Source organism: Odontesthes bonariensis, chromosome 10 (genome assembly GCF_027942865.1).
Source record: "Odontesthes bonariensis isolate fOdoBon6 chromosome 10, fOdoBon6.hap1, whole genome shotgun sequence".
In the NCBI taxonomy this organism is placed as follows: domain Eukaryota; kingdom Metazoa; phylum Chordata; class Actinopteri; order Atheriniformes; family Atherinopsidae; genus Odontesthes; species Odontesthes bonariensis.
This window is the reverse complement of record NC_134515.1, coordinates 20,257,611-20,387,336: the sequence shown is the minus strand read 5'-3', so window position 1 is coordinate 20,387,336 and position 129,726 is coordinate 20,257,611. Positions and strand designations below refer to the sequence as shown.

The window sequence follows — 129,726 nt, the reverse complement described above, 5'->3', positions numbered from 1 at the left end:
TTTTTATTCTATTTTTTTTCTCTTTAAATTGCTGCTTTATGCTGTTCTTTTAAATGCCTTGTCTTTATGTAAAGCACATTGAGTTGCCTGTGGTATGAAATGCGCTGTATAAATAAAGATGCTTTGCTTTGCTTTATTAAACAATACAAATGGGTATCTTGATGCTGAAATTGATCAAACGTTCCGTTGGCACTGACTAACAAGGAAAATCAGAATCAGAATCAGAAAAGGTTTTATTGCCAAGTAATTTTTACATCACAAGGAATTTGGCCTGGTCTGTTTGGTGCCATAAAAACAAAATGTAAAAAATGTAAAAACATCAAATACTGTTGCCCTGAGGTGCAAATACAACATCACTGCACGGAATACAATTAAATGATAAATAACAAAACCCAGCAATTTGGAAAACATAAACAAAAAGAGCAACAATTATTAGCAACAACAATTACAACACACGCACACAAAAAAATAATACAAACCACAAAATGAAATATTTCACAAAACCAAAACCATGCCATTTAAGAAAACACGACAGAAACTGCAACATAAAACTCAGCTATATTTCACAAAGCGTAGCAATCATGTTGCTATGTTGGAAGTCTAGAATTAGTTATTACGCCGCTTTACATAGTTGCATATGGCATTCAAAGTCTGAGCAAGGCATCATCAATTGAAAAAAGGGAAAAGAAATCAGCTCCACTGCTGTAAAAAAAAAAAAAAAACACTCCCCAATGAAATGATAAATATTAAAATACCACTCATTTGAATTCCACATTACGGTGAGGCCACTAATATGCATTTGCAACAGAGAAAAGCTCGAACTAAAAATCCAAGACCAATCACACTTCCCAACCCCATTGAACGTAGCATGATGTCTTCGCCGTTTCATATCCACGCGCCTACTGACCCCTCCCCGTTACGGTTAAAGAATGACATGTTTGATTTCACATCGGTTGTTTTTGGTGTCATTCTGTACTTTTGGCAAATCTTTTTTTTTTTTTTCTACAATTCACAGTTGTCTTTATTTTCAACAGTGTAAGTAGCGTTATTGTGGTTATTATGCCTTCTTGTTTGAGGATATGGACTTTGACCCAAGAGCTTTTCTCCCACAGAGCAACAGGAAATCACACAACAGGGATTTGAGCTTTTTAACATGCCATTCTCTCAGTGAGGTCATAAGTTCAGCCCCCCTTCCCCTTCCTACAGTGTAGTACACTGTTAAAACACACCAGCAGCCTTGGGGTGTGAAGAACATTTCAGTTACACTGCGGGGGTTATGAGACCAAGACAAATCAAGACTTAGTTCTTTTGACGTCAAATCAAGAAAACGTTTTATATCAATAGTAAAAGAAAAAAAAAACTCAAACCACAAGTTTCTCTGGTGTATTACTGTCCCAACAAAGACTTGTTGTTCTAAGGTTGGGATCACAAGCTTCATCAACATGCTGAATATGTGAAATTTTCGTATTCTTGCTCTTTGACAACAGATAATGTTGTTTCACATAAAAAATTTTTTTTTTAAAAACACCTCCCAGTGCCACAAACCACTGAGGCTATTTCTGTAGGTTATCTTGAAGGGGGGCTCCCACCTTATGTGTACTGGTAAAAGATGTTTGAGGTGGAGCCAGCTCCTACAGAGAATTTGTGTGGATTTACAGCGCCTCAGAACCACAGTTTCCCGCTGCCTCTGCAGAAACTGCCCTTTTGGCCTTGAGCCACATTGTACATCTGCTGACTCTTTTTATTTAATCTTTCCTGAGACAAGGAATCCCATCAAACACAAATCCAGTGCTAAGAGTTCTTGATATTTTCTTGAAGGGGTACATGCAGGCATGGGAGTCGCACCCGTGGGGGATGGGGGTGTTTCGACACCCCCACTTTTACAGCAAGATGATTTCATCCCCCTCACATTTTTCAAAAGTAAACCCGTTTGCTCCATGGATGTATTATATTAACGGTTTGCCCACCCTCGTAGTGCACCAACATACAATGTGTTTTAAAGACTCGATACCCTCTTTAGAATAATTCCATCCAGATTTGAGCAGTCTTACTATTGTAGTTTCCATACAGGACCTAGTTTAGGGTGATGAGAATACAAAAAAAAAAAGTAAAATGGCCCTACTCTGCATTTTCACAAATCCCAAACAAGGTTTTAATGAATCTATAGCCTCTTTAGAATAATTCTATCGAGATTTGAGCAGTGTAACTATTGTAGTTTCCATACAGGATCTAGTTTAGGGTGATCAAAATGCAAAAATGCAGTGAAATGGCCCTTTATGCCCATCCATTTAATTCGCAAATCAGATGCCAACTTCAGCGTTGTGTCTATGGGCTTGATGTGGTGCTCATGTGCCCCGCCCTGGAACACCCCCACATTTAAAATCACTGCTCCACCCCTGCATGCAGGATGACTTGGATCTAAATGAATCAAAGTTTTGAGTTTCTCCTGTTTTTGAAGCTTGGATGCCAGTCGGGATTTTCTCTTTGCGGCAAAATAAATTTGTGCAGAACTTCTATAAAGAGTCAACTCTGATGGCATGTTGTCAAACTCGTCAACCTCAACACGACCCACCTTGAGATACTTTGAACTACTCCCCAAATGAGATGTGTCACTGTTAGCAATCAGTTATGAGGCCAAGATGGATGCCACACAAACACTTCCTTGAATGAACTACTTTAATTCGGTGTCAGTGGTTAGCAATCAAACACCAAGGTCACAACATCAACAGGGGTCATTCCACAAAGACACTAAGGGTGCTTGGGTTCATTTCAGAGCAGGGAGAAAAATTTAATGTGCAAGAGTTTACATGAAAAATGCTGGTTTGCTGTAGAGGGATGCAAAGGCAAGGGATCAAACTTCTAATTCTGCATTTGAGCAACAAGTACATGACAGACTGAGCTGAGGTGTTTATGTTTAGGGCCCTAACACTTATAGTTCTAATGACACAAACATTTGTCAAACAAAAACGATTCCCACGAGAACTTTGATATTTGATCTTTCCCGTGCTTGAGTGGGAGGAGCCTCTTACACTGCAGCATAAAATATAAAAAGACCTGACCAGCATTTCACACAATTTCCTTCTGTGATATCTGTTAGCCAGAAGAACAGATGACTTCGAAGGAAAGATTTTCTACTACTGAGGTTTTATCCCAGCTTTTTGATCGTGACAGTGACATAGAGGAGAATGAAGATGCTTCTGAAACAGAGGATAATGTTGAGGAGAATCCTAACCATGACTTATCATCAGATGAGGGAGAGGAGAATGAAAGCCTTCATGTTGATCCCCCTGTAGTGTCAGACGCTCCAGCAGACAGGTTGCAGTCAAAAAATGGCAAGATATCATGGTCCGTCTCCCCACTTGAACAGCACGGGAGACGAAGCGCTGCTAATGTAATCAAAATGGTTCCAGGGCCCACCAGGTATGCAGTTAGTCATGTCCAAAGCATGAAAACAGCATTTGAGCTTTTCATTACACCACCAATAGAAAAGCTCATACTGGACATGACACATTTAGAGGGGAAACGTGTATATGGAGACACATGGCATCAATGACACCCTTTTCCAAGCCTATGTGGGGTTACTCATTTTAGCAGGGGTCTACAGATCAAAGGGGGAAGCTACAGCTAGTCTATGGCATCCTAAAACAGGAAGGGCTATTTTTCCTGCCACAATGTCTCTGAAGACATTCCTATGTTGTCCCGTGTCATCCGCTTTGATGACAAAGAAACCAGGCAGGGAAGGCGTGCTCATGACAAGCTTGCTGCCAAAAGGGAGGTATGGGACAAGTGGGTCCAAAGATTGCCCTTGCTGTACAATCCGGGACCCCACGTAACAGTGGATGAATGTTTAGTTGCGTTCCGTGGGCGCTGTCCCTTCCATCAATACATCCCGAGCAAACCAGCTAAATATGGCACAAAAATTTGGGCAGCATGTGATGCCCAGTCCAGCTATGCCTGGAATATGCAGGTGTACACTGGCAAGGCACCTGGTGAAGCACCAGAGAAGAACCAGGGGATGAGGGTGGTCCTGGACATGGCTGAAGGCCTGCGTGGCCATAATATAACATGCAACAATTTTCATGTTAAAAATTACAGAAATATGTAGTGAGAGATAATAAGAAGGTATTGAAGTAAAATAAATGTCTTTCTTTCCAGTTTTAAATCAGCCAATGAGATTTTATGGATATTTTCACATTTTCGTCTAGTCATTGATTAGTTGTTTTGGACAAATGGGGTGTGTGTGAGGGGGGCAGGAACACTTGAAGGGCTTTTTTATGCTAACAACAAATAAACCTGAAGGGCCAGACACGAAAAGTTGGGAACATTTCTGAATTACAGTCCTTTTTTTATAGATTAAAATCGCTGGGGTCAAATTGACCCCAAGGATAATAGATGTCTGAAAAAACGAGGGTAACAGGAGGGTTAAGCTAAACATGAAAAGCTTGAAATGTGAAACATTATTGAGTGAAACGTGTTTGACAGAGGCATCTTTTTAATTTAGTCTTCATTTTTTATCATCACTGTCACCTTTCAGTCTTAAGCATCACTCAAATGCACATAAACAAAGGAGGAAGGTTACATATTTACACATTTAAAAATGACTCAAAGGGATAGTTAGCCTCTTTTAACATGAAGCTGTATGACATCCCATATTAGCAATATCATTTATGAACATTTTCTTACCCCCTGCTATTTCTCTCTACCTTCATATCAATGCGTTCAGCCACCTGCCGATAGCTGCACCTGTTACGGTGTTTCCTGCTCAGAAGCAGGGGACTGCTTGGTCTGCACTTCGGTCTGCACGGTTTACACAGCCCGTAGTGATACGAAGGGAGAGAGAAATAGCGCCAAGCGATTGTGAGGTCTGACTTTTTCTGGATGGACGATTTTGTGATGCAAATGTATTACTCTTTTGAACGCATATTGTTTTGAGAAGCAAGACGCTTTGTTTTTTAAGCCCTAGCAAACTTGCCGGACTACCTTCGTCAAAGCCAAAACGAGGCTGGAACTCGGCTCACAGGACGCAGCAGGGGGTAAGAAAATGTTCATAAATGATATTGCTAATATGGGATGTCATACAGCTTCATGTCAAAAGAGGCGAACTATCCCTTTAACTTGGTGGGTTGTGAGAACAAAGAACAACCAGGTCGACAAAAGAGGTGACACAATGAAATGGGAAATGACACCAAAAACCTACAGCAGCATGGGCAGTCTCTGGGAACTATAGCACTGTAGTAGACGTGCAGGAGTTGCAGTACACTTAGTGGCAACATGCCATTGTTTTTCACTGTGACTGCTGAAGTAAAAGCTGCCATTTTAAACATAATTTTGCTAAAAAAAAAAAAAAACCTGGCATCAGGACTATGCAGTTAACTGTTGGCCCTGTTGACAACCATGTTTACAACTTTATAATTCATTTGTCCACCTGATGAACGTAAATCCACACTTGCAACTCCTGAATGAAACATCTGGTTCTTTGGTTGCTAAATGCTTTACTATGTTGAGCATCTGGTTAAATATGGTGAAGCTCCAGTGTGGCTTTGTGGTTCTCTGTGACCTGTGTTTAATGTCTTTTTTTAAGCACAGAAGTGATGCTGAAAGAAAGCAAAAATAAACAGTAAGTTGCAGACTGAACGGCTAAACAAAGAGCTGGAACTGTCCCCACGCTTCATGACCCAGCAGATTCTTGCCTTGTCTTTTAGCCTCTATATCTAAAGGTGTTACGACAAATCCTTCACGATTATGTGTTATTAAAACAAATTTGATAGGGTAACGTTTATATTTTTGTGTGTCAAATGAAGACGGTTGTATCGGAAGTTGTTCATTCAACATCCTAAGCCTTTTATTGATTTTATCCCAAAGCTTAGATATTCCTGATATGTGCTCACACACCACTTTCACCTTCAGGACACATCAAAATATCAATAAAGTCTTTGTGAAACCTAAACTTGGCCCATCACATCTTTTTCCCTCACTGGCCTTTTATGGGTCAGCGAACACAGAGAACAAAGCTACAGGCTCGAGGCTGCTGTGGTGGTTACCGAGTCGCCCTTCGTGTCCCAGAGGAAGTTTACACATGAGAGTGGAATTGGACAAGACGTCCTCATTTCACCCCTTACATCAGTAATGCCTCTTGGAATGTGAGGACACAGTGACACTTAGTGGTGTTATATACACAGTACAACCAGCACACATATCACTGTCTGGACAAGAAAATACTGAAGGAGAATAATGCTGATGACAGTCAGAAGTAGCGTCAGTGCGCGGCTGCTTCCCCCGATTTCCTTATCTGTTAATTATATCGAAGGATAACCATCAACTTTTGGGCCCAATTTAATTTCAAATACTTTCAATAAGACTTCTTGAAAGCTATCTGAACATCACAATCTGAAACAACACATCTTTATGCAGAAACCACAGGCAGAGTCTGAAATCCCTCAGAAAATCATCAGTGCCTCATAAAATTAATCAAAATGGTGGAAAATAAGTAGAATTAAAATGGAAATGAAATCTCACTGAAACTTTTTTTCATTATTCACAGCCTCTAAAATATGAATATTTTCTAATTATCGCTTATGTTTATAGATTAAAATAAAACTCTAAACGTGTTCGTTAATGAGCGGATTTTTTTCGAACTCACTGGTCTGACATTCAACATAATATTAAGTCAGGATTCAACGCGATGGCTTTTTTTGTGATTAGTTGAGCTAAAACAACATTAAATATATTCATATTCAAAATTCAAAGGCAAAGACAAATGGAATAGGGGAAACAACTGTTTATGGAAATTTCAAGAAAATGTCTGATAAAATAGGGGCCGAATGGTGGTTAGTACTGTCACCTCACAGCAAGAGGGTTCCTGATTCACACCTTGGCTGGGGCCCTTTTCTGCAAGAGTTCTCCCACTATCCAAAAATATGCATGCCAGGATAATTAGTGATTCTACATTGATGGTAGGAGTGAGTGTGAGAGTGGATGGTGGTTATGGTCCCCTTGCCCTCTCAGGTGCTGACCCTCCTTCCACCTTATCTTTCTTTCCTGCTCTTTCCTCCCTCTGTCTTGTGTGTCTGTGGGCGTGAGCACCAACTCTGTGTAACCTCCCAGAAGCAGGCGTGGCTGCCCCAGTTTCTCCTGCACACCTGACCATCATCATTCATCGACTGCAGTATTTAACCTGGACTCTCCTTCCACTGATCGCCTGATTGTTAACTACAGTATGTTGTTGGTTGTGTGATCAAGGCCCTTGCCTTTTGACCTAACCTTGCCTGTTATTCATGTGTCCTATTCTCCTCTGCCACAGACCCAGCCTACAAACGTACATGCTGACAAATCCTGCTGTGCTCTCGCCTTCAAGCAACATTAAAAGACACTCTTTGTCACATCACATTATGTGTGTGTCCAGAAATTGAGTCCTTTGTACCCACCCTTGTGACAGCGGTGCCCCATCCAGAGTGTATCCTGCTTCTTGTTGCCAATGGCAGCTGGCATAGGCTCTGGCCCATGACCCTGATTTCAATTAAGCTGGTATACAAAATGGATGGGAAATAATTAGGAAAGCACCATTAAATCAGCACCTCATGGTTCTCAGCTCATAGAAGTTTAAAAATACAAATGAGGATTGGCCCATAAGAACACTGATAGGCAGTTTAGGACGAATTTGTCCCAGTCGTTATTGTCAGGTTTCTAGAACACCATGCAAGCCTATTAAATGGGCAGAAGTTTATTGTTTTGTTTGAATTGTTACATGAAAACAAATATGACACATTTTACATGTGACCTGGTTTTCTTGTCATCGTATTTTATGTCTTCATAAGTAACACATCAAGATTTCGTATAATAACAGATTAATTCCTCTACAGGAGAGCCTAAATGTTTTCATCTTTATTAATTTACCAAATTACTAATAATTTACTAATTACCCCCCCACTATACAGAGTTATTGGACATTGGAGCACTGCACAGTATTTGGTTGCAGAACCTTTGGCAATAATGACGGCCTCAAAGTGTTTCTTGAAGCAATTTGCTGGTAATTGCTACAACTCTTCCATTGCTGTTTTAAGTTTGCCAGACCGCTTTTTTTTTTAGCAGATCTGAGCTAAAGGTTTTCAATTAAACTTAAATCATGACTTTTGACTCTTCACATTATTCTGTGGCAAGGCAAGGCAAGGCAATTTTATTTATAGAGCACAATTCATACACAGGGCAATTCAAAGTGCTATTGTATGTGGACTTTGAGTTGTCCAATTCAAAGATGCTAAACATTTGCCATAGTATTTTCACACTGGGTACTTCATTGCGTTCTAAAAGGCCTAAATACCTTCTTATTTCATCATTCATTTGACGAATTACATACCTCCTGTACCAGAGTCAGCATGCTGTAGCAGCTCTAGCACGATAGAGCTGTAGGGGAAGTTTTGTTTTCCTTAAGGGCTTCGTATGATGAATAAAGTATTTTTCTATTCTATTCTATATCATCAGCTTTAAAAAACAAACAAAACTGATGAACAGTGTTCCCAGAGAACTCTACTATGAATCAACCTGTCCATAATGTAACAGTACAGAAAGTATGTTGCAGAAAAGTCTAAGTCAAACATTATTAACATGGACAAAGCAAAAGGAAACAACTGGGAACAAGCTGTGTTCGTATATCTGACAGATTACACAAGGGATCAAGGCTGGAAAGTTTGTCTCAAGGAAAATAGACAATCTAAAGAACAATGTAAACCAAGGAAGGTCAATACAAAGTGAGGGAGGACTGGTTATGACTGGGCGTAATCAATTCAACACAAAACAAATGTAAAGCTAAACTAATTGAAAATGGATAAGAGAAAAAAAAGAGTTTCAAAATAACAGAAGAAGGGGACATTAAGCTGACTAAAATGTAAAGGAACAGAGAATTTCAAGATAAAGTCAGGGGAGCAGTGGAGCCTGATTTGTTAAGCTGTTTGAGGAAAGAGAAAAAGACCAATCAGGTGGCAGTAATTGTGACAGGGTCATTTTGTGTCTGTATTGTTTAATTTTGAACATTTTTAAAAAGATATCCAAAATTTTTCAGACCTACCTTTAATTCTGAAGAGGACAAGCTGAGTGGAGGTCTGACCACTAGAGGGGGATCAAATCTCACAGATGCTGATTTGACACGGTATGCTTTCCTTTTTCATGATGCAGAAGAATGATTTTTTTATTGATATAAATAAGCTTTTCAATCAGGACTGATCTCAACTGCATTGACATCCCATGTGACTCCACTAGCTACATACTTAGTCATTCCTTCAAAAAAACAAGTTTAGGATTTCTAAACTAGGCCAAATTCAAATAAAGAGTCATATTTCTCCACAACATGACATTTATAACCGCAACCTCGTCTGCCTCTTCCTACTCATGCTTGAAGCTGATTTGTCTTCAAAAAACTGCTATTAGTAGCAGAGAATGTGCGCTCATTGTTCCTCTCGTCTCCAAAGTGTCTCTTATCTTGGCTCCCTCTGGTGTCTTTTTCCTCAGTAAGCTGAAGTCAGTTGAGTAAAAGACACTGCTGGGAAAAGAGACAGAGCGAATCAAAGTTCCCCCTGCTGCTGCTCGTATAAAATGTTACCAAATTGCGGCCAATGGCCAGGACAGATTATCATTAATCATCAGTTGGTGTTGTCATGAGAGGAAAGTGGGGTGGGGGGTGGGGTTTGGAGGACAGAGAGGAAAGCAGGTGGAGAGCTTGGGTGAGGGACGGATGAATGGATGCAGTGTAGTCCCTCAAGCAGAGTGTACAAATAGACTGAAGCGCTTTCAGTGGCAGTGCCTTGCACAGTGATGCCAAAAGAGACACAACTGTATGGATGAGATGCCGTCTGACTTTGACTGGTATGAATGTGAATCCAGGCCTGGGCAGACAGTTGTTTAGCTGACCATATTCACAAGTTTTTTTACTTTTTTTTTTTTACAAAACAACTGCCTCTCTCTTGTAAGACCTTACACGGATCAGAGAGCCACACACATATAAAAACAAGGAATTGAGGAGATAGTAAAAGTTTTATCCCTTTTCACTCAGGCCAGATATCCAGCTGTGCTGCTGAAATATGCAACGCCAAAGGCGTGCATCTGTGCTTTTGTTTGTGTCAGACACTCTAATCCAGCTTATGTACACTGAGCCACAGTGCAGCCGGGTGATGGATGAAGGCATGGGTTAAGGGCACGGTATCTGATAATACTTTTCAATAAGTCAAACAACAGTCTGTAAAGCCTTGGAAAGGATTTTTTTCTGCGTCTTTCTGCCTCTGCGAGTCTCTGAACTCCTAATTCTCTCCCCTGACTGTTTTACAGTTCAGCATAGCCTGGACAAATGCATCTGCGAAAAAACATTCATCCACCTTTTTTCTTTTCTTTCTTTCTTTCGTTCTTTTTTTTTCTTTTATCCTATTCTGATAATCGCCAAAGCTGTTTATGAGATTTAGAGTAGTAGAGAAAGGAAGAGAAAAACTGAGAATGAGAGAGGATTAAAATAAAAGATTGAGAAAAGGAGTGAGAGATATTCCTATCCCTAAACTGGTGGCGTGGAACAACCTGATCCCAGATTTTTATGGGCGTTGTTTTTCCTAATAGGCTTTTGGATTATGAGCGCATGTTGTATTATAAGGCCTGTATCTCATTGTGCTCAGCAGATTGTAAACATAACCCTGTGGTCCTGCTGCTCCCTTGAGTGGAGCTGAGTGGACAAGATACACGGATGGTAGGAAAAAAAAATGACAGGAAAGGGGACGATAAATATCGATTTAAAATCGATGCTGTCTGTTAGAGCAAAAAAAGGACAACTCATTACTTGGTCTTACATACCCATACATTTTTTCTCTTCCACTTTATTAGTCTCATATAACTTTAGAACTATGGGGATTTCACATTGCAGTCCCAAAACAGTGTCGTATTTGCCCTGTCCAGGCACATTCACCACTGAATATTTTAAAAAGCCATGGAAACAAGTCTCGTTGAACCCTCTCTCGTTGCACTACGAGAGCTTACCAGCTGGTGTGCGTATCTTTCTCCATGCGGGACAACTGACTCCCATCGACACGTGGATATCATCATCCTCGGGTGTCATCTTCTTGTTCCAAAGAGATTAGTGTGACAAAAAGGTGTCATCGTATTTCTTATCATGAACACGCATTTTCTGTTCTGCTTAACTCATTGGTTCATGTAAAATCGAAGCAGTCATACTATGTGAGGTTATAGAAAATATGACCGTAAGACCAATCTTAAATTCTCCCCGACTTTACAGAGAATTTCAGCTGTCTGGCCGACAACTTTACAGTCCCGCTTCACTCTCATTGCTCTAATGAGCATTGCTTTCAGGCAGTGCAAGCAGTTGTTTTCAGCAAGAAAAAAAAAAACCCGTTGCACTCTACCTGCTCAGCAGTAAATGTCAGACGGATAGAAATAGCTCCCAGCTCATAAAAACTGTGCAGCATTTACCAACAAAAGAGCATCGCAATTTCCTGAGAAGCTGGCAAAGACCTCAAAGAGTCAATATTGGAATTGTACTCATCAAGAGGTCATTATAATCGCTCTCAAATTTATGAAAATGATGCCCTATAACAGCTGAATTTGTAAATGAGAAACTGGTTGCAAACAAGCTTACTCACCCAAATGGTTTGACACCTACAATGAGGGGGTCTGGATACTCCTTCATGCACTGAGGGGGGTTTTGTGTCTCCTGTCAGAGGAGAGGGTCCCCTAAAATCAATACAAAGATGTTGTGAGTGAATCTGTCCTGAAATGAAACATTCTGTTCCAAGGTGACAACGCCTCCATCCATAGGGCACCAGGGTCACTGAATGGTTTAAATCATGTATGAAAATGACGTGAATTAGATTCTACACCCTTCACACTCGCCACATGTCTACTCAAGTGAACACTGGTGGGACCAACATGTTAAACAGCCACCCCCACCTCCCTCACCAAGTGTCTTTGACTGTATACCTTTGTCAAGGCTGAGTGGGAATAATTATTGATCTGAAATTGAATCATCAGCAAAAGTCATTCACTTCTCAGTGCTCCACCCATGTCAGAATTTCTATACAAGCGCTTTGTAACTTTTTCCTTCTAACAAACCAATCAAACAAACCCAACAAACCCACCAACAACTGCACACTTTAGCTCTAGATTTTGTCCTCAGTGTAAGCACTGCCAAAAAGCCTTCCGCATTAGGTCCAAAAAAACAGAGTTATTGTATTTCTTTAGAGCAGAGCTGTTCCTGTGGAGGTGTCCCTGTTACACTCCTGTTGTGCCTGCGTCAGTGAACAGCCTGACAGGATGGCAGAATGGCGTGTCGTTTTGAGAACACAGGAAAACACATCATCAAGTGATGACACTGTTCTCTACATTTCCCCCTTTGAGATAGAATGTGTGGTCCAATTGCTGTGTTCATTAAAATCTGTTGGATGTGGGGAAGCTGCTGTTCAGAATATCAACTACTACTACGTATGTTTCACCACAGTGTTTATATTTGAAAAATAGATTTTAGTGTGGCTTTTGGCCACTTCGTCCCTCCATTTTGCTAATAGAGGTTTTTGGAGGAAAATGAAAGTTACACTGGAAAAATTGCCCCTCCAAAAATAAGTAAAAAAACAGCAAATACAAGATGTTTTTGCTTGAAATAAGCTAAATAAATCTGCCAATGGAACTAGTGAAAATCGGCTTGTCAAGATTTCTTGAAATAAGATGTGATATTTCGGACTTTTGAGATAAAAGTGATCTTGAAATTAGCTTAAAAACCTCTTCAAATGTCAAAAAAAGCTTGTTTCATATGATATGTGACTCAAAACAATTTTTTTTCAAGACTTTTTCATTTAACAAGATATTCAAGATGTATTGTTTTCATACAAGTCCCTATATCTTGCTGAAATAGTACTTGTTAGGCAGTTGTGTCTTATATTAAGTGTAATGGGATATTTTGACTAGAAATGAGACAAATATACTTGGTAAGACTTAGATTTTTTTTAGTGTATTATATATCATGATCACACAATTCTAGTAATTGCAGAATGATTTACATTTTTTAAATCATTTTTGACTGCTTCCAGCATCACAACAGTGGATATCCATGGTGTATCAAATGCAGCACTAACCAGCAAGCTGATTATGCACGTGCATAGGGGGTTGCTTTAGGGGCTTGAGCCCCTGCCCCTTTAATGTCTAAAGTGCCCTTTTGAGAGGGCCTATAACATTTTAGCAATTAGTAAAGACGTGAAGATTTCCCTTCAATGTTTCAATTAATATTTTGTGAAATAATGAGTTATCAAATAATAATTTTTGTCTAAATTAGAATACCAGCTGCCGTCAATCAGTGATTGGAAGTGATGGTGAAGGGCATGGTAAGGTCACTTTACTGGGAACAGTCTGTTATCCAAACCATTCAGCTGACGTTGGAAAATAAACTGTTTAACGTTGATCTTATTTCATAGCTTAATTTCTTTGAGGGCAAATATATTTTCAGTGTCTTTTAAAACAAACGTAAATTTCGATACGACCCGAGCAACCGTGTTATTGCTCGATTGCATCCCCGTAACATTGCAGCGCAGCGCCGAATATGTGTTTGAAATGGCTAAGGGAAAGAGCATTGTTCACAAAACATTTTGTCATGGGCGAATGTGTTTCCTGTTCACTTCAGGCTATCTGTAGCCTTGTACCCCTTATCTCGCTAGGCATATAAGCCTGCTGCCTTCCATTTATTTGTTCATCCGACTATTCCCAAAATTGGCGGTTCATACATTTTTATATGTTGATAGTTTAATTGGGCAAGATTTAATTTCTCACATAAACTCTGCAGACAATGTACAAGGCACGAGTTACATTTCCGACAAATCAGGAGATTTTCAGTGTGAGACGTGTTTGCATTATGAAAAAAAATTCTGGTTTTCTGAAGGAAAGGGGGCGAGATTGCAATTAAACTGTACATTTTTTTGCAAATAAAATCAATACAACGTGTACAGTACTTGTACAATCCTGGTTAAATCATTGAAAGCAGTAGATGTTGCACTTTTGCATACTCTGTCATGTAATATTGGAAGTTATATATTTCATTTTTTTTGTTCCATGAAAATAATTCTGTCATGCCCTTAAATGGCTTTAATGTGACTCTCCTCCTTTTTCTAATTAACTGTTGTTCCATATACAGTATGCAAATATCAATTAATCCTGCACCTACTTTACCTGTTAACCGACTGCCCATCCTCAACCCTGCAGGGATAGTCTTGACTCTTAGTCTTGGTTTAGCTAACAGCCAATGACATGTTGCTAATGTTAGACAAACCTTCCAACTAAAAGTCCAAACCTGTGGGCTGCACTGCCTCAAATTATCCATCTCTGTGCGTGAAAGAATTCGTTCTTCATACCTCAAACCCAGATGTGTGAATCCATACACACAATGGAGCAGTGATAAGAGACTTGCCACCGCTACATTGCAATCCCAAGACATAACATTTACTTTTTTTAAGCTCATGACAGGTCTAGCACGTTGAAAAAAAAAAAAAAAACTAGATGACAACAAGGTTAAAAACTTTTTTTTCTTCCTGCTTGTGGGGAAGTTTGATACGGCTTTTGTCACACATTAAAAGCAGCTCATGTACCCTCACGATGAGATGTCCACAGGGCACGCAGAACATCACAGGTGTCCTTTTCAGAAGCAGCAAGCAGCTCTCCCTGGATGATGTCCAGGTGCTGCCATAACATTTGTGAAATCTTGTCAGTCATAATGTCATGTTTCTCTAGAGACTGAGGTTTAACAATGGCCTGCAGTAACATGCTGGCATCCACTGGCTTTCCCAGGAGAACGTGACTTATGTGGGAATTGAACATTCACAGGAAGGTAGAGGTGTGGCTCGAAGCATACCCGAAAAAGCACAGGTGTTGTAGAGCACAACAGGCGATAGCAAAGTATGAATATCATTTTGCATTAGTAACCTCTTTTCGTCTTTGCACTCTTCTTCATCATCCAAGCAAATTTCTCCAATAACGTCACACTTTTAAAATTAAATTGTACCTTTTAAACATACATTGTTGTTTTTATCATCAGTATGTCTTACTGTACATATTAGAGAAATACATTATATTAACATGAAGCAGTGGCTTTTTGTGAAAGGAACTCATTCAGCATGCACAGTAAATTGCAATTAATGTGAACAAATTAGGCTCAAAGGAATCAGTGAAAGGTGTGTCTAGAATCTGTGTAATGTAATTTTCATGGAGCTAACTGTAGCATAGTTGTCGCTAATGAGAGTCTGAAGCGAGACTCGTCGAGCTTTCATGCTGCCCTGCAAGGCCATCAATTAGGAATGAGGGTGGAGACCGGGCTTCCATGCTCATCATGGCTTTGAAGGAATTATTCTCTTTGAACATTTACATCTTTGAGTAAAAAGAGTCAAACAGACGAGACGAGAGAGTTGAGCTGGTAGGTTGCACCCTGCTGCTGTCTGAGATAAAGTGTTCTTGACTGAGGGCAGCTTTGCCTTTCAACTGAACATACAGTCTGTGATAAGGGACATACAAAAACTTTTTTTACACTGGTGGTCGCAGAATTTCGGCCTTAAATGGATTTCTCCGGACGTTTCAGGTTAATTAGTGAGTGCAGCGATTTCTAGATCTGAAAAGCTCAAATGAAATAATTTGTGTCACGAGTATCCAGTCTTCATGCACATGCAGCATATCGTCTCTCAGGGATGGCCCAGAGAAAAGTAGGAGACAGAGCAGCAGGAAACAGTTAGGAGGATAGACAGATGAACTGTAATCAAAGTGAAAAACACAACAAGTAACAACAAGAGGGGCAGCAAAACCTTCCAGCTGCCTTCTTTCACATGTTAATGCAGGTGCTACTGCCTGCCAATGCAACACAACAGACAACATTACTTTTTGTTTGTGCACATGTGTTTTTTGTGTGTTTATTCAAAGTGAAGAGCCACATAGGATTAGCATTCAGAGTCATCTGGCAGGGCTTTGAAGCATACACATGCTTCACTTTGTTGTTCGACAAGTGAATTTGAATACTACACAATACTGTATTGGGCATCTCTGTGTTGCCAGTTTTGTAACAGGTGGCAGTTCAAGGATACTTCATGGGATAGTCTTTTCCTTTTTTTTAAACATTCATAAAATCAACTGTCTCTGTAAACAAGTATCACAAAAACCCATCCATCCATCCATCCATGCATCCATTATCTTCCGCTTCTCCGGGGGTCAGGTCGCGGGGGCAGCAGCTTAAGCAGAGAAACCCAGACGTCCCTGTCCCCGGCCACTTCCTCCAGCTCTTCTGGGGGGACCCCGAGGCATTCCCAGGCCAGCCGAGAGACATAGTCTCTCCAACGTGTCCTGGGTCTTCCCCGGGGCCTCCTCCCAGTGGGACGGGCCCGGAACACCTCACCAGGGAGGCGTCCAGGAGGCATCCTAACCAGATGCCCGAGCCACCTCATCTGACTCCTCTCGATGCGGAGGAGCAGCGGTTCTACTCCGAGCCCCTCCCGGATGACCGAGCTTCTCACCCTATCTCTAAGGGAGAGCCCAGACACCCTGCGGAGGAAACTCATTTCGGCCGCTTTTATTCGCGATCTCATTCTTTCGGTCACTACCCACAGCTCGTGACCATAGGTGAGGGTAGGAACATAGATTGACCGGTAAATCGAGAGCTTCGCCTTCTGGCTCAGCTCCTTCTTCACCACGACGGGCCGGTGCAGAGCCCGCATCACTGCAGACACCGCACCGATCCGTCTGTCAATCTCCTCCTCCATTCGTCCCTCACTCGTGAACAAGACCCCGAGATACTTGAACTCCTCCACTTGGGGAAGGATCTCATTCCCAACCCGGAGAGGGCATTCCACCCTTTTCCGGCCGAGGACCATGGTCTCAGATTTGGAGGTGCTGATTCTCATCCCAGCCGCTTCACACTCGGCTGCGAACCGCTCCAGTGAGAGCTGAAGGTCACGGCCCGACGACGCCAACAGAACCATATCGTCCGCAAAGAGCAGAGACCCGATTCTGAGGTCGCCAAACCGGACCCCCTCAACGCCCTGGCTGCGCCTAGAAATTCTGTCCATAAAAAATTATGAACAGAATCGGTGACAAAGGGCAGCCCTGACGGAGTCCAACCCTCACAGCAAACATGTCCGACTTACTGCCGGCAATGTGGACCAAACTCTGACACCGGTCATACAGAGACCAAACAGCCCATATCAAGGGGTCCGGCACTCCATACTCCCGGAGCACCCCCCACAAGAACCCAAAATCACAAAAACCCCAATTCCAAAAAAGTCAGGATGCCGTAAAAACAGAAACAAATCAAAACAGAATGCAATGATTTGCAAAGTTTATAAACCAGTGTTTCATTCACAACACATAGAGCACGTATCAGGTGTTGAAAGCGAGACATTTTACCGTTATATGAAAACTATTTAGCCATCATGAATTTGACTGGAGCAATAGTATGTCTCAAACATTGGGGCAGGGCTATGTTTACAAATGTGCAGCATCCCCAAGAGCCCATAAATGTCTGGGAACTGAAGGGACCAGTTAATGGACTTTTGGGAGAGGAATATTGTACCATAATTGTCTGATATAGAATCCTAGCTGCCCAACTGTTCTCTATCTTCTTTGTCAAATTTAGAGTTTCATAGTACACCAAATACTTTACTTTGGTTAAAAGTCATCACCCGATTCTTTTACTACCAGGTCATGCTGTTGTAATAGAGGCAGTGTGTGGATTAGCATTGTCTTGCTGAAATAAGCAAGGCCTTCTTAAAAAGGACGTCATATGGACGGGAGCATGTTTGCTCTGAAACCTTGATGATGCCTTTACAGATTTGCAAGTTTACAGTTCCATAGGCACTAAGCACCACCATACCATCGGAGAAGCAGGCTTTAGAACTGAGCGCTGACAACAAGTTGGATAGTCATGATTAATAATCATGATTTCCAAGAAGAATTTAAAATTTTGAGTAATCTGACCACAGAACAGTTTTCCACTTTGCCTAAGTCCATTTTAACTGAGCTTTGGGGCAGAGAAGACCGCAGCATTTGTGGATCATGCTTACATCTTGCTTCTTCTTTGAATGATGGAGCTTCAACACTCAGTTGTAGATGACGCAGTGCTCTGGGTTTGCAGACAATGATTCCTGGAAGTGTTTTTGAACTGCAACTTAATGTTGAGGAACATTTTTTTGATAGTGGTTCACAACATGTACATGCAGGTTTTTTTTGTTTGTTTGTTTTTTGGCAGATTACCAAACGTCTGCCTAGCTTTGCTTCTGAGAGACTCTTCCTGTCTAAAGTATTATACCCAGACCTGCCACTGACCTGTTGTCAGTTGACCCGATCAGTTAGATGTTCCCCCAGCTGTTTCTTTTTAGTACCGCTTACTTTACTCCTGCCCAAACTGTTTTGAGACATGTTGCTGCCATCGAATTCAAGGTGAGCTAATATTTTTCATGAAACAGCTAAATTTCCCACTTTCAACATTTGACACGATTTTATAAATGTTTCATCGTTTGGATGGGAGAATAATTGGCTCACATGAGATTTGTAAATCATTTGATTTGTTTTCTATCTATATATTACAAAGTTTCCCAACTTTCTTTGGAAGTGGCATTGTAGCTGTCTGTTTTCTCTGACAGTTGCATCATTTTAAGTGATATCATCATAAACACTGAGTTACCCATGTGTAAGCAGCCTGTTAGTGTACTAAGTTCTGGGGAACCAGTACCATGACAGATACATCTGAGATGTCATGAAGTGGCTTTTTTGAATAAATAAATAAAATAGAATCATTTCAAAAAGAGGTCATGACCTGATTAGTGGGGAAGAAAATAAGTAAAAGCAGTTCTGACACACAATTAGTGGGGGAAGAAAATCCCTTTTTGGTGTTTGTACGACATCAGACGATGAAGGCGGCTGGAATCCGTGAAGTTAACCATTGGTAGTGTGTTGCATTTTACTGAGTTTACTGCCGTCAAAAATGTAGAGGAGGAGAGGAAAGTAAGGTATGACATTTCCCTATGGAAATGTGGTGCATTGATTGAAGCATGAATGGGAACTTTTTAAGTGCAAATACTTGAGTCAGTGTTCTTGCTTCCCATCGCTGCTCCTAGATGAGTTTTGCAACTCATTGCAGCTCCCATCTCTCGAAGTAAATTAAGATGTGTAACTGTGACCCTTTGTAATAGCAGAAGCAGCAAGTTGTGAACACAACATTCTCATGCCAGATACATATAAGCTAATGTAGCTACCTTGTTAGCAAACAGTCACACTTAATTGTACACAACCAGTGATTATGCAACAACAGTATCCACCATTTGAAGTTTAGAATTACCCACCTGGTAATTGTTCAATTTAATATCGACTCTGTGGTTGTGGTCTTAACCATGCTCGAAGGTAATATCTGCATCTTTGGTCACTCCATGCTTCATCACGTTCACCTTTCCCACGTGCTGTACGGGGTTTAGCTGTCTGGTGTGGCCACAAGATGTTGTTGTAAAAGCAGCGACAGTGAACCAAAATAGGGAAGTTTTAGACTGAACAGCTAAATGTAAAGCTGAGATCCCCGTTTTCATTGGGAACCATTATAGACATGTTCAGTCCTTTCATTGGATTTATGGACATGAAAAAAAAAGGAAAATCAAACACCCTTGTTTTTTCACATCTAATTAAGAATAACTTTTTGATTCTGAGGTTTTGCTATTGACAGCTGCCAAAGTTTACACTGTTTACTATTATTAATTACTCTGATGATTAGAAGCATTACTGCAGAGCCATGTGGCAAAATCCTCATGACTGTGCGGATTATCTCCTGGTCCTGCCGCATTTGTCTCCATTTCAGCTGACTTAGTGAGCTGACTGAAGGAAATGTATGACAAATGAATTCGATTGGACTATTCTGAGCTGCTCTGTTATTGTGTTCACATGGCTGTGTGTGTGCAGGCGTGTGACAAACCATGTACACACAAAACACATCCCTAAGGCTTCCATGTGATCTGTAAAGCCTCACTCTAAGGGAACTCGCTATCTATTCTGTGACAGAAATGCACTAAGGTCTCTGATTGGCACATGTTAAATCCGTCCCTGTGTCACTGGGAGGCCACCAACTGCAGAGTGTGCATGCGTGTGTGTGTGTGTGTGTGTGTGTGTGTGTGCGTGTGCAAGTGTGTTCCTGTGTGGGTGAGCATGAATTAATGCCACATATCCCAAATGAATTGGGTTGATTTTTGAGGGCTTCCAAGCAGTTATGGGATCTTGCATGCATGTGAGTCTCTGTTATCTCACTGTCCACATGCTGAGTTTGAATGTGCTGCCAGGGAACAGTACAGAGGATAAATCCCCTGGTTAGGTTATCCAGGTTATCCAAGAAACACAAGTGGTACTTGAGCAAAAGAAAATGGTGCAAAACAAAAGAAAAAGACAAAAAACAGAGGGGGTGCAAGGATGTTGTTTGTACTTTAAGATCTTCTAAGGGGATCTGAGGATTATAATTGAATGTGGGTGGAAAAAAAGGCTTGAAAAAAGAGAGGGGAGGAGGGTGTTGAAGGTTCAAGAAAGAGAGCAGAAAGTAGAGGAGAGATCAGTAATGTGAACTCTTTGTCAGAGTAACAGATTAGCTCACTGGGTGAAATGATATATGACTGGCAGCAGGGCCTCCTCACATGCACATGTGCGCAATCACACACCCTCTATGGATCAATTACCCTGTCATCCGTGTGTGCAACCATACATCATCACCTCGATTACATCTCACACACAAACACACACACAACTCCTATATATATATATATATACACTCTACATACACACCCATAGACCTTTAGCTGTAACTTGTATAGTGCTTTACGACTAGGTTTCTCTTCTGTCTGATTTCCGTTGCCTTAATACCAATTCCTGTCTATCTGTTTTTGCAGCCAGTAGAGGAGAAACTACTTTCTCACAAACACACATATGTGCACAGTTGCACACACTATCATACTTTACAACCAGTGGGGCCTGCTTCCTCAAATGAACTGCAGTGGCCAGAGTAACGGAGTCCAGGCAAAGTCATTTGTTGTGAGTAAACTTCTTTGGGCAGCTCAGGTCATTTCAGCCAGTGGTAACCACACAATCACAAAGACACACACACACACACGTGTGCACACATAAACAGGCATTGAGAAAGGTCAGTTTGGTCAGTATGGTGTTGATCCCCCGCTCTGCTCCTGCTCCTGTGGGTGTTGGTCTACTGGCAAATGCCTGTAACTCAGCTAAAGTGAGTTCAATTTAATTTGAACTTCTCACAACTGAGCGGAGGAAGTGCACACAAGCAGATACACACATGTAATATTGTTTTGTCCTTTTTGACGTGATACATTACAGATTTCCTCCTTATCCAGCATCCAGTCCCCCAAGCAGGGGAAGAGGTCGAATGTGTGTCTTTTGTGTTTTGTGCTGATGCATTAGCCCATGCCTCTTTCAGTTTGAATGTCAGTCTACACTGACAGGAGATGACTAATATCATATATCCAACATGTCTTGGCGTAGCCCATATGGTCTTCTTCACATTACTGTACTATATCATTTACGTTTATTGAATGCGCCTCTCACTGTATCTGTTTCCTCATCAGGCCCCTGTGGGGCGCTGTTCCACTTCAGTTCTGACTGAACGCTCCATCTTCTGTTCAGGACAAGCAGGAGCGCATCAACAGTCTGAGTGTCTCCCCGACCGAATCGCACCTCTGTCCCTTTGCAGGGTAATGTATCACTACTTTCTTTAAAGGGGATAAAGAAAAAGAGATTGCAAAACAAAAGCCCAGATCGGACGTTTCCTCCCTGTTGGTATGGTTTAATAACTTTCTGCGCAAAAGAGGAGGGGAGGAGCGGAACTTTCAGTGGACCTTCTTTGGCACTGGAGTAGTCGCGGGGGCAGCAGGCTGGTTTAACTCTGGGAGGTCACATCAGTCGCTGTTTTCTTTTCTTTTTTTTCGTTACCCGGCTTCGGAGGTGTGGATGGTATGGTATAACTTTTCCGCTCCAGCCCAACCTGAGCGGCCAGTGTACGATAAAGGAGCAGCCTTGGGGTTGTGGGGAAGGGATGCGAGCCTCTCCACCATCTCGGATAGCGGAGAGGCTATGAGGAAAGAGGTTCATCTGCTGGGCTGACAGAACAAGACCACACCGCACCAACAGGTAAGGATCACTGATAGCCTCCACACTTGGGGCAGAACAGCCTGCTTTTAATGGCTGCGCTGCTGATTAACTGCGTGAAAACTGAGTGTGATCAAAGTAAACGGCCCACCTGATATGCATGGATACAACTGTAATACGGTGCAGTGATTATCTCGCATTTTAAAGCCATTTGCGCACGAAATGGATTAGCCTGCACTTCATCCGATTCATTTTAGGAGATGGAAAAGGAGCGGATTTTATGAATGCTCCAGAGTTATGCCAAAAAGCTTTAACGTCCATCAGCCTAGTCTGGATTCAGTTGTATTTACACGGATGTGATTTTAGAGCGAAGACAAATGATTGCGGTTGTTTCAGGTGTTGCACAGCCCATAGGATCCCTCCCTTTCTCTTTCTCTCTCAGACATACACACACATCCAAGCGCGTGTGCACGCGCGCGCGCACACACACACACACACACACACACACACACACACACACACGCACACAACTGGGGGCACGCAGATAGCTGTTCATTTCAGGGCTTGTGGCGTAATGTTTGGTGCGCTATTTCAGACAGAGGTGGTGACTCTTTATGAGTTTTGCGAATTGATTTTTTAAACTGCCCAAGTTTTGAAATGTTAATTTCTCGTTATCACACAGGGGATTTAAGTGATACTGAAACCCTTTCCATGCCGTCACTATTCTTGTTTAAAAATAGTTGCACTCTGCCTTATCGTGGCATAAATACAGTTTGCACTGTTTTTACATGCGAAAAAAGGAGAGCACGTGCCGTGTCTACTGCGCAGCAGCAGCATCACCTGATGTACTGTCGGTGAATCTGATGATTTTTATGACGATGGCAGCATAGGACATTAGTCCTGCAGTAGAGCAGAAGCTTTGAGTTGTTGAACACGATGTAGTCATGATGTAGTACATTTAGGTATGAATATTTAAATTCAAACTGTGAGTGATTAAGTGTTTTTTTTTTTTTTTTATAGCTCAAGTCCCAACAAATATGGTTCTCCCAATATGATACAGTACATATTTTTCACATGTTTGCATGAGCATTTGTGATGAGCACAGGGGAGGCCAGTCAGAGAAGTGGAGTGAGGGAATTACAAAATGAGCAGGAAGTGAATTGCCAGTGAGAACCAGACTGACAAGAGAATGATTCAGGGTGGTGGTGAATGAAGCAGTGAGGAAGATGGTATTGGATATCTGAGGTTGGAGAAATGCTTGAATACATTAAAGGAGACAAATTTGTGGTCACTCATTGGTTTCCCCAGAGATGGCCCTCGAATGTATATTTAATGTGGCCACAGAAGGATATCAATCATCATGCAAGTTAATTCAATAAACAATTTTGCTTCTCTGGTCATGCTGTTGGGAAGAGCTCTGGAGGTTAGAAAAAAAGAGATTGGAAGGCAAAACAAGGGCAAATAAGAATTGAGTTCATTAGAGTAGGAAACAGCAGTGTTTAGATTTGTATTACAAGTAATTAAGTAAAGCTTCTGTAGGCTTATTTAAGTTATGTAACTGCATATAACTAAAGTAAATGATAACAAATCTTCATTGTGTTGCGTGATTTAGGAAACATTCAGTAACTACTGTCTTCTTCCTGCAACAGGAAGTTTCATATCTACTGATTCACATGATACATCCTCCAATTTGAGAGGAAAAATGACATAATGACATAAGAGAGTGGTTGACCCGGAGAGAACACAGATATGTGTGTAGGAGGGTGTGTATGTTTATAGTAGGACAGTTATGAAGAAGTGAGTTTAATGGATGGTTTTATGTTGTGGTCAAATAAAGATGATTAATTATGTGAGTAGTCATATTGATTGGCCTACAGTCTTCCTCAGTTGCAAGCCCTCGGACAAGCTTCTTCTGTTTTTCACATAAAGACATGACAAAGCTTCTGATATGTAAGTCATTTGCTATGTAGCTGTCATTACTACATTAGGACAGAAACCTGTAATGAGCAGCACCACTGCAGCATACCATACCATCCATGTACCTTTCAGCTTCTTTGCATAACCTCAGTAACTCTTCCTGCTTTCTGTTGGCTTGCTGAGTCCTCAGTTATTATTAATGCGCTGACCTCAGGTCTGCATTGACCGTGTTGCTCACCACATTTTGCACTTCGTCGGCTCATCTGAGCAGACACCATTCTCTGAGCTGCTACCACGAGCTGAAAACTTCACAATGCTTATCTTGTCATATTCTATTGCAGCTTCAAATCCTTCAGAATAGTTTGGTAACAGGCCTCTGAAATTATACTTTGGAACCAAGCAGTCCTGAACAGGCTAAGGTTTTCATATGGACTGATTTTTTTTCTGGTTACTGTGGCACTGCATAACTTTTGCCATTTTCTGCTTTGAATTTATCACTGACGGTTTTGAAAGCAGACTGTTTTCTCTGCGGAAAAACAGAAAAGAAAAGCATTTTGTGTGTCTGGTCCTCAAAACTGGTATTTTAACTATAGAACATGGAATTTAAGAAGGGGGGGGGGGGGGTTTGAGACAGTAACATTACTTTTTATATGCATTGTGGTTTTAAATATTAGGCCTCTTTGAACATTTTTTTGCACAGGGCCTGATTTGGACTACAGGAACCTTTTCTAGGAACTAGCGTCTGTTTTGGAGGGGAGGATTGAATTGGTTGAGTAGTTTTATGTCTGCCTGTCTGTCTCAGTGATCTGACATTTAATCTCCACCATAACTTTAAATTGTAGGGCAGTAATAGTCGTTCCAAGTTGTAAACACAACATTCAAACTCAAATAATTCATGCCCACTTCAATCAACAGCTGAGACACGGACAACCTGCAAGCTGCAGAGGTCTAGCAAGCTTCAAGCTGGAATGAAAGCTCCAATAGTCACTAAAAGCAAAATCAGAGTAATGAAATGTTCATTTATGAGGTCTGATTGCAGTTCATTTTAAGGTACACTTACAAACACCCACAACCCATAGAAACGTGTAAAGACCCAGGGCTGAAATAATCTTTTTGCTCCTTGACACAAAATCCTATAATCTGCAAATTCTGGGTGCTGTTGGTTGAAATGTAAAATCCTTAAGTCAACAAATGTAATCTGGGCTTTCCAGGAACGTTAGCAAACCTACACATGGTGTATTTGTTGCCAACAGCTGGATGTGTGTCTGTTTATTTGCATATGGAGCAGGGACTTGAGATCCGATCACAAGTGGTCACTAGAGAAACACTTGAAAATGCATTTTAATGCCAGGTGTAAAGTGACACACTTAGGTCTGTCCACTTGATATTGTGTAAGCAGGGCCTGACCGCAACTCTTCCCTCGGTCCTAACGTAAACCTAATTCTAACCTTAACCCTCAAACAGCCTTGTAAAAGGGGTGTCAGACTAGTAAATTAATCAAAATTTTACATGTTTTTCTAGTATTATTGACCTGTCAAAGCACCTCAAGACGAACTTTGAACATTGTCCAACAGTAAAATGACCACAAGCATATACTGTACATGCACAGTTATGCTTGAAGATACACCATGCTTTGAAGTTTTCACATCTCTTTCTGTCTCCCCTGTGCACCTTTAACACTCACTCTCCCCTTTCAACGATTTCGATGACTCTTGCTTTTATCCATGTTTTCTATGAATGAGCCCTCTGGTCTACGGAGACAATGTAAGAGCACTAGTCCAGAGGAAGACTTGTGAAGAGAGAAAGACAGAAAAAAAGAGAGACATGAGAGAGAAAGAAGAAAAAAGCAACCAGAGCAAAGAAAAAAAAGTAGAGTTTGGGACTTATGAATGGTGATTTTTCACCAAACTGTAGTAACTGTGCATCATGAGAAAAGTACTGAAATTGCTAGAAACAGATATGAGAGACAAAGACCTAGACATTCTGAAAGGGAGGAAGAAGAAGAGGAAACAGGGTACTAGGAAAAGATAAATGAAAAAAACATGTGTCTTTTAAGAGGGTGTGCTGTAATTCATCGGTCATCCCCAGCAGCTGTGTGTGGTGTGTTGAGGCCCAGCGGGGACAACTAGCCATTAAATGTGTGTAACCCACATAAAGAAATCGTTTTTGGGAGATCGGACCCCGTAAATTCATTCCTGGGTTGCCACTCCTGTTCTTATCCTGCGTCCCAAGGTGAGCTATAACAACCAAACACATCTGTTTAGATTTGCTCTCTTTCTTCACACAAACACACACACTGTTTTCACCAAACAACCAGACTCTCTCTGCAAATTTTTGCGGGATGCTCACATACATGTCTTTAATGCAGCCCATCTTTTTGATGGGAAAGACACTTTCACCCAAATGCATACTCACTTAACTCTCCTGCCAAATGGCTTGTGCGGGACAGTAACAGTGACAGCTGCAACAACATCAGTGCCTGCTGTGGAACAGAACAGCGTCAGAGAGAAGAGGCGTCAGATGCTGCGCTCACAGCTCCAGGATTACCTTAGCCTGAACAAACTCCATTACTGCCTCTATTACCCAGGTATACTCAGCCTGGAAAAAGCACTTTGCAGAAGCACTGTTTACCCAGCACCTCTCTGCCCCATGCTGTTCCCTCGACAGCAGAGCAAGGACGGGGTAAAGACCAGATGAGAGAGGGGAAAACAAGGGGTATTTATGTGACTAGCTGTCGTCTCGTCCAGGTGGGTACGCAGTGCAGAAAAGATAGTTGACTGATTAGTAGTCTGCTAGCTAGTTGATCATTAAAAAGGGGATGTCGGCAGTTTTGAGTCATTTGGGACATTTATCACGGAAAGAGAAGAAAGTGTGAGGATTTGATGCTACTAAAATATCACTTTAAGTTTACTTGCTGTTCGGAACATTTCTTAAAAAAAATAAACCCCTATTAAGACATTCTGGTCTGCTTCAATAAATGGTTATTACCATAGCTGTTTTATTTAGGGGATACTACAGGTAGAAAATAATTCATGATATTCTGAACTATACTTTCATTCGAGCCATTTATATCCACAGACAGGCAGCGGTTGCAAAAGTATTGTCAATTGAAGAAGTCAGTATACTTTTGTAAATATATACGTTGTTAAACTATACTTTGATGTATAATGTTTGATATGTAAAATTAACGATTAATAAAGGTGCTCATGTGTTCATTGGTCATGCACACAGTGAAAGAGCCATCTACACAAATAATCTATCCATTGTCTTCATAGAACAAGGAAGTATGTTGGTGAGCGGGCACTTTTGCTGTTGAGTTGTTTACATTTATTTTATCAAATCTAGGACGTAATTACTCACAACTTATGATAAAATTATACAATCAAAAATGTTAAAAATCAGTCATCCGAACAATATATCACTTACCGTATCATTCTTAACCAATGAACTGAGGGAAATGCCCAGTTTGCAGCTTAGAGTTTTTTTCTCTCACTGGTCTACATCACTATAACATGTCTACTAGCTAAGTTGACACATCAAAAACAAAAAAATATTCTGCTATTTATAACCAAATGACCAACCAGAGCAGACTGAAACATAACGAAGGGGTTCTTGAGGAGATAGGGAATGTTGAATTTAGACAGAAAGACTTCAGAGAAGAGACCTGAGATGCTGTTTTGTCAAAATCTATGTGTTTTTTTGTACATTGAAGCAGTTATGAATGTGTAATTGAGCATCATATGTTCAGTTTAAGACTTTATACTGAATATTGAAATGCATTTACATTTTTTTATGCATTTTGTTTAATGGAAGACCCATCAATATCATGTCACTGTATTAAGTAGGAAGCAATAGATTATATTTACAGTAATGTTCAGCGTTTAGGGTGTACCATATCAGAGGAACGTTGAGTGTTGTGTGAGAGTGGTGTGAGTTTTCCAAGCTGATACAATGCTGAATGGTTTGTGCACATAGCACGAGTGGATATGCAGGTTAATAAGGGAGACAAGTTAGTGTGTGACACACTGTGAGTAGATACACTGTATGAACGTGTTGGTGTGTGTGTGTTTGTGTCTGAGCTGAGTGATGAACTGCCATGTATCCGAGTTGAGAGCCATCCATCACCCTCATCAGTAACTTAGGGGTCCTGTCATTACATGTTTCTCTTCATTTACACCGTTAATAGCCATCTATCTTGACCAAACTCTCTGCTGTTTTACTGGCAGCCTCTCAGAAAGGTTCCTTTCTCTGAAGCCAAGCAACTGCATCACTGTCTGAACGCATTTTGGTACATGCTTCTAGAAGTGAAGCATTGCTTTTACATTCAGGGCATAATCTGTAGGTTCAGTACTGTATTCAGCCTGCTGCTGGTTCAGGCTTTTACTTTCTGTTTGGCACGAAACAAGGCATATGTAAGCACTGTTTACAAGGTTAATAACTCGGCATTGAATCATTTATGATCAAGTTATCGTGTAATGAATGTGTGGTTTTTGAAGAATTTTAATTAGCTTTTTACTGGGAAGACACGTACATTAAATCACTTCTAAGTCACAAATGAAAAGAGCTCCACCTCTAAAAGCTTCACATTCATTCAGTGAATACACATTCAGTTCAATTTGAAGATTAAATGTATAAGATTTGTTCATATACAGAACACATAAACTGTAAGTCCAAGACACTTCTGCTGTCAGTTTTGCTTTATGGAAGAGGTGATAATGAAATCAAGTCTTGTCAAAACAAGTTGTGCAGGGTAATTGTAACCATATGAGACATAAACTATACACCAAGCCCCTTTAAAGTATCTCTCCGTCTACTTTTCACTTGGACTGATCATTTGTTATTGTAGCCAAACACACACCTGAGTGTTAGCCTTTTATCTCAGAGCTGTACATGACTTAATCTAAAGAAACCACTGATCGTGTATAGACTGTGTACCGCGGCCTGGCCATCAAAACAAGCAAGCACAGACAAACAGACAATAATCTGCATTCTGAATCTACCAGCCACCAAAATATCTCGACATCTCAAAGGAAAGAAGCTTAACAGCTCTTCTGCCCAAGTATCTCTGGCTGCAACCTGCTGTGGGATCATTCAATTGTTCCCACATCCAATCTGATTAGGGTTAGGGTTTAGTGGGCGTGACTTCCAAAGTAACATGATGAAAGACTTGCATATGGGCAGAGTTGCGTGGTCAAACTTCACCTTCTTGTAGGTTTCATTGAGAGGCTACTCCTCTTTCCTGCCTAGCATGTACTATATGTCTTTCCCACAACCAAAAAGAAAACACACCAGATATCTCATTCTCTTTCCCAGTTATTTTGCATTTGTGTGTGTAGGTAGCCTACTGATGGTGTGTTACACAGTACGGACATGTTTTACTTTAATTGGGAGGCTCATTGGCGGATATCTGACAATGTTTAAGAAACTGTGGTGGATGGAGTTTTTTTCCTGCATGTCTTCTGCATGGCACTTGAAGCCATGGTGCTCAGGTGAACTATCATTGCTATTATAGCAGCCCACTTGCCGTGACATGTTGCAGCTTACTAAGAAAGTGGTTTAACTTGCGGATTTTGGTGCGGCCATAGCTTCTCCTAATGAGTTTCCAGTAACAGGACTGTGAGATGGTGCTGCTTTTAGCAGCCATTATAAACAAAGCAAGACAGACGCGGTAGCTTCTCCACTGTCAGCCGTGACACATCATGGCTACATCATGTGTTCAAGTCAGAGCCATGCCCAATATTAAACAATTGGCAGCTTTCACAGCAATCACTGTGGTCATTAAACCAACAAATTAGGCCTCACCTTGTGTACCTGCGTGTAGGTGTGTGAACATGTGTGTGTTAGTGTGTCCTGTTTCTGCTCCCCTGAGGCATGTTTGTACCCTGTTAAACCCAATTGCAATGGTGAGGAGTAAGAGAGGTCACAGACACTGATGAATTTTTGATGGAGAATAATGAGAGTGTTAAACTCACTCACTCAGTCTAATCTTTCTTTTGTCATTTCAACTTTTTTTTTACACTTGCCTGTGGCCTGAGTCTGTTGTATCGGCTGCCTGTGTTTATCTGTGTATACCCTTTTTTATCTTGTAGTCTTTGATTATTTTCTTACAAGTGGAACCACCAGCTATTTTACAGCTGCCTCATTAGGTTGTCAGGGCATGCAATTATATCTAATTATGCAATTATGAATCCAGTATAAAACGTTATATACTGTAGACTGGTATATTGAAGCTAGAACACACACAAAAGTAATTAGTGCAGTTTTGTGAGTGGTTGTGGTGTATGTGTGTGTGTGTGTGTGTGTGTGTGTGTACTGCACAGCATAGCTACATATCCAGCAGTAGTAGCTTTGCACAAATAAACAAGCTTTTTTGCATTGACTTATCTATTCATGTTCTACCTTGAATCCTGTTCAGAATAAGACGGCACAAGTATCTGTGGTGACAGAGCTGACAGTGATATGTTTCTCTTTGGTAATCTTAAGCTCATTACCTGCTTATTGTGTCACATTATAAACATGCTTCAAAGAAAATATTCCCCATGCTGCATATCGACCAATCAGACATGAACGTGAAAACCCCTGAGAAGTTAATTGAGTAACACTGCTCGTCTTGTCAGACTCTTGTTTCCGCTGGGAAAACCTGCATACTGGCAATCATAAAGATGTTTCTTGGACATTTGCCACCGACCTAAACAATTTCAGGTAGGTGACAACAGCAACTTCATACAGCAGCAGGCTCCTCTCAGAAGAACAGTAGTGGGCCTTAAAAGGCCATGACAAAGAGTCTGAGGTCTAATTGCAACCGAACCCCCCACCTATGCTTAAACTTAAACTACTTAAACTTTTTTGACATAAATTGGTTACTTTAAGATAATGAAACACATGCAAGCACACCACCACTGGACCAATGAAAATAATTTGGATTATCATAATGCGTTTCTCTCTCAAAGTTGATCGTTTTTGGGATAGTTATATCATGTCAGTATGTAAGACTAACAAAAACAAGTGACTAAAACTCGGCAAACGGACCATTTTGCCATTGTGCGCTTCTTTTTTGTGACGTCTGCTAGACTGCACCGTTGAAGTTTAAACTGATTAAAACTAAGGTATTGGTTTTAAGTGTCCTGTGCATATGTGCCTTCTACCATCAGATGTATTTAGGAAGTATTTGGAGCTCAAACTACTACAGTCTGACCCCCTCACATTGATAACCCAATTTAATCTCTTAGGTGTGTCATAGATTGGCTTAAAGTCTGCTGCAATGAGTGACATATTTCTGTGAGTTCTTGCTTGTTTCTCTTAAATTGATTTGTTTTAACGTGCAATTTTCTGCACTATTATCAGAACAGTTTACCTTGTTAAATGAGCAAAGCAGCTTATCAAGCGGCTGGAACGTAATCTCACCAAAGAAAAGATTCAGTGGATTCATGTCTTTGGTTATTTTTTATGCTTTAAGGCCTCCCGTCGGCATCAAAATTTAAAGAAAATGTCCTTCCTCACATGAAGCATCCATCGTTTTCATTCTGAATTGATATTGCTGATATCCATGCTACATTTCAGTGTCGTACTGTACTGTGAACTACAGAGAAATTTGTCACTTTGGCTTCAATTGTTAATGACATGTTCTGACCGGGAAGTGGGAACACCTTGTTACAAAGCTCAGGCTGCCTCTCTATATCCGGACACCCAGAATCTTCCATCATAGCTGCAGCATATTTGGTTTTCCAGCAGAAATGTTTCACACCAGCACCCCAATAGATGAGATAAAAAAAAGAGAAAAAGAAGCTCCTTGCAAGAGGAGATGAGCTACAGTAGGTGGTGCACTTCGTGTGTCATGTTTCTATACAAATGCTATTGAGGAAAGCCAGCAAGGCTGGGAGGCTCCCAGGGTTTGTGTGAGACAGGGCTGACAGTAATACAAGCAGTATCCAAAACCCCTCCTAGGGATCACATTCTTAAAGCGGTTTCTCTTACTAATCCCCTTCTAATATGCCCAATATTATGACACTGCCATTAGCTCAAGCGCTCTGAGGGCACACAGAGGAAGAAAAAAATGGCTTTTTGTACAAACTCACAACCACTGCTTGATGTTTAGAAGTTTTAAGTATTAATGTGTATTCATTTCAAGCAAATGATGCTCTGCTTTGAATAAACACAACACATTTTCTGTTTGCTGTTGGAAAGCTCCATTTCTGTTAATTTATGGAGAATTTGGTCGACCTCATAATGATGCTCTGTATATTTTTGCCAGCAGCCACAATTGTTTACGGCAGTTATCTGAAGCGTTGTAGGACTTAGTGATATAGCCCTCACCCCTCCTCTCTGCTCCTGCCCCCACCCAAAGGCTGTGCCAATACAAAAGAAGTCTCAACCAAATAAATAGAGGAGGAAAAAGCGATGGTTAGTTAAAAAAGATAATCACTTTTTCTATGAAGTGGAATAATGCTACAATACAAAAAGAGGATTTTACTCATAACCACTTTCAGATAATTCTGAATCATCATAATTTATTATTTTTTTTAAGTGTATTTGTGTTCCTAAAATCAAATGTACCGAACACATCCATCTCTCAGTGTGTCACACAACATTCTTTCAAACTGAGCCAGGAAGCCTGTGAGAGAGAAAACGAGCCGATCTGAATGCAGAAGAAGAATTCTAATTTTAAAGCCATGAATTACCAAAAGACTGCTTTCAATTTGATTGAATCCAACTTTATTAGCATTCCGCTTGCCTTTATATGAAGAGGTTGAGCCGGCCTTGTGTCCTCTCCCGGGCTGCAGCTGTGGCAGTGAAGGACACAAAGAGAAGCTTTAGTTGTGATGCTGATGCCTTTAAGATTCTGGGTCACAAGGAATCACATACTTTTTGTCAGTGTGTTTTATCCATGTGTTTTGCTCTTCTCACCTAGTTTTGTAGAATATGTATGCCATATTGTGTAAAAAAAAACAATCCAAGGAATGCTTTCAAAATTATATATGAGAATTTAAAGAATGTTAGCACAATTAAATTAAATTGAAAGTACTTGTACCTTGTGAATGATGTGTTGTAACATTTGCTATATTGTAAAATGGTAAATTTGCTGTAATTGATACGAGTCAGACTGGTTTAACGGTTTCCTAATATGCGGGTAAGAGACCCCTTAAAAATGTACAAGATTAAAGACATATCACAGCTTTTTTAAGTGGGGTTGTGTGCCTTACTTGCAGTATACAGTGATCAGTGCACTATTAGTTTGGTGAAAGGAACTGTGAGAGGAGAGCAAAGCCATGAGCAACTCAGAAGGGTGTTACAGAAGAGTTTAAGTTACTCAGACCTTTGAAATGTTCAAACATTTCCTGCAAAAGTTGCATAACTTTGTATAACTGCATAACGCGAATGTTACACTTCTGTATAGGACAATTTTTACTTTTTCAAAATATTTTAAATTGAAGAATGTCAAAATTTTTTCCTATGTCACTGCATATATGACAGCTGCCCAGCCACCCCACTGCTGGTCAGCTGGGACACATGAGTCTTCTGTTCTAATCCCAACATACCAACTATGATACCTTAAAAATGAATGAAAGCCTGGGAAAGCACAAAAACATCCCATCTTATGAATCTTTACAAAAGACATTCCAAACAATGAGCTATCCACCAGGTCGGACACAGCAGCTGATGATCAGCAGTAGGATACAATATGCAGCCGCACTTACAATGGGGAGAAACACAAACATTGTTCAAAATATCCCTGTTGTGAGATAATTCATGGGAGTAGTCAGAAGAAACAAAGTAGTGCAATAAAAATTGGTTTTAACTTTTTTTCTTTTTTACTTCTCCAAGCTGTCAAATACTGGGTGGTTATGAAACCATTTAAGTAATTCTGACTCTGGTAAAACATAAAAATGATCTTTGCAAAGTAAAACATAACATAAGGTCCGTCGGGACAAATTTAAGAGAAATCACAAAACAACCTTGCCTAATGTGCTGTGTTTCATCACATCATATCATTAACACATAATTGTTTATTACTGTTTGATATGATTGAAGCGTTTCATATTTTATCATTGTATAGTCCACATTGTGTGTTGGAGGAGGGTATTCTTTATTAGCGTGTGCTTTAAAGTGGAAATGGTTTCAACGTGCCTGCCCTTGACTACACTAATGAGGTTCTTACAGGCCCTCAAACTCCTCTTAGGGAAATGCTGTCCCACATCATTGGACTGCACCTGGAGGAGCTGTCTGTGGTGCTGACCAGTGCAGTAGCGCCCACTGAGGGAGCTGTCCATGGTGCTGTAGAAATGAGATCTTCACAGTGGTCACTCTAACCCGCATTATAGGCATGACATCCGTTCACCAGATGACTATTTATTCTCATCTAGCAGACTGAAAGTCAAGCGAATGAAATGATGAAGACATTGGTCTCGGATTTTCTGCCCAAGACTCAGGTTGAGGGGTTCAGCCACTTTAGAGACAGATATTGACACATTCACAATTTCCCAGAATGGATACAATGTGTTTTTAAGAACCCCCTTGATAAAGCAGGTCCTTCTCACCCTGAAAGATGTTTGGAAAAGAGGAGCTAATGCTGTGAAAATCTATCTGACGAAGAATTGTTTGTTCACAGGGTAGAAAGGGGAGAGTGGAGGGCAACGGGCCACTGCAAAGGAAGAGCAGCTGCAAAGAAAAACAAAAAGGGTCTCTTGAAAGGCAGAATATGAAGGATAGACAAGAGGGGACTTGGGTAGAGACACTGTGGTTTCCTTTTGAGCTTCATGCAGTATAAATTACCTGCAGAATGCAGGAGATCTGAATTGTTTTTGTTTTATGGGAACTCTGTGTCTTCTGGGGGGATTCTAATTCTGTTTTGCTTTAAAGCTTCCTTCCTGAACATTAAATAAGTCCTCTCCAGCTTGATCTCAGTATGTTTGCTATAGCAAGTGAGGATATACATGCATATACTGTAAACACAGTGCAAACTTTTGCAAACTTGTATCTAGCTCCTCATTAATGGATACTAACCCTGACTGGCCCGAGCTGCGCTAATGCATTTGGTATCTCTCAAATGAATCACAAATGGTTTTGACTCAGGAGGTCTGTGGGGAGTGAAATGGAAGTTGGGGATGAGGTTGATATGAGGTTGGTGTGTATATGCACGTGTGCTTGTGTGTGCAAGCAGGGTAAGCCTAGGGGTAAGCTTTTAGAGGTCTGGGCAGAAGGGTGTGAGTGAGGAGGAGAAGACAGATTTGAGCAGTTATCTCTCCCTGCAGACCTCCTGTCCAGCCTACTCACAGATCCACAAACACAAACTCACATACATTATACACCAACACACACCCATCACACACATTTACACTATTCACATCTGTAATCATGTTTAGAATGGCTTTCTTACGCACATACACAGTCCAGTTTAAATTGACTATTACATCCTGCTATAACAGAATCCCCCTATGCAGACTAAGTCTGGCTGCTCTGAATTTGTTGAGCAGCAACAGCAAAAATTTCTTCACTTTACCTCCCATTGCTCATCAGAAACAAGCCCTGAGCCGCAAGCACACAGAACACTGCCTGGGACTGTGGGGCTGATGCTATTTTTACAGCCAGTGTGATGGAGGATGCACTGAGAGAAATCTTGGCTATCTCTCCTCCCTTAAACCCCCCCCCCCCCCCCCCCCCTCCCCTCAGACACTTTAATTAGAGTGCTCGTACTTCTTGCTCTCTCACCTGTCTCTTTGTTACAGAAAATAATACATGATAGAGAAAAGAAAGTAAATGGATACATGGATAGATGAATTGACTGAGACTACAATTTGCACTCGCTTTGTTTTTCCACAAAGGCAGATTTGCAAAGAAAAGGTGGACTGTGTGCGCACACACATCTGTGAGTGCCTGTGTGTGTGCATATGGACAGCACTGAGAGTTGGAGTCAACAGTACAAATCAATGCAGAGAATATAGTGGCAATTACTAGAGCAGCCTGCAAGTGAACCTAGTGGAACAAACTAACTAATGCATGAATAAATAAGCACAGTGAAATGGAGATATGTGTGTGTGTGTGTGTGTGTGTGTGTGTGTGTTTGCGCAGACTGGTCTGTAGATCGTGGACAGCCCTTTGCTGTGCCAGCCAATTAACGAAGTGTGTAAACCGAGCTCATTAAAGAAACAGAGCATTGGTCCCACACACTTTCATAAACATGGTCTCACACACACCCATAGTCTCAGTATCAAGCCAGATGCTCTCTTATTTCAGGCATGTGTAGGCAGTGAAAACCCTTTTTTTCCCCCAGCAGCACAGGTCCAGTGTGTCTTCTTTTGTGTGCTGCCCTTTTCCGTGCCCATGCACAAATGTCTCTGTGAGTCTGTTTGGACAAGCTGTAAAAGATTGATTTGGAGTTTGTTGCTTTGAACCAACTGCCAAGTGCTGCCTCACTAACCCTCCGTGTTCAGAGAACAAAAGCTTTTCATAGTCCCCACCTACTAAGCATTCCTCGGTCTCTGTCTGTCTGTCTTCCTCTCCCAACAGCTTCTTGCTTCTTGGCTTCTTCTCTTGTCTTACACTCATCTATTTTAATTTGGGTTCTCCATTTCTTTGACTCTGACCTTCTGTTTTCCAAACGTTGGATGAGCGCAGCACAAACAGCTCTTCATTAGTTTCACAGTGTGATAATATTGAGTCATGAAGAAGCTGTTCCGTTGGCATTGGGAGTGAGTGCTGGCTGCCTGTGTCACTTAACTTTCTCCACTCAGCGAGACTGTGAAAAATAAAGAGACAGGAGAGTTAAGTGGAAATATTTTCTCCTACTCTGCCTAATAGCCATGATTCTTGGAACAGTGTAGGCTGTTATTATTCAGTCTGAAGAGCAACTTGATCAATGAGTGAGGTATGTGTAATCAGTGTTCAAAGGCGGGCTTGTCTCTCCTCTTTCTAGACCACACATGTCTAAATTTAAGTCAGCTCTCTCTGGTCTAAATGAATTCAAAAGAATTTAGTGGCACACAAATTAATGACGTAAGTTTCCAAAGCTTCAAAAAAAGTTTCCAATTATAGATGTATGAAATGTTGAAATAAGAACCATTTCAATAATGTGGATGATTAATGGCTTGAGTCAGTTTAAAAGTAAAAACTAAATATTTGCAGCTTTTAGCTTCTGAGATGAGGAGATTGTGCTTCACATCATTGCAGGTTCCACATTATGAGGTCATTTCTTGGATATGTTTTTCAAAAGGGAGCAATAAAAAAAAAACAAATCCAGAATTTTGTAAGAATGACTATAACAGTTACTAAAATGTTATATTTCACATGAATAAACTAAAGTCAGACACAAGATTAACGCAGGCATCAGAGGAACGGGCAAATTCTCACACATGATCAGTCAGTCTGAGATCTGGGAAGTTAGGAGGTGAGTTCATTGCCTCTTTGTCGTGTTCCCTGAGTCATCTTTTTGCAGTTTTTGCATTTATGATGGGACATGTTGTCATGTTGGGTTAATGCTGTTGCCAGGTGGGCATGTGCTTGGGCTATGAACATTTTTTCTAAAGATAATTCCTAAATACAGCCATGAAGATATATTCAATTTCCTCAAGAGAGGACACACTGGAGCATCATTTATGAAGGAAAATTGGATGTATTTGTAAAGTAAGTACATAATAATATAGTCCTATATAATAATAATGTAGAAAAATGTGAGAACAGGAGGTTGAGTTTCAACAATCTCAATCAACCACCACCAAATTTCAACATTTTGGTCTTCTGCTGAAACTTTGGTAATAAAGCATAAAATATGATCTCTGCCATTCTATAAAACCTAGAATAGCATTGCCCTTATTTTTCACCTGCCTCGCTTTGGAGCTATAACTCATCAATTGTTGTTACAATCCATTCAGTGGCAGAAAACAACACTGAAGTGTATATTACGTCAAAGAAGTTGACAGCCAACCATCTTATATTGCTCAAAGCAAATCCAACAATTGTGTCATTTTGGAAAGCCTGACAGTGAGCTTGTAATCAGAGACCCAATAGCAAGTTCTCCTCTCAGGCAAACATTCATGTATTCACTTACACTTATTCAGCAGTCAGTACAGCCCATGGGTCACCCATTGCTCCGTACTGTACCTATAAAGCCGAGCTGATTTAGAAGGAAACAGTAGATAATGTGTTCAAACAGCTTTAGAAGCTGGGGGCTCAAACAGTCTTCAAGTCCTATGTGCTTCATCCATGTATTCGTATTCATCTCCACTTCGGGTTCCCTTGAATCCCCTGCAACGTGACAACAGGAGCTGGCAGGATTGTAGGGCTGTGGGGCTTGGTGTGATGCCAGCGGAACCAGGTGGTGGGAATCTGTTGGAGATTTATCTGCTTGGTCAACATGCTACCCGGCTCAATGTGGCCATGACAGACGTGTCACCCCTGGCTGATGGACCTGGGTGACAGTTTTCGGCAGTATTGGTGGCAGGTCAAAACATGTCCCCATCTCCCTCCTTCAGGGCAGGGGACACTTTGGGGATGTGGCAGCCCATAAATACCTATCAAAATGCCATTCCATTCCAGTAAGGTGTACAAATATTTGTCATTCTACCTCCTTTTATGGAATTTTTTAGTCGCAAATGAGCGACCACTGTGATATCAGGCAAATGTAACAACACTTAAACTTAAAATTTAGTTTTTCTTTATTTATCACCACTGTTCATTATGGTTGGTGCAACACTGTGAAGAAATTGTGATATGCCTGAAACCTTTAACCATGGAAGGCAGTGAAACAAAAATATCTAAATAGCATCAACAATAATAAAAGGCTTTTTGTATGGATGGTTTCAAGTAGGGATTCCAAGTGACAACACTTTTCTTGCATATCAAACACCAAATTCTCTTTGAATTTATATATATATATATATATAAATATATTCACATTCCCCAGAGTGTTATCATTTTCTTCTTGCCTGTTTATGATTTGCTTTTAGTATCAAACAGCCCCAAAGGTGTTTTCTCAAAACACTTCAACCCACAGAATTATTTTGAAGGTATATAGAGTATTTTGCAGATCCTGTTATCAAACCCCTTTTTTTTTCCTAATCTTTCAGATAATCCCTTCTTGACTTGAAATAGCTCACATATTTGCTTAATTTGACATGTGCAAATTAATGTTGTCTCAACTCTGCCTGCAGTTCACCAACCTCATCTGTAAAAAAAAAACAACTCTTGATTTCTCGGTTTGACCGGTCGGCAAACTGTTATCAATGTATCCCTCATGTAGGCTATAGTTAACCTTTGCCTTAATTGCTACCTGTTTTTTGGTATGTTGATGCCCTCAGAGGGGAAAGACTAAGCTATGATGGTGACAGCTTATCTTGTGCATGATATTTCTGCTGAAATAAATGGCATGTCATTGAAGTTAAAAAAGTTGATTTGCTTTGAAGGGGGTCTTAAAATGGGGCCTTGAAAAAGCCATCTATTCAGTCAGGATCTTTTTGTGTGTTTATGAATATGAACTCAAAGCTTTGATACTCATAGTAGTGCCGTGAATATGCTGAGAGGGCCACACCATTTCAGGGTTTTATGAAAATGTATCACAGTGACACAGCTCTTTGAAAAATATGTGAATCTGAATGGGTGAACTTGAAAAGAAATAGGAAGGAACCTACTTTTCTTTGGAGCTAATAGGTTTTTATTCGAGGACTCTCCATTTGTGCCTGTGCAGCATCTCTCTCCTCTCCTTCACTTGCTCTCGGTTATGTGTGCGGTATCAAATCTCTGCATGTCACTGGGGAGCTGGAGACCTTTACCTGCTCTGGTCTGGCGGTGTTAAAGGTCAGATATGAGAGGATCTCATACACCGGTCTCAGATGTCAACACTGCCCACCTCCCACAGCTTGGATTAAGAGGCGAGGAGACAATGGCTGCCAGGAAATCAGCCTGTCAGCAACAGTCTGTTTCTCTGTTGGGGGTAGAGTGTGTGTGTGTGTGTGTGTGTGTGTGTGTGTGTATGTGTGTGTGTGTGTGTGTGTGTGTGTGCGTGCGTGTGCGTGCGTGTGTGTGTGTGTGTGAAAAAAGAGAGAATAAAAAGAGGGAAAATGAGGTGGAGGCATGTGTGCTTGTAATATCAATGCCCCACTGATCCTCTTCTCCCTGCTGTGGGTCTCAACACATCCCTGTTGCCAGATGTGTTTATAGAGTGTGTGTGTGTGGATTTATGTTTGTGTAAGTGTGATATCCAGGTGTGAGTCTGAGTCTCATGCTCGCTCTCAGTCAGAGATTTCTGTGTTGACAGGGATGATGCTGTTTATTTTGGCAATATGCTACCAGGAGTGATGGGACTCTGGGTCTATGTGTGACTCTCTGCAATGTGTATGTATGAGCACTTGCACATCTCAACTGCTGAAGACAGCAGTCTGTAATCAGGCATAATCATGTGACGTGGATGATTGTCAGCCTGCAAGTGTATGTGTGTGTTATCTTTGAAAAGCTCAGCAGGAATCAGGTTTAATTATGGAGCTGCCAATGCAAGCACACACACACACATGCTGCAAACTTTTCATGCAGCTGTGCACAAACATTTTAACATCCTGCTCTTTTAATTCTTATGTCTCAGTGATCACTTCATTGTTTATTTGCTGGTGCTTTTGGTGAATGCAACATACAGTGGAGCCTTCCAGCTAACAGCTGCTCGACATTAAAATCAGTGAGGTGGGAAATGCAGAACTGTCACTAGCACCACAGGGATGGTTCAACACACAGTACAGATGTTTAAATTTCAATCTAAATTCGAAGAAAGCCAAATCTTTGAATTGGTATGGTACAGTTTACATGTTAAAAATATATATTTAGGAATAGAAAAATATTAATTGTTGTATATATTGGTGTAGATTCTCAGTAATCCAGGTAATGGTAATCCCGGTCAAATTCTTAGGATTAATTGTTACAGACATTGAAATTTTCTACTAAATGGGCACAGTTTCCTTTACATGTCTTGATGCTACCAAACAAAAAAATCTATCATCTCACAACTCTGAAGCCTGGATTGGGGAACCACAACATTTTGAATGAAAGGAGAAAAATTCATATTATACCATTTCTAGTGACATTGGGCTTCCTAAAGGGCTGTTCAAAGGTGATATTTGAGCTATTATCTGTCATTCTAACAGTTGAACTTGATCCAGACCCTCTTGAATTATTATTAGGGGATTGTATTCTCTAATGGGAACCACAGAGTTGTTGCCTTTAAAATTATTTTGGCCTTCTGCTGGAGGATGGAGGAAGGTAGATCCTCCATCATTTTCCCAGGAAAGGGGATGTGATCACAACCTGAGGTAAGGAAAAAGAATTACAAGGTCCCGAAAAGACATTTGTTAAGATGTTGAGATGTTGTTTGAGCCTTAAACTGAGGCACAAGAATAAATAACAATACCTTAAGGTTCTGGGCTTTGACAAACATATTGATCGGATCTCTGATTTCCAGCATTCTATTGTAATTATTGCAAATGTTACTGTGTACACAAGCATTTTGATTGAAATGAATGATGTATTGTATAGACTATGATGTATGGAGAGTGTTTTTTTTTTTCTGTATGTATATTTATGTCTGCATATATGTGTGAATATACACAGTTATGGTATGACATGAAGGGTTTGGGTATGTATCTTGTGGGGTGGTAGTTGTGTATTGTTTGTGTAATTTGAGTTATTCGTAAAATAAGAAGACCGCTGAAAAAAAAAAAAAGAAAATGTCTCTCTGCCCTAAAATATGCACAATCACTACAGTTCAAAAACATCATCATACAATGTTTTTGAACTGTAGCAAAGTTTGTGATTAAATCGTTAATTTATTGTTGCACTGCCAGGGGGCTTAAGGAAAGCAAAATCTTTAAAGCTGTACCTGGATTTTCTTCACATGATTTTATTTTCTGGGTTTTTTTTGGGGGGGGGGGATGTTTTATGAATGAGATTTTCATTCAGTATTCCCTTATTTGAAGAAAAAAGAACAAAACAAAGCAGAGCATCCTCAGAAATGAAAAATCTGCCGACTTTCTCACTGTTCTTCTATTGTCACAAGTCTGTTGTGCCTTCCAACGATGGTAGCAGCAGATTGTGATGTTTCGCATGGACAAGTTGAATGTGTTGATCCTGACTGGCAGTGGTCACACATGGCTGATTGGGAAGGTTTTATCAGCAATAGTCATAGTGGTATTGTATTGTTGCTACAGATGTACAGTTGTTGAATGATTGACTTTGGTTCCCCTGGCTATATTGCTTGATCAGCCATTGAATAGTACAAATGTCTGATAAATATTTAAATTTTTGTCTAGATTGTTGTGTTTTTTGTAAAATAGCATAATTGATAATGACCGAAACCATCTATCTGCCTTGTTGTATCCTCTTCTTTTCTGTAACACACATCTGCATGTACCAGATCATTTTTCAGCCTAGCTTGGACAACGTTCCTTCTCAAAACAGCTTAGTACGTGACTGACTTAAAATGAACAGTTTGAAGTCAACTGTTTGACACAGAGGCTCACAGCTAGGTTTTTGATGACACAGAACTGTGACCTGCAACAACACATGAGTGATAACAAGTTCCCTCAATTACCACACTTATCACCCCTACAGTGCATTTCTATATCAAGCTATAGGCGATATAGCATATCGTCAAGCTATCTATTGGCAAGACACTCTGAATGCTTTAAACATACCGAAAATGAATCCGTTCAAATTTGGTTAAAAGGATTTGAAAACAAGTATTTGAATAAGTGGGGTTTTGTGTGGCAAGCGTGAAGATGAATAATATGAACATATTATGGATCAAGGGACTGATGGTTTCCACATCACCTGTTATGTTTGAGAATTATAGATTTATTTGTTCATCCAGTTTCCAGATGCAGAGGTGATGGTGCAGTCACTCATATGAGGTGCCATACTGGCTTGAGCTGATGTTTTTGCAGACTGAATGCTGTATCACAGCAGTGGCAGCTTTTGGCTGAATCAGTACTGAATAGGTATGAAGCATAAAATTGTGAAAGCTAGGGAGGTCCTATCACATACTTCTCTGGAAGAAATATTGTAAAAATAAGCCCTTTAAACAGAAACATCTAGTGGATTCTGGAGTAAAGAAATAAACAAATGTAATGGTGGAACACAACTGGTAACGTTTTTTATTCAGACAATGTATTTAAGTATAAAATCCATGTATGTGTGCTTTACTTTAGTATTTCAAATTTCTAATTCCTTGTACTTGGACCAAAACAGTAACAGCAGATGAATGAAAAATACCAGAATGCTTAGTTACAATTAACATTAAATCACCACATGACCAAAGTAATGATATGAATTGTATTGCATTGTAAAAGTGACAGGAGCAACTATTCAGCCCCTGGCTCTTTACTTGTAAAGGAGCAATTCTGATGTATGTCCATTTGAATTGAGCCTGTATAAAGCTTCTGAATACTTCCTCCATCACTTTCCAAACAGCGCTTTTTAAGGCTGGAGTGTTGGCTGGACCGATATAGTCTGAGAGTATAGAGATGGAAAGTTGGGGTCTGAGCTGGCAAAGAAAGTAATCACAGGGCTGAAGTTGTCTATGTCTGTAAGGGAGAGCTGGAGTCACTTAAAAAACTTTTCTTACCAATGACGCTTTCGTCATTGGTAAGAAAACAACCTGTGTGTAAGCACACACTGATGTGGCGCTGAGTCATCTCTCTTTGGTCTGTGTAAATCACTAATGAGGAACAGAGGAGGCTTAATGGAGATTTTCTTTTGCACTTACAAAGTTAGACAGGCAATTAACTCGCAGACCAAGCAAATCCAATGAGGATGCAGTAATCAAAGTAAGGGTACCGTCAACACTTGATAAATATTGTTACTGTCTGTTGTATTTGAATGTGAGGAACCTTGCTCAATAGTTACAATATCAAATCTAGCAAGCCATCAAGCGAAGACTTTATGCCATCCTAATTTTGGACTGTGGGAGCCACTGTTTGCATGAATGCTCCTTGCTTAAATGGTTGAGCTGCCTTTGCATCACATGTTGAACAACATCAGATGCATTTAATCACTTTTTTATTACATTTGTGTTGCCTTGTTTTTGAGACTTTTTGATTTTTGCATATTAATTGTAAAGTCATGTGTGCATGTCAAGGCTCAAAACCTACCAGTCTGTGTATGTACGAGTGAAACACGTCAGATGCCTAAACTCTGGAGAGGAGAAATTGTCATGGGAATGCAGGAGGAAAGGAACAGATAGGGATAGAGGGATGAAGTAAAGGTATAGAGAATAACATATGGAGAGCGAAATCCCAGGCGAGAAAGCAGCCTGTTCATTAGTGGTGTGGCAATGTTTGTGCGTGTGTTTGTGTCAGCGTACATTGCTGCTGCTGTGCCTGTATGCTGAGCAGCCGAGTATTAACTAGGACACGTTTTCCCAGAATGAAGCAAAGCCAGACTCCAAACAAGATTCTTCTTAAAATATTTTTCTCATCACTTTTTTACCTCTGTGTGATGCATCTCTCAGCATGCAGATCTACGTCCCAGCTAGAAGAGCTGAACAACTTTCACGCGAGTACACAGCTTTTGTACTTTGACTTAATACAGTGCATCACTGGCCTCTCAATTGGACTATTTCTCAATAAAAACAAGTGCATGAGTGTTTCCATCTCAGGAGTGAAACTGCTGCCTGAAAGAGGCGAGCTCAAGTACGACATGGCAGCCATTTGCTTTTTTCACCCCTCTTACCCTGACACCAATCCTCAAAATGTCGATCTCTTTGCTTTCTCCACTGATATTGCATGTCTTTTTTTCTCTCTGGTGTTGTATTTTCCGCAGCACTTTTTGTTCATCGTTTCAGTTTTCATTTTTCTCCAGCAATTGTTTTATCCATCCCCAGGCAGATGTCCTCAGCTGGCTCAGCGCAGGACTTCCAAAGGAAAAAAACTCTTATTTATTCATAAGGCAGACATACTCACCTCAGATTGTTCCAAATTGCATTCATGTTCCTGACTGTGTGTGCTTTGGTGTTGAGTTGAAAATTAAATTAGACTCAGAGAAACATAGGGGATGGCTGTGTGTGTGTGTGTGTGCGTGTGTGGGTGTACGTGTCCCTGATGGTGTGAGGGAAGGATGTGTTCCATTAGAGGAGACCAGTTTTCTGTGATCACAGCTCTGATAAGAATTGTGGGAAACCACAGTCACAACAAGCCACCCTGGAATATTAACTAGACAGCCACACACATTCTCAGTGTGTGCATCTGAGTTTCTTCCTGACATGCACATACACAGATGCAAAACATCAAGCCACACTCACACATGCAACAAGAATGTGTAATCATGTTTAACCTTCCTTCACACTCATTGGATTTGCTGGCTAAAGCTTTATTTGAAATAAATTAGATTAGTTTCTGTGCAGCGTCATCACTGAGGTGTGTTTGTGACTGCGATGCATGAAGCACTGCTCATCCCCATATTTGGGCAAAGCCAAGCTCCTAAGATGAGATGACTAGAACGCTAACTGCACCAATTGCCATAAGAGGCTGAAGGAAATTGTTCAATATTCTGAAGGTATCACAACCTTGTGATTACCAACCCTAATTTTGTCCCCTGGAGGCTGATGCATCCTGTAATGTTTGTAAGCAAGAAACCCGTCCATTATGAATCTGTAGAAACACACAGTGTGCATGTGTTTTATTGGCTCCCAGTGCACAAGGCCAAGCATCGTAAATGATTGACTGAAATGACAATGATAGTGCAGAAACATCTGCTCTGCTTAGTAGGATGTAAAAGTCTAAATCACTTTTAAACTCAGACGCAGAAACGGTTTAAAGCGTTCTATCCCAGCTTATGACTGCTGCTGTTACACATGTGTTGGCAGAGAGCAGAGTTTAAAGCAGCCAAATCAATACTGTGACAATGCAAAAGAGGTCACTCATAGTGATAAACCCACAGAGAATTATCACAGAAGTGACCCATTAAAGTAGGCTTTATGGTGAGATAATTCAATCTAACTGTCCAATCTGTAGCCTCACTGGTTTGGCGCACTCGAAGCCACGGCACACTTTCAACAGTACAAAACATTTCTGACAGAGCAGATGATCAGCAGATTTCATGTTTCTCTTAAAGCTGGTAGAGACCAACAAAGAAGATTAATGATAGATAAAAGGTCTTTGCGTCAAATTGTCTATTTAGCCCAAATCCAAAATAGCCAAATAAAGCCAAATTAAAGTCACACCTATGAAGTTCCGCTTCAGATATATAAAGGTAAACAATGACAAAAAAAAAAGACTGAACCTGTTAAAGAACTTTATTTTTTTTTTGGTTTCCCTCTCGATGAGAGAGGCTAAAGGAAAAGAAAAAATAGATAAATAATAACAATAATAAATAGTTTATCTTTTTCCATCTGTCTGCATCTGATTCTCGCCAGCCCAGCTGTTTTTCTGCCTGGCCCAGAAGCTCCATTTATTCATTACTGTATTATGACTGATGTAGGAGCTTGTAAAGGAGTCAATAGCAGTAAGTTGGGATGAGTATTTTTGTCTGTGTGTGTGCCAAGTGCCACATCTAGCAGAGATACTGGCAGCGTAAAGAGGCTCCCGCTGAGTGGAATTTGCCATGACAGGATGAATTGCGGTTAAACGTTTTGTTACTAACCAGCCTGTTTACATAAGAGTCTGTACATAGGCTGTTTGTCTTAGCTCTAAAGGACCATGTTCTAAAGGACCATGTTGTTCATTCACATACACATACATACGGACAGTTACATTTTCAGATGTTGCAATATACATATTTATTCTTTTTTTTTGTTTGTTTCTTCTGACTATGATAAATGTGAGGTGGAACTTTTGCTCGCACATTTGTGCATTTGCATATTTGTGTGTGTGTTTGTAAGTGGAGTCCATCTGTTGTGGATGCTGATATGGCAGCTGGATCCGTTGGGAGCTGACTTGCACATTACCGAAAGAACACACACATACACACCCGCAAATCTGCAAATACTGGCCAGCCAACACTTAATTTGGCACTGTAATTACAGCCAATGATCAAGGATCTATTCATCAGCCCTAGTCCTCAGGGTCTCCATTGACCTCCAACAATACCAGTATAAGATAGAAGGAGCACTGAAGAAGAAGGGATGCCTATGAGAAAAAAATAATGGGTTGCAGGAAAATAAGGGAGAGCGAAGACAGGGAGTGATATACAGATTGGGGGGGTGCATGTTTATGTGTCTGAAGATATGTTTGTCAGCTGCTGATTCATTTCAGTGTGTGTGTGTGTTTGTGTGTGTCCAAACAGTTTGCCTTCCACCACACTGACCTTACCTGCTGCTCCACTGCTGCATTATTATGATGAGTTATACACCATTACTGATATGCAGCTATCTACAGCTGCTGCTTGGAAATGCATCGCACTTGTGTACACACACACATAGGGCATGCACACGGATAACACAACAAATCCTGGCAACCTGTATGAAAACAGCATGCATAAGTTATGGCCAGCAGACCTGTGAGTAGAAACCGAAAGGACACAAGCAGTTGTCTGACTAGACGAACTAGAAGTAAGTTGATTGAGTTGACAGCAGCTTTTTAAACAGCTGTACAAGTACAACGGAAGCTTTCCTTTTAATTCAGCTAAAAGCAGCGATTGGACAGATGTTGACATCAGAGTTGTGCCAAAATGTTTTGAAACGAAAGCTAACAGGGGGAAACGAGACGGCCACGAATATAATGAACTGGCTTCAGCGCTTTTTCTGTGTTTCAGAGAAGACAGATTTTTGGTCCCATCCACCATTTATGGAAATCAATTCACCTGTCAATTTCTAAATAATTCCTTTGCCACTTCATGTTATGAAGTTCTAAACTTTGAGTGAACCAGTTTCAATGTTTTCTATCCCTGGAGACAAAGAAATCAAATTCTGGCTGATTACCAAAGTATTTGGTTATCATTTTGTTCAGTATTTCTATGATTGTAACATTGTGTTTGGTCTTTGCTTTTGTTTGTAGTATTTGCAGCTTTTGCAAAAATGTGATTTTCTGTTTTCATCAATTGAAATTCTGTTTTCATGTCATTACACCAAGTGTTTTGTTGCCATAGAAACACTGACTTAATGCTGCTAATTTTTGAAGAGAAAAATAATGAAAACTACCTCCTTGCTTTTGTTAGCTGAATTTGCAGCTTTTTTTAATCTTTCTTATCATCTCTCAGTGTATTGTTTGTCAGTACAGCTCCACTACCAGACTGAACAAACGTGCATGTCTGAGAAAAACCTTTTGAACATGTAGGATTGTTTTTTTATTCATTTTTTTTACCAAGATTGGAATGAAAAATTAACACGGAGTATGATGTTAGCAATTTAAAAAACATAGCATGTGCTACATATTTTTGGCCATTACTGCTAAAAACTATTTTTAAGTTATGTTGTGTATTCCTGTGTGTGTCAGCCTGAGCCTCATACACAGGGGCCTACAGGGACCACCCAAGCAGATGCTTCATTTACAAAATTATGCATGTAGGGCAGAGAAATAGGTCTGAACTGATGGAGATTATAGTTATGAAATGAGATCAGTGAGGACTGAGGCCATGACAGAGATGCCCCATTGTTATCCCTGCATTGTTCTTCTAAAAGAAGAAGAGATACGGAAAGGAAAAAAGAAAGGCTGTGTGAGAAGAACATTTGCCAACCCCCTTGTACTATTTATTGCAGAAGGCAGCTTGGACACTAATCATTACCTCCTGCTTTTCATCAACTCACACCACTGATCATAACGGTGTTTCTCTCTGTCTTCACAGTCTCTTTCCAAGGGATGCACAATCCCCTCAAATCTGGATTGTTCACTCCATTAATATGTTTATCCTGCTTCATCAGTCTCCTTCTTTTCTTCTTACCAGCAGCTTTGGCAGTCATTCACTGACAGCACATGGATGAATCCAATTATGGATAAAAAAGTTTTTTCCACTCCCAGATTAAATATTTTAAGCTTTTGAACCACAAACTTCACATAAAAGATGGTGCTTACAAGACTGTGAAGCTCTCTGCATTGTCTAAATCAAATATGACCTGAAACATCATGTTTTAACATGGATGCTAAAAGTAGAGAAAGACAATTAAACATGGAACACAATAGAAGTCACACTTTGTCTTGTATTTACTGAGGAAAATTATATTAAGGTATATGAAGCTTTTTTTTCTTAGTGTCTGGTGTGATCTGTTTGTGCAGCAATAACTGCAGCTAAATGCTTCCAGATCAGCCGTATATGTCAGCTTGGAAGAATTGTAGCCCATCTTTCTGTACAGAATAGCCTTAGCTCAGAGATGTTGTTGGGTTTCCTCATTTGCACTGCTCCCTGCAGGTTCCTCCAAAACCTCTCTGTTTGATTAAGGTCGAGACTTTGACTTGCACTTGAAAGTCTTAACTTTATTCTTCCTTATTTATTATTCTTTCGTAGAGTCTTTGTGACTCAGCATGACTCATTTTCTGTTGAGATTCAGTTTACTGACGGATATTCTGACATTTTCTTGAAGAATTCACTATAAATTCAATATAGTTTAGACTTCATAATCAATGATGGAAACACGTGAACCCAGATAGAGTATAACATACCTGAACCATGACACTACCCCCACCATGTTTCATGGGATAATACCGTTCTTAACGTTTTGTACACAGAAAATGTAATTTTCCATTCAAATGATACAAGTCATTATTATAACTGTGTCATTGGTTTGCAAATATTGCAAATATACTTAACAAATATATATCGAATAAAATACAAGATATTCACAGTACATTTGCTTCTTTATAATACATGGAAACATGCATTTGATAGCTCTTGTGTGACTTACTTTAACTTAATTTAAAAGTCTGGCACATAATTGTCTGTGAATGTCATTTGATTATTTCACCACAGCTCTAATGTGTGTGCAGTATCATGTCATCAAAGGCATCACCCTTTGATGCACATTGTGAAGTTGGAAAACTTCAGCAAATCTGAACTGGTCATTTGCCTGGCTATCCATAGTGTGCAGACTCTGCTCATCTAGCGCAACGTGGATGTGTGCTGGCATAGTAATAGTGATGCTTTATGCAATGATTTTGGGTAAAGTCAACTGCAAAATCTTAGTCAACCAAATTTCAAATGAAGAATCAAGCAAAAGGACAGTTTTCTGCACTTTTAAATTGTCACAGCAGTCCACGTACAGATGAATCTATATATTTAACATTAAGATTGGGTTAATATTCGTATTGTTTCCTCTTTACGTCCGTATAAACCACTTTTAACCATCCCATTTTAACTTCAAATTAACTTTTATTATCTATATCTTTCACTAACAGACATTAAATACTAACAAGTACACTTTATTCATCTAAATTTACTTTATTGACTTTTTGGACTTGCATGAAACTTTTGTGGGGATAGATAGATAGATAGATAGATAGATAGAACTTTTCGATATCAGCTATTTCTTCAATCTGTCAATGGTATATGCCATGCAGAGGCTTATCTTTCCACAATGGTTCCTCTTCCTCCCCGGCTCTCCTGGGTTTCAGATGCTTGAGACACTCACTTAGCAGTTCATCACTTGGGGCCATCCTCCTGATGCATTCCTGGATATTTGTATCATCCTGGATAGTGGCTCTGATGCTCAAAATCCTCTTAATGAACCAATAAATCCGTCAGTAAACTCCTTGATGAACAGATTGAATGGATAAGGTGAGACGAAACCAAAAGGGAGAAGTTTCAATTCAAAATTTGTTTGACGAGACAAACAATGGGAGATTGTTTGTGGTTTTACTTTTATGTCAACCGATTAACTGATCCATGGATTAATCACTCCTTGCTATGATACAGGTATTGAAGTAAACAACAAAGCATTTGTGTCAGTGATGAAAAAATGAAGACCTAGAAGGGAAATGAAATAAAAGAAAGACAGAAATGAAAGGGAAGGGGAGTCAAAGGAGGAAAGTATCTAAATATACCAGCTGAGGGCGGTGGAAAAAAGAAAAAGTGCAGCTACTGTGAAAACCTAACTGTGATGAAAAATTAAGTTTGGAGGCACAGAGAGGAGAGCATATAGAAAGAGTAAGTGCTTTTACAGCTGGTCGCTTTCACCTGTCTGTCTGGGAGATGGACACATGAAATCATCCTACTGTTAAAGTAAGCTGGAAAAGTAGAGCCTGCATTCTTCCTCTGCCAGTGGGTCCAGAAACCAGTAAATAGCGAAACAACTTTCACCCTCAGCCTCCAGTAGCATCAGTAGATATAGTTATCCTAATGCCTCTGACTCAGTAGTGTCTTGTTTACAGTAGTTTAGTGTTGATCTGTGATGAAACTCTTACTGAACTGCCTGAAAATGCAGCTGGTGCACTAACCCTGTTCTTTTGAGCAGAAATATTTGCTTATTTTTCCAACTCTGCTGAACATCCCCCACAGTGGCTCATGGTATTGGATTGTTTCTTTTTGATCATGTAGTGCGCGTATGATCCCAGCCAAGTGGCCTTTAATGTTATAAAAGTATTGTATGTCATAGATGTATAGCTCCACCAACCAGTCTACTTGCAGTTTATTTATGCGTCACAGATAATATGAAGTTATATAGTGGGACGATTTTATGGTAAGGCAGGGCAATATGAACAACAACAGCAACAAAAAATGAAAAATTGTTTAAACATGTCTTATGAATCACTCACTTTTTTACTCAAGACTTATTCCACAGTTTTCCTTGTTAAAATGATATGCCATACATGGAGTATGACAAATAAATAACTAATACAATAACTAAAAACAAAACAAAAAAATAGCAAATGCTCATTGTTTTATTTAAAGTAAAAAAAATAAACAACCTCTTAGGTAAAGTAACATAAAGTGTCTCTGGTTGGAGAGGACTGGAGATGAAACCTCAACAAAATATGCCGCTTACAGTGTTGGTCAAGTTACTTTTAAAAAGTAATTAGTTATAGTTACTAGTTACTGCTCCCAAAAAGTAATTGAGTTAGTAACTCAGTTACCACGTTGTAAAAGTAATTAGTTACTCAGCAAAGTAACTGTCGCATTGTTTTTTGTGTTCTATAATGCTGGTATGTTCTATAACATCTTTAACATCAAATATGTTTATATTAACTGATTGAATTCATTCAAGGTAAACACAAGAAACTTGTGCTAAAGGAAAATAAATAAATAAAAAAATGACTCAGTGAATATTTCCCTATACTATATTTCCCTATATAGAAGATATAAAAACACTAAATACAGTAATTTAGAACATTCGGTATTTATTTTAACTCAATAGATTGCAGCCTGCCATATGATACATAGAAATAAATTAATAAATAAATTCTGACCCGAAAAATTGAGTGTTGTTTGTTTTCGAGTGGCTCCGTCTCCTTCGCTGGGGCTCACGCTAGCTGCATTTGGGCTTGGGGTTGGGTTAGCAGCTGCAGAAGCAACAAGTGCTTCATATTCGCATTGATGTAAGGTGCTTCATTAGATTTGAGTTACTTGAGGCAGACGTGGATAAAGTTTTTTTCCCTGGGCATAGCGTGCATGTTACATACACATTCTTGCCTTTTATCTCCACGGGTGAGAAGTAGTGCCAGTAATTCCAATTAGGGAACGCTACCTGTGAACTACCCTGGCTCGTTGCCGCTGTCTTGTGTGTGTTTAGCGCGTGCAGCGAGACAGCGTGAGCAGGGCATCCGTACATTCGCCCACACAGCCAATCATCATCGCATTTTCAACGGCGTCATCATCCCCACCCCTGCTCTCTCCAGGCAGCATGCAGCTGATGTGTAGCCGAAAGCCTACAACCAAATTGTAGTAACGTGCCACTTTATGTTCTCAGTAACGATAACGGCGTTGTAACGATGGGGAAAGTTATTAATTAGATTACTCCGTTACTGGAAAAGTAACTCTGTTATACTGAAACGCCGTTACTCCCAACACTGGCCGCTTAGACGTTTACACGTGAAACAGATTGTTTTCAACATCCGAACCCAACATATTTCTTTATTTCTTTATTTAATTCTCAACACATTTGACAAACTTTACAAACAGTTGTCTGACTTTTTCCATATCACTGAGATAAGAGGACTTTTCTTTTGTAGCTTTCGGCCATTAATGAAGCTCGTTGTTAACCAGCACAGCTCACACGCATGTGTGTCGCCATGGAAACAGCAACAGCTTATGCTGAACATATTATTGCAAAGACTGCTGTGCTCCATGCATTTGACTGAGCGGAGAAAGCTGGAATCTTAAGGACGCGATTTAGGCATTTTTAACATTGTGTTGAAAACTCAAACGCAGGTTGAACAAATTAAACCAATGCATCTCTCAGTTCTACTCTTATTACTTCATCCATGATTCAAAGTAAATGCCAAATTTAGAAAAATAATTGTCTAGGAGTGCCTCAAGTATTGTGCTCATGAGAATGGGACAGACAGACAGACATCCTGAAAGTAAATGCCTTCAGCCAAGTCTTTTGCTGGCATGAAGGCTTAAAATACTGAAATTTAGAAATTATTTCAGCATCATGGATTAGTTTTTCCTCTGTGCTCCCCCATGCCAGATGCTTCCCTCAACAGGGAGCATACAGAAGAGGACATTTGCATTTTGCTTTAATATATTTCCTTAGTTTTAAAGCTTCAAGAGAGTCCTCTTTGCATTTGTTTATTTACTTCAAAGTAGTTTTTCTGTTACTGCTCCTTGAAACCTTGCTGAAAAATGTAAGTGGAATCAAAATGTAACAGATAAATTCTGAAGTGGTGTGCTGTGTATTCTACAGAGAGAGGGACTTTGATGTTATTTTCGCAGAGTTAAGTCAGCTTACAGCAATGGTGTCGCTCACGCCCGTAGGTGAGAGCGGGCAATTCCCTTTTTCTTTTATCGTCAGATGCTGTCGGACTAGTGGCTGATAGAAAGGCTCAGACAGCACGACTGCGTTTAGCACCTGGATCTGCACTGTCAGCAGACACACACTGGAGACGCTTGTTGTTTCCTCTGTGTGCGCCTGTCTTTGTGTTTGACCCGAGGAAGTTTTAGGGGTAGCTGCGTCGTGCGCGGACGATGGATTGGTAGTGACATCAGGATTGTACCTTGCGGTGCATCGAGCTCTCCAGGTTAGCATGACTATGAGTAGATGGAGACAGAGCAAAATAAGTAGAGACAAAGGAGATGGATGGAGTGTGACACCCTTGGGACGAAACAAGCTTTAGGGTTGAGTTAGGGACACACAGTAAGTGGCAGCAGCAAAAGCTGATTTGAAAGATGAGAATGCCAAGTCTGTGATGAGCACTCTGCTGAAGTCATAGAGTATTGTTAACTCGTGAGAGATGGATAAAAGGCTTAGGAATAGAGGAGTAAATGGCTGAAAGCTTCCTACTCCTCATTTACTTCCTCCCATCTTCTTCCCTTGCCACACATACACAACACACACATGCACACACCATGTTAGTGTTTCCACATTTCCACTTAAACTGGAGGCTTAATTCAGAGCCACTAGCTTTCACTACAGGTCACATGGAGTCAATTTATCTGCAGAATCCAAACTGTGGGTTTGATTAATGATACACACACTCACACATACACACAAATGAATGCATGGACATAGACGCACTCGTGGCAAGATCAGGGAAGCCTAATCAAGCAAAATCTCCCGAGGTTGCAATTAGTTTGGAGAGTCCTTGCAGTCCTAACTCTGGCTCCCAAACAAGCCTGTGCACTGACTTACAAGAATACGCAGATTTCCTCTGACAAATTATCATCCATCCACTCTCTTTGTAGTGGAAGAAAAATAAATAAATTCAGGTGACAAACATAGCTGCAACTTTTTACTATTTAATTTTCTTCTGCTTTTACTCAATAGATTGGCTACATTTCCGCATGAAACAACACTTTTTTTGTGTTTGCCAGTGTGAGCAGTAGGTAAATAAATTGGTATAGATGGGCAAATTCAGTTGGAAGGACATCCTCGTACACGCCAGTTTGTTGACGAGAAGACCCCTTTTAGTGGCTGCCAATCTTCTGTACATTTATGGACCATGTCCTCCAGACAGACCCCAAGCAGCTGCTATAATAAGAGCAACTTCACAGCCATGTTGATGCCAATTGACTGTGTATATGTCTCCGAGTAAAGTTAAATAGGGCTTTTACAAATACGTATGTAAGTCAACAGGGCATGTTTGCTTGGATGAACCCATCCGGCTGGTAGGGCTTTTTCCAGCTCTACAATCATGTCTTAACAGATCTGTATTGAAAAGATAGAAAGTAACATCTCAGGAAAGTGAGAAATACTAAACTTCTACATGAATTTCATCACCATTAATCCTAACACTCATTTTAATTTGTCAGCTATTTATACCCTGATTCACAAGTTAACATGTTAATGAACAGACTTGTTTTTTTGTCTAAATTAAGGAGAACCTGGGTGTAAAGTAGTCGGCAAATGTATGTATTTTGGAATGAAAGCCCAATTTTCTGATTTAATCACGTATTACGTGTATCATAATTGTAAATCTGGCAACAAAAATGTTGCAGGTAATGATGACTTTAATTGTGGCAAGGAATATCTAGGATGCATTTTTTGCTGTGAAAGTTGTGAATGAAAAGGAGGACAGTGAACTTATGTATTGTGAGGTATGGGAGGGAGATCCTCACTTGACAAGACTTCAAAAACTTTTGTGCATCTATCGGTATTTCCTTCCCTCCTCTTAAGTCTTTTCTCTCATTGTCTTTCCTCTATCGGGCATTCCTCCTGCCATTGGGGCTATTTGCAGTGAGAGAATTCACCCAGCAGAGTTATGTGTGTGGCTGGAGAAGAAAGAAACAAATTTCTTAAATAAATAACACCTGTGCTTATTACTGAATGAGGAATACATAAAAGTGATGAGCTGCCATTGAAATGAAGAGCCTTTGAACAAAAGAAAAATATAAAATGCTAAATGCAAAAAAAATAAAGGAAATTGTTGAATAGATCAAACTTTCAAGTGCAAACATACATGTATGTATCCACCTTACTATTAACTAATTAGTAATGACACTGCAACCCGTATCTGTCAATGAATTGATCAAAAATGGCAAAAATAAATGCAAAATTCGTATTCTTTATTCTGAGAAATTAAAAACAATGTCTTGTGTAAATGGTTGCCACATCATTGCTGGAAAAACCAACATGTTCACCTTTGTGGTTTCAAGGAAAAAGAGCAGAGTAAAAACATTTCAAATCACTGATTTCTTAAAAACTTTTCTCTGATGGTGAGACTTTTGCAAACATTCTAGTCTACCCTAACTGTCATGCCTGTCATGTGAGGGCATCTGTGTTGACTCCCGTAGTTAGTGCATGAGTTTCTGTGAGAGCCCCCTTCTCTCCTGGTATAAAGGAGATTTTCATGTCTAACTTCAGCAGGTCTACGGGAGTCAACTCTAGTAGCCTCACAGCTTGAGCAGAGGTCTTTTGTCTCCCACTGTTGGCATCCTGGCACCACTCTCCTCTGTCCTTCACTCCCAGCATGTCTTTGACTGTGCATTATATATATATATATACAAAATATGTAGGAATTTTAATTGATGACTCTCTCTCTCTCTGTTATGCCTCATGTGCAGCAAATCATTCAAAGAGTCATATTAAAAACTTTCTTTTTTTAAAAATTTAGAATAAGTCTGGTATTTTCTTTGAGGCCATAAGGAGGCTTGATAAAGAAACATGCCCTCTCTGTTGGTGTTCGATACTGCTTTGTGATGTCTGCATGGGCCGTGTCCCTCTTCTCATATTACACTGCAATGTCATCATTTGTGAATTTGTTTTTCATTGTGTGGAAAAAAACGAATGCGTGGTGTACCGTGAATTGCATGAGTCTAATGCTCAATGCGTTGGAACAAGCAGCTCTGCCTGCATATTTCTTGTAAAACAAATTTGCTGGTTGCCTAATATTAGCTGATTTGATTGATGGGATTTATCGATTCGATTTTTCAAACACAATTATCAATGTTGTTGTTGGCATCAAACATTCACGTGTTCGTGAGGCTGTGATATCAACTAACACCAGCACTATTTCAAACTGCACTACATGCCAAGTGCACAGGAGACTGTTTCAACAGAGTCAAAGATATTTTGTGTGAAAACACTCTGAAAGTCAACCTGCTGCATCAAAGCTAATTATTCTCTTCCAGAAATGATGTTACTTACAGAGAATAGTACTGTGAAAAGTAACACAGCTTTGTTGAACGCAAGGAGATATTTTAATACTATACGTATCTTCTGTTAGATGAATCACTTCATGCTAATTGCCACAAAGACTGATGCTTAGAGCACAGGCAACCCATTTTCTAAATGGAGGTTATCTCAGAGAATGGAAACTCCTTGAATATTAATATATTTCCACTACATTTTCTGCTCGGCCATTGGGAGCTCAACCAGAGCTCATATGCCCATGAGATGTCTGTCCGGCTTCAGCTAAGATGCATTAAAAGCACACACACCCACGCATGCACGCACAGAAATACAGTCCGGAGGTATGAAAGGGAAACTGATCAGCCATGTGGAGCGAGGAGGGCATTCCAATGGGACTAATTAAAGGGATGGAACAGACTGCAGAAATCATTGGAGAGCACCACTCTTTCTCCGACACAATTTCTTTCTCTTCTCGCTCTTCCTTTTTCTTTTACTTCTTTGTGTTCAGTTAATGAAAGCAATATCATAAAGGGTTTATAAGATCCAATGATGCCAGTATTCTTATTGGATGATATGATTCGGCCAAGGGCCACTGCAAATACACAACGAGATGTTAACAAGTCTAACACAACCGTGTCCAAGCAGTCACCATCAAATTTGTTTTCCAAATTTACAAACTTCGTATTTGTTTGCCAATGCAGAAGCGTGTTTATGTAAGCTTGAAACAATGTGTATGCGTTTTTGCTGATGAGGGTGTCACCACTGGCTGCCGAGTTTGATGCTGATGAAGACTCAAGCGGTTTAGATCTATTGATCAGAACCCCTTGTTCCCAAGCACACACACACGACTGCCTCAGTTCCGTCTCGCACTCTTTTTCATCCCTCTTTCCCTGCTCCTTTCTGAATCCATTTCTACATCTCACGCCCACTCGTTCTGCAGCAGACAGACCAACAACCAGCCATAATGAAGTGGCACTGCATCATCACAAACACTGCTGTGTGTCTAAATGAGCCGGAGAGGAAGCTGGCAGGTTCTCTGCTTTGTTTCCTAATTATTTACTTCTAGCACGGCATAGGTGACGACGGGAGGAAGAGGGTAAGGGGAGGGAGAGATGGAAGTATATATGACATGGGGAGATGAGATCAATGAAAGAGGGAGAGAATTGGCAATTCATTATATTTATTAAGCCTGATCAGCTGCAGCATCTGCAACAACGTTCACATGGATTATACGTGTCAAAGTAACGTCCACATGATTTTCCAGCGAAACATTACATTGCAACAAGAAGATCAATGTTAGTCATTTAATCTGTTTGTGGTTTGAATGTCGTCGCAGATTGGTGGTTCTACGTGTGTGTATGTGAGTGTATGATACCCTCGAACCATGGAAAGCCTTGGCCTTAGCCTGTCTGGCATTGCAGCTTCTCCCAGCTCTGAAACACCCCGGCTGCATGGCCAGATGACTCACGCACCAAGCTCAGATCTCAAGCCAGGGCTTAGCACACGCTTCCTCAAAAACACTCACACACATGTGTGCAGATAAACTGTGTGCCCAAGCATAGTCCATGTGCACAGAAAAGCACATCAAATCATACTCATATCCAGCCAGGTGAATGTGTGTGTAATCTCATCTGCTCCGAGTTAATCTGCTCACACTCAGAAACCTTTGAAAGTTTTGCTTTACTTACATCGTTACTTATTTGTTCAAGAGTATTTCAGAAAATACAGTGCATTTTCTGCTTTATGAGAAACGTACATCACTACCATGAAAGACATTTAAAGAGAGACTTGAACAAAATTCTTTTTTAGAGCGGGTACATTTTATGCCCACTAACTGCATTACACTGCCAGTTGATTCTGTAAGCTATTATGATTCACTGCGAAAGCCTTTGCTTGCTTTTCTTTGAGTAATAAAACAAGAGGCTCCAAAGTACAAGGCAAGATCGTGTTCAATTAAATTTTTTACCAAACTATCGCTATCTAGGCAAATGAAGACAGAAATCAACTCTTGGCTGCAGTGTGTTTGCAGTGTGACAAAGACAAATAGTGTTTGGAGGAAATTTTCATCAGTCCGACTCCATTAAAGTGTTTTTGTTTGAAATGTGAATAAATCAAGAAAAAGATACAACAGATGCCAAGGCACTCATCAGATTCTATGTAGTCTCATGCATTTGCTTTAAACTTCTCCTCCCTGTAGTTATTTCGTCGCACGAATTACACAAACACATTGACAAAATCCTTTCCCTTGTGGAAAAAAAAGACAGTTTGCTTGTCTGTTGGGGAAGTTTAATGTTGTGCTTGGTGCTTAGAATATAAAAGACTTTAATTATGTGCATCGACTCTCTTTATTGTAAACACCAGACGCAATTAAGGACGGAGGTGTGTTTGAGTGTTTACGTATTATTGTTTGCATTACCCACAGAGTAATTGAACACAGATAATGTCATTTGTCATAACAACCATGCAGAATAATAATAAAACATATGTGTTGATTTGGGTTTTTGTGAAAATAGTGGGGGGAAAAAAAAGGCGCTAAAGCTAAATGCAGAATAACACCAAACCACCATAAATGTGTGTATGAAATATCATTGGTAAAGCATCCATTAGTTGGAGATCTAATATCTCAGTCTGATATAAAGTGCTGAAATAACCAATATTTATGCATTTTCTATAATTTCTTTATCTCAGTGAGGGTCATGAGGGCCTGAGGCACATTTCAGCTGTTGAGAGGCAGGGTACACCCCAGATAGGTCCCCAGTCCACCCCACACTAACCAGTATGCAACCGCTGAAAAGGTGGAAGGAAAAATATACTGTATTTGCATTTAAATGCCATGAACAACTGACAAAACAATCAAGCAGTGTATATTCTCTGACTGTGTGTTTTTATCATCTCTCCTGACAGAATGCGGGAACGGGGTCCTTGCATTTGTGGAGTAGGTGTGTGGAGTCTACTGCTATCCCTTTGTCTGGCCTCCCTCACACATGCACACAGGAGCCACATAGGTAAGCAGACACATGTTTGTACATAGATGCGTGTGTGTGGAAAATATTCCTTTCCGTTGGTGAGTGTGTATTTACAACAACCACATATTGGATCTATTTGAGGCTCCCTCTGAAGGAAGCCTCTGCAGTCAATTTCTTTTTTACATGTTATAAAGTTGTTGTGGATAGGCTATGTGCTACCTGAGGGAATTCACAAGGTCAGATCCTCAATGAAATATGGGAAGCGCAGAGGAAGGTTGCCAAGACAAACACACAAAGAAGTTCTTTATTAAGAGAAAAGGGAATACAAGTAATCCAGCTAAAGAGTCCTCTCAGTTCCGGATGCTCTAATGTCTCTGCTGCCCCTTCATGGTGGGGCAACTCGAAAAAGTGCCTGGGGGTTACAGCCGAGAGAGCAGTGAGCTTTGGGGAGAAATATTTCCTGGAGGCTGGATATAACGCCTGTGCGCGCCGAGTGGCTGTACCACTGCATGACTGAGCCCAGAGGCCCTTTACTCCTCTTCAGTTAATTTCACATGTGCAGGTTTGGTATATTCGCTTCACTGGTTTTTCTGCGATCACCTGCGTTGCACTAAAAAAAAAAAAAAAAAAAAAAAAAAAAAAAAAAAAAATCACATACTGTACCTCTGGGGAAAAAAAAAAGCTTTAATAGGGAGTGCACTGTACCTGTGACCTGTATTTAAAAAAGGGCAGTTTACTGTATGTGCCACAGGTTACGCTTGTCATCTAAACAGTATTTACAAAGAAGAGTATACACACATTTTGTGTACCTTTGAGGGAGTTTGATTGCATACGGTAGAATATTTCAGAGAGATTAAACTCGATTACAGTTTTATTGGCTTCTGTTTTGTTCCGTATTACATTTTACTGCTGTACACTACAACAAAGAGCACAATAGCCCTGAAACTCAAAACTACTGTCAGACATTGTTAGAAAAGTGTTGCTATAACGTAGTGTTGTTTTTATGTTTGCAGTTCATTATATTCTCGTTTTCTATTACTGAATGTTGCTTTAAAGGAGAAATTAGGTCAGAATATATATATAAAAAAATGTTCTAAGTATTGTGGAGCCAGAGACAGGTCCATTTGTGTGAAAAATATTAGATTGAATTTAATATGTTGTGCAACGGGGAGCCGGAGGAGTCCAAACATTTCTAATTTACCCATATCACAAAAAAAGCCATTCAGTCCTCCTTTAAGTCTCATCCTTACAAGCACTAAAGCAACTGATTTCTGTAATTTGTTTTAAGAGGCGTTTGCTTTAAATTATTGATAAAAATCAGGAAATTGTTTGAGAAAAGCAGCACCATCAAAATGCTTTCATAATAACAGTGGGTTTATGGGTTGGGTCGCTTTTTAGTAACAACCTCAGACACATTTCACTGCCTGACAACAGAAACAGAAAAGTGAAATGAATAAAAGCTGCTTTAATGCGAGTTTGGCTCTATTGATGCACGTTATCACAGAGTGTAAGAGACAAGCAAATAGATGTAAACTGATAAACACCCAGAATACAAACATGGTGAATGAGTCCCCCCCCCAAAAAGACCCCTCTGATAACTTTTATCCCAGGCTGAAATCCAAAATTGACACTCCTGCTTATGATAAACTTGGTAATGATCAGATTCTTGAATTTTGCAGCCTTAAGGCTGAGTTATACTTCTTTTAACTGCCCTTGCGCTTGCGTCTTGCGCTTGTGTTAATGGCTCGAGACGTTTATGCTTCATTTAGCTTTGCCGGCGCTTGCGTGTGCTGCGTGGCAATTCACCGCCAGGACAGTAGGTGGAGCAGCGGGTTTTTTCAATGACAAGCCTACTACAATGAAAGGAAATTCACCGCCAGGAGCTCTTCGGCAAGTCTCTCTTCGAGTGGATTCATCATAGACATAATATATTATATATATTATGTCTATGGGATTTATGCGTCTTCTTCTTCATCTTCTTCGCTTTCTACCTTGGCGTTTGAAAACAGCGGTCTTTTATTAGGGGATGAAACCGGAAGATGAATACGCCGCCGGATGTGATGTAAATAGTGGCTTGTGCTTGCGTCTAGAGTGGCTACTCTATGGCTCTGCTCGCGTCTTGTGTGAAGTTTAGAAAATTGAGGTGACACACGCAAGCACGCATGGGGGGCTTGCAACCGCGCAAGGGCTTGCGTTGCGTTTTGCGTTGCGTCTTGCGTTACCGACTATAAACCAGGCTTAAACCAGGCTTTATCCGCTGAATCACAGTAAGCTCTGAAGAACCATATATTCATAGTGTAACTCAAAGTGGGTTTTATGAGCCGACAGGCTGACAAATGACTGCACTGTTACTACAGTGAGATTTAATTTGTTTGCTGATCTGCTACTCACATGGGACCTGCAATTCCATTTTTTTTCCTTTTATACTGCATTCCTCTTGGCACAGTTGGAGTTGAAGGACCTATCATAGATCATGGAGACAAGGCTTCTGCTATCAAAACTCAACGACAGTTGCTTCTTTGTTTAAATTCCACATTAGCCCTACTTATTTGGCTCACATCTTCACACTTTCGGTTTGCGTTGGTTTTTACACAATGGTGTTAGTCTTGCTTTGATCAACATCGTTCCATGCTACATTCCTGTTAGATGGTTAAAAGACACTGTAGACCCTCGTTTGAGGGTCAAAGAAGCAGACACACTTCAGGTCGATTATCCTGACAGTGAAAAATTATCCCTGGCTGTCTTTGGTTGCTAGACTGTTACAGTTTCAGTCTTCGAAACTGTGCCCTGCCCAATAGAGGACTGCTATTTTCCGTCACAATCAAAGATATAATCTATTTCACAGTGGTCATTTTTCATCAGGGAAAGTAAAAAATCTCTGTGTATACCAAAGTTTTAACCCTATGTTAAAACTCTCCACATCAGGTATGTGAGAAAAAAAAAAACGAAATCCTCCAAAGATAGGAAACCAAGAAGTGATATTAGTGGAGTTTGGGTTTGGTTAGATTTCATAAAGTAGGCAGTAATGGCTTGAAAATGTCACACTATGGCTTTGAATTTCACATCTTAATAAGTCTGAGTGCTTGTTTTTCATGATAGAGACTTTGTATCTAATGTCGAAGTAAGCTAAAAATATAATTGCAGCTAAAAAAAAAAATAATCAGAATGAATAAATTTTACTGGAGAAAACCTCAATTTCAGTATTTCTCCCATTCAACTATTCAAGTTAAGCATATTTCAGACACGTTCTGGAAATTTTGTGAGAGAGGGTGAAAAGAACGAGGCCACAGCTGTGGGAAGAAAGGTTTCATCCTTCACCGGGATACACACCAGTACACTCTGTGCTTTTGGTGAAGCAGTTTTTTTTAAGCGAGAAATGCAGCTCAGTACTTTACAACTGACTTTATCGATCAGATCTAGCACCATGAAACTTTTGTTATTTTCTCTAAAATCAAGTCTGCACTGGCAAGAACCTGTTTTGAGTTTTATGCTCCGGGAAGGAGAAGAAAATGAAAGAGTGTCTTTGACAACTAACAGAAGAAGAGGTACTTTACCACTCTGATCTGTCACGCCATTGGACTCATGTCTTAAGTTTTATGTTTTGGTGTTCAGTTTATGTCCAGGTTTTGCTTTTCAGTCTTGTCATTGTTTTTCCCCCTCACTCTGGTCATTAGGGAGTGCAAACATAGTGCTGATCGGGTGTAGCAATTTACATTTGATTTAATTTTTTTTTTTTTTCTTGTTTAGTTCTAAGTTTAGTTTTATTTAGTTCAACTAAGGTAACTGTTCAGTTATATTTTTTGTTATATATATATATTTTTTTTTTTTGCTACACGTGAAGCAGAAGGCACACATGTACATAAACTCCTTGTGGTGACTTTTGGACAAACTGCCGTGAATCTGCCTCCTACTTGTGCTGCTCTGGTCAGCTTCCCAACAACCTTGTACAGGTCTTTTATTAGTGGTTGAGTGAAAAAGAAAATAGTAGCCTGAATCTTGTCTTTAAATTTTATAAAATCCTGATTCATATCAGACATTCCAGTCCTCTGTCCTTCTGTAGGGCCATTGAGCATTTCTCATAATGTTAGCACTTTTCCGAAACAACAAGGTTCCCTGTGTGAGTTTATGTGTCCGTAGAGTGAATGTGTGTCCTTGCTGAAATGTGAGTATTTACAATCCTGGCTTTGTGTATGCGTTTTGAGTCTGTTTGTGTGTAAGATTGACTCTCCTGCTCTCTGGCTGTCAGACATTATCACCCGCTCTCAAAGAGAGATTCTCAACAGGGCAAGGGCAAAGATTTTCATAAAAGGAAGGATGGTGAAGCGACATAGACAGAGGACGAAGACTCTCTCTCTCTTCGTGTGATGCTTCGCCACACTTTTCTCAATGAAGTGCTGAGGTCTGCACAAAGTAATGAATAAACTAAAAACAGAAGGCGAGAGAGATAAATAACAAAGTCACAATAAGAGCATGTTTTTTTTTTTTTGTCATATTCTCATGAATATTGTGGTATTGGAGGAGTTGTGTGTGTGGTTGTGAGTCTGGTTTGTGTGCTCCTGTTAATTAGTGACTGATTATAGAGTAAGTTGTAATCAGAAAGTTTCCACCTTATCCAGTAGCAGATTGTCGAATTATCAAATGATTCCTACATACAATCTCTGAGGTCTCCTCAAGGTTGATGCACTCACTTATACAACACACACATGCACGCGCACACATTCGATGTCATGCGTACACTTTACAAGCATTCACTTCGTCACGTAATCACACACAACTGCAACAACATATTGATTCAATCTATTGTATTGATTATATCAATAGTTGGCAAGAAGATTTCATCACAGATTAGTTAGGGCCTCATTATTATGTGCAGCATGTTGCGGCAGTGTCACCTATACAGCGGGCGCAGTAAGTCACTCAGTGGCAGCCTTGCGCAGCCCATTTGATGAATTGAAGATGGACAGGAAATGGCAAAAAAAAATGGCAGAGGCTAACAATATGAGAGATGAAAAGCAGAAGCTAAGCAAATTGTTTCATCAGATAGAAACAGATGCGGAGGCTTACATTTTTTGACATCCATTTTTGATTGACTGTTGTGGAAGGGCTCAAGATACTTGGATTTTAAAGCTTTTGCTGGATGCAAAAAGTCTGGCTGCATTGGCAAATCTCCTAAAAGAGATAAGAGAAAAATGTTTTTCAGATTGACCTGTTGTTGTGGATTTTGTCCATCAAAATGGACATGAATCCTGTTAATGAACTTAAATAGGCTGGAAATAGGTTATCCAGTTAATAATTAATCAATTAAAATAATTCAGAATAAACCGAGTAACAGAATAGTCAGGAGCTGCAACAGTTTCTATATAATTTTATCATATGGTCTCATCGCTAAATGTAGCATGTTTCTGAGGCTTGACATGCTGAAATTTGTCAAATATGTATGGTAAAAAAAACAAAAATCATTGCTGGCTTTATTAGTTCTTAATTACTTCTAGAGACACAACAGTCTTCTAAACTGTAACATTGTGCTGTACTGCAGTATATAAATCTGAGGGGTTCGCCGTCTCCGGGCAGCTTCCTGTGAATCACTTTAATGGCAGAATTAATGAAAAAGACACTGAGCTCGGTTTATGTGTGATCTGTTGTTCCAAGAATTGAAGCCTTGACAGTCAGCCTTCAATAACTGTCCTCAAGCAGGATTTGATTTTGCCAAGCACTAATACATTTATTTGTATTTATACATATGTATATATATGATATTTCCTTTGATAGGTGTTTGGAAAAGGGTTAGACCAACCTATCCCCTCTCTGTCACGTTCATGGGTTTTCCCCATGTTTTTGGTTTTGTGTTTTTATCAAGCATAGTCATGTCTTAGTTTTTAAGTCCATGTTTAGTTAAGTTTTGCCATGTTTTAGTTTTGCCATTGCTTTTTCCTCAGTCCCCATGTTCTGGTCATTAGTTTCACTCACGTCACTTGTATTCATTGTCCCCAGCTGCACTCATTCACCAATCACCCAGTTCAGTATTTAGTTTCCAGTTTTCCCCTTCAGTTTTGTGAATTCCTTCTCCGCATTCACCCTCCACGCCATGGTCATAGTAAGTTATGTTGTGTTTTGTCAAGCAGAGTCTTTTTGTTTTCTCACAGTTTAGTTGCTGGGATCCGGCTCAGCCGTGCTTTGTTTTGACCTTGTTTTGAATGAATAAATCAGTTTGTTTTTCGAAAGTCCGCTGCCGTGTCCTGCCAAACCCATTACCGACACTCTCAGAGCAGGTAGCTCAGAGGTTCTGTAAGAATACCAGCATTAGCGACAAGGTGGCAACTTAATATCTCCTGGTGTGAGAGGAGCGAGTGCACCCTTGAAAGAGACTCAAATGCTGCTTGTATTAGATGTAGAAACTTTTTCCTCACAATCAAATCGTCTTTTTGGCCTTTTCGTTTCTTCTGATCTTCACTAGGTTTTTCTGTGCGTAAGCTGAGCATGTGCGACATTCACCAGCAATACAATTTCTTAAATGAGCCACAAGAAAAATCTGTGCACCCAAAAACCCTTTGGATTGGAGGAAATTTTGATTCCGATGGACCTCTTATGTAAATAAGGCAAGAATATTGACTGCTCCATTTTTGTCATAGAGCAAGCAGTTGCAACATGGTGCGTTTGAATTACTTTTACTTTACACACAGCTATTGTGCTCATCACATTGATACTCTGTAACCTCTATCTTTTTCTTTTATCCTCCTCATTTATAACAGTGCAGAAAAGATGCCTCACTTCCCACATTGGCACCTCTGTTAACACATCCAGCTTACTGTCTTTTTGTCTCATTCATATGCTTTTTTGTTCGCATCACTACTTGTGTGTTTAAAAAAAAAAAAAAAAAAAAAAAACACACAAAAAGAACATAAAAAACCTCAGAGCTTTAACATGTTTCGTGTATCACAGTCCTTTTTCAACGAAGAGATCTTATTTGTAGGCAAAGTCCAGGCCTTGGTGAAATGTTTCAGTGGCTTTGCCAATAGTCTTGGGGAAACAGCTTGGCTTGGACTTTGAAGCAAAGCGAAACAGCGATTACGCTGATCACTTCACCACACACTGTCAAGTCATTGATTTTTAGGCTATAGGCTGCAGTCTCCATACATCGGCTCTGATTAGAGACCAGTGAGAACTTAACTTATTCTGAGAGGCACTGGGACTGCCAAAGAGTGGAAATAAAGATATAAGGACAAGGACTATATAAGTGACTATGCGTGTTACCCCACGCTGACAGAGGCTCTGAGGAACATGCACATTCAGTCAAGCCTGCATTGAGGGCACATACACACACACACACACACACACCTACATACAGTAGATAGACAAGCACATACACACAGAACTACATGTATGCATGGCCAAAGAGGCTCTCTAATGTGATTTGTGGAGACAGGTTGTCTGCCTTTCTTAGTGGCTGCTCTACAATAAAGCTGCACTCCAAAGCTGATCTGCAACACAGCTCCACATGGCTTGTGAAAAAGTCAAGTTGAAAATTACAAATGTGAAATTTCTCATGCAGACAAACATCCCACAACACTGATGCAGATGCAGAGCTCGTTTTTACTTTATTTATGTATGGGGAAGAAAGACACGGATACCAATTCAGAGTAATCGAGTAATTATTGGTTTGGGAATGGATAATCAAATCATTATTACAATAAAAGTCATCCGGTTTCCAGAGATATTTTTATCATATTGTGCTCTTTTAGTGGCTGTGAGGAAGCCACAAGTCTTCCAACTGAAAGGGTCATAAAAGTTGTAAGCCTAAATAAGGCTCTTCATGGCGTCCTGTGAAGTGCGGCCCCGACATGAGGCTGAAGGGAAATATGAAGGCGTTACTCTCGAGTCTTTCCTTTAAGAAGTCCTCATCGGAAGGTTTGACCATGGTTTTAGCTTCATGGACACCATTTTACTGGTTGTCTTGTTAACATTTAAACACAATGCGTTATCATGAAACTATGTGACTTTGTGGTTGACTTTAGAAAATAACCTTACTTGGTTCATGTCAGAAATCAATAATTGTCAGGGATAAAACACAGCGTTTTAACAATGTGACCTTATTGTCATGGTCGCCATTTTTACCCTTCACATGCAGTTGCTCTCAACCAAACGAAGTTGACTATTCTTTGAACAAAGTTTTTGGATGCATTTGCCAGCATGAACAAATGACAAATAGGCATGTTTTAGGTAGGAGGATAGTCTCTAAGGAAGAAATGTTTCAGTCTTTTATTGCAGACATTTCTCCTTCTTTTCCTATGTTATTTGCAAATGCTCTGGGCTGAAATAGCTTCTCACAGTCTGTGGTCCTGTGTCCCTGCCAACATAGCCATATTCAGTTCGATTCACTGGCTTTCAGACATTTGGGGTTGACACCTGTCCATCTTTAGTTTTAGATGAATTAACACTTGTTGGGAAGCTTTTATTGCACTCGCAGTAATACAATGTATTGTTATCTACTACTTTAGTAACAACACCTTCACTTCACCTGCACCCCTTTGAGGTGTTCCACTCTACACATACATGGAGCATCTGAGAAGAAAAGAGGAACTACCATGACTGCAAATGACACCAAAGCAACAACAGAACAGAACAGCTTTGGCTATTAAGATTAGTGGACATATATTATAAAAAATAATTGCTGGCCTGGCCTGCACAAATGCAAGAGACATATTTGTAGAGACAATCTCGTCATATCTGGTGACAGATGGTAACCGAACTTCTAACGTCAAAGTTTTTGTGTTTTTGTATGATCTAGCTAGCACTGTAATTCACCTAACTGGCAGTATCTGACATATTTTATTTCTTAATAAATTTTAGTGTTGGTCATTTTCTGGGAGGCAACTGTAGTGTTGCCTGGCTCAAGGTACAAGAAAGGTGGTAGGGAGCTGTTCTCCTTTGAGATGAGCACTTTATTAAAAGATGGTCGGAGTGTAAAGAAGGCCAAACAAAAGCTCTTAACTCTTAACTCTCTGGTCCAACGGTTTTTATACAGAATTAGGTGCACACTAGTCCTGCTTTAGTTTGTACCATAAACCAAAAAGAGATAAACTTATATAGTAATCTTTATTCAAATAAATCAAACAACATTGTTAAACTAATTCAAAGAGGTAAATACATACTAAATGGCCAAACATTAATTCTGCATGGTGGGTCTGAACCCGAGAACAAACAATGTAAAGTATGAACAAAGAAACAGAACGTTTAAACATCCAAACTCAATAAAGGGAACTGATTTAACACATTTACTGTAATCCCACTTTAGTGTTTGCCAACACAAACAAACCCAGGACAGTACATGTAGCAGTGTTGCAATGGCAAACTAAAACAAAGTGATCAAATGTAAAGCAAAGGTTAATGAATAAGACACGTGGGGACAAGATGAGATCTCATCCACTTTGTCACAGGAACACAATTATTGATGAGTCATCCCGCAGTCAGGCTAATATACCAATTTTGAGTCAAATGAAACATTAACAAGCCTATTTACAGGCTGCAGCTTGGCAATAAATGCTAGTTAAGGTAGTATTCAAGAGTCATTGGTAAATTTCAGACGATTTTTTTATGGCAATCACGTTACATTTTGTCTTGCTGTTTACCTTTCTAGACTGATTTTGAGACACCTGTTTTGTTTAAACTGAGACACATGTTTTCCTTGATCTGTCCATTTGTTCATCATTATGGGTGTTAGATAGCCTTAGGCTCTCTTTTTACTCCTTCCCCAGTTTCACTTCGTTTGGTGTTGTTTACAAATTCCAAGTAACTGAATTAGCATATACTGACCTTCAGCAATCGTTGCGTCCTTGGTAAGGCGCGTGTTGTTTTATCCATGTCGTTATTATTGTGCCAGGAGTGTATCTAATAACAGGCTCTCTGGCCTTCTGTGGTCAAATGGCAAGGTAATCTTCTGTGCTTAATCCATCTCAGACATGATTCCAACACATATTCAAAGGAGGTGGAGATGAGAAATATGATTCTCAGTCTGTCAGGATGGCTGTCTGTTTGCCAAAATAACACAGGGTGGTGTGTTTACAGCTATTTTCCACCAAGCACATGTAAATGCATATCTACGAAAGCAGAAAGGCGAAAAGGGGAAAGCAAGAAGTTAATCTGACGTTGCATTGCCCCGATTCGCCTGCAGCTGCAGATTCAGCAAACGTCCAATAGGTGGCGGCGAGGAATTTTTTTTTCCAAAACAACATTTTGTGAAATTTTTTGTTAAAAGTACTTGTGTTGGTGATAGTTAAACAGGCCTAATGGGCTTTTAAAACCCTTATTTTTTCACACAAAAGAAAATTTGTCTCATGCAAAAGATTGAAATTCAGGTTGGGTAATACGTTTGATTAAAATAATTTATGTTCATTCAAAAACCTTCAAAGAAAAGGGAGAAATGAAAAAAAAGTCAAAAACAATCAGTAACAGCTTTTAGCTACCGGACAAATTATTACCTTTAACATGATATCGCCCCACTATTTCATAATCAGTGCATTCCTGATAAATACAACCGTAATAATGTCATGTTTAAACTCCCACCACTCTCATGCCACAAGACCTAGCTTTGAATATTTGTTTTGAATAATGTCCATGTCTCCTATCTTATAAAAAGTGCACCGATCAGGCTACTATTTATCTATTGGAATCCAGCACTGGTGCTTATTATTTTAGCGACCCCACAAAGCTCACTCAGTATGACTCAAACTCTCCAGCCAACCAACTGGAGTTACGCTGCCATTGTGGCTAAAATTATCTTGAAAAAAAAAAAAAAAGCTGTTTTCTACACTAACACGTCCTGCAGCACGACTTTTAGGAACCAGAACATAAGAAGATGCAGGGGCTTGGAACCACGGTTGTCTGGGTTGTCCTTGGCTACTTCACAATGGTTTGTTTGAGGAAGTCGGGGGTGGGGATTCCCAATGACGTAGCGGGGAGTGTGCGTCGGCTGTGTTTTCCGCACCGGAAACTAGTTCCCAAACCGACATGAGCAAACCAAGCCTTGCGTGTTGATTTACACAGTCATTTGCACTCGATGTGAAAGTACAACACTCACACAGTAATTAGAAGGTAAATCAAGTAAATTAATTCACGTTGGGCGAAATATTTCGATTGGCGACGCTAGCATGTATGTATTACGCGCAACCAAGCAGTGGTCAGTGCTGTGAGATTCGGACAATGCCTGGGTCGCCAGGAAAACGCTCCCACACACTTATTTATTTCTCGGGAATGCTGGGATACACTTAATTTGGTCTGGGGGTGGCGTATCCCTTTAAGTGTGAAAATACAAACAAACAGAGAGAAAGCCTCTCACCTTTTATTTGTGACGCTGGAGCGACAGAAAAAGTTAAACTCTGAGAGTTTGAACTTGTGTGTCTAGAAGCTCTGGTCTTTGACTAATTGGTGTAAATGGAGAGTTTCCTTTAACTGCACAACAAGATTACCACATAGGGGCCCTCTCATTGCATCCATTAGTGCAAATCATTACCTGTTGGCCTGCCAGCAAATCCTGCATAGACCCAATATGGTACATCTGTAGGATTTCTTCAGTAAAAAGCAAAGCCTTTATTGACCCTCTAGCTTTGGTTAAGCCACTGGATGGAACTAAGACTGTTAGCTAAGCTTTATTTATCTAATTGAAATTGAGACTTTAGGATTGAAATTGCCCTTAGAACAACATTGTTATGGACTGACAGATTGACAGAATAGCAACAAATAAATGTATATCATGAAAATACAAATGAGTGAGCTTAATTGTGGTTTTTATTTGGCGTGATAACATAATTCCCTTTTCACGAAGTCCAAGTGCCTGCTGCTCTTTTGAGTTTTCAAGTCTCCCTCTTTCTCCTCTATTGTTCTGCTAACACTCCTCTCTTGCCCTTGGTTTCATATTCTCTCTTTCCTCCTCTTACCAACTTATACTTTATTTCACAGCTATTAAACCAGGAAATTTCAATCAGGTAGCACAGCGTGAATTTCTGCAGGGGCAGGAGAGAAAGAGGGAACTTTTATTTAATGCAGCCGTTCTTTCTTTTCTCCTCTCTTCCTCCATCTCATCTCTCTTTTCTTCCACAGCCGAACTCAACCTTGACGCTTTATAGTTTATGATTCAATTTCCAATTTGTCCTCTGGAGGCATTTGCCTGGTAGGTGGTGCAGCGCTTTTGTTCTTATGTGTTCGTACAATATTCGCCTATGGTGCTCATTAGAACACAGGCTTGAAATTTCAGCTCTGTGTCTCCTACACATTTGGCTTTATTTTCCATGAAAGTCACACTAAGATTGGAATTGCTGTTTCAGCTGTGATGTGCTGGAATATGTTCAACTGATACATACAGTTTCCTTTCATAGAGTCAAAGATGACCATTTGAGCCAATTTTGGGACCTCCAGCTTCATGGCTGCATTGCACTCCACATACAAGCAACTTTGTCCAAAATCTCCTTTTAGGAATTAGACTATATTCATTTTAACTCCAAGAGAGGAAAATATAAATGAGAGATCAAACAAAAAATATCTCAAACAATTAAGTAAACTGTGAACTTCAAACGCAAGCCAATTCTATGTGATAATATGCTAAGTTGAACATTTAATCATCACAGGTCTCATCAGTGCGTCTGCTTGTCTTTGCACTACCTCTGAAAGCTTTTCCACGGCGTGTTTCTTTGCCATTTCCAGTATAACAGAAATAGTGAGTTATCTTGGGTTTCATTTTTTGCAACTTCAGGCACCCCGATATGAAAGACATCAGTTTCCTCTGAGTCTGACAAAAAGCTATAGCGGCAGTTTAATATATCGTCCTATGTTGTCATTTCTATGATGGTCATTAGCTTTTTTTAAGAATTTTTTTTTTCTGCTTTACATTCTCACACCTTTAAGATTGAATGAACCATTTTGGCTGTAAAAAGATTTTCACCATTTCCCTCAGTCTCTATACTTGTATAGAAATATCCAGCCAGTCTCCAAGAAAAAGCAGGTGCTATTTTTGGTTTCTAGTTGATGAAAATACATTAAATGTGTAAAATTGTTTTTAAATGATCCATATGAAAGGTTGGCTTTTTTTTTTTCTTCCACACACTTTAAACCCAGGTGTAACACATGTACATGCCTTTCCATTACACTACGCTGGTATTTGATACCAAGCCATGTCGTTTTTTTCTCAAACCCCAAATATTTGATGTTCAAACACAAAAGAGGTATTTCATTTTGTACATGTTTGGTACATATGTCAAACCCAAGATGTTGGATGCTGAAAATAAGACAAAAGAAGTTTCGTGCAGGACTTAAACTCAGGTTGTGGCAAGTGAAAGGCTTGTTTTAGTGATACCCCTTGTCCCTTCTACCCCCAATACCTGGTAGTCTGAAGGCAGGTAAAGCTGACATTTGTGCATGATTTTACATCCCAGATGTAAAATATAGAATGTAAAACAGATACAAAAGGCATAAAAAGTACTTGGTGCTCAGATTTTTCCAGTGAACATGAGCAGAATTAGGACAGTAACACTCAAGAATCTGGAATAAAAATAATTTTAAAAAATGAAATAAATTATAATTACAAAACAAACATTATAATTTATATCTCACATCTCACAGCTATTGTACTTTTGTCTTTCCTTAAAATTAGTCAAGATTGACTGTTTACCATTGGGATGGTTAAGGATTACCATAGAAAAGCATCCCTCTCTGACTTCTACTGTATAATATGTAAACTGCCACTCAAAGGATTTTGCTATGTTTCCCTGGAGTTCATTTACTCCCGTTTCTCCCCTGTTTTCTTTCCCCATGTAAACAACTTCTTATTTATAGACGCTGGGGATTCCACTATGACCAAGTGTTTGGAAAGGAAACAGATGGCTCTATGTTGCTACCTTTTGAAGTATCAAATATCCTAGACTTTCCGGAAGGTGTTTTCCATCACTGGCAGCTTTCCATATAATGGTCCTCTTTACCTCTAGGTTTTTTAAGTTAAGGTACATGTGTATGATTGAGGTATGATTCCCAAGTGATGTTCGTCTTCTGCTGGCTGGATCTCAAGTAAAATAGCATTTTTCTTTTACACTTTCCCACAGGTGCAGGCTTGCTTGAAGTGATTTCAATAATGAATGTTACATACTTATCCTGGATAGGAGATTCATATATGCTGCCTGGCACAAAAAATGTAGAGATGAAGTTCATGCATTCATGTTCCTAAAATATTTCTATGAGATGCATGCAGATAGATAAAAGAGCACCACTGTTAGAAAAAAGTGACACAGATGGGTGTGTGCCTTATGAGATAGCAAGTCAGTTGTCAGTGGAGTAAATCAAGGAAGCAAATTAACCCTGGACCCAGCAGTTCCACCTAGCCTCATTTCACTTGAGTTCAACTGTCATCTATTTTTAATAATGTTTTTCTTCTCTGTCTTTTTTTACTTAAAATCCATCCTTTCAAAATCACGTTCACACCTTACAGAGTCACTTAGAATATCTCTCAGAAAAATGAGATAACACACATGGCGACTGGGTTAAAAATAAGCAACTGATATCAGAAACATTTTTAAATTAGAACAGATTAATCTTATACGGATATAAGTTGCTTGAATATGTGCTTAATCAAGTATAGATAAGAATACTTGTTGAACCAAAGCTTTGAATCTTGATTGAATCTAAAGATGCCCCCAGCCATATCTGCTGGACAGTGTAAGTGCTGTATGATGGGATCAAGAACAAAAATCTTTATTTGTAGTCTGAAATGTGAAAGACTTCACTGGATTAACTGTGGCTTTATATTGGCTGGTGTAAGTGATGTATATGTTGTTGTGGTAAGAAGTGTGCATGCGATTGTCATCTTGTGTGAATCAGTGCTCACTGTGGAGAGCATCTTCAGTATTCTTAACAGCAGTTCCAGAGCCATGCACTGATGGATGGGTTGATCTTTACTTTATGTGCTGTGATCAATGCTGATGCAAGGAAAGAGTGCGTGATAGGGAGACGGAGAGAAAGAGAGCCTTAATGTGCTGCATCTGCAATTCTCTCTTATTTTGTCTCTTTCACAGTGTCCCCTCTCTCTCTTAGTCTTTTTTGCATTAATCCTTTCCTCTCTCAATGGGTTTCTCACTTTGTTGATCCTGTCAGTATCTGCATATGCTGCACTCTCACCAGCATGATTGCCTGAACTAATGGGACACAGTTTTCCATGCGTAGCACATGCTGAACTTAGCGACTTTCAGCAGATTATTAGATTTTAGATTAAATGCACAAAATTGAGTTTGTGCGTGTGTGTTTTGCATATTCCTTTTCAGCGCCGGTCTTTAAAGAGGACACACATATAATGTTTATCTGAGTGTTTGGGCAGGCCTCTCATGTAGCCTAAATGTGTTTAAGAGGCTTTCATTTTTAGACTTTGCTGTTGTGAGTTAAATAAAACAGCAGTAATGCAGCTTCACTAATCCTCTCACACGACTAATCCTAACAGAACACCACTGTAAATACTCTGTGGGCTGCAGTAAAGCACCAATCACTCAATCCCTTGCTGAGTGTTCTATGCTTATTTTGGTTCAGATTAATAGAAACTCCATCTCTTTCTCATCTATGAGGGGAATCCCTAAAATAACAGGGCTCCTCTTGGAGTTTTGCTTTCTTTTGTTGTGCACGTACGTGTCTCTTTTTAAAGTATCTTGGTACACACTGTACTGACAATGAATCAATAGAAGACTCTGCCTACTTTGGATAGACAGCAGTCTTAGAAATGGATGCAACATTAACTCTGCATAATTTACACCCTTTTTTGGGGGACTTTTTATGCCTTTAATGATAGGACAGTTGGAGAGAGACAGGAAGCAGAGACATGGGGAAGACATGCAGCAAAGGGCTGCTCGGAGCGGGACTCGAACCAGGGCCAGCTGCAGCGAGGACTGTAGCCTCTGTACATGGGACGGCTGCTTAACCCACTACGCCACCGACCGCCCTATAATTTATACCCTTTAAACAGAGGTCATGCTACTGTAGACATGATTTATTTAAGCTTCTGTGGGGCTGTTTTTAAAAGTTTGTGTGTAAATCTACATAAATGATGTAAAACACCTGATTTTTAAGTACTAAAAGTAAAGGAAGCCCAGATAAAAATGCATGTGCCATCCAAAACACCTTTTTTTTTTTCAAAATTTGCTTCTAAACTAGTCACAGCATTCTCTCTGCATTTGCTAATCTGATACTAAACTGATTTGACGAGCACTTATCGTTAATTTATCGTTATTTATTCATTTTTTAACATTAGTTTGTGTACAATTGTATTTCAGAAATCAACTCCATGATTTATGTTTTATCTTATTACCAAAAATACTTAACAGAAATATAAGAAGGCTAAATTCCCCTCGATATCTCAATCAAGTAATTGCTTGTGTATAATTAAGATAACAAACTTATCTAAATCACATGCTAATTATCCCTAAAATGAACAGATAATTAATTAAATACGCTGCCCATGAATATAGCAGAATAGTCATTGACCAACTTTCTAAGCTAAACCAGGTGAACAAGAGCAATGTTAAATAATATAGCTGCCAGACATAAAACTAAAACCACCTAATGCTTTTCCTGAAGCTTACTCAAATAATGCAAAGGATGTTGGAATAAAAAAAAATAAAAAAAAAAAAAAAAAAATGGTAAAATGTGTATCAAATGAATAACATTAAAGTATTTTCAGTTCCTTTTTAGAGGGAAACTCTGCAATGGAGCTCTTGGATATCTCCTCCGGCGTATTTGAGGTGAAATATACTAGCCGTCTGAAGCAAACACGGAATATTTGCTGTGCTGCAATAACCGTGCAGTCATTTCCTTTGACAAAAATAATAAATCAATGAATTATTTAATAAGAAAAATGTTTTAAAATGTGGGGTGTGAGCATATGCAAAAAGAATAACCAGTTAAGGCAACATTATACCACTTTTCAAGGCTGTTCAGTGTCTTTGTTTCCCTGATTAGGCCTCTGCTCAGAATGCCCAGCACTATATGCTGAGATTTCACAGCTGACCCAACTTACAATGCAAAAGGAGAGGAATATACATACCCACCGGTAGAAAACCTATCTTATCAGGGAAGTGAAAACACCTGTGTGGGTGCACAATGGGGCCTTTAATGCCGAATTCACCAACACAGCTGTTCCCAATTCCCTTGGCAAATTAGTCCTCTGCTGGAGCTGGATGGAGTCATGTATGAAAGTCCACTTTCCTCATTTTTTTTATGTTTTAGTTGGAATTTCAGTAAGGTTGTTCTTTCCTAAATTGTCTGGCAGACATTTTCCCTTTTTATATCAGGAAAAGCACAGGTAAAGTCTCTTTTAACAATGGCTACATCCCACCAGGGGCCCCAGTGAGCCATAATAGTGAGCCTGCAGGCAAAACATGAGGATGCTGAAGCTACCTTTGTGAAAAGAAAGACTATTAATGTCAGCCCTGGTGTGCAACAGCAAAACGTTTTGCTGTGACAAAGGTCCAGAAACCAAGTGGACAAAGAAGGCAATGTCTATCAATTTGCAAGCATTTTAATGAGGAATGTGAAATAGAGAATATCGCTGGTCGCGCCTTGATCTGAACAAAATGCATGAACCACTTCTTTAGACTCATTGTTTCTGGTGAAGTTGCCACAGACAAGCTTCAATTTAACCAATAGTCAAAGTTATGTGGTTTTTTTTTTTTTCAATTTCCTTCCTATGGAGTCCTAATGGAGACCAATCCTCCCTCCAACACAAACTCTCCTCGTCTCACACAGCAATCATAGTCAGAGCAGGCTGCGCTTTTTCTCCTCTGCATGTCTTTTCTCTTCCCTTTTCTTCGCCTTCATCTCCCCTCTCTCGCTCTTCTCATCTTTCCACCTCTGGCTCTGCTGCGAGCCAGCCTCACGCACACCAGGGTTTCCCTTTCATTTGTTCATGACGGATAGGATGAGAGACGCAAGAGAGGAAAGGAGTGTGGAGATGTAATGATCTGTCCTGATGAATGCGGTAAGAGAGAAAGTGCTGACACCACAGAAAATAAGCTTTAAGGGAGGATAAGCTCAGTTCACCAATCAAAGAGCTTTTCAGACCACTTGTCCGTGTTCAGCTACCAATGAAAGTGTTTGAAATATGAAGTATCTTCATCAAAGAAATTGATTACATAATTATGTTCCAAAGTCATTAGGATGAACAGTTCTTGTTTCTACCATTCAGCTGTGTTCATTAAAATTTCAATAACTTTCCTTATGAGAGGTTATGCAATTATGTCTGTGTATCTGCAATAATAAAGGTTGCGCTATTCTTATTACTGCCAGTGTCTTTAAATAAATAAACAAAGACACCATTGATTCCTGAGGTGCAGATTCGAAATGCACCATAGTTTTTTTTAGTTGTGCACATTTTACTCTTATGTTATAAATCAGGAATGTACATTTGTAATTTAAACAGAGAGTAAAAAAAGTTCTCTAATTCTTTTGTACTTTAAGCAGCCAATAGAAAGATTTTTGCCCTATGTAATCTCATCTAGTATGTTGGAGGAAGAAAAAAGGTCAGTTCGTAATGAACAATTCTTTTTATTGGTAAGAGATATTAAGAATTCAAAGAAATAGGGTTGTTGAATTTTTTTAAACATTTTAAGTTTTGCACTAATATCCCTCGTACTGTGTCGTCAAATTTAAATGCTCTTCATGGATCAAATGTTTAAAGTTGCTTTTGGCCATATTTGCTCATAAGATGGATACAAAGACGAAAAAAAAACCTTTGGTTTATCTTTCCATTCAGCTAGATGAAATTAAATTGCAAGAGGCGGCTATTCCAGATCATTCTGTTCCCTAAAATGTCAGTACAGTGAAAGGCAGTTTACAACTTATTAATGGTGCATGTCATGCCTTAGCACAGCTGAACTCTCATGCAAAAATCACTGTGTAGAGAGCAAATTCCTGAAGTAATGGCATTGACATTGGCTTATTTCAGCCTGAAATGTTGATGAGTCCTAACAATGATAACACGCTCAGAGCGGGTGGATGCATGGATCATTCAAAACATTTAAGCCCATCTAATATTGTGTAGGTCCACCTGAGGCTTAAAGGGAGCTTGTTGGGAGTGCTGTCAGGCTCTGAGACATTGGCTACAGATCTGCTACGTATTGTGGGTGGTGGGGTGCCGTCTCCATGGGCTCTTCTAGGATTTTGGAAGTCTCTGGAGAGCACTACAAAGTAAGATTAACAGGGTAGGAAGGTTAAGCCTAAAGCCAGAATATTCAAAATAACAAAGAAGGATCACTCTTTACACGTCTGAATTACCATGGTAACTTCTGCTGAACACATAACCTATTACTCAGAGGGTTATGTTAAGAGTTTGGGATTCAGATGAGCTTTTCAAGAGCAGCATTCCTTCACAAATTTTTGTAATGCGGTGCAGACAAAAAAATCACTTTGATTTTGCTTAAAACTTCACCAATCCCCTCAGATGAGCTATTAAAGGATGATGTCTGACCAAAAGGCATTTGTTGGATCTCATATTTAAACAAGTTCAATCAAAACGTTAATATCTCATATGTTACCCTTGGACCCATAACAGCGTCCTGTAAAGTACTCCTCCTTTAAGTGGCACATTGGAGTAAAAGTCCTTCTCAAGTCTTTACTTTAGCAAGCCACAAAATCCTCAAGTGGAAATAGGAGGAGGGGGGGTTGGATGGTGTTTTATGAGCAGTGCTCTCAATCATTCGCATGAAGCAACAGCATGCTCAAAATCAACATGGCAACTGTTTATTCACTTCTGAATCACTGTCAGTTAATACCCTTTAATCACTCCTCTTCAGTCATTTGGTGGTGTTTAGGCAGTAATATTACTTGTTCAGGGTTGGAAAACAACTGTGGTTAGGCTAAAACACAACTATGATTATGATATCATTATTTTGTACAGGAACAAATGCCATAAACTGGTAATATTTGGGACAGTATTTCTTTTTTAAAGTTTAACAGCTCTAATGTGCAGATTACATTTTAACGAACCTTGAGGAAAACATTCGAACTTGAAATTTCACAGGAATGATCATTTTCCATCAGCATTCCCCTAGCCTCAGACCAAATGGTTTCTTTTTCTTTTTAGCTTTCTATGACAGTCTAGAAGTCCTCTGGACTAAACTTGGTGGAATGCAATGCATTTTGAGGAAGGAAAGAATGCCAAATAATGTGACAAAAGCCCTCTTTTATGGGAGATCGCACAGAGCTTGAGGAAGAAAGTCTGGGTTAACACAAAATTTTATAACCACTTTTGCAACAGCAATGCTCTGTTACTAGGGATTTAGGTGTTTTTGATCCAGCTAATGCAAAGAAAGCTTTTATAGTGTTGAACTTGCCTCGTAATAAACCCCTCAGATCAACAACTTTAAAATTTCAAAATATTTTTCCCCAGCTCTCAGTTCTAAAAAGAAGCTGTGACATCAACATAAATCAGTAACGTAAGTACAATATCTACCGATGACAGCAGCATTGAATGTTTTGAGTTGACACTTTGAGTGTGTGGTGCAACGTGTGGGATTGTACAGTCTTTAAAAGAGAGTAAACAGCTTGATAGAGAGCCATTTATCTAGATCTGTGAAACGACTTGGCTACGGAGTCATATAAACAACAATCATAACTCACACGTGTGCACATACAAACACATGGCTGCCTGTTGAGGTGAAATACACGGAGCTTGGCGTTTACGAGTGTCCGTCTTTATTCCTTTGATGGGGCTAGAATTCAGAAAGAAAGAAATCCTCAACATAGCTGCTGTGCTATAGATCTTTCTGAGACCGATAAAGATAAATCTGGAGGAGGAGGGATGTTTGGACTCAGTCATTGTGTTTCTGTCATTATACTTACCTGGCAGAATGACACAGAAGGGTAAAGGAAATCTGAAAGAGGCATAGAAAGAGAGACACCAGCTTCAACAGTACAAAAAAAAAGGCTTGCATGGCTTTGAGCTCCCCTAGAACAATGTACATAAGAAAATGCTGTGGGAGAGGGGGGCAAAAACATGCAAATTGTTATGTTTGCTGTGTAGGTTTCCAACCTTTGAGACGGAGTGGGAGGGAGAAAAGAGAGCCAAAGAGGGAAGCAGAAATTCAGATAAGTGAGGAAAGCCAGAGGGCTCATGAAAAGGCACCATTAGTCAGCAGTGAGCAATTAACACAGGTGTTTAAAACATGAGGGTGTCATACACACACACACACATGCAGGCTGCCCCAGGTTAATGGTTGAGTGGTAATGCTGTGTTAATTCATCTGAACATATTAACAATTTATATCCAATTCACTACCCTAATATCTTGCCCGCAGCACAAATTAGCACAAATCGTCTGCTGTTGGGTGGCAGCAGTGGTGCTGATGAGGTTGCTAATATGTCAGGACATGCCATGTGTCACCAGACTCATCACATTGCATGAACTAATATCTTGTATGAGTTAGCAGGACATCGGCAGTGCTGTGGTGGGGAGAGATAATACTCTTGTCTGAGCTGCATTAAAACTGCATGGAAATCTGTGGCAGAGAACCAGCAGCACGGTCTGGGGGACTGGGAGACAATCTGGCACAAGCTGGTCTCATATCAGTTGGGATGATTACTACAAAGATTGGAGATGTTAAGCAAGCAGCTCATCACGTCCTTAATCAAACTGTAGTCACGCTGTTGACGTGAAAAAAAGTCAGCTGCGTGACAGAACTGAGGGGAGGAGTGAATGGGAAAAAGAAAAAGAAAGAGAGTGTCCTAAGATTAAGATTTGTTCATTAAATTTTGTGTAGCTGTTATAGGCTGAATGGGAATATCTAAATCTACCTTCTTTGGGGATATTTTGTGAGGAGGTGCTCGCCGTTTGGAAACCTACGATAAATTTTTCCCTTCAAATCTAAATCTGGGCGAGCCAGATCCCAGTTTCTTCCTTGCTCAAGCACTTTTGTTTTTGTCACAACTGGAAGAGGAGCTGCCGCTGTGAGCAAACACTTTCCAGCCGTGGTCACTCACTCATTCACTGAGGGATGCTGTGTGAGGACAATGATGAAACGGAAGCAGAGATGAGTGCATAACTTTTATCAACTGAATCAAAGCACTCCTGCTCTCACATGAAGAACAAGATGTTTTAGCAAATGGTCAATAATGACATGCGGCCCGGTGACAAAGCCCCCTCACTGATGTACTGTAGGGATGCCCACGATGAGTGAGAAATGGATGGAATGAAAGAGGAAAGCAAGCAGCTTTTGGTCTAGTAGCTGATATCATTTAGTTTTGTTGTGCTCTGGGTATGAGGGAAGATTAAGTGAGTTAAAAAAAATAATAATTGGAAATTGGTTTTCCTCTGATGAAGAGCCTGATGTATAAAGCCAAGAGATATGTGTGATTAAAGCCAACTCTTTTTAATTTTGCTTGTGGATCTCTTCTGGTTCTTTCCTGCTTGCAAGTTGGGATGGTAAAACTGGTCCAGGAGATCATTTACAGTAAACTTATTACAAAAAAACTGAAAAGTACTAAATGAGCACTTTTCCAGTCTTTCACTAGAAACGTGAAACGGTTTTTCAAGCATATTGCTTTAGCCCCGTTATGCACAAACTGAGCTGTAAATGAAGCTCAGTGCCTCTGAGCTCTATTGAATGTTCGCACATGTGCCATCACCGTCAACATGTTTCTTCTTTTCCTCTGCCTTCCTCATATCACGTTATTCCTGCTTGTTTCAAGGGTTATCATCATACACAGGGACATTAATGTGTTAGAATTCAAAGGTTTCAAAGAATTCCTGGGGGGTTTACAGTCTACACTTACATGAGAAAGAATTAAACTCGTGACTGAGGACCTAGTGAGTCAATGAGTAGATCCAATGAGTAGAAATTTATAGCATTGCACACAATAAATAAATACACACACAGGTAATCTAAAAATCTAAATAAAATGTCACAAGAAACAACAACAGAAAATGTAAAAAGTAAACACTGTGGAGGCAAAGTATAATGAGTACTCAGCAGCCGAACAATAATGTGCAAAATAGTAATGTTCAGAATGATTTCAATGATGTACAAAATGTATCAGCAGTTTAAAAAAAATTACCGTGAGTCAGATGGCTGTGCAGTATAGTAGATTTGTCCAGTTTGTATTACACATAGACCATTTCTGCCAGGAAGCTGCCTAGAGAACACCACCAGAGTTCAGAAGTCTCACTGCTGTTTGAAAGAAGATGTTCCTAAATCTGATGGTCCTTAGTCTGTTGCTCTGTTGGTTAGCAAGTCCTGCTCCCAGTTGCGGAGGAAGATACTCAGTCCGATTGTGTGGAGTTTCTACCCAAGGGTATGTGGAATGATTGTATTGAATGCAAAAGTAAAGTCAATGAAGAGCAGACGCACGTAGGAGACCTTACTCTGCAGGTGAAGGCGGTGTGGACCACTGATGAGATGGCGTCATCAGGTGAGCGGTTCTGCCAGTTAGTGGTCATTCGTCATTCAGGCCTGTCACTGTAGAGCTTTTGGGGATTGGAATGATGTTGGATATAGAGGGAGATCATGATGATGTCCATTCACACCTCTGTCGGCTGAGAAGCACAGTCTCTCAGAACTCTGCCTTGGATGTTATCGGGGCCAGCAGCTTTGCAAGGGTTGATCCTTACCAAGGACCTCATCACAACAGCCTAAGTCACACTGGGGGTGCCTCACCTAGTGATATAGTGAATGGGGGAGGGCTTGGGGTCCCCAAACCGGGGTCGGTGCAACAGGGAGGGTGGGGTCTCTTGGGCATTGTGCACTGCTGCTGGTGTGATGCAATTGGTGCCCTTCCACGTGCTCCAAGGGTGGTTGGTGGAGAAGTGTGCCTGGATTCTCTGAGTATATGTGTCTTTGGCCTGCTTGATGCCCGCAGTCAGCTGTCTCCTCACCGTTCTGAGAGCTGGTGCATCACCAGAGCTGAATACAGCATCCCTGGATTTCAATGGAGATCTGACTTCTGTATTCAGCAGGGGACCGCTCTATACGCACTGCTTCTGTTGGTGTACATATGGCCCAGTGTGTTCTTTCCTTATGTCGGTAAAGCGGCATGCTGGTAGGTATACATGATTAAAGTCCCCTGCAACCATGTAGAGAGCCTCTGGGTGCTTGTACTGGAGTGAGCTGATGTAATCATGTAGCTCCATAAGCGCGTTGCTGGTGTCTGTATCCGGTCGGATGTAAACATAGCGACAAAAACTGACGTAAACTCGCAAATAGTGTCGCCGGCATTTGATAGTCGAGTGTTGTACTGGCAGTGTTCTACTTTTACAGAGTGCACCACTGCGAGTTTTCCCCAACAGATGGCTTCAGTCCGCTTGGAAGATTTGCAGGCTGTCAATCTGGAAGGCTGAGTCTGGCATGTTGTTACTTCACCGGGTTTCCGTCAGACAAATTACTGCACAGTTCCTCATCTCAAGATAAGCTCCAAGCCTCAGAAGAAGTTCATCTTTTTTCATGGGCGCAGACATTTGCCAGTAAGACTGTTGGAATCGGTGGCCTGATAGCTTTCAGCTGGCCTAGCGTGTCAGCCCGCTTGCCTCTCTTCTGCCTCTGAGCGCAGCGCTTGCTTTTGCCACCTATTCCCCCCTGCCCTGCAGCACCAGTCCGGTGTCCTCAGGAGTCGTAATCTGTCTAGAGTAGTTTTGAGCTCTCGTGAGGCAGTTATGACCAAGCCATCCCGATGTCCATGAGTTTGCCTGGACTGTACATCTTACGCGTGTGAGGTGTAGAATTTACTTCAGAAACGCCCATTAACCTGCTGTAAGCCGGCTTAAGACCGGAAGCTCGTGAAGCCGCTGCTGTGCCTTGCCATCTTCAATTTGTTAAAAGCTGAGATCACTCGGGCGGACATTTGGTTCAGGCAACCCCCTAAACATAACATTATCAGTTTGTATAATGTAATATCCTTTCAATAATTTTCCAAACCCACTTTATCCTTTTTAGTAGGCTGGAGAAAACCCCAGCTTCCAACAGGCAAGAGGCGGGATTCACCCTGGACAGGTCACCAGTCCATCACAGAGACAAACAATTGTGTACACTCACACTTGCCCCTAGGGTCAATTAATCTAACATGCATCTTTTTGATGGAGCCAGAGTATTAGTATCATCCATACTCGACAAAGAAAACCCCCAACAGAGTTTCTAACCAGGGACTGTAAAATGATGTTCAGGAGGCTTATCTTTGGTTTCACAACTTTAATAACTGCTTCTCCCCGATCCCATTCATGCACACTTGCAGACTCAGTCGTAATGCCTGCAATAAAGGGGCAGGGCTATTTTTAAGACACTATATATGACAGGGACCTTCTTACTGTGAGATGATAGTGCTAACCACCACACCACCATGTTGCCCTAACATTTAAAGAATATGTTTGCTTTCAGCGCTTTAAATCCCTTTTAGGCCTCACACTGTCTGCCCTTGCTAAAATCCAGGCACACACATCTCTCTGAGAGTGTCTCTCTGTAAGTGCTTCAGACAAATAACCATCATATCTATTTTATTGAAATTGGGAAACAAACAAAAATGTCAGACATATTTATTTACTTGTTCCACTCAGTACTAAATAATTTACCAAAAATATTTATCCAGACTATAGTTTGCTTGTTCCATTGCTTCGCGGTTGAAAATGAGCAGTCGCGTCTCTCCAGGTATTTTGCAAGTGTAATGGACAATTCAAGGGTAAATAAAATTTTCAATTTAAAGGTTTTCATACCAATGTAGTTATTTCTAAATAGCCTCTCCTTCTAATTCCCGATTCAGTTTTCAGTCAAGCTCCAGGCATTGCGTTGTTGCAATGATGTAAGCCAGTTTACGCAGAAACGTAAACATTTCTACATAGAGATCCATAGAAATATTTTCTTCCTGTTCTTGTTTTCACACTATGACCACTACATAAAGGGGCTGTGGTAGAATATGAGATGAGATGTGGGATTGAGTTGAACTCATACAGAGAGTATTAAGACATGGCACAGAATAGTAAACAGCATTGAGGTAAGAAAAGGCAGTTGTGGCTGAGGGATACAGGTCGTTTAGGCCATTGGCGTTTAGGCCGCAGTCGTTTAGGCCCCCCTGCAGTCGTTTAGGCCGACAGAGGAGTCGTTTAGGCCAGGCTACCTGAGCAGCTGAAATCTTTATTACTGTACATTCGTTATTATAAGATATAAGTCAGCTCTACTGGTCTGTCTGGGTAGCCTACATAACTATGGTAAATTATTTAATAACCAACTTTAGTGTGGAAACGTTTTTTTTATTTAATAAATGGTGATTTATAAATTCATAAAATTGTGGAAATAATCATCCGCATTGCCACATTCATTGGACAATAATGCTGAATAATACAAATTCGGTTAGCTTAACAATGCGAAATCGCGATCATGCTAACGAGCAGAAACGGACATTTTAAAGAGTGCAATTACACACCAGGAGCAAGAAAACACTATCAGAAAGGTAAGTAACATGTACACATTCATTTCACATCAGTATGAACATAACTTACATCGTCAGTGACTGCCGCACCGGTGTAAACATGTCGAGTGGTGAACGTGAAGAAAGGAAGAGGAACTGCACAAACCGTCTCCAAAATAAAACGCCCAGTTCAAATAATAACGAATGTACAATAATAAAGATTTCAGCTGCAGGTAGCCTGGCCTAAACTACTCCTATGTTGGCCTAAATGACTGCAGGGGGGCCTAAACGACTGCGGCCTAAACGCCAATGGCCTAAACGACCTGCTCCCGTGGCTGAGTATGCGTCGCTCCTAACTCTCTGTGCTCGTTTTTCTTGGCAGACTCTTAAAATGAATTTTAATTTGCTCTGTGTTTATGATTCAGAACAAATGGTGGCACCTCAGAGGCCGGTGTAATCTAATCATTAACACAAATGTGCAGATGTAGATGCACTGACAGGCACACACGTGCAATAAGAAACGTTCATCGTAATCTAACTACTTTGGCACAAAAAATGCCAGTAGTTTATGTATTGAACACTGTGCACCTTGAGGAAATACTTAAATATTTATAAATGTATACAATATGTCCTATAAATAGAGTAACCATGTGTACCATAGTCACCTTTTGTAATCCCGAGCTTAATCCTCACTGTTTCAGGTATTTACGTAGGGCTAAGCTGGAGGTGGAGAACTGGACTAAAGGAGGAAGAAAGAAAAATAAATATATTTTCATTAAATATTTGATTTACTGAGTTATCTTAATTGTGCGGTTCTCAAAGCATTTGTGTCTCACAGGTTCGAAAGGTGTTAAGAGTCTCTAATAAAGCTTCTTGTAACTAGCACTCACGCACAAACAAAAGCTGTTTATTTTGCCGGTTTGTTCATTCATCTCGCCAGTATTTTAATTAACACAACAAGGGATTGTCATCCTGGAAACAACTTTACCAGTAAATCCCCTTGATGTAGAATGTATGTGTAATGGTTGATTTAGGGGGGAAAGGAAAAAAAAGACTAAGTAAATGTGACTGATCTATGTGCGATCATTGTGTGAAAGTGTTGGCAATTCCCATAGTTCCATAGTCAGTGTCAACAATGTGAAATGCAGAACGTTATCTTCTACAAACACACAGCCACATACAGGGACTGCATTATGTCGGCAATGGCTCTTTTTAGCATTAAATGGTTTTTGATAAGATAAAGGAATGGTTAAACTACTCTGATCAGTACTTTTAACGCTCAACTGCACACTTGTCACTGCACGAAAAGAGGGATTTGTGTCACTGTGGACGGCAGTGAACATCCGCGAATTTGCCTAATTTTTGGACGCACCTGGGCGCTTGCAGGCAGACAAACTTTAAGTTTGTTGAGCGAGAAAATCGTCGGAAACGAACCCGACTCGCGGCAGGCTCTCACAGCGGGGTGCTAATGGCCCAGCGATTAGCACCCCGCTGTGAGAGTGCCTGGACCTCTCACTGGCCTCACTGGTATTGGACGAAAAAGGCACGTGATTACATAAAAAAGCTCCTGTAAAGCTGACCGCCCATTGGCCAATAAGGTTAATATATGCATACTTTATATGGGCATATCATTCAGCAATTATGATTAATAATTGTGATTATGATTACTAATATTCCTGGGATGTTTGTGTACTTCATATATTCACGTCATTCTTATAAGCTGCACTATGACTAGGCTAATGCAGGCATGAATGACGTGAATCTATTGAGAATGAAAAAGGAAACTTTTTTTTTTTAAAGCGCTTTTATTGCCACACCACACAATGTACATAGCGTACATTGTAATAAGAACCATATTGATAATAAAGAATTGAAAACTATATACACACACACTGCTGTAGCCAACAATATACACAATAAGCCTAAACGCCGCCGTTTGGAATCCGCATTCTTCGCATTACTCCGGTCCCTGCGGGAGTTGTCAGACGTCCTCATCCTGGATCAGAAGCTGGCTTCTGGGAGCTGTTGGAATAACCAATAAATAATCAAAACATAGTCTATCCATGCACAGCATATTGACAACTTGTCTATAAAGTAACAAAAGTCATATTGACAGCGTATATGTTCTTACTCTCTTTCACTCTTCTGTGGTGAGACTGTGAGTATTTCGGGTTGGCTTCAAGACGCGCCTGTAGCACAGCACACAGGTCCGTCACGCAGCTAAAAAAACAAACAAGAGGAATGAATAAAATGACCAGTGCTTAAAAGTATCAGTGCCAGCCGTGGTAAAAGTCAGCGCCGCTCACCCTCGATAGTGTCCCCGTCTGCCTCTCTGAAGTTCGGACTGTTTGCCACCGCCTCCTTCAAGCGACTCGTTACATCCATATTGTGAGGTGACAGTAGCCTGTAAAAACAATAGGCCTATGGTTAATAAAAAAAAAACCTGCATTGACGTAACGTAACATCGGGTCCAACTCAACTAGATATTGGGAGAACATTCACTTATTCTTACCCTTGACCTGGATTATAATGCCACGGTGAGTTATGCAGGCGGCGAACTGCTTCCTATAAATTGAAAACACGAAATTCATTTTTTTAAATAAAGCAACTCACACTGGTTTTCACGTGATGGACACAATTAAGTTGAGTTTAGCCTAAAGCCACAGTCAATAACCTACTCTTACCGCGATTTTCGGATTCTGTATCCGCCTTCTCTTGGGGGTGCGCTCTTCAACTTCTCTGGAATGTAACTCCAGTCCGTTCTCGACGGCCATCTTGCCTCCAACCTAGCGAATCTCTGGTCGATTCCCTCCAGAACCCTCTCCACGACCGTATCCACAGTGCTGGCCACCATACGAGACATTCCGGTCATAGCATTCAACAGGACTTTCATTTTATCTGCCTGTAAGCAAGTGAGTAAGTAAGTTTAATATACAGCACATTTAAAATCAGCGAGAACTGTCCCAAGTGCTGTACAGTGTCAACAAGACTAAAATTAAACAATCAAATGGTCATGTGCAAGTAGAAAAAAACACACAAACCTGTAGACCCGCAGAGAGTTGCTGGGGAGTTGAAAGCAAGTCGTCTTCCAGCCATTGTATTCTGCAAACCAGGTCAGTTTTCACAGCACGGGACCTCAGCGATTTCTGTCTGCCTTTCTGCCGCCAGATCTGCTCCTTAAACTTTTTGTTTACGCTGCACGACACAATGTTTCTCATACGTGATTGAACGAGAGCTTATGCGAGCCGTTAAGCTCCACCAATCATATGCGTATACGTCATTACACGGAATACTCGCGAGACAACCTCCCGTCCTTTTGCTATTTAATGTTGTCTGACCACAGCTGGCAATTTGCACTGTTTTGACACAAAAATGGACTCTGCAAGGACAAAGAAAAGACCTCGGCGATATTGTGACCATTGTGACACCGAATTAAGCCATATACAATAAAACACTGAGCGCACTACTGCACATTATGTATACAGGCCAGATTTCTATATTTTTATTTCTATATTTCTATTTTATTTAAGAAACCTTTTAGAATATTGCTGTTGCATGCTTATTTTATCTTTATCTTATCTTTATTATTATACATTTGGACATCCAGTGCGGGCAACAAAGAAAAGAATTTCATTGTTCAGGGAAACACGTTTCTAACTGCACATATGACAATAAACCTTTGAATCCTTGAATCCTTGAATTTTGCCCACAAAAAGCGGTATTACAAAAGAGGTGTTTGGGAGGAAAAAAACAGATATGCATCACCTGTCACCAGCAGACAGCGTGCACCTCTTCTTTTTCAAGACAACACAGCAACAAACTTGGCTGGAGTTGGAGGTGATAGTGATGAACGTGTAGAAACAGGCCTGCCCACCCCCCACCTCACCTCACCCCACCCCACTTGAAAATGACTGTGGCAGCTCCTGACCTGATCACTGGCATTTACATATTAAAGGCTCTCCTATGTAGGGGAGGGGAGGGGGGCATGGGGGAGCAGTTGCCAGGTCAATTTGCGACAACTTGGGCCAAGTTTTCACTTTTACCACCGCAAATGCAGGGGCTTAACGTATGCGGACATGTAAGGGGCCACATACATCCACAAATCCCTCTTTTCATGCAGTGTGTTGGCTCTTTGAGGGAAAAAAGAATAAACTGAGCAAATAAAGGACAGGCTAACAATTGCTTTTATTTTAAGTACTGCATATAGTAATCAAACGGTTAACAGCAGCATCCACAAAGAAGCTGCAACTGCCCAGATTATACTCACAAAATATGACAAATAAAATGTGATGCATTATTCATTTTTTAAGTAATCCAAACAGGAGGATCTATTTATAGATTAGTTTTACAGCTGTTTGATTTCAAGCTGATTCACACATTTTGCACATGAACTGCAATTTTCACTCTACCCACTGACACAATTAACATGTATTCTAGACGTGTTGGTTTGACAAGCAGAAAGTGTCTTTTTTGTCAATTGCTCTTATTTTTGAGTTGGAGTCGGAGGCAATGGAGAGGTCTAGCACTTCAGACCAGGAAGTGGCACAGCCAAATTCATAAATAATGCTCTCACAAGCAGGTGATGCTGAAAGCTTGATAAGTTGTTTAAACAACTCTGCTGGTAGCTTTATTGTTGATAACACTCATCAAGCGAGCTTGGAAAACAGTGATTGTTAGAATACATCTCTAGGATGCTCCTGAACACATCATCAGTGATGTAACCTGGGATCCTCGGGTGTTTCGGGTCTTTCAACGTCAGACACCCTCATCCAGGCGACCCAGCCAAGGTTGATCAGACCCGGCTTGTGTTCAGGTGGAATTCGCTACTCCCCATGGATCTCCTCTCCTGATCCAGAGCCATCTGGAGGCTTTCTCTGCTTCCTCCGTGATGTTTTTGATGGCTCTTTTCCTCTCCATCCCTGTGATGCCCAGCGCACTCAAGGCTTTGTAGAGTGATTGGCCCGCAAACCCTCTGCAGCCTACCTCGATGGGCATACACTTCGCCTTCCAGCCCTGCTTACGGCAGTCAATGACCAGCGGTTCGTACTTGCTCCTCTTTCTTTCATGGGCCTCGTCCAGTCGATCCTCCCATGGCAATGTCAGTTCCATCAGGAGGATGTTCTTCGTCTCCTCTGAGACCAGAAGGATGTCTGGCCTCAGGGTGGTTGTGACTATGTGCTGGGGGAACTTCAGCTGTTTTTCCAGGTCAACAGACAGCTGCCAGTCTTTCGCGGTCGCCAGTAGTCCTGGTGGGTTCCTGGCTCTTGCGGTTTTTCCCAGGCGCTCGCCAGCCTTCACAAAGGCGATCGTCTGGGTGGTGGAGCGGGACCGTCTACTGCTGCTGATTCCCATGCTGATGGCTTCCGCGATGGGTTTCAGGACCTGGTTGTGGCGCCAGGTGTATCTCCCCTGCCCAAGAGCTACTGGACAGCAGCTCATGATGTCCTCTAACGTGCCCCTGCCTGGGCACTGCGGGCAGTTGGGAGACTCCGTCTTGCCCCAGATGGAGAGGTTTGATGGACTGGGCAGGATGTCGTACACTGCCTGGACAAGGAATTTTATGCGCTGAGGCTCCGCCCGCCACAGCTCTATCCATGTGACTTTTCAGTCAATGGCCTGCTCCCACCTTGTCCAGGCACCTTGCTGCCTCAGGCCAACAGCTCTGCTAGTCCTCCGCTCCTCCACCTCTGCCCTCACCTCCTCCTGCACCAGTCTGCGTCTCTCCTTCCTCTTGGCCTTCTCATACTTTGGTGTTGTAAAGGTCCCCAGGCCAGCTCTACCACGGGTTACAGTTCCAACCAGGCCTCTGTGTCGTATCCGAGACTCTGCCTGTGATACAGCTTCCTCGGCTCTCCACTTCCTCCCGGTTTTCACTTTGACCCCTGCCTGGGCCACCTTGGGGTCGCTGGAGTCCCTGTACATCATTACCTCTCTGGCCCTTGTCACCTTAAATTCCTCTTCAAGTGATCTCAGGGGCAGTTGGAGCTTGGTGTTACTGCACAGTCCATAGAGAGCAATGCTGCTAAGGCTCCTAGGCAGACCCAGCCACCTCCTGAGGAAGCTGCTGACTTTCCTCTCTAAGCCCTCCACGATTGAGATGGGAACCTCGTAGACGAGCAGAGGCCAAAGTACCCTAGGCAGGATGCTGTGTTGGTAGATCCAAGCCTTGAACTTACCGGGAAGCCCAGACCGGTCCACTGCTCTCAACCAGCTCTCCAGCTCCTGACAGGCTTCCTGAATGGATACTGAATCCTTCAGGCTGCTGTTAAACACCTTGCCAAGGCTCTTCACTGGCTTCTCTGAGACAGTTGGGATTGATGCCCCGCCGATGCTGAAGCGGAACCTGTCCACGACTTTGCCCCTCTTCAACACCAGTGACCTTGATTTTTCAGGCTTGAACCTCATCCTTGCCCATCCGGACAGCTCCTCCAGCCCTTGCAAGATCCACCTACTGCCGGGTACTGACTCGGTGGTAATAGTCAGGTCGTCCATGAACGCTCTGATTGGTGGTTGGCGCACTCCCGTTGTGGTCTTCGGGCCCCGACACTGAATCTTGGCAGATTTCACAAGCATGTTCATTGCCAAAGCAAAAAGGATCACAGAGATGGTGCAGCCTGTGATGATCCCGACCTCCACTCTATGCCACTCTGATGTTATGGACCCTGAAGACACTCTCATGTTGAACTGATCGTAGTAGTCCATGATGAGTTTGGCCACTTGCCCTGGCACATGATGCCTCTCCAGGGTTTTTTGGACCAGCTTGTGTGGGATAGAGCCATACGCGTTGGCCAGGTCGAGCCAAAGCACTGCCAGGTCTCCCTTGTTCTCCCGGGCTTCTCTGATGAGCTGGGTCACCACTCCTGTATGCTCCAGGCAACCTGGTACTCCGGATATGCCTCCCTTCTGCACTGAGGTGTCAATATAGCAGTTGCTCGAGAGAAAGTCGGTTAGCCTGAAGAAAATCTTCCCTTCGACACTCAGCAAGGAAATAATCCTGAACTGGTCGATGTTCTTGGAATCTTCTTCCTTTGGGATCCAGACTCCTTCAGCATATCGCCACTGCTGCGCCACTTTCCCTCTTCTCCAGATGACTTTCAAGATCTTCCACAACCGTTTCAGTAACAGGGGACAGTTTTTGTAGACCTTGTAAGGCACACCACTTGGACCGGGAGCTGAACTGGATCGTGCCTTATTCACAACATCCTGTACCTCTTTCAGGAGTGGTTCCCTGCCATCAAACTCCTTAAGGCGCTAGCATTATTGCCGCGTCTGTCACGGCGGTGGCGGACCGTGACGTCAAAATGACGTTTCAGGCATGGCGCTTGCCTTGAAAAGACGGCGCAGTGCGTTGTCGTGCACCAGTTGATTTTTGTAACTTGGCTGCGCCGAGAACAACGAACCGGATGGACCGATGTGAGACCGGCTCAGTAAGGAGGTGCGTTTGTACAGGCACCTGTACGAAACTGCAGTGAAACAGCACAGGGAGCACGTAAACTCCCAAAACTGGTGGACAGAGATGGGCAGAACTTTGGTGAAAGAGGGAGAGTTCTGTAAGAATTTGTGGAAGAAGCTACGGGACAGATACGTGAAGGCAAAGAAGAGGGCAGAGACTCTGTTGATGTCGGGGGCTTCAAACCGTCACCTCTATTAACTGAATTAAAAAATTAAAATGATCCGAATACTGCAGCAGTATCATTAATTACAGTATTCCTGCTCTTGACAGCGGCATTGTTTTCTTCTCCACTTTCGTGGTTGTAGAATAGCGGTAACCTTCACGTAGCAGCGCCACCTCTGTGACGGAGAAAATTGCAACTACTGGCGCATCGACTTGCGCTGCTTGCGCCACTATACATGGCGGGCACGAAATCGTGACGTCATCAACACCGCTCGCGTTAGCAGACGCGGCAACCATGCTAGAGCCTTTAGTGGGAGGTGGTTGTATCAGGGTGTTGCACTGGCCCAGCTCCAGCTGCCTTGCAGGGTCACTGTAGGTGGTCCGGATGTGCAGATCGATCTCTTCCTTGGAGCAGGCCAATCTCCCACCACGCTTTTGTCCCAAGAGTTGCTTGGTGAAGCCAAAGGGGTTGGCTATGAAGGATGCTCGCTTCTTGGTCCTCTCTTTCCGCCTCCGTCGGTGCCATTCGGCTCTGCGAAGAGTCAGCAGCTTCTTTCTCAAGATGGTTCGCAGTTCTGCCAAGGGGGGGCGTTGTTCCTCGCTTGCTTCCTTGAACTGCTTTTTGAGAGATTTGAGCTCCTGCCGGACCTGGTGGATTTTCGCTGCTCTATGGTTCATGGTGAAGGGTGCTCTTTCTGTTCTCTTCTCCACTGCTCCGAACCTTTCCACAGCTAGACTGACGATGATTGTCGTCATCGTTTGCAGCCTTCGGTCCGCGTCGCCCTTTGCTGTTGCGTCTAACACAGAGTTGGCATCCTCGTCGAACTGCTGCCAGACTGCTGTCTTGCAGGCCTGTGGCCATTTGACTCGAACCCTCTCCGGAGATCTGTTCTGGGGAGTTGGTTGCGGCACTTGGAGGTTTCTGGCTCTATGGGGTATTTCCGGGCCTGGCTCCTCCTGCGTCTCACCAGGTTGAGTACCTGTGCGTTGTGGCGCTTGCTCTCCCTCCAAACACTTCATCCGGGTCTGGTGAATCTTAAGACCTCGGCTACTTTTGCAGATGTTTCCGCATCTGCACTTCACGTTCGTTGTCGATTGTCCGTTGCCATTGTTCGTTAACCTTAGGTCCGTCAGGTTGGGATGCTCATCCTCCCCCCCTCTCGGGCATCCCTGGGGGTATTTCTCCATGTTTCGTTCTGTAGCTTGTTGTGGGCTTCCTCCTCTCAGAAGATGCGGTTCGGGCTGCCAACCCTAGCCGCCCGGTTGCCGTCTCTCCGTGCTGTCCTCTGTCTCTCCAGACGTCACCAATCTATTCTTGGTTGTCAACCAGCCTGTTCCTGGTTGCCACTGGTTTCGCCAGCAAAGTGATTGTTAGAATACGTCTCTAGGATGCTCCTGAACACATCATCAGTGATGTAACCTGGGATCCTCGGGTGTTTCGGGTCTTGAAATATTTCAGATACAGTGCATCTTCTGACATCGCATTACACAAAGTCAGTAGGCAAAGAATAATCTCATGCGGTAAAGTAATTGTGGATGGCCCCACATGACTAATACACTTGTTTTCTTGTTCTCTGCTCCTTTACACTTCCTTAGCAGCATAAAAAGTCAACAGCACAGATATGTGAGTCAAAGTTTATTTCTGTATAATACACAGCATGGAGGTGCACTATTAGAGCAGTCGGGCCTGTGCAAATGTTGCAATTATCTTAAATGGACTGTTTGAAAATTGGCCAGATCCCAAACCACCAAGTCTGAAACCATTTACATTTTTACAGTTGTCAGTGCAATATATGTTTTGGTCTCTTTTTTTTTATATTTCTGTCTCTACAGTTTCCTACTATACTACATGCTCTGCATTCACATCCATACGTGTAAATGTGTCTCTGTATGAGAGAAAGAAAGGCCCCCGGTGGTGGGAATGGCATTTGAAAGAGGCACCCCGCTGGGACCAAGCAAGCTATTTCAGTGCTTTGAGTGTCAGCAAAACGATACAGTGACACACACACACACAAACACATCTCTCTTGGTCGTTCAGGGCAATCTGTCCATCTGTTAGTCTGTCAGTTTCACATCATCTTTTATAAATGGGGTTAACAGGCACTGCTGTGTTAAGAGAGACAGGGATAACAAGTCCTCATGCCAAGAAGAAAGACTGGATGGAGCTGAAAGAGGCAGAGAGACATCCACAGCAAGGGAAAGGGCGGCAGAAGGAGGACACATTATGGAAAGTGTAAAAATTCTCTGATTTAGGTTCTGTGATTGGGGATAATGGTTTGCTACCCTGCTGAGTTTGCTGCACTGAGCCAAGAGCAAGAAAGAGCAGAGGAAAAAATAGGGGGCTGGAGTGTCTGAGGGAGAATGAGAAGAAGAGAGGTTATTTATGAAATAGCAGCAGGATGAGGTAAGACAGAAGGTAAAATATGTGGAAGAGAGAGAGGAAGAGAGGAAAAGGAGGAGAGCAGAAATGAATAGTGTTGAAAGTGTTTAAAAAAATAAATGAAGAGAAAAGAAGAACAAATTATGAAACAGAGTGAGGGGTTTAGTCTCACATGGGCTTGCTTATACTGCAAGATCTGTTTTTTTTTATTATTTTTTTTTTAGAATATTTAGATTTTCAAAAGCCTGGAAAGAAAGGGAAAGGAAAGGAAAAAAGACACTTTTTTTTTACAATTTAGATGTAAAGCACACTTGAGGTGTTGCAATGACACTGTAATTTCCTTTCTTAAGATCTGTCTCATTGCAGATACTGTGGCCACTCAAAGCAGATTAAAGAAAACAAAATACAATGTCAAATCCAAAGTGACGACATTACTGAGTCCGCTCCTAGCTGCTCCTAGCTGCAGGCTATTGAGTGCGGACAGGCAGAAGAATAAATTCTCTGTTTGCAATTTATTTGCAGTTTTTTTTTTCAATACTGCAAAGAACTTGTAGATGAAAAGCCATATCACCAACTTAGCTACATTCAACTGACACCTATGTCATTACAAAGGCAACCTAAGTTCAAGATGTCTGGACACAGAAATCTGATCTGAGCCTGAAGGTCCAACTTTTGAGACAGACCTGTTTGAAAAAAAACCTTAGTAAAGCTTGAACTGGATGTTTTTGTTTTGTTTTTTCTTTAGCAAAATGTAGCATCCCTTTCATGCAAATACATATATGCAAAGCAGTAAGCAGTAAATACATTAGATATCTAAATTAGTTTTCAGGGTAGTTTCCGTGTTAATATGGACGACCTGTTTCCATGTCCTTATCTGCCAGCTATTTGCTATAAAATGAAGTGTAACACAATTTGTCCTCAAAGGATTAATTTCCTCTCTGAAAATAAAGAAGTTTAATAAATCTTCCCAGCGACATATTGTAAAGCCTGCTGGTGCACAAGGCTGACCAGCAAGAGCAGAACCACCATATGTGTGTATGCGAGTGTGTTCACAACAACACTGCCAACATCAGCAGGAGCTTAACACACTAATAGAAACCCAGACACACAATACCAATAGAAACCTGCCTGTCGGAGAGAATCCTCAACAGACAAGTCAAAATTGAAAATGGTGATCTAGTTTTTGGTCTTGATTTCTCAAACCAAACCCCATACTTACTGTATCACATCCTGCTTGGGGAACAGAGCAGATGATGGGTTCTCCAGGAGACCTGCATCATGTCATTGCAAAGCGGCATATACCTCCAAATGCTTCTAATACCTTCTCAAAAATATCCAGCACAGTGGTATGTTTCGATTGTTGAAGTATTTTTAGAGGCAACTAGGAGAGGTGTTTCCAGTGTCAGCCTAACAAGAACAAACTCTGTCAGTTTCCCTTTTATCAAGTATGAAATCACAAAAAGTTTAACAATGATGCATCAAAGACAGAATCCTTACAAAATGTCCAGGAAATAAATGAGCTACTGAGTGTGTTAACCTTTATTGTGCAGAAGGACCATTAGAGCCACTGCCACATCTTAGGTGGGAGGGATACTCGCCTCCGTGTGACAGTGATCACACTCTTTTGTTCAATGTGGCTTTCATGTTTAGTTTCTAATGTTGTCATTTGGTTGTTGTGGTAACTACACTACACAATGTTTTGCAACTTCAAATCTGTTTCAGTCACCTGGAAGGTGAAAACTTGCACAGGCAACGATTCAGCTACAGAATAAAGTCTGGGTCAAGCAGAGCTAAAATAGTCACTCAGCTATTCTGCCGTTGAACTTTAGCTCGTCGTAAATTTACTGTGTGGCCCATGTTGGGGGAAAAAAAATAATAATTAAAAATTCACAGCCATCTATTAACCCTAATATGTGTAATCAAATCATTCCCCTCATAAAATCCTCGCATCCTCATCATTGCCCTGCTACTGCTGAGCTCAGCCTGCTGCTGTTCTTACTAATGCTCATGCTCAGTCAATTATTACTGCAGGTGCCTGGCCAAAAATATTATCCAAAAGGTGTGTGTCTATCTGAGTGTGTGTGTGTGTGTGTGTGTGGGGGGTTAAGATGTTCCCCCACGTGTGTTGATTTTACTGATTTGTTTTTCTACCAATAAGGTTATCAAGCTTGTTAGAGGAAACAAACAAAAAAAAATGATTGTGGCAAGAGAGAAAGAGGTTCAAGGACAAAAAGAGAGGTATACTAATGATAAGTAAAGCCAAAACTCTAAAGCTTACTCGCAATCTTTTGACACAATAGTGTTCACTTTGCTCAGGGTGGCTTAGAAGTTGAACGAAAAGCTGACAAAAAGCTTCGATGTATGATGTTCAAATGCGACGTGTATCTATATCTCCTTGTCAGTCTGAATGTAAAATTTCTAAACAGCACAAAAAATGAATTATTTATTTATTTTATTATTTACGCAGGTAAATAGGGTAAATCCAGTCAGATTTGATTTAAAAAAGCTAAAATGATCTTCGGTAAATGCATTCACGTCACTAGGATGAAAGATCATTCATTGAATCTTCATACATGAGTTTAAATATTTAGTTTTGGCTGTCTGTTTGATGATATTTCACTTTCGAAAACAATTACTTTAAACCCACCAACACAGCAACAGCTGCCAGCAGTGACTCTAATTGATGCATTATTTGTTCACGTCTTTTCATGAAGACTTAGTATGATGAATAGCCCCTTAGATAAGAGCATAGCAATGATTTAGACTATCCGCATAGACACAGTGGATCAACCAACATTAGCGTACAACGACCGATGGTGAGTTAGAGATTTACAGGTTGCCGTTACCTTAAAGCTCCATGACAACCTTTCTCTAATGCCTGTAAACACAGAGGAGGCAAGCAATTAATCCTGCAGACATGAAAAGTTAGAGATGACGAGACTCTTTTTGGCCTTGAATGAAAGACACAGCTTGATTCTAAGATAATAAACTAATTTCAGCTTTTTGTATCATTTTCTGGATACGATTGCACCTAATGTGAAAGTCTGTTTCATGTCCATAATAGAATAAGTTCTTCTGCATCTGTGGTGGTATTGAATTTGTACGTTAAATTTCATTGCAATCTCTCAAATACCTAAATATGCATGTTTCTGTCACGGAAATTTCTATCCATAAAAGCAATCTGTTCAATACTTTTCAATGCATCATTTGGTCCTTCAAAGTATTGGCTCAATGGACAACCAGATGGACAAATCCGTCAACTATTTTACTTTTTTTTTGCCCCACTGCTGGAGGAAGAAAAATAAAAGGAAATCAAACGGACTCATTTGAGACAGACACACATCAGAGCTTGAGGTTTGCTCTGATTTTAATTGGAGTGAGCTTCGTGGGACGGCTGCTTTGTCTTTTCTCATTAACAGTACAAATTACGAACTTTACTAATCTTTGTTATTCTACTTAACATATTCATACTGGGCCTTTCAGTGCAGCGTGCCTCGTGTTTTTTAAATACTCTTTAGACAGAGCAGAGCCATTGTTTTCTGCTTTGGTTTTCATTGCCATGCAAGCGTGCACCCTTTGTTGTATCATGGGTGCACTCTTTGTAATGGAAATACCAGCAACTTCCAACAACTGTTTGAAAAGCTCAAATACACGCAGGCACAAACGCATAACCCAGACTTTGACTTTGACAATCATAAGACCAAACATGTATATTTCTGTGTGCCACAAACACATACTTGCAAGCAAAGTCAAGCATATCTAAACCCATGACCAAACAGAAATGTAAACTATTACACACAGGTTCAAGGGCACAAACAAAAACACATGCACTCACACACACTGTATTTGCACACAAAGCTCCCGGCAAGGCTTATTGTTTGTCCTTGACATTTTCATGTATTTGATGAAAGGCTGGTATGAAAGGGCCATATGTTGACATCACAAATCTTCAAATGTAGAGTGGTTTCTTTTTTCCCTCTCTCATAGCTGACTCAAGGGACTTCTGTGCTTTGGGTGGACCTGTTGTTAATTAACCACACCGGTGCTCGTTTGACATGCGTGTGTGTGTACACGGATGTGTACAAAGTGGCAGCTACAGAGGAAGTGAAGAGACCTTGCACATCTACCCTTTCTTTGTATCGCAAAAATGCTAAAGGAATGCTGCATAAAACAAAGCGGCGTGTTCTAGTATAAACGTTGGTTGTTAATACATGTGTTACATGTATATTTCAGGAGTACAAGAGACTTTTCAGTACATAACATCAGAGCAGAATAATTGCTACTGCTCTAGAGGCCTACAATGAAAACTGGGAATTTTATTTGTGCTATATATTTATGAGTCTGTGTGGGTCTGAATGCCAAATATGTATTTTCACACTAATGGTTTTGTAAAGAGTCATTTTGTGGCTTCACTTTTCCTGTAAACTGAGAGGGCATGTTTGCTCAAAAGCAATTTTCAAGTCCTATTGTTATCATACTGTTATTTTTTTCTGACAGAGATGTCGACATCCTTGGTTTTAAATTCCCCAACATACTGTAACTGTCTAACTCTCTTTTCACCTACCTTTTAAATTAAATCACATGTTGGATTTAAAAAGAAAAAAGAAAAAACTGAAAAAAAGCTTTCTCTCACAGTGCACGTGAAGGCTGGAACATGTGAAGTGATCGCTGCCCATCGCTGCTGCAACAAGAACAAGATTGAGGAGAGATCTCAGACTGTCAAATGTTCCTGCTTCCCTGGTCAGGTTGCTGGCACCACCCGAGCGATGCCCTCCTGTGTTGATGGTATGTATGTGTGTATTCGCCTCCACCTGATGAACACCTCCTTTGAGCAGCGCTGTAGGAAAACGCCATTTATGGTCGTTACTGTCTTTGCGCACGTTCCATTTTTCTGTGAGCGGTGATAGAACGAGTGCTCGTTCAGTTATTTCAGGCAGAGCACTGAGGCTGTGCTTGCAATATGACTGTAAAGGAAATATTGAACAAATGTATGCGGCGCTGCCTGACTTTTACACCGCATTAAGAGCAGCCTATTTATGTACGCCGTGTGTGTGTTGGCAGTTGAGTTAGAGTGGATTCAACAATAGTCCAGTGTCCATTGTTGGTTTCTGTAACATCAGCAGCCTGATTTTCAGACGATGTCTGTGATGTTTTTGTAATGATTTCAGATGATTTTATTAATTACGAACATGATGGATGGCATAAGGTTACACTGTCAACTCAGTCAATTGAAAAATAATGGAATGCCTGCAAACCCCCCCAAAAAAAATCAAGCTTATAAGGTACAAGAAACAGAAGTTTGCATTGTTCAGGGCAGAAAAAATTAATCTGTACTTCTCAACAAATAACAAATGTTCTATTATTCAAGTACAACAACAAATATGTTCTGAATGAAATGCAATTGAAACATAATTAGGTTGTCTTTTAACTTGATATGGACATGTTTTTAATTAGCATTTTTGGCAAGTATGTTGAAACTGAAAAAATACGAGTAATGCAGAGTGGCAACACTGGTGAGATTTCCCCCCCCCCATCAAAATACAAAATATTCAACCTTTGGTTGTTGGAAAGACTCATAAATAAAATCAGTGTTGAGACAGAAGTGATTATGGGTGCTACAACAATGTGCACAACAAGAAAATAAAGTGTTTTTGAAGATTAAAACATGTTATATAAAGTTATAACTGTCTTGAGCAGTAGTCTTGGAGCAATAGTCTTAGTTTTGTGAACATGAAGGGAGTCCTAACAAAAGTCCACATAGCAAATATTACAATCTGCAGAAAGAAAAAACTGTCCAGAGCTGCTAGATTCTTTACGTTCACTGTATCTGAGCTCTGACACATAAATAGGTGTTGCTTCACAGCAATGCTGGCTATTCTAAGATAAAAAAATTAGCCATAGGCTATAGCAAGAAAATATCTTCCATGTTACAGTCTCTATTTCTAACAAATCAGTATTCTGCAGCTATAAAGAGAGCGATACTTGATGAAATCCCAGACTCCAGCCACTGTTCCTCTAACCTGGTTCTCACGCAGATGGATGTTTCTCATCCATCTGGAATTTTGTCGGTTGCGTAGCTGTTCTCTGCTGTGAGTAGGCGGGGGTTGTATTCAAAAACCTCTCGAACCTGATTGGAGAATTCAATGTGTGTGTCACGTACTACTTCGACCAATCATATCGAAAGCGGACTTGACGCATTGGAGCGCGACCAGTCTCTCGGTCTGTGGTGGAAAATAAACAAAACACAACAGCATTGGATCTAGGCATAGAGGCGGGCCCGGTTATGGGGTAACCGAAGACTTCGGCCTCAACAAGGCGCGCCCAGACCCTCGTGCGAGCTCACGAAGTGTAACGAAGATGCACGAAGCACGAAGGGTCTGCGTGAGAGCCAGGCTACTGTTCCTCTAGTTCTGTACTGAACTTTAAAGAGAGATACATCAATCAGCCACAGGATTAAAACAACCTGCACTGTGTGATATGAGGAATATCCACAGTTTTATTCACCTCACCTGTTAATCGTGTGGTGCCTCATCGTATCCGCTCATAAAACAACAGAGCAAGACCAGGAGAAAGGCAACAGTGAAGTATACCTTTAATGTAGCTGATATTTAGAAATAAGATGGAAATGTTTTAAATTTCGCAATGCAGAATTCAAATGATGATCAACCACATGCAAAAGTGTTTCACACTACTAAATGTATTCTGGAGAAGTTCTCAAGTTGTCATACAAACTCATTGTTTAAGAAACTGTTTCTCACACATCCACACTTCTAATCAGCCAGCTTTCACTGAAAAGATTTCTTTAAAACGAATATTTAATGAGACATTATTCATCATTCAAGCATCTTATTGCTCTTGATGTTTTCCAGTGTTCTCCATGAAACCTAAAATATTACAAAATTCCCGGCTATCTCGAGCATATCTTGTCCTTGTTCTTAAAAACGTAAACGTAAACGATAACTCTTAACTCATTTTTCATTATTTCTTAGCAAATGTCAAAATATTTTTTTTTCCCACAGGAAAAGTTCTAGTTCAAATTACACAGGAGGTTAATTGCAGGCCGGGCCATCTTGACAGCATCTTACTAATATTCTTGACAATTACATGTAACAAGACTGAGTATTCAAAACCACATGGTGAAATAAGAGTGTATAAAACTGTATTTGTATGAAGTATTTCACCAAGATCACAACAACGATGATTTTGCGTTTAGTATCTGCAGAGAGCCACACAGTAAGTAACCTGAGCAATAATTGACAATGCACTTGGAACATACAAACTATGTTTGGGTGTGGCAAGCAAAACATGTTTTGTGAACTGAATTAGCTGCTACATAGAAGGTTTATAAAGCTGATGCACTCCCAGTAAGGCTCTGTGCCTCACCATGCATCCATTAGCTACAACAGCTTTCCCCTTTTTAAGGTTGGCAGGGGTATCCTCTCCCATCAGATGATGGGTGAAAGGCAGGATGCACCCTGGACAGGTTTCCAGTCCACTAGAGAGACTGACAGCCATGCAAGCCTACACTCAGACCTATGACTAATTTAAAACCCCCAATTAACCTCACAGGCAAGTCTCTGAACTGGAAGGGAAAGTGGGGAAAAGAAAAACCAAACAAAAAGGCTCCTGCAGTTCAAGCCCTGAGACTTCGTGCTGTGAAGCAACAGCAGCCAACTCCTGTGCTAAAAACGTTCAATCATTTATGGCATTGGCCAAGTACTGTATATATACACACAGTTTGTGACTTTACATTTACTGTGCTTCTCCTTGCATTCACACTCACATGCTTTTAAGCTTATTTTACGGTTTGTGCATATCAAAAGCTGAATTTGCTACAGCTCAGACAAACAGAAATTCAACAAAATTAGATTTTTGCGAAGACATTAACCAAGACATACATGAATTATGCAACTTCAGCCTCTTGTTCAACCGAGGAGACAAGAAACTGCAGCACACAAATCATCAGCTCTGTGCTGAGAGATGAAGGAACTATAACATTCCTTGAATTAATAAACAAAACAAACAGGCCATATTTTCCATGTCAAGTCTTCCAAATTGGCTTGTTTTATTTGAGGTTTTACTGGCTCTCTAAAGTAGAAAGCCTTATTTTGACCACTTTCACATGTAGAATTAATAATTGAAAATGAGGAATCTCAACTGTTTATCTCAGCATGCCAAACTCTTGCTTTTATACTTGACCCTTTTCTATTTTATGATTGTATTGTATTTTATGATTTTGTATAGCACTTTGGTCCTGTGGGTGTATAAAGTGCTTCATAAATAAAGTTGGTATGGTATGGTAAACTCCTGTTATTCAAAAAAGCGTGGCTGGGAAGAACAGGGAGTCAGAATGAGCAAATATATACGGTCTAGAAACGACTTATTAATAGCACATGATTGAAAACACACCCACAAACACTGAGACAAATCCACCACTGCGTTTTCCTCTAGCCTCCATTGTCGCCCAGAAGTGGTGGTGTCAGATGCAGCCGTGTATGGAAGGTGAGGAGTGCAAGGTTCTGCCAGACCTCACGGGATGGAGCTGCAGCACAGGCAACAAAGTCAAAACCACAAAGGTGGGTGTGCACACAATGTCCCTCACGCACACTCCTGTCATCCCTTTAGCACGAACATAGTCACGGCCACCACAGAGGGACCCAGTCTCACAGTCTCACCTCTATCATTTTGGCACATATTTCTCCCTTTTACAAAGTGTCCCGTCTTAAATGCCTCTACTCTATAGCCTACTTCTTTTTCTTCTCATCCAACATTGCTTTTTTTTTATCATCCAGTTTTTTCTTCTCTTCTTTCTCCATCTTGGATCTGACATCAAACATTCTTTGCAGAAAAAATAAGGCCAACAAGAACAAGGCAAATTACACACACACACACACACACACAAACTTACTGAGCATGAATATCACAATTCCCACCACCCTCACTTGCCCCGTTTCCCTGTGCCTCACTGGTATGCCATCTGACTCGATGCAAAAAGAACTCTTCACATTGGATACACCAGAGCTGTGAATGTCCTCAAAAAGCTGTTATGCTCCGATTCTTCCATGATACAATTCGTGCAGCATGTGAAAGCCCTTTGCTCTAGATCTCTTTGTTCTGAGTTTCTGTCCTTTACATATCTCTCAGCTCAGCTCCCATCTCCACCTGTTGGCTTCTCTTCAGTGGTTTGATCTAAGCGGGCTTTTGCAGCTGTCTGTCATAGGAGGAAAATTTGTGCGAGACACCTCCTGTCACAATACGCTTCGACTTGTAACCTCCACTCCTCCTCTGCCTTCTCACCTTCCATTATTCATGGCTAGGTGCAGACCTTTGCTTTCTGCCTACAGTAAATAACTGATTAGAGGTGTGGTCGGAGCAGAGCACCTTCAGTTCCAAACAGAGGGATTGGAAGTGCTTAAGACACATGCTCTGCTCTTTCTTTCCAAACCTGATTTAACACTCAGAGACAGTCTGGTGTAAGTAACGATGATAATGATCCCATCCCTACTTTTCCCTCTGCTCACCTCTCACCTAGAAAAGTGAATTATGGCCTTGCTTGCCCTTCTCCCTCCCCAGCAGCCCCTCCTCTCATTTTCACCGTAAAATACTTTTTTTGCTGTGTCTGCCCAAGCTCAAATGTGAGTTAGACTGCTCATAACTTTGCAAGATTAAACATTCCCCATTGAATTTTTAGCACAAAGATATATGGACAAAAAGAACCCACCACCAACAACGAAAAAGAGGTCATAATTTCAGAGAGAGGCCCACTGATCAGATATGGAATGGGTGTATTTTCTGAATATGTAAATGTCAATCGGAAGTGGCCTCTTATATTTAATCTCGTGCATTTAGTTTTATCGGCCCCAAAGTACACGTTTATAATTTCCTGAACAAGATCTAAGCAAACCAGTTTCAGACAGGCATCGCTTTATCATTGACTCTGTCGTAGCTTAAAAGAGCACAAATATTTGCTGTCTCTTGCATTCAGGTCTTTGATCAATGATTTTTGTGTTCTCGTGTGCATCTGTTATGTGTGTTTGTGTCTACGTTATTTGAGATTGTAAGCTGATGTGTTTGCTCAATGATGAAAAAGAGGGATTTTTTCCTCTCCTCTGGTGTTGTATGCTGAGGTCAAGATGCGCAGGCATTCAGATCAATAGCATCGAACGTTCTCTTATAGTCCCATTAAGACCTGCTCGTAAATTGAAATTGACGATGGAGCAAGAGAGAGAAAGAGGATGAGAGAGGGCTAGACGTGGGGAGCAGTAAAGAGGGGTAAAAAGGCTGGTGGAGATGGACTAGAGAGAAATATAACATGTGGAAAGCTGAGTGGGAGGTACACAGAAGAACATGCAAACATTTTTTTGAAAACTAGCTTACTGGAACTGGTTTGCTCACAAGGAACAGAACAAAACACAAATAAAGGATATGGCCCTCTATATCTGTCCTCCTGTCCCTGGCTGGGAGCAGAGGAAAGGAGGGGAATAGGAGGGCAAAGGGTGGAGAGAGGGAAGGGACGGAAGACAGTTCGATCAATGCCAAATAATATCACAAAGATGAACAGACAGACATGGCCATTTTGCCGAGCCATCAAGCTGTGCTAGACCGCAAGTGGCAAGTGTGTAAATGCACAAAGGAGTCACATTAATAAACTAACAACTAGGCTTCAGCAGTGCATGCATGTTTCAGGGCTCATGTACTGTGTGTAGCAATGTACTACACGCTCATGAGCCCTTGGTGTTAGAATTGTAACAGAAAAAAGAAACTTAATCAAGCAGCAAAAGCAAATAAAGTAATGGCATAGAAAAATTGAATTTACTGAAAGAAAATAGTAATTCACAATCATTCACACTATTTACACAGCTTTCATTTCATTATAACGTCTGCCTCTTGAGCTAATGTTTTTTGCTTTAATTTTTATTCCCATATTTTCTATGTAATGAGGAGATGGGTTTTCAATTTTGATCATACAAGTTTGATCTTATATGGATGAGAGTTCATGGTTTTAAACTTAATGAAAAATCCAATTGAGAAACCTGCAGCAAGACTTTGCAGGATTTACTCCTGTAAGTCAAATCTAACAGGTGAAATTGCATGGCCATGGAATCATATAAAAAGCCACATGTGTAGCTAAAGCCTTTGGAATATAATAAGCACAATAAAAAACTGGATATTTATGGACCTAAAAATGGACCATAGAGAGGACATCTTGTGTGCTTTGTAAAGTGATACCTAAACCACATAAATCTGCTCCCTAATTGGCCACAGAAACTTCCACCTACAGGCATATTTCAACAGGCAAGGGGATGAGCCCCTAAAGGGACTCTGACATTGCATGTTAAAGCTTACCAGACACAGAAACACACCAGTGTATGTGCATCGTGAGCTGGCATGACAACAAACGCCTGCAGACTCTTTGATCAGGCACAGGAGTGGATGCCTGAAGGCAAAGGGAATGGGCCCAGGAAGGGGTAGCCTGAAGCAATTATGAGCAGATACAGTAGAATAGTTTCAGCTGCCAGCTTGGAGGAAACACTGCTCTGAGCTCTTTTACTGGGGGCTGGCCTTCACACTATTTGGCTGGCACTTGGTTTGCTGGTTGAACAAAAGAAGAAAGAGAGGAGAGACCATGTGCTGAGGCAAAGGGGGGAAAGCCACTGATTAACTCAAAGACAGAAAGACACAGAGGTCTCCGAGAGTTTGATCTATATGCTCCAACGCTGGTAGTGACAGGTTGAGTCTGTTTGTCTCCAAAAGTTTGAAAAATAACTGTGTATAAGCAAAGGAAATAGAAAGACGGACACTTGAGATTAAGAGACCATGTGATTGGAAGGCTGCCTCAAGAAATAAATGTAATGACCAGCGGGGGTGCAGGTGGTGAGAGTGAGGAACCTTCTGGCTGACTGCTATGACTCATCTTGAGTCCGACTTTACAAGCCACAATATCATTGCTCCACCAATAAGAATCCCTGCCCAATGTTTCCAAATAGTGGCCAGCACTGCATGCGATGCATTATTGAAACCCCTTTCATTGACATGCTCTGCACTCTCCTCTTCGCCTTTACTGTTCCAGCTCCTCTCTAAGTTTTTTTGGGGGACTGCCGCTCGTGGGTTATGACCAACTCATCCTCTCCCTGTTCTAGGTGACCCGATAGTCCAACCCACCTCGAGACGAGCAGTAAGAAATGGTGACGAAAGTAATTACACAGCACGATGGACCTATCAAGTTGTGAGGAAATACACTCAGATGGATTTCTGTGAGGAACCTGTAATTGTTTCATTTTTCTGAGGATAAGCAAGCACCCGTGGCTGAAGAGACAGGACTCTAACACTGCTTTCCATCACCTTTCCTGGGGCTTTTACAGCAGAGGACTACATCACCCACAATCCTTTATTGCTACTACAAACATGAAGAGTGAACTATGACCTATACAGCACTCCATATGCTTCATCCCACTTTTATTTTGTGGTTGAGTTGTGTTCCATATATATATATACTGGGAGTCAAGGGGAACCTTTTTTTTTTCCATCTTTTTTTTGGTTTTATTATGTTTGATTCCAGTGTTACAGATGTTATCACAAAAAAGGGAGCTGATCCAGGATGCTTGCCTCATATATTCTGGTAACATATTCAAATTTAACTGTGCCACATATGATTCCCTTAATACTGTCAAAATGTTTCCCAGATCTGAAACTGGGGCTGATCTTTCTCTGTTTTTTAAAAAAAAAAAGAAAATCACCTCCATGAAAATGTATTACCTTCAACCGTTTGTTGCTTACCACATGCCATTTTTTTTAAATGCAGAGACAGTTTGTCGGCCTTCTTTTTGTTTTTGTTTTTTGACAGAGGATACAATCTTTTCAGGGGTGAAGTTAGACTAATACCAAGTAGATGTTATGGTATATTGAAACATGTAACCGTGAAAAAAAAAAAAAAGGTCCATTGAATCAAGGGGGGTGAAAATAAATTGAAGCTCTAATGGTTTTAATATCTGTGTTTTTAAAACGCCTGTTAACCAATATTGAGTACATGTGTCAGTATTATATGAAATGAATAAAATCTTTCAAAAGAAAAGACGATATTCTGTAGTTTGCTTCAGCCTCATCACAGACAGACAGATACTTTATTGTCCCCAAAGGGAAATTAAGTATCTATCTTTCTTGACTCACAGATGCTTAAATATCAAATGCACCCACTTAAAGATGCATGATTTACAATATTATAGGTACTCAACTTAATATGATAGGAGCCCAGGTTGCCAGCAGAGCAGCACTTGGATTAAGCAGCAAAGCGGAACCAAAGCGTTTCATTTGTTTTACAATGGATGTATTGTTGATCGCATAAATGTGATTTAATTTCCCCAGAAACTCGGAAGTCACTGGAAATCAAAATAATAAATTTGTAACTACTAGTGCTTGTGTTGGCTCCAAAAGATGTCATAAGTAACAACTAATTACTTTTCAGTTTACTTTATGCACTCATTTAATCCTGTTTGTTTGCTCCTACGCCCGCATGGCTCTGAAAAAGTTTTTTGTTCGAGACAGAGATACTGAAGCGCCTGTTCTCCTCAGGGGTCATCTTTGTTGTGTGACTTGACAACTCATTAATCAGAAACTTATTGTAGAGAAATCGCTTTTTGCTGGTCTTCATTATGGGATGAACAGCGTTTTTCTTTTCCCTTTTTTCTTCTTCCACAGTATTTTGAAGCAGGTGAGAGGAGGGAAAAGGATATTTGTATGCAGCACATATCAGCCTGGACTCAAAAGATAAATTGGACAGGTAAACAGGATTTACTGCAGAAGGTCGAGACAGTAGGTTTTGGCTTTTTTTTAAAAAATCAGTCAGCAAGTAAGTCTTTTCCACTCTGATTAATAATTGATTATTCCATTATAAGTTTTCCACAAACAGATTTTTACTATTAACTTGAAAGTTGGGTGTTATATAAATGATACACAGCTGTTACCTCATCCTCTGCTTTTTACCATTATATTGACAGCTGGCATAAAACACACAAAACCCTTCTCTTATAGCTTTTACCCAGGTGATCTACATTATTTCAAAGCTTATCCGACTTAGTTCTAGACTGTGAGATATCTCAATCTTCTACAAGGTTATAGTACATATATTGCCATAGCAACCTGCCAGCACCCTTTAGTTGTTTTTTCTGCTGTGCCGTCACGTTGCTATTAATGTGACATTGAACAGAGTAATTCCCACTCTCCTGTTGTCTGGAATTCCAGAAAAGTAAGAATGAACAGTTATTTGATGTTGTGTGCATAAAATGATGTTGAGTACATTGCCTCTACACTTCAGCCTGACAGATAATATCAGGACAGCCAAAATGATTAGACTCTTTGAGCTTGTCACAGAGATCTTACAGTGCTGGTTGTTTGCTGAAATTCAGAATTTTAGGCACAGAATATTACTAACAAAAAAACAACAACAAAAAAACTTCAATTAACCTGAAGGTTTTATATAGTTTAATTATAAATACTCTTATTATATATTATATCATAAATACCTAAAAATGAAGACTCACATTTAACTATCATCATGAGACTTGTGTAGCTCTCCAAATGTTGACGTGTATCAGTCTGAATGTCCACATAGATGAGTGCATTCTTCCCTTTAGTTTGATTTCTATAGATCCCGTTTTTTTAGTTTTTTTTTTAAGATAAATGGTGTATACTTCTTTCGGTATCCATGTTGTTTGACCCCTCTCCAAGAAGGAGCCCAGAAGTTGTATGTTCATGCAGTCAGATAAAACCTGTCATTATTTTTCAGAAAAATTCGACCTCAACTGCAACTGCAAGTTAAGCGTAAAAAAGAAGTTCAATGACAGTCACATTTGAAAAAAAAAAAAAAAGAAATGCATTTAGCCCCAACCATGACAATTTTCTAAACCAATACCAAATTCATTTATTGCCCAAAGCCAAACAGAAAGTGAAAAAGTTTTGTCATAACGTCTCGTATTTACAGAGGCAACCTGCAAAATGGTGTCCATGAAGGTAATGGCTGCATTTAACCCTAACCCTATCCAAGTGTTTTTTTTGTCTTAATCCAACCAGGAAGTGACAAAAGTGTTTTCAAAGTCCCGCCGTGTTAGTGACTGAAAGGAATTCAGAACTGAATCAGTTGTTGTAGTTTGGTTTTATTCTCACGTCAGATGAAGACAGACCTTTTTGTTTTCTTCTTATGGAACGATTATAGATAAAGTAATGTGTTTAATGTGTATAGTTTAAATCCATCCATTATCTATACCGCTGAATCCGTCGATCGGGTCGCGGGCGGGCTGGAGCCTATCCCAGCAGTCAATGGGCAAGAGGTGGGGTACACCCTGGACAGGCTGCCAGTCCATCGCAGGGCCACATAGAGACAAACGAGACAAACAACCATGCACGCTCACACTCACTCCTAAGGACAATTTAGAGATGCCAATTAACCTAACATGCATGTTTTTTTGGACAGTGGGAGGAAGCCAGAGTACCCGGAGAGAACCCACGCATACACGAGGAGAACATGCAAACTCCACACAGAAAGGCCCCAGCCGGGTGTTGAACCTGAAACCTTCTTGCTGTGAGGCGACGGTGTTAACCACCACACCACCGTGCAGCCCTAGTTTAAATCCTTCAAACAAAATGGTTCTTTGTCAAACAAATTTCCTCAAATCCAGTGCTCAAAAATCTGATGTAAATAGTATGACAACAACACAACCCCACTGTAAGTCCAGTGTTTTACCATCTAAGCTAGACAGGAACATGACTGGTGCCTGCAATAACCTTCTGAGGAAAACACACCATGATCCATCATAATAAACCATCACGTCGAGCAGGCTGATCAGAAATTGCACTGTCAGAACTCTGTCTGTTATAGTCAAATGGGGTGAATGGAAGTTTAAAGATAGAACAGTTCAAAGAAAGTACAGTATCCTGAGGAAAGATTAAATCTAAACAGAGTGTGTGCAGCTCTGCAAGCAATAGATGCTGATGTTGAGTTGGAGACTGCCTTAACTCCAAAACCAGATGATGGAGTTAAAAAGAGATTGCTCGGTCGAAGAAAGTTGGAGGCAAATTGTTGGGTTTGAGGACATCTATTTTTTTTCCCTCTCTGTAACACACAAGCACGTATAGATGCACATGTAGGAGCTGTGCTGTGTGGTTTCTAAGCTCGCTTTCCCTAAAACTCGTCTCTGATTTGGCTAATCTCCCAGTGTTATCCTCTGAGGGACCACGGCCTTTCACTGAGCCTGAGCATCCGCACGTGTGTGTGAGTGAGAGAGCCATGACCCAGGCTTTCTCTGAGCCTCTATGCATCGTTAGTGCATGTCATTAAAAGATTACAGGGAATAAACCCCACATAAAGATTCTCGCACATAAAGACACTGGAGGAGAGAAAGAAGAGGTGAACATGGAACCGGCTGCTATAATTACAAAAATGTGTGAAGGGGTTTTGACATCAGAGTATGACAGCTTCAATTTTGGAGTATTGCTGTTAACTTCTTGCGAGGTGTTTCTCAAGCTGCGTGCGAATCCAATCATGAGTCAACCGTGTGAGGCTTGTTGAAATTCTTCCAGAACCCCTCTGACGCCACCCTACTCCACTACAGTGTGCAGTTACACAAATCATTTAGAACCGGCTTTGAAGCGAGGTATCAGGTGTGGCGCCAGCAGTCTCCTCATAGCTGTCTGACAATTGTGATCATCAGCACTGCTGCAAAGCACAAATCTCATCATCTGTGACTATCCTCTGAAAATCCAGATGATGGTGAGATTACACAGTGTGCTTTCCAGTTAGTAGTGGTGATGAAATGGTCGCTGCTAGCAACAGATGCCAGAGCAGATGCTACAGCCAGCTGAATCATGAGATAAGCTATCCTATTTTGATGCATCACCGGAAGTATGATGATTAGAGGAAGGTGATGGATTGAGGGCTAAATGCTATTTTCAAGTAGTTCTATAACTATCAAAACAGCCAACCTAATGGAAAAGATTAAAAAGAATCTATGAAAATGTGATAAGTGTGGACAGTTTTCCATTTATTGAGATTGGTTAGGCAGTCGTGACTGTTTACCCAAAGGCCTGAAAGTAGATTGAGTGCTAAAACAAATTTGCAAACGTTGGCTGGAGAAATTAAGCAAAGACAGAAGCACAACTTCCCATTGATGGAAGAATGATAACCAGAGTTTTTCTAAGGTAGTTTGTTGACAGCTGGAAGTATTCACATCCCACTGGCATTAACAGAGATGGGCTTTATTTCAACCGAGGCAGCATGGCTCCTACTTCATTACATTCTGTGAAATCATGCCTTTTAGAAATGGACGTGAACATGAAATGGGCAAAACGCAGGCCGCTCTTCATTTGTTCCTTTGTGACATTTATAAACGATTTATAAATAATAAGGGTCAAAAGATATTTAGGGTCAGACTTTACACATCATTTCAATTTGATCTTTCTTTGACCCCTTTAATGTCCTCCCTGAGAAAAGAGGCTAGAACCTATTTTTTGTGTATGCAGTTGTGATGTGAATCTGCTGACAATATCTTCCTGTTCCAACAAGTGGGATCAACGTGGATGTCAAGGCTGCTTTCTTCTTTCACACTATTCTACCTTGTTAACCCATTTCGTTGTCTGTCGTGACCCACTCATGCAGTAAAACTGCAGTTAAACATCTACTGTAACATTTAGTTGTTTAATAAATCTACGATCCAATAACCTTTGTGCTTTGAGCTTGCCTTGCTGCGTGACCCATAGAAGCTCCAACATTTTTCATTTGAATTTGCGGATCTAATTCAAAATTCACTGTTTGATCGAGGATGGTAAGTTTTCCATTTGGTTTGTAAAAATGTTTTATGAGGATTTGAGTTTGTAATTTTGCAGTTCTTTCATCAAAGTGAACAACCAATCTTAAGAGGTTAACATACTCTATTTACAGATATAAAACATGGGAGCATTTTCCTCAATAAGTAAATGATAAAGTGTATTTTGTTTCTCTTACATGTACAGATATATGTGTAATTTAGTGTATGAAAAAAATATGTAGATAATGTGATATGGCTGAAAAGCATTAATATGCAGCGATTAATTTGAACACATCATGTTAAATGCAGTGCTCGCAGCACTGTACCTGTTAAAAAAGACAAGAAAAGGACAGGCTGCATCTCATAACCATTCCTTTATGAAGCAGAAGTCCTTCTCAAACACGAAGGACACCACTCTCTGCTTTGCCATGTGTCTCCAATACACAAGAACAAAATCAAGTGTACAAATTCATGGCTGACACTGACATTTTGGCATTGTGTTTCAAGCTCAGTACAAATTATCATAGCTGGAATAAAATTGTTGGCCCTGGCAACATATATATAGTTGGTTATCAGAGATGAAAACTGAATTCATAGAAACATATAGGTTCATATGCACAGATTTATCTTGACATTAGCCAGTCATGTAACTAATCCAGCTATATGTAAAAGAGACATGGTCACAGTTCAAACAGATTTGGTGACCAGTTCAAAATAAGTGCTTGTCATCTTGATATAATCAATGCAAACGGTCATCCTCCCAAATAAAGATCCAATGGGTCATTTGCTCATGCAGGCTAAAATGATCTGTTATGATATTCAAGGAATAAGCAGCTCCAATTGGTCATGAGAGAGTCTGCATATGAAATGTAAAAATGGCTCCATGAGGGTGACAGTCACATTTGTAAAATGTATTTCAGCCCTAATCACGAATTTTCATTTTAACATGTTGTCTTTACAGGTAACTAAGGCAACGAGCAAATCGTATTGATGATGCTGACAGTTGTGTTGTAAAAGTAACTTATTTCAGCCCAACCCACGACCCTATCAATAACTGAGTGGTTTTGATTTTGTAACCATAACCACATGCTGTCAGGAAAGTGTTGTGTTATTACCTGAACATAACTCAGAGGTTAAAAAAACACGAGTCATATGTTGGTCTGAAACACGAATCCCACAGATGAAAGTGAATGAGTCCAACCCCCTTTCTACCTTCCTGTAACAATATTGTGACTTCCTGAAGCTGGATAAAGATGGCGTTTGCGTCGCTGTTGAAATATTCATATGAGTAGTACTTTGGAGTGCGCCACTGTTTTAATTGGGGGACTTATTTAAAAAAAAAAAAAAACTGAGCAGTCATTTTGCCTGTTTGATTTTGTAAGTTAGCATTAAAAATAGTAGAAGCTAGAGTTATATAATGTTATTGCTGACAAAGGTGTCACAAAAAAAAAGAAAATGTTAGTATCTCTAACCAATGCTTGTCAAAAACAAAAATGATCGTAGATGCAAAGTGCACATGGTTTTTTTTGGTAGACACATCCCTCTACCATACAATTCAAGATTATTTCAGTCTGTTTTTACCATATGTTAACAACTGCAACCTTTCACTGAAGTCATGAATTGAATGAATGTCAGATAAGCCTATATGCGTTGCACCCTAACATCTATGTTATGCTTGAGCTATTTTTCATGCAGAACTCCTGATCATTCATCACAATACCCAGTCTGTGTGCTGTGCAGGCATTCAGTTTAATTCCACTGAACCTGGAACGGAAGGATATGAGAGGATGGCAAATAAGAGGGAGAGCAGTACAAAGACAGAAATTACAGAGGAGGAGTCTTGTGATGTTAGTGCAAAGTGATGACCTAAAAATAATGGGGCTTCTGTCGTGAGACTTGGGAGAACAGAGCAGATCGGAGCCGGTTACAGATAAAGAAGATCAGAGTGACATATAAGTCAACTAAGAGTGTGGATGTGTGTCTTTTTGTGTTCAAGGTGGATCGTGTGTAAGAAAGAAAAAGTGTGTGTGTGGGACTGATAAGCAGCACTTGCCCAGGGGGTTCTTAACATGGTGGTCCCAGCCTTTCATTTCCCTCAAACACACCTCCTGCGATCCACACTCACACACACAAAGGCAGATAACCCCCAACCTCAACTGTGTCATTCATGCCATGGTGAAGCCTGAAAGGAGGTGTATGTCTCCATTTCTATTCTAGTCGCTCCTGAATGAGCATTGAATATTGGTCACGGTGATTAAGGTTGCAGAGATGACTCACACAGATAAGATGACCTCTCATTTATACTTGCTGCATAAATTGTGTGTGTGCTTATGTGTGGTCTTGATTAATTCATTTCATGACATCTACACTCCTGTTGACACATTCTGTCCTCAGACAAAGCTTAGCTTGGCAAAGCCAAGCCACACTTTCCATTTATTGTAGTCAAGCTCTAGAGGCACTTTTGAGAGATTGGGAACAGTCAGCTGTACTGTTCAACAGATGACTGAACTTTACCTACACCAAAAGAGAGCACCTCTTACTGAATAGCAACTGCTCATTAAATGTCCCCAATATATCCATCAGTGTTGTTTTGGTATAGTTTTGAGGAGGACACGCACCTGAAATATCAGCTGTTCACTTAATCAAAATATACATGATTTATTCTGTGGCATCAGTATATTGGATTGTCTCTCTTTATCTTTTTTCAGACTGTGCACTAACGGATTTATATCCTAATTTTTCATCTCTCATCTTTGGGCAGCTTTGTCCATAGTAATCTGTTTTGATGACAGAACTGTATAAAACTTTCCTTCCTTGGAGCCAAAGGTAATAATACCATTTCCAATCGCATGGGGTGACTGTGGCTCATGTGGGGGAGTGGGTGGTCCACCAATCGAAAGTTGACCATTAAGTCCTCAGCTCCCTAACGTCAGAAAAAAAAGTGTCAAAAAAAGGTTGCAATTACAGAATATACTTTTGATGCCATTACATCTTTTCTTGCATAGTTTGACCTTGTCACGCCCAGGGACTCATTTTTAGTTTCCATGTGTAGGTTATGCTTTTGTTTTCACTCCATGTTTAGTTTTTGCCATTTTAGTTTCCCTGCACTCTGGTTATCAGTTTCACTCACTTCACCTGTGTTTTTTCCCTCAGCTGCACTCACTCCCCAATCACTCTCACTCCCTATTTAGTTTCCTGCCTCCCCTGTCAGTTTGGCCGGATCTTTGTTGTTGTTGTTGGTTGATTGTCATGTTTGCCATCCATGTTCCACGAGCCCGGTCAAGCTAAGTATTTATTATCCATGCCATGTTAAGTCCTTTGTTTTGTTTTGTTTTTCCAAGTATTTATCAAGTCAAGTATTTTGAATCCGGCTCTGCCGCGCTTTTTGTTTTTACTTTGTTTTTGTGAATAAACCCGTTACCTTTTTTGAAAGTCCGCATCCGTGTCCTCCCTTCCACACCCTCAACCTGACAGAAAGATCCGGCCAGATATGGACGCGGCGGACTACTCAGCCTTCTGGGAGCTGGCTGGGGACTTCTGTTGCCTCTCATCGAGCTGCACCTCCTGGGAGAAACTGAACTCTGCCAATGACCTAATTGACTTTTTTGTACAAAAGCAGGTCCTCCAGCACATGTCAGGAGTGACGCACATCTGGGCAGAGGTGAGGTGTACAGCACGCTGCTATGCTGGATATCTTTGGCATGGAGCCACAGAAGGTAGCTGCGCTGTACACATCCTCCCTCACCACTCCAGCATCCCAGTCCCCGGCCCCAGCCGTCCCAGAGCTGGCCCCGACCCCAGCCGTCCCAGAGCTGGCCCCGACCCCAGCCGTCCCAGAGCTGGCCCCGGCCCCAGCCGTCCCAGAGCTGGCCCCGGCCCCAGCCGTCCCAGAGCTGGCCCCGGCCCCAGCCGTCCCAGAGCTGGCCCCGGCCCCAGCCGTCCCAGAGCTGGCCCCGGCCCCAGCCGTCCCAGAGCTGGCCCCGGCCCCAGCCGTCCCAGAGCTGGCCCCGGCCCCAGCCGTCCCAGAGCTGGCCCCGGCCCCAGCCGTCCCAGAGCCTTCAGGGCCTGACCACGACCAAGAGGCCACAGGGCCTGACCACGACCACGAGGCCTCCGGGCCTGACCTCGACCACGAGGCCTCCGGGCCTGACCTCGACCACGAGGCCTCCGGGCCTGACCTCGACCACGAGGCCTCCGGGCCTGACCTCGACCACGAGGCCGCTGGGCCTGACCACGAGGCGGCAGAGCCCGACAAAGCCTCAGAGCCCTTGGGGCCCCAGCCCATGGACTCACCGGTTCGAGCCCCTCCCTCCCACCCCCAGACTTTGGGGATGTCTGGGATCCATCCCTTGAAGGGGGGGCTCCCCCCCCGTTGGAGGTCCGGCCGACCGTGGGACGGTCCCCGGCTCCTCCTCCCGGCACGCAGACGGAGGTCTGGGTGCCATCCAGACCACAGCCTGCTGCCACGTCATCGGGGGTCCGGGCGTCCGCCGGGCCACCTCCTGCCGCCACGGACGTCTGGGCGTCCGCCAGACCATCGCCTGCTCCTGCTGCCCCGTCTGCGGTCCTGGCGTCCGCCAGACCGCCGTCTCCTACCGCCACGCCGACGGAGGTCTGGGCGTCCGCCAGACCACCGCCTGTTCCTGCTATGCCGTCTGCGGTCTGGGCGTCCGCCAGACCACCGCCTGTTCCTGCTATGCCGTCTGCGGTCTGGGCGTCCGCCAGACGACCGCCTGTTCCTGCTATGCCGTCTGCGGTCTGGGCGTCCACCAGACCACTGCCTGTTCCTGCTATGCCATCTGCGGTCTGGGCGTCCACCAGACCACTGCCTCCTGCTGCCCAAAGCCGGTACCACATACCCGTTTCTGGTCTCCAGCCTGACCGGCTTCGAGCCCCTCCCTCCCACCCTCAGACTTCTTAAGGGTTGTCTGGGATCCACCCCTTGAGGGGGGGCTCTGTCACGCCCAGGGACTCATTTTTAGTTTCCATGTGTAGGTTATGCTTTTGTTTTCACTCCATGTTTAGTTTTTGCCATTTTAGTTTCCCTGCACTCTGGTTATCAGTTTCACTCACTTCACCTGTGTTTTTTCCCTCAGCTGCACTCACTCCCCAATCACTCTCACTCCCTATTTAGTTTCCTGCCTCCCCTGTCAGTTTGGCCGGATATTTGTTGTTGTTGTTGGTTGATTGTCATGTTTGCCATCCATGTTCCACGAGCCCGGTCAAGCTAAGTATTTATTATCCATGCCATGTTAAGTCCTTTGTTTTGTTTTTCCAAGTATTTATCAAGTCAAGTATTTTGAATCCGGCTCTGCCACGCTTTTTGTTTTTACTTTGTTTTTGTGAATAAACCCGTTACCTTTTTTGAAAGTCCGCATCCGTGTCCTCCCTTCCACACCCTCAACCTGACAGACCTTGTGAGTAACTCCAAAATTCAGAAGTTTCAAGAATGTTGAATCCATCTCAGAGGAATCTTGAAATGTTTTACTTGTCAGTGTCAGTTAAACCAGCATCCTGTGTGTGCGATTCTGACTCTGCACACACTCTCATAAGTTATAGCCGCTAATTAACCACACACAGCGTGCTGAGGGGACAAAGTATGTCTGTGTGCCTGTATGTATGGCTTCTTTTTGTTTCTATATGTTTCTTTTGTCATGGGCAAAGTGCATTAGAGATGTATAATTTTACTGTCAAGTGAGTTCCAGTGTTTTTCCTACATATGTTTCTAGAGGCAATGAGGCATAGGTTATTTCGCTAAAACTATGCAATGTGCATGCTTATTCCCATAATTTTGGACTATATTAGTATAAATACAACATCAGTGACAATATTTAGACGAATTTGAATTGTGATTTTTCTCAACCTGACTGCTGGGATAGGCTCCAGCCGCCCCGCGACTCGACCGACGGATTCAGCGAGTATAGAAAATGGAAGGATGTATGGATTTTCTCAACCTCTCATTTAAACGAATCAGTACTTGTTTATAACATTTGTATACACACAAATTAAATGTAATATGCATAAATATGAAATATATAACTTTTATAACCTTGCTGTCTTGGGCAAAGTGTGTCCTAAATTATTCCTATGTCCTAAATTAATGCACAGCTTGAATTATGGCTTTGTGGATGTAGGCTGTACCTCCACCCCTCCTTTATTTTTGTCCACCCATTAAAGTTCCCCTTTCAGTTTACGAATGAGCAACTTGTTCTGTTTAGTTCAAACAGTCAGTCTTGGCTGCAGCCTCTCCCAACACGGAATCTTCGACAAACAATCAGCAGTATGGCAGGTCACAGTGAGTCATTTTTAATGTTAGTTATCTTTGCATCTTGTCATGATCACATAACACTTGTTTAATCAGCTAGTATCTCTCTTAGGCTCTTTTTAGTGTCTCCACTCTCAGATCAATCCAGCCCACCTCCAGCGATATTATCAGCAGCAGCCTCCTCACCAACCCCCTCAACAGAAGCTGTTCGATGTACCCCATCAGGTAAATGTAGACTATAGATGTAGACTAGCTAACAAAGATATGAGGTGTGGACAATGATATGGTATGTTGTGATTCCATGTTACATTCTTTATGAATATGGGTTGCTACAATTCAACCAGTTATATTGTGGTATGTTGCTGTAAGGTGTTTCAAATTCGCGCTCCACGTGCCCCCTTTTGACTTTGAGCACCTGCCCCTCCAAAGGTCTCTGCACGGCCCTGCTGGCCTGTCTTTGTGATCTGAGCCGAACTGACTTATCATGACTGAGCAGGTTTAGTTTTTATGCACGTACAAATCATTAAAAAAAGCAGAAAAATGCATACACATTGGCCAAAATAAAATCTCTTAACCATAAGCTTGCATGTGATAATGATTTTGTTTTCAAAAATGGATCTGCTGTCAAACAATGACCAGCGCATAAAACAAAAGTCTTGGCCCAGATAACAGTATCTGGAATCCTGATACAGTATCTGTTGGCCACATTAGTGGCACAGAAAAACAGGCTGTAATCCACACAGGTATGGTCATTAGACGACACTGGATTTATTCCCAGGCTGTCCAAGTGCAAAACGTTTGTTGTTATTTGGAAAGGGGAGTCAGATTTGAGTCGTTTACTTCAATTTTAACCTCAAGTACTGGGTGGATCAGTTAACTATTAACTGCCTTAACTGTTCTCTTTTCATCGGTGTTGGACTAAAAGAACTGGTCATATCTTTTCCAAAATGTCTTCTGAAGGAAATGTCTTCTTGACACCGACTGACTGTTGGCATCCAACTTTTAATTTCTTGCCGATGAAAAGAAGAAACCTTTTGAGGAAATGACACCCATTTTGCAAACTAAATTGAGAGAATTTTGTTCTAACAACCTGAAGGTTTTTCTAAAGATGTTGGTCCACAGGGGGGGTCTGCATGTCATAGATTAGAATATGCTGTTGCTTTCTTAAATCATTTTTATTAACCAACAGGCAGGATATGAATACTTTGTATGGCTAATGTAGTAAATTATGATGTTAACACCATGGTGGGCTTAACACACACGGGATAGTGGCCAGGCTACAAATGTCAGATGGAAAACTAATATTTGAGCCCTCTTTTGGGATGCTTTTTCACCATCCAGTAAATCAAAATCCTCAATATGTATGACAATATTTGTCTCACCATTCACGACCATTACCTCTGTCTCCCTCCCTTTGGAAAGTTTGAATTCATGATTTTGTGCTATTATGCTTTGAAACTCAGAAAATAGACAAAGGAATAATGAATTGCTATTACAGAACGTCTGCCATATGCCTAACTATTAGGTAAACAAAGAGAAAGCTCTCTCGTCTCTTTGAATTGCTGGGGGGGGGCAGAAGATTGCAGAAAATTACTTTGTCTAATATTGGTAATTGTGAATATTCAAATCTGCTGTTAATCAGTCTGCGGAGAGGGAGATGCACAAAAAAAATTCCCTGTCTGCAATGAGATTTAGTCAGACAGAGTGGAGGGGTGTCAGCGTTGTGATGAATATTCAGTTGTTGACATTTAGTGGGGAGCACTGAGGATGTGAGGGTAGGATGATGCCAAGTTGGAGGAAGAGCATTACAGAACATGAAGGAGATGGGGGGGGTAGAGACGATTAGTGGGGGGAGACGGGAATACCGATTGAGAAAGATATCTCTCACACACACAGAAGACACAGGGGAGTTGGTTTGGGTCGATTTTGAGAAAGGAGACCGTGAATGTCGCCACTGTAATTAATGAGACTTGCTGTTGATGATTGTTATTGTCAGTTTGGTTTTTGCAGGCAACTTGGTGACAGTCTAGAAACTACATCTGGGTCACGTTGTTATAGTCTACTCATTAAACCCATTCAGTTCCCATGCTGTGCCATCAGCTGTTTATCTAGCTGCTGTGATGGTGCGGATGTTTTCTTCTCTTGACTTCAGAAGCTTTGCTCACATTCAAATGCTCATCATTAAGACTGAAAGACAACAGAGTTCAATTTGGAGAGGGATAAAGGGCAAGAAGTTTTCGATGGAGAGACAGAGGGAGTGAACTGAGAAGTATTAGATAAAGAGGCAGAGGGGGTGAATTGAGTCAATTTAGAAAAGAAAGTGAGAAAACAAGAAAACTGTGTCTTTATGCTGGTGTTTTACAGATGCTGTTTATTAATTTAATGACCTATTTTTGCATAATTACAGTCACATAGAGTTTGTGCGGGAAACTCAGTAAAGTTTATGTTCTAAACATCGGTTCAACGAAGGCAGACATCTGAGTTTGTCAGTGGAAAAGCTGAATTTATGCAGGTAAAGCATGTATGTGATTTTGCCACACTGTAGCCATTCATAAGCAAGGACGCTGATAAAGATGGCTCAAAAGTAAAAAAAAAAATATTTTTTTTAGATTTTTCTTATCCACAATCTTATTCATCTAAAACCAGAATGTGCTTATTCCACTGTGTCACAGAGCTCCACAGGGAAAACGGCTACATATATTTACTACTGTGGCATTGCACTGGGTGACATGCAGCAGATATATAATAGAGACATGTTAGAAGAGAAATGCTGAGGACATCATCAGGAGCTATAGCAGCAAGACTCCATCAACTAATGATACAGTGGTACTGGTGGTGCATTGTGGAATGAATGTGTTTTAGTCCTAACCACGAGGGTTTGAGTTCTTGCTCTAATCAAATGATGTTATTGCTTAGAAACAGCTGGAAAGTAACAAAATCTCTCCATAATGATTGTGTTCTCACCAAAGGAACCAGCAAAATGATGCCCATTAATGTGACCGCGTCATAAAAAGATTGTATTTTAGTCCTCACCATGATCGTTTTCTAAACCCAACCAGGTAGTTTTGATTTCTCCCCGTGACTAAGTAATGCAGTTGCCTAAATCCAACAGGAAGTGGCAAAGATTGTTTTATTAAAGTATTGTTGCAGTTTGACCTGACCTTGGTCCAGAGGATAAAAAAACAGTTGCACCCGAGTTCAATTCTGCCATACGGTTAAACACGCTATGCATATTTGTACCATCCATCTTACCTTCCTCCTCCTTAAGAGAATTTTGTGGCTTGATAAAGAAAAAAACTTCCACACAATGTGGAAATGCTCATATGTTGGTTTAGATTCTAAGTCATCCACGTCTTGGTAATGTTAAGATGAGAGGTGAAATGCCTTCAAGAACCAAGAAGTCCAGTTGCCCTCATTCAAGCTTTCAGAAGCGCTAACATGTTGTTGATTATAGGAGTGATAGTTTAGAGGACGCTGTCATAAGTGCTTGTTAACAAAAATAACTATGTTCCTCATAGAAACTTCTCTTCAGGCACAGTCAAATTGATCAACATTATTGGTAAGTGGGCCATCAAATACACCAAATAAATATCTGTTTTTGGACAATATAGCAGTACTTCAGCACTAATGAATAAGCTTTTAGAAAATTGCTGGAATAAATGGAGAAGAATAAAAAGTTCTGTACTTTCCTCATTCGTGACAGGAGATGTGTGCCTGCATTGCTCCATTCTCTTCTTGTCGGACCTTTTAAGCCCGAAGTCTGAAATCTAATAAAGTTTTTCTAAAACTCTTAGGTTACAGTGTAATCTGTTGTTAGAAATGTGGTGCAGTAAATAACACTATGTTTGCAATGCTATAGGAATTGTGTCACAATAAGAGCAGCTCTTTTTCACTTCATTAAAGGGAACTGGGTATATCCAAAGATGTCTACGCTCCTGTTTTGCAAGGTTTTCCCTACAAACGGGGAAGGGAAGGTTCGAGGTGGAGGGTGTTCATTTAGTAACAGTCAAAACGTTTTGCCACTTGATGCGACTACATCCAATACAAGGTTAAATGCTATTGTTAAATGTTAAGTGTACAGTAGATTTATCCTTAAAGCTGCAGTCTGCAGGATTTGTTGTTGTCATACGTAAAGTCCTAAGTTTTGGCATTTTAAGAGTTTACATTATCTATCATAACGCTTGAAGTTGAAAATGGTGACCTCCATAGTCGCAAAATGCAAGAAATGCTTATTTTTTAACCGAAAAATAAAAAGTTATTCAGCTTCCTGTCCCGCCCCATCAAAACATATGAGAACTCGTGCACGTCTACGTGCACGCCAGATGCGCGTACATGACTCCTCATTCATCAACTCACCTGTCATTTGCGATCATGGAAGACACAATAAGTAGACTAGCCCGTAATGAAGTTCAATAGTCTAGATAAATAAGCGTGGGGACGAGCCTACCTTGTATCGCGCGTGCACAATCGGTGATTGACAGGCAGCAGAGCCCAGCTCGTAACCTGATTGGTTACCTTTTACCGGTCCGGTCTGCAATTTTGTAAACAAACCTGCTGGCTTTGGAGGGACCTAGCGGGACATATAGGGGACCTAGAGAACTCTTTTTTTTTTTTTTTTTTGTATTGGGGTATTTAATGTACTACTTTCAGAATCCCCGGACAGTTCCAGGCATTATGCTTGAAAAAGAGTTGCAGACTGCAGCTTTAAAGAAGAAGCATACAACTATTATGACAAAATAAAGACGTGTAAATGGGCTCTTACCAGAGAAGTTCCCATATCTACAGCCCCTTTTCAGACACTGCTTCAGTACTGCTTTCTATCAACTGAATAATTACCTGACTAAGCTGGACACAGTAATATATGTGTATCATTCTCATCACGGCACGAGTTCGAACTGTGGCAGTCACCTTAACAGACACGAATTTGCTGTAGCCGGGGGATTATTTGGTTTTTAAGCTTAAGAAATCAGACAGATCGCGTCATTACATAAATTATAATGCTGAACAACTGAGCAAGAAAAACTATATGCTTAAAGAATCTGAGCTGCAGCTGAAGCTTCTGATCTCCTGACCATATGTCAGCACCTTTTCACTGCTCTCATCCACTTCTATTTGTTTATACCATACTTTTCTTGTGAGGGTGATTGATTTTTCTTTGGCGAAATGACATACTATGAGAAAACTAACTATAGAAAGAGGTTTTATGAGGTGGTACATGCACCTTTTAATCTGACCAAGGGCAAGACATGGGAGATGGTGTCCTCAGCTGCAGGAAATCTTTCTTCATGATATAAATGACACTGTTACTGTAGTGCAACTAAACCATCACGGCTATAACACAACTGTTGAAGAAACTTAAGCTCCACTTGATCTGCTGTCCAATCCTGTGTTAAAGGCAGATATCGTGCATGCATTTTGGCTCTTTCCATCACTTCGACGGGCGTGTCTGATTGAAGCCTTGAAGGATGTAAAATGGAAAGCTGACAAATGAATGACTGAATGCTGTTGCTGTAACAGATTGACAAAGCTATCAGTCTGGCTACAGCTGAAAAGGAAACCACTGCGTGGTATCCAACCTTTTATACCAGATTTTGCTCCTCTGAATAAAGAGTATTTTTTTGTACTAAAGCCTCTCACAAAAACAGGAAAAAGACCAGAGACAATGTTGCTCTGGTTTTCCTGAGCTGTAGAGATCTAAGAGCTACTCTCTTCCAGGTTACAATTTTTTTTTTTTTTAACCAAATGCAGTAATCTTTTCCTGTAAGTTGTTAAGTTTTATCCTGAACTTCTGGGGTGTTTCACTGTGTCTATAAGTGTTAACTCTGAATGTGTACACATTGTTCAGACAAGCACACGTGTACCTTGTTCTATACACTATGAACTTGTAACTCCAAGAAAGGAGGAATGCAGATGGTACACACTTGAATGCCCCTCAGTGAACACTCTCACAGCTCTACATCCTGACTAATGAATACATTCCACAACACTTTAGAGTCAGTGCAGATAATGAAGTCTATTTGCATAATTAAAGGGGATGAATCAAAAGGTAATTCACAGTACCCTATTGTCCTCGGCTGAAATGTGGTGTAAAAAGGCGGAGGTAAGGAGTATGGGAGGTGTTGCATTCTTTAACATCCTACCCCAGAGAGTATTTTAAAGTTGTGAGCAAAGTGGGGTTTATAAAGCGGGCATTACAAAAAGAGGAACATTTGGATCTTTGCGTGCCATACATAATACTAATGCCATCACACAAGGGCTATTGACACAGACAATTACACAGACAAACCCCTACTGCAAAACCCAATGGAAGCAGGAGGAGCAATACTTCAAAACACATGAACACAAAAACAGCTCACCAATAACCTTAAGTCAATTTTTCCCACCTACCTCTCCTCTCATTTCTCTCTCCAGCCACCCATTTCTCCATCCATCCCCCTCCAAAGCCTGCAGTCAGCAGTCAGGTATAGAATTCCATTACAGCCTAGTGATGCAGCACTTCAAAAGAGGGAGAACTGCATGTGTGTGACAGCAGGAATATATACATGTGCAGTACAGTGTGAGTTGAGATATTTTTTTTTGCAACATACTGGAAATATCATCATCAAACACACAACAGCGATGTCCCCTGCCAATATCTGTCCCGCAGAGTGTGCAAACTGTTACGATTCTTTTTTCTTAGTGTGGAATGTGCTATAAGCAGCTTGGGTTTATGGTGGCTCGAAAGTGTGACTGCTTGCAAGCATGTAGACACTAACAGTAGACAATGTATTTCTTCATGCATGTCACCTGTATCTCTATTTGCATCCAAGATAATGGAGTAGCCCCTGACTGCAGACCGCAGATCGGGGCGGAGATCAACGTTGAGGGGGCGGAACGTTGCTCAACGTTGATGCTCAACATAGAACAACACATTGAACCGTAGAAGAAGACTGTGTGGAAGAGAAGAAGTAGATTCGTTTTTTGATTGCTATTTTGCATATTTGTGACAGACAAGGAAGAAAGTAACATTTTTTTCATTTTAAAATATGCTATGCTCTCTGTGACGATACACTGTGTTCTTAGTTATTAGCTTAGTTATTATCTTACACCACGGAGACGACTGAGAAACTCAGCGCTAACTTTCAACAGCATGTGGTGACTTCCGGTTTTCAAAAATAAACGAGAACTGTCAAAAAACAAGTTATAGTACTATGCCCCTACACTCGTTTTTTTTTTTTTAAATAAATAACACCAAAGCTTTGAAGCATGCTTCAAACTCGCTGGAGAAATTGTCTAAAAAAAAAAAAGAAACCATTTGAGCCCTTCTACTGTGCAAAAACTACTTTTCTTGAATAAAAACACGTGAAGTAACACAAGCACCCTCTTTATTACACCAAGCACACTCCCAAAGAAAATATGAATGACAAACCAAAACTTTTCCCATTGTTTTTAAATTATTGTGTTATTATATACAGAAGAGATGTATCATATTTGCTTTATTTGGTGCAACAATCTACTGCCAGTATATGTAACCCAAGGGAATTGAATAAAGCTTCGGGTGGTGAACCACTTTATGAGACAATGGTTCAAAATGATTCAATTTCCATCACCAGCTGCAGGTTTTCGTCCCAAACAGGCAACAGTACGACAGTCTTGACTCAGATAATTAGCTGATCTCAGTCTACAGATAGTTGATTGGTCAAACTGTGTGCTTATATATATATAATTATCTATCTAATATATATATAATTGTTTCATATATATAATTATATATCTAATATATATTATTATAATTGTTTTATATACAGTTATAATTGATTCCTTATTTTAGGCATCTCGGTGCTGCTTGCTGTTTGTGAATGTGCTGCATGGTCTCCGCCACCAGATGGCACCCGCAAAGGAGTCATTGAGCTCCGCCCCCTCAACGTTGAGCCCCGCCCCCTCAACGTTCCGCCCCCTCAACGTTGATCTCCGCCCCGATCTGCGGTCTGCAGTCAGGGGTACTTGAGATAATGTGGCATTTACTGCCCCCCCCCCTCCACCCCCCCGCCCCAAGCATTTTTTTTCTGTTTTGGGTTATTTAAACTTTCTGATGGAGCAGAAATGGGAACTGGCAGCAGCACACTGTATCAGCAAATGCAACAAAAAGAACGAGCTGATGATCTCCCATGATCCATGAAAAATCTACTTTAGCAGTACAAATCTTTCACTATAACAAGACAGTATGACATTTCTCTTGTTGCATTGACTCGGCTAAAGATAACAAGACTTAAAAGTCATCTATAAGGGTGTGAAAGCTGAAATCCATAATCTCCTGTGTTATCCTATAAAGAATACTAGTGTTAATTAGCCAGATGTTAACTGTGAGTCATACATTTGCCACATACTGCAGTTGATATGAACAGCCGATGAAGCAGACAAATTTGTTCTGAAACTACATTACCGTTGTGATAATCGCAGACATCTGCTGACGACGAGCTTTGAAAATGCAAAACAACTAGACAACAGCAGCACAACCTGACCATGTAAACCGGAAAACATTTATCTTGTAAAACAAATAAATAATAAAAGTTTTATTTCCGATGGAGTTTCCCCTCTCTCCAATTAGATTGTTCCTGCATTTCACTGGTAAATAATTCACAGGCAGAGCCATCAACAGACAGGGATGACTGTATAAATGTTTTAGAGTGTTGCGTGGGGAGGGCAGTGAGTGATGTTTGAGATGTTGGGGTAGTTTTTAGCGTTGTTTCCTGTGCTTTCAAACATTTCCTGCTCCGTCTGTCTCGCTCTGATGGACTAGATGAAGTGGATGAGGTCCTCTTTCCATGTTTTCCTGAATGTAAATGGAAAAAGTCAGCTTCAATGTGTATCAACTAAAAAGAGCAGAAATCAGGCTGTTGAAAATAGCTACAATGTGAGATGGACATCTGTTAGATGAGGAAAAACATTAAGATGCTCAGCACTCCTCCTGAGCAGTGTTTCTTTTTTCCACTCATGTCACGTGAGGAGGAGATATTTGCGGCACATATATATATTTTTTTGTGTTAAAGCCTCATTTGTTTAAGTTTAAGGTTTTTCTGTTCAAAAACATGATTTCTGTGAGGTCATATGGATTGATCTTTATCATCATTATTAGTTTTAATAACAGTTTAGTTTA

At 40.8% G+C, this 129,726-nt stretch overlaps 1 protein-coding gene across 1 annotated transcript; it reads left to right on the top strand.

Annotated features, from left to right (window-relative positions):
- Positions 1 to 21,697: 21,697 nt before the first annotated feature.
- On the top strand, positions 21,698 to 109,567 carry LOC142390286 (chemokine-like protein TAFA-2). Its single transcript, XM_075475678.1, has 5 exons — positions 21,698 to 22,173; positions 60,074 to 60,174; positions 101,166 to 101,315; positions 104,982 to 105,106; positions 108,671 to 109,567. Exons 2-5 carry the CDS (start codon positions 60,075 to 60,077, stop codon positions 108,680 to 108,682), a joined length of 387 nt encoding a protein of 128 aa, XP_075331793.1. The 5' UTR covers positions 21,698 to 22,173; position 60,074; the 3' UTR covers positions 108,683 to 109,567.
- The last annotated feature ends 20,159 nt before the right edge of the window (positions 109,568 to 129,726 follow it).

Excerpts from the sequence above, each read along its gene's own strand:
- LOC142390286 (XM_075475678.1), top strand. The coding sequence starts at position 60,075 with ATGCGGGAACGGGGTCCTTGCATTTGTGGAGTAGGTGTGTGGAGTCTA. Across the intron at positions 60,175-101,165 it reads TGCACACAGGAGCCACATAG|TGCACGTGAAGGCTGGAACA; the intron begins GTAAGCAGACAC and ends TTTCTCTCACAG. Across the intron at positions 101,316-104,981 it reads GATGCCCTCCTGTGTTGATG|CCTCCATTGTCGCCCAGAAG; the intron begins GTATGTATGTGT and ends GTTTTCCTCTAG.